The sequence below is a fragment of the Pelodiscus sinensis genome, chromosome 5 (assembly GCF_052426305.1).
Source record: "Pelodiscus sinensis isolate ZL-2025 chromosome 5, ASM5242630v1, whole genome shotgun sequence".
Lineage (NCBI taxonomy): Eukaryota > Metazoa > Chordata > Testudines > Trionychidae > Pelodiscus > Pelodiscus sinensis.
In genome coordinates this window covers 29703137-29847315 of record NC_143056.1, presented here as the reverse complement: position 1 = coordinate 29847315, position 144179 = coordinate 29703137, and the positions used below count along the sequence as shown (strand labels likewise).

Sequence of the window (144179 nt, the reverse complement as noted above, 5' to 3'; positions counted from 1 at the left end):
TTTTAAAGAAGTCTTAAAAAATAAAGTTGTTTGAGATGCCAGTCAGTACAAGGCTTTTCCCATGCCTATTTCTGGCATACATATTGTAGCTGATTCTTGGGTCTCTCGTCACATCTTTGTTAATCATTGTGTCTGATCTAAAACTTGTAAAAGTGGAGTCTGCCCTTCTCTTAGCCTTAAGAATGTATATTAACTACCAACTCTAGAGTCTGACCTCACTACACATGCATGGTGTAAACTAATGCATGAAAAAAGAATTGTTTTAACTAACACCACATGTTTATCCTTTTAAAGTTTGCGTCAGCTATGGTTCTACTGAAGACCTAGAATGCAAGCTCAGCTCGTGCAAGTGACTGAGTTATTGTCTAAACTAGCAACTTGAGCATCTTATAATTGCTACTGTTTTTTAAGAATGCATTTCTGGAACTTATTTTTTGTGTCTTAAATGCATTGTGAATGAATAACTTTTTTAAACAATAAAACCTTTAAAATTTTTCTGGTTTGGATTTTTGTTAGCTGGGGGAAGAAATCGATTGTAATTCTCACTGAAGTTTGAAATTCAACAGATCAACTTAGTGCATGAATTCTTTCCCCCATATGATCTTGAACTCACCTTTAAGAAGTGAGATAGCACTTAGGTTAGTATTAAATGCATCTATTGTACTCTATCTGTATTCTCCATTCCATTGCATAATGTTACCCACTTTGCTGATGCCACTTCTTAATGTTGGTCTCAAGACTGTGCTTATCCACTAGTCTTCAAATGTAGGCTACTCAGCACTTCCCTGAGTGAATTCATTATATTACAGTAGAATATTTTTCATTATGGACCAACACTTCCTCTCTCCATTATTTACTCTGGATAAGAAGCAATGGCTGTTAGGGCAGTAGGTTCTGGCAGCAGCAATGGAGAGGGAATAAACACAAGATCATATTGGACAGATGCTAGGGCAAAGTTAGGAGAGAGTGATAAGACAGCTGTTCAGCCAGGCAGTTACATAGGAGCTCAGCAATGACTCAACTGGGTAAAGGGGAACTGAGGAAGCCTGCAAAAGTGACAAAAGACTACATCAGAGTTACCCAGTGGTTCCAGAAAAGAGGCCCAGAGCATGGATAAAACAGGCAAGGTAGTTGGCAGAAAGGGTATTAGCAACACAGACACAAACAACAAGCCCAGAAAAACATTTGGAGTGGTGAGTTTGGGGGAAAAAGGACAGTTATGTTTGTGCTTAAGTGGTAGTCTTTGGTCCCTTAGCTGAGCTGAACTTAAGGTGGCACCTAGAGATACAAGGACTTAGTTTCAGAGTAAATTTTTTTTAAAATATTCTGACCAACATGCCCAGAAACAAGGTTCTCTTTTTGGATGCTCCTTACAGCAGCACATAGAGTACACATAGTACATCCACCCCTAGCACAGGTAAAAGTAGCAGTTTTGACAATATAGCTCTTCTTAGAGAAGAAAAGACATGCAACTCTGTACCCTACTCAGCTCTCTACAGTCAAGTAGTGCCTTCCCCACATAGCCAGCTATTTTTAGCAGGGTAGCATCCCACAGCTGGGACCTTTCCCTGCTACATATTCTCTACTTTGGCCAATTCCACAGACCTGAGCTCCTACATTATTCAGGAAGCCTCATTCATAACATTGTCTTTATACACCAGAGGGATGGGAAACTTGTAGCCAACAGTATCCGTTCATTTTTGTCTTTGGTTGCTCTGTTTTCAAGGCAGTACAGTTAACCAGCCTCTCTCACTATCTCCAAACTCTGGATTCTTAGTGTAGTGGCCAATTCCCTCCTATCAGATACCCGGAGATATTAAAGGGAACATATCCAGTCACTCAACATTGGTAGGAAAAGGTGGGGTGCAATGCAGGCACATAGTAGCTAGGTATGGAAGAAACCCTCACCTCAGATAGCTGACTACAGTAAACAATTCCACAGCCTTTTGGAAAAATGCAAATTCTTTGTTCGCAACACTGGATTTTATTGCAAACTTGGTGGTATTAACAGGTCAGTTTGGTTCAGGCACCTTACAACTCAAGTAAGCATCCATTTGTACTCTGTTCATATTGCAACGATAACCTTGAAAATCACGAGGGTCAGAAATTTTTTTAAAATGAAAGCTGTAGAATCACATACCAGTATCTCAGCTACACAATATACAGGGTCCTTGTCATACACTACATTGCAGAGTCTGAGCAAAGCATAGTCAACTAACTTGATGGAGATGACATTCCACTCTGATCAAACCAGCATCATCCACTTTCCATGAGAACACAAGGAGCATGTAAGTTATTAAAATCTACATAGCCTCCACTGATAGAATAGTCATGGTCTTAAACGCCATACTATCATAAAGGTATTTAGAATCAGTTAAAATGTATAGTTTGACGTTTTGCCTGGTGCTAATCATCTGCAGCATCAGATGAGTTCACTGTTGCTCTTCTCTTGTCCCAGGTTTTCACTGAATAAAGTTACTACCTTGCAACCATGTCATAAAAGATTAGGGTTGGAAGAGACCTCACAAGGTCCTTTAAGCCAACCTCCTGCTCAAAGTGACCAACTTCAACTATATCATTCCAGCCAGGGCCTTGTCAAACCTGTCCTTAAAAAACACTAAAGATTAAGATATTGCCACCTCTCTAGGCAACCCATTCCAGTGCTTCAGCACCCTGCTAGTGAAATATCTAACCTAGACCTCTTTCACTGCATCTTGAGACCATTGCTACTTCTCATGTTTAGGGATTAAGCAAATAGTCAACAACCTGATAAGACTAGTCTTATCAGTTAATCTAGTTGACTACTTCCATCCCCACCTCGCTGCCTCTGTGTCAGAAGCAGCAAGGGGTGGTGGTGGTGGGGGAGGAGGGCGGGGAAGAGAAGCAGGAACTAGTGCTGTGGGGAGCTGGTGCTGTGGGAAGCCTGTTTAAAAACCACATACCCCCCTCTCCGCACTGCTGCCTCTGTTAGAGGCAGCAGCAGGAGGGGGGAGAGCAGGGGAGGCTGCTGTGACAGCCTCCCCTGCTCCTTCTCAACAGCTTCTGTTTTTTAGACTGGCTCCTGCCTGGCATCCAAGGAGCAAGGCCAGAGCACCCTGGCTGCTGCCCCCGACCCTCCCCCAACTACAGAGTCCACTATTTTATTACCCAATAGCTACCCATCCCTACTCATGTCATCTGCCACCACTGAGAATAGCCTGGCTCTCACTTCAGGTAGCTGAAGGTTGCTATCAAACCGCCTCTCACTCTTCTGCAGACTAAAGCAAGTTACCTCAGTGTCTGCAAATAAGTCATGTGCGCCAGTTCCCTCATCATTTTCATTGCACTCTGCTGGATTCTCTCCAATTTGTCCAAATCCCCGTTCTGTGGTGGGGGAGGAGGGCCCAAAACTGGACACAGTACTCCAGATGTGGTCTCACTAGTACCAAACAGAGGAAATAATCACTTCTCTTTATCTGCTGGCAATGCTCCAACTCATGCAGCCCTATGCCATTAGCCTCCTTGGCAATAAGGGCATACTATTGACTCATAGCCAGCTCATCTATTGTAACCCCCAGGTCCTTTTCCTGCAAAACTTATATGTGATGTGAAACAATTACATTTCACACACATCCAACAGAAAGGGAGGGAGTGTGATAGCAGGGATAGTTATGTTCATGAATGACCACAGGGGTGGGGTGGAGGGAAGGCAGCAAGAGCCCCAGGGAGCACAGCCTTAGCCTATTGGTCCCCTGCCTGGAGCAGGGCATGTGATTTTTCCATCCTAAATACAGGATGCCACACTTGTTCTTATTGAACCTCATTAGATTTCTTTGGGACCAATCCTCGAATTTGTCTAGGTCACTGAACTATACTCCTATCCTTGAATAAATATATCCAATATAACTGTTATATAGAACTTGAACATCTTTATGTACTGTCATTAACACCATTTATCATCCCCTTCTAAAATAAAAACGTCTGTATCACTTTTCCTTTGTCGTGAAAAAATAGCATTCTGCACACGTTCCATTGCCCCAGCACACCCAAACCCTGACCTTGCTTTAACTTATGATAAGACAAAGCTGCTTACCAAATTTGGTGGTTTAGCTCTTATTTTGGAGGCGTTCTTGAACAAACGGACTCACAGATGGACGGATGCACAAACTCTCTAAAATATATAGCAGACTGTATCACCAACCGGGTTAGGACCCCTTTGTGCTGGGCCTAGCACAAACATGTACAAGACAGTCCGTTCCAAAAGGATTTATAATCTAAAGGCAAGCTTCTTTGTGCATGCAGACCACTGGATCTGCAAAGCATCCATTTTAATGGAATAAAGAACATCATGAGCAGCGCTCCACTTGCACAGCTGCCTGCACAACATTTTGTTAGTGAAAAAAAAAAACAAGCTGGTGGAATAAAATGGGAGATCGAGATGGGGTAATAATGACAGCTTGTTTTAGCACAGACTGACTGCATGCATTCTTCATATATTTAATAGAGGTTAGACCTATCTGGTCCAGCAGCTTCAGGATCTGACCAGTCCAGGACAACAGAATGTGTCAGATCAGAGGTGGTTCCTTGCTACCAGCTCCTTAGACCACTTTCCCTCTATGCTGCCGGCCCCAGCTGCGCCCCCTGCGTGGCTGCTATGGCTCCAGGAGCCTGGACTACCCCAGTTCCTACCCTGCTCCCAGGGCTGCTGCGACTGCCACGTCCCCAGCCCTGCGTGGTCCCTGCTGCACTACCAGAGCTCTGCACCAGTCCCAGCCCCGCCAGCCTTCTTGCTGCTGGAGTTCCTAGTCAGCACTCCCTGGTCCAAGAATACTGGAGGTCAAACCAGTATAAGCCAAAGAAGAGCAGTGATCACAGTATTCACTAGCCATTGCAGCATGGCAGTATAAAAACAAAACAAAAAAAAAAACACAGATTAAAGCTTTTCTGTCAAACAGAATACACCAGCCACCATGAAAAAAAAGCAAATAAAGAAAACTCTACTTATGCAGTGTCTCTATAACCCCAAAAAGGAAGACACATAGACCTTGATACTCCCAATTTGTTTTTAAAACACTAATGATAGGTGGCAAAGCAAACCCCTTAGCCAGATAGGATGTGTCACTAATTACTGCGCTTTGTTCTAGTTAGAGTGAAGTAATGAATGGTTTATACGGGGAATCCTATAAATGCAGTTTATTCACATCTCACAAAATGGCTAACACAAAACTAGTTGTTAGTTGATAACATGCATCTGATCTGAGTAAACCGCAAATCTGACGATGCTTACCATACTTAATGCCTATATACAAATAAAGGTAAATTTTTATACAATACTACTAAGAACTACAAAGATTTTTAACTCTATTCATCCTTACAATGTAGTTATGAAGTTATGTTTAAGATAGAGAAATCCGTGTTGGTGTTACATAACTGACAATGCTCCTGACAATTTCTTGCATGTTTTGGTTTAATTTCATGTTTTAGAAGCCATATAAAATTATGGCATATTATATATTTATTTATTTGAATGATAGTGATACCCAAAGCCCCACTGTTCTGTTTTCAAATAACTTTACAAGACATATGCATAGGTATGTGTTAAACACAAATACTTCTGAGACCCAACACCATAAACAGATCTTTTATCCTCTAGACTTCTTGTAAAGCTAAACAGCTACAGGTATAACCTCCCTTGTTCGACACACTTGGGACCTGAGTGGTCCCAAAACACAGAGTTTTCTGGAGTTAAAGCTCCCTACCCAGCTATAGGCTCTGCTCCCAGCCAGGGCTGCATTCCCTGCCGCTTCCTCTAGCCCTTCACCATGCCAACTGTGACCGGGGCTGCATTCCCCACCATGCCAGCCCCAGACAGGGGCCGGCCCCACCATCTCCAACCCTGGCTGAGGCTGAACCCCCCACAGCGCCATCCAGGACTGTGAGCCCAGATTCTGACCCCGCTGATTCCAGCCTTGGCCCATGCTCTTCACCGCCAGCTGTGGCCGGGGTTGCGTTCCTTGCTGCCAGCCAGCCCTGTTGCCTCCAGCCCCAGGTGGGGCTGTGACCCCCCCACTGTGCCAGCCCCAGGTGGGTCTGCACTCCTTGCCATCAGCCCTGGCCAGGACTGTGCTTCCTACAGCTCCAGCCCAGCTGGGAATGCACTCCCCAATGACAGCACAGCCCAGGCTGCACTTCTGACCTTGGTCAGCCAGGGCTCTCTAGTCTGGCAATATTCACGATCCTGCTGGACCACAGATGTTGCCAGACCACAAGTCCCAGACTTTTGAAGGTTCAACCTGTAGTTCCTTGCCAATATATTTAAGCAAGTGTGGAATACTCCAGTTAATTTATACAGTCTCCTATCAATAACATCCTTATAAGAAATTATTAGTTCCTATTTTGTAGTTTAATATTTCAGCAATAGTAACTTGTGTGTTTTTTAAAAATTGAGTAAATTACCATTTAAGAGTGTCAAAAAAAACACACAGAGAACCTAGAAGTAGTGTAAAATAACAGATCTAAACTACTCATGACTTTAGTAAAGAGATAAATACAAACAATGTGGCCACTAAGGTTTGTGGGTTTGAATCTTTTTAAAGATCCCTCTCGACAGTGGCAATCCACATTTTCTTCCCCTCAAACATTTAAGAATTTCTCTCCATATAAAAGAGTCTACTACGTAACACCTCATTCTCTTTTTTGTCCAAGTATTTTATTCGTATTGTTAAGTATCAGAAAAGTAAAAAGGCATTTCCCTTCTAAAACATAACCAAAAGAAACAAATGTAGTTGTCTAGTTTCCAAAAATAGTTGTTTTTTCTAGAGATATAACTATGCAATATGTACATTGACAAGTGAAGTCTTCTTTACAAATTTAAATAGTTTTTAAGGCAACAGTTAAGAACACTGAATTTTTGTCCGTTTTAAAGGCGGTCCATCCACACGTGTTTTGACATCAGTGCTATTTTCTTCATCTTCCTCCTCCTCCTCTTCCTCCCCAACATCACCTTTTAAAAATTACAGTACAGATTAATAAAAAAATTCTTAAAAATCCATTTACCAAGGAAGAAAAAACCAGAATGGGTTACAAGACAGAGAGAGGCACCTGGAAAGTGTTTATCTAGATTAGCCGTGGTTGAAGTATAAACGATTTACAGTCCCACAGGGAAAAAAAGTTATTTATGAAACTTCCATATTCTCTGTTTATCTGCTTCTCAATGCCATTTTGTTGTGTGGACGTCAGTGCAGAATGTGTGTAGGGTACAGACAAAAGTTCAAACACACCGCTTTAACTATTGGCAAAGGGGACCGCAAGTCTCAATGTTATGTTGCTATTTCCTCGAGCACAGGGCTGGTGATAGCTCCGACCCTCTAGAAATGACTCTTGTGGAAAAGGTTCAATAGTTTCGCTGGTTTTTCTATTGTTGGAACAGAATAATCTAGTTGATTCTCCAGCCTTCTGCGCCCTCGCATGTAGCAAGGAGGCGGGGGGGGGGGGAAGGCCGGTGCAAGCCCCTGACCCGTGGGCAGAAAACCCGAGGTCTGAGTCAAAAGAGGGCGCCGCGCAGTTACACACCCTGCCTCGGACACACGCGTCTCCCCGGGCAGCCCCCGGAGAGTGGAGCCGGCTCCCTCACGAACACTAGGCTCCCCTCGCACCCGGCGCTCGGAGCCACCCAGCCCCGCCACTGACTCCAGGCGCCGCTCGCGCGTCACTCACCCTGCGGCCCCGCTCCGGTGTCCGCCCCCGCGAGCCGTCCGCTCTCCTGCTCCACTAGGGGCGCGAGCAGCGCCGTGACCTGCTCCTGCAGCTGGGAAAGGCCGCGCAGCAGCCCCCGGAGCTCCCCGCCGGCGCCGGCCTCAGGCTGGCAGCGCACGCAAAGCGGCCGCTTCTGCCCGTCGCGCCCGGTCAGCTCCGCCCGCAGCTCCATGCCCGCAACCTGGCCTAAGGGGCGGAGAGCGGCAGCGGAGCCGACCAATCGGCATCCATCCTATCGGCCCTAACCCGGAAGCCCTCAGGACGCACCCGCCCACGAGGAAACGATCCCTTCAAACTCACCCCCCCACACCCGCCAAGAACCTCATCGAATCGCGCGCCATCAAATTCTCGCGGGGTTGTCACGTGTGACGTGTCTGCCCCCGACACGTGGTACTAACCGGCTCCGCCCCCACCCTTTGTGACTTTGTTGCTGTCTCTATCTGTCCGTATCACGCACCAACCCCTCGTCCTGCGGGCTCCGGGATCACGTGGTGTGCGGGCAGTTCCGCTTCCGTTGTGGCGACCCCTAGCGTTGGGTCTCGTTTCCCGCCTTGTGCCGTCTCTGTCTCGGCCCGTCCCGCGATGGAGGCTGCGGCCGGGGGCGCTGAGCCGGCTGGCGGCTGCGCGGGGGCCCCGGAGGAGCCCGTGGTCTCCCTGGCCGATGTGCTGGCGGAGAACGAGGAGCTCGAGAAGGAGGCGCGGGCGGTGCTGGGTGGGAGCGACCACGAGCGCTGCAGCTACTCCCAGGTGAGGGGGCGGGGCCGGGCTGGAGAGAGGCTCGGGGCTGAGCGGCAGCGGAGGGACGGGAGCCGGGTTCAGCCGGGGCTAAGGCACCTTCGCGGGGAGCGGCAGGTCTGGGGGCGGGTGGTGAGGAAGCCAGTGGAAGGGGTTCAGTGCGGCCTAAGGCAACAGGGCAGAGGTCGGTGGTCTGGGAGGAACAGGTGGGGGTCGGTGGGTGGGGGCGGAGTGGGCTGTAGCTAGTGGAGTGTGCGGTGAGGTCGCGAGGCAAGGAGGGCGGTTAGGGCTAGTCCTTGGCTTTCTTTAGGAGCCGTTAGAATGGGGGGGGGCGTTGACCCAGAGCCCAGCAAGTGCCAAGCTTAGGGAGCCCTTTGCCTCTCACTCAGTGTTCCCCTTTGTGGCAAGCTCAGTAGCAAAGCAGGACTAAAGAGAGAATCTCTTTGGGGCAGAGGGACTGTAGTTATTGCCCAGTTACCTTTATGTGATGGTCATTGGTGGGAAACAAACCATCAATATCTGACCTTTAGGCCAGTGGTCCCCAATGCGGTGCCTGCGGGGGCATTTATGTGCACCCACCTAGTAACCAGGGCTGGACTGAGCCATTCTTGCACTCCGGGCACCCAGCGCATGTGTGGCCTCCTGGGCGTGCAGTGCATGTGCGGCCCCTGCCCTGGGCGTATGCATGGCTGGCGCCTCCAGGTGCGCGGCGCATATGTGGTGCCGCCCCCGGGCACCCCCCAGCCCCAAAAGGTTGGGGACCACTGCTTTAGGCCATACTCTGTTGGTAAATAGAGGACTTGCAGTCCAGAGCACACTGCCTGGCTCTGAACTATAGGAAACCCATAGTTTCACATTCCTGATTTTTTTCCAAATATAGGGCTTGTTTCATGTCAGTCAATATATGTCACATAGTGCAAGAGCCTCGTCTTGAAAAGATAGAAAATATATCTTTGCTGCATTTATCCCGATCTATCTCAGTTTAAAGGTCTATTCAGAGGTCAGCCCAGGAACAGGGAGGTCTGGCGGCGGAGCAGGAGCATGGTAGTGACTCAGACTGGGTTCCTGTGTTGGGGGGCAGGTAGTGCGGCACAGCGGGGAATTCTGACCCCAGTGGCTGGGCGGCTCCAGCCTAGCTGTGGCCATGGAGCTCTGGCCCCAACTGCAGAGCTCCAGCCGTGGCCCCGGAGTCAAGTGGTTACAGAACTCATTTGTTGACGCCAGAGTTCCACAGCTGCTTGGCTCCGTGACCAGGGCCAGTGCTCTTTGGCTGTGGCTGGAGCTCCCCAGCCTCTGGGGCCAGAACAGTGCTGGAACTCTGTGGCTGGGGAGCCACAGCCCTAGTGGCAGATAGGGAGCTCCAGCTCCTACCCCGGCTGCAGAGCCAAGTGGCCATGGAGCCCCGGCCATGGAGCCCCGGTCCTGGCCATGGAGCCATGCAGCAGCTGAACTGGGGGCAGCTAGAGAGCCCCGGGGGGTTTGGGCAGCAGCAGGGCCAGGTTAGAGCCCTAGCTCTGGGAGCTGCAGGGCAGTATGAGGCATTAGGGGAGGGGCTTTCCCTGGTCTGGCAAATCCGCTTGTTCAGGACTGGTCAGGTCCTGAGAGGACCAATCTGTAAATGTCTGTGTTTTGCACCCTGTGTTAGTTTGGCCAGCAAACACTGACCTGCTTATAAATCCAATTCTTTGGACACAAACTGCATTTACTACTTTGTCTATAGTAAATTATTTCTGCACTTCTCTGTATTTCCTATAGTCATATATCTTGTTTTTGTAGGGTGCTGTAAAAAGACAAGCCTTGTATGCCTGCAGTACTTGCACTCCACCAGGAGAAGAACCAGCAGGGATCTGTTTAGCTTGCAGTTATGAATGTCATGGCACACACAAGTTATTTGAACTATATACAAAAAGGTAAAGCTTTTTCAGCGAGGGGAGACTTCACTGTCTTTTTTTTAAAAAACACTTTTCTCTTTATTTGACATTGTGAAGAAATAAAGCATCACACCAAAAAGCACTCTGTGCATTAATGCTAAATACCTATCTTCTTAAAGGGGTGTTAATTAGGGATGTAACAGTGTAGTCAATTAAACAGTTACCTGATAAGCAGGTCCTTATCTGTTAATGCTATTGGCTACATGCAATTCCCTCTTCTCACTCCCCTGGCTCTTCAAGTACATTTTTTAGCGGGCTGGTCAACAGGCTGGCTCAGGCTCGACTGGCGCTGGGTTCTGGCAACTCCTGCTGCTGTAGTTGCTGGGACCCTGCCCGAACTGGAACTGAGCCAGCCTGCCCACGTGCTATCTTTTAAAGTGATTCTAATGCAGAGCCACAGCAGGGGTAGTTGCCAGAACCTGGCACAAGTTGGCACTGAGTGCTTGCAATGCTAACTTTTATCAATTAATTGTGTCATTGCAAATTTTTTGTCGATTACATGATTAATGAATTACATGCTCCTTAACATCCCTAATGTTAATCTGTGCAGTGGAAAACATTTGCTGATTGTAGAGGCAGAGAACACTCTGAGGTGGCGCGCAGCACAGTTGGGTCCTTTCGTTATATTACTGTGTGGTTTGGGGAGAATGGGTTTCAGAAAAAACAACAGCTTTGATCCCAAAAAAACTTATTTTCAAAGTATAGATTGTGCTTCTCTGTTACATTATAAAGTGTTCTTGCTTACATGCTTTATGCTTTCTAAATCATAAGGCCTCCCCAGTTCCATCTCAGTCAAATAAAATGCGTAGGTTTCACATCACTAATCACAGGCATACTGCCACATCCAGGGTAGAACATAATGGTTGTTCAACAAAGCACAATGCTACTATCCAACAGTACAAATTAAATGAAGAAAAATATTAGTTGAGGTTTATCATCAGAACATATTTAAACTGAATCTTTGATAGGTAGACTAATTGCCTAAAGGAGAATTTTTGCAAAGCACCCCAGCTAATACCCCTCTTAATACTTTCATTTTTGTGATTTTGAATTATCCTAAGTGTGAAGGAGTTCAGTTGCATATCTCATACAAAAGATGGTATCTCCAATAGAACAGACTCTTGTGACATCCAGCTGTCTTAGATCCCAGTCTTGCAAACAATAACACGTGCTTGCTTTTATGTATGTGAGTAATTACAGCAGCAAAAAAATACATCTTTCACTGAGGTTTCCCAAACTAGATACTGATGTAACTCAACATTGCTTGGCTGAGATCTAACAGGACCTCAGTAGGAGATAAGGGTTCAAGACTGCCTAACAAATTCTCACATATGTTTTTGTTTAAATAGCTTGTTAGAGCGTTTCACAGTTGTAAATAACAAAACATTTAATTTTAAGATAGCAGTTCAAACTATTCATGCTATATATTTCTTTCCAGAAACTTCCGCTGTGACTGTGGCAACAGCAAATTCAAAAATTTGCAGTGCAAGTTATTTCCGGTAAGTTTAAACATTGCTATCTTGACTTAAAGATTAATGCTAGATGGTACTTTTGCTTCTCAGAGTAAGAGGGAAGTTACTTGTGCTTTCTTCTGTACAAAGACTTACCTATATTAAGCTAGGAACTGATTTTGAAGGAACTAAATTTAAAATGGGTAAATTATAACCTATACTTGGTGTGGGTACTTGCAGAACCTATACTTGGTGTGGGTACTTGCAGGCTCTTAATACATTTAAAAGGCAGAGCCACAGTAGGATTAGCTCCCAAGGCAGGGAGCTAAAACTGCTGTGGCTCCCCCACTTATTGACTAATTGACTAGTCAATGGCACTTAAGGTTAATATTTTCTTTGTAGCAGGACATCATGTGGGTTATCTCTTAGGAGATTAGAATAGGACAAAAATTATCTTCAGTTACACAGTCTCTGAATGGTCATGTTTTTTCACCATACTGTACATTAAAACATATTCTGTTTTAGGAAAAGGGAAAAGTGAATTCAGGCAATAAATATAATCACAACTTCTATGGATTATACTGTGTTTGTGAAAGACCTTATCCTGATCCTGAAGATGAGGTAAGAAATGCACAGTCAGTAAAAATGCTATGGATACAGTGCACAAACTTTTTTTCTGTGTAGAACTACGGTCCTCAAATTCTCCCATAGAATGGATTTCTATCTTCATAGAGAGATCTTACCTGGTGTGTTACTTTTGTTAATCGTATTTAGTCTGCATTTGCATAATGTTGTACGAGTACAGAATATTTTGCCTTGAAGATAGATTAGAAAGATAGGAAATAAAATAATGCTGTTTCCCCATTCATAACTTAAATGAAGAGCTAGTTCCCTATCCACAAATAAAGCATAATTTTCCCCTCACATCCTAAAATTATTAAACTCTTGAGATAGTTTAATTAGAAACACACTCTCTAAGAAATGAATGACAAAAAATAGGGCTATTAAGTGATTAAAAATTAATTGTGCAGTTCACAGTGCTGTTAAGAATAAAACACCATTTAAATACTTTTGGATTTTTTTCTACATTTTCAAATATATTCATTTCTATTACAACACAATATAAAACATACAGTGGTCACTTTTTATTTTTTTAAATTATCTTTTTACCCACCCTAATTTTCAGCTTCTCTACATCTTTCAGTAACACACATGTAGCAAAACTTCATAACTATAGATATGACAGCACATACTATCCAATGAAATATTAATGTTTAGCAGATCAAGATTTTTAGAATGATACCGTTTAAGGCATACTTTTATATAACGTACAATATTCCTGTGGTAAATCCCGGTCCTTTGGGTTGTAGAATGTTACATAGCATATCTGGCAATAATGAAAAAATCTTGTTAGATAATGGGACACACTAGTTATCAGACTACAACAAATTACAAGTTCTTCGAAACTTTGGCTGAGGCGGTAAGTATTTGTAATGGCCATCCAATTTAAGTGTCTCACTGTGGAAAGTGTTTTACTTGTATGTTCATCAGAATACACTGCTTTTAAAAGCCCATGAGAAACTTTAAAGATTGATATTATTTATAACCATACTTCTAGATCCCAGATGAAATGATCCAGTGCATAGTTTGTGAAGACTGGTTCCATGGAAGGGTAAGGATATGTATATAACAATATTGTCATCTTGCATGGAAATAGGCTAAAATTGGTGTTTTCCTTATGGTAAAACTTACTTGAAAAGGTAGAGAGGAATCGTTGAAGTAGTGCAAGAACATTCAAATTAGCTCTTTTTAGGCTGTAAGAAAAAGACTAAATATTTGTTTTTGCATATTGGCAATCCTTATAATGAGCTAGTACCTAAAATGAAGAAGAATCTCTGCTTTATTCAGGGTTGCCCAAACTAATCCTTATACATGTCTAAACTTTAATGTTTTATGGAAGACTGTTATGAATGTTAATGTTTCATTGGAACTGGAGAAGAAGATTGTTAAGCACACCATTATCAACCATGATTATGATATGTGGTGAATGGAAGCTCCTTTGATGGGACATTAACTTAGTCATATATATTTTAGTGAGGAAAGGAATAAGCTGCACAGTCAGTATCTGATTAGATACATTAGGATAGATTTTTGTAAGGCAAATGGACATCAAGGCACCCAATTACCATTGAAAGCAAGTCGAGTTCAGTGCCTAGGTGCCATTGTTGCCTTTGAAAATCCCCTTTTTTATGCAGGATTAGGGAGTTCTTAGATGGGGAAATTGTAAACTAGATAGAAGCAAGTACCATGATTGCAAGTCCTGGAACAAAGATGTGAAATAGTTATTGTTGATTACTGTAACTTGATTTGACTTTGAGTAAAATTATAGGATTATTTTTTCTATATAATGTTTATTAGATATTAAGTATTTTGATGAATGTTCTAGCTTTAACTAGATAGTGTTACAATTTGTCAAAAGAAAATGGAGGTAATTTATTTTAATCCTCTGTTTCGATTTTGTATCTAATCATTTTCACTTTCCTCTCATTCTGAAGCTGAAGGATACAATGTTTTATAAAACTTGTTAAACAAGGAAAAAGTCTCGGATTACTAAATAAGGCTACTTAAAACTATTGTCTGGTAGCTGTCCTGTTAGGGATAGACAAGATATGGAAATACAGGTACTCTGTGTTACAAACATCCAGACTTCTGACCATCCTTATGTATTAACAAAAGCTCACCTGCAGCCTCATGTTGGGATGTCCTTAGGATTTATGGGGACCAATGCAGCCTATTAAACTGGTACACCTTTCCCAATGGCAGCCTGAGGTGGTGGGGGGGGTGTCACTTTTTTATATGTGTGATTTTTATAATCTTCAGCAACACGCCAATGAACTACTTTGAAAGCAAAGGGCCCACTCACCCTTTATGGTTAACCATTTAACCGGTTAACATTTTTACTAGGTAGTTACATCCTTAGTCCAGACTTTGTGGGGGGGTTGACATGTGAAAAGAGGCTAATAATCTGGATAAATTCTTAAAATTTATTGATCCTCATCTTCTAGCATTATGGATGCTGGGTATGGGAGATAAGAGACTTATAATGAGAATACTGACAACATGAGGGTAGAGGTGCGCATGATGTTTTTTTATTCTGCCACTAAAACTAGAGGAAAAAATACTCTGTAGAATTCATTAAGTTGCAACTAATATATCTCTGTCATGTGTTCTTATTTCTTTTGGACAGCACCTTGGTACAGTTCCCCCTGAGAGTGGGGACTTCCATGAGATGGTGTGCCAGACCTGCATGAATTCCTGTGCTTTTCTTTGGGCCTATACTTCACAGTTAGCAGGTAAAATTAGGAGATTTGTACTACTATTTCTATTATATAAACCTCCCACATGTAGCTGATTTAACTCGCATAATCATATACAAGTAGAATACAGATATTTTTGAGAAGGCTGAAGAAACTGTTAGCTATTTAAATAAAAACCTCAGGCAATAAAGTAGCTTATGTGGCAACTTTAGGTTTTGTGTTTTATTGAAGAAAAAAAAGGCCTAATTCTTAAATTTATTAAAATCTTGTTTTTTGTTTAATTTTGAGAGTAGTTTATATGTTTGTTTTCTCACCATAGGTATTTATGGCAAACATTGCATAAAGACTTGATATTTGCTCTCCAGGAATTTACATTCTGGGTTAAATCAAAACTACCAAAAAGATATGACAACATTGGGTGGGGAGAAATAGAGTTGGGGGAGAGATGACGTTGGAGTAGGATTGAATGGACTCTGGAGGTGGCTCCTGTACATTTCAAAAGGAAGCCCTGCAGGGAGCGCAGGACCAGCAGGGAACTTCTCTGTTGGCCCCATGTTCCCTGTGGGAGCTTCTGCTTTAGAAATATACACCTGCTGGAGTTCTTGTACATTTCAAAAGCAGAGCTGCAGCAGAAGCGGCGTAAGCAGAGACTGCTTCAGTCCCCTCTTGACCCGTTTCTTTTGTGCCTCTACCTCCCCTGCCTCCAGTGGAGATGGTGCTGGGGAGGAACCTGCTTTTAAGCTGGCTTCCACCACCACCAGCTCCTGCTCCCCTCCCCCGATAGAGGCAGCAAGTGGGGGAAGCGATTAGTTGCATCACTAGTTGACTTCTAGTGATAAGCTTCTGCTTATCAGATCGTCAACTAGTCTTACATCCCTAGCATGGAGCATGCACAAGTAGTAAATCCGTTACATAACACACTTTTGGTGCTAAGATTGCTTCATTAAATCATGAAGGAAGCTAGGGTAGGTCTATATACTTTTATATCTCCCAAGATTGCTTAGAAGAGATGACCAAGCCTTTCCCCTGTTAAAATACCAATGAAATAAAGAGCCTCTGTACAGATGCTTACAATGAAATGTTTGATCACTTTGGTTAATCACCCACTCTACAAAGTTATGTTGACAGTTTCAGCTGTCCTGGTGACAGACAAACTGACTGAGGGAGTGGGTCTTACCCACAAAAGCTTATGATACTTTGTATTTTTGTTAGTTTCTATACTACAGATAAGATCAAAGCAGCCATAGTTGATCTTGCAGGATTTCGAATTAGCAGATTGTATGAAGACAGGCTAATTTGAACTAAGAGGGCACTCCTATTGTTGCCAGTAGTCCTGCTTCCGTGAGGAGTAAGAGAAGCCCAAGGGAGAATGTGCTCCCTTCGCCTTCCCGCAGTGTGGGCAACACTGAAATACAAATTAAGATACTTCCACTTCAGCTATGATAATTGCTTATCTTAAGTTGCATATCTTAATTTGAATTTATCCCATAGTGTAGACCAGGCCCAAGGTGCCACAGGATTACTCATTTTTTAAAGTTACAGACTAACATAGCTACTCCTCTGAGACTTAGGAAGAAGCAGTGTTCTAAGCTGCAGCAGTCATGTGTTTCATGCTCCAGAATTTTCCAGGACTTGAGAGCAATGTGCTTATGTAAGATTGCTTAATTTTATTTGTAATGGATTAATAATGGCACTTTATTATATGTGGACAAATTATTTTTTAAAAGTCTGTTTTTTGAGAAATCTCTGTAAACTAGGAGAATATTTTATCATTCACACAGCATGGGCTGCGTCTAGACTGGCATGATTTTGTGGAAATGCTTTTAACGGAAAAACAAGTATTTCCGCAAAAGAGCGTCTTAAATGGGCATGGATGCTTTTGCGCAAAAAGTGCTTTTGCGCAAAAGCATCCATGCCCAGTATAGATGAGCTTTTGCACAAGAAAGCTCTGATGGCCATTTTAGCCATCAGGCTTTCTTGCGCACAAAATTAAGGTGCCTGTCTACACTGGCCCTCTTACGCAAGTATTCTTGCTCAAGAGGGCTTATCCTTGAGCGGGAGCGTCAAAGTATTTGTGCAAGAAGCACTGAATTCTTACATTAGAATGTCAGTGCTCTTGCGCAAATTGAAGCGTCCAGTGCAGACAGCCCCCCATATTGTTTTTTGTTGTCTTAAAGACGTCTGTAAATATTCTAAAAAGGTATTTTATAATGCATTAAATATATTTTGTTGGTTTCTGCCATATGTTAGTCTTAAAAAAATAAAGTTTAAAGAGTGAATCAGGCATAAAATATGCTAAAATAAAATTGGAGAAAGTATCTGGCTACCATCCAGCCTTTTGCAAATATCAATTAATTTCAGAAACCCAAAGGAAGACTAGCATAATAGGAATGTTTAGCACTATGAGATCATGGCATTTCTTCCTCTACCCCAGCCCCTCCCCCCCATTTTCTCCATTACTTTCCAATAAATTCTAGAGTCTAAGGCTACGTCTAGACTGGCATGATTTCCCGGAAATGCTTTTCACGGAAAAGAGCGTCTAGATTGGCATGGATGCTTTTCCACAAAAGCACTTTTTGCGGAAAAGCGTCGTGCCAATCTAGGCGCGCTTTTCCACAAAAAAAGCCCCGATTGCCATTTTCGTGATTGGGGCTTTTTTGTGGAAAACAAATCTGAGCTGTCTACACTGGCCCTTTTGCGCAAAAGGACTTTTGCCTGAACGGGAGCAGCATAGTATTTCTGCAAGAAGCACTGATTTCTTACAGTAGGAGTGAGTGCTTTTGTGGAAATTCAAGCGGCCAGTGTAGACAGCTGGCAAGTTTTTCCGGAAAAGCGGCTGATTTTCTGGAAAAACTGGCCAGTCTAGACACAGCCCAGGCTTTCAGATTGAAAGGACAATGAGGGTTTTCTTTTCTGCTTTGGAAGTGGGACGGCACAAAGGACTTAAGAAGTTTATATCAGTCATTCAGTTAATAAAAATAAACTGAGACTTGTCATGGTAACATTATTTTGGGACATTAGGTGTAGACAGGTCTGAGGGAACTATGATAAAACATTAAGCAGTTTTTTTATTGTTTGAGTTCATAATATACCCAGATAGCTCTAGAATATAATCTTGCTTTTATTGAAATGTACCGTGAAGTTTGAGCATGTCTATGACACTACAGTTTTAAGTAAAAAAATTCTGAAACTGTCTGGCAAGCTTATGTTATGGACGTGCATTTTCTAGTTCCTACTGTGACTAAAGTGAAATCACTTGAAGATGAAAAGATTGTACTGAATGTCAAGGAATCTGAAGAACAGAAAAGAGAAATCAAAAAGGAAAGTGGAGATCATCCAGGGAAGATCAAGGAAGAGGAGCAAGTAGAACAATTTAATGAGCCATCTACTAGTTCTGGGTCTAAATGCCCAGAGGTAAACCACACATTTTTCTTACTATCTTATGTTCCCCCTCTACTTAGTGTAGACACATTCCACACTCTTTTAATAGTAAATTTAATTAAATACACAAGTGTTGAATAGGGACTGTTCCAGTACAGCCTTTGCTGTAGTTGACATGCCAATAAATACTGATATAAAAGGTTTAATTTCAGGCATACAGTATCCTCAGCAAATATCTTCCATTCCTCTGATGTCTTCCATTTTGTTGCTTAAGTAACCTGAGATCACTTCTAAATTTATCTTTCTAATGTGGAGGGTACCACCCATTGCAACTGTGTCATCAGGCTAGCACAGATCTGATTTCTGAACCCTTTACACTGCTTTTGCATTAAATCTGATGCTGATTTATAAGAAGAAGAATCAATGAATTTAGAGTATGAATGCCATTAGCAATTTTAGTTGATTCTGCTGGGTATACAGCAGTGTTCTAATACAAACTTTACTCTAAGCATCATATGAAGGACCTTTAAAAAATAAAAGCAGTACAGTATTGTAGCTAAGTAAGGAAAGAAGCTAGAAAAACTTGAATTAAATCCCTTTGAAATAAAATTGTGAAACACTGACTTGTTTCATTTTAATTCAGACTGTTTTGAAAAGTGATGAACCAGTCTGTAAACTGCGAGAACTCCAGACCATGCAATCTCTGAAGAAGGATACTGCCACCTTTTGGCCATCAAACTGGCGGAGTAAATTGTGCACATGCAAAGACTGTTTAGTATGTATACATTTTGTTTTTTAGGCTAATATTTACATTAGATTCTTCAAGACTATTGAGAGAAGTCAATACATAATACAATCTGTATAACTTCCTTGTTCTAAATATAAAATATCTACTGGAAGACATTCCACTAAGCTAAGGAAACAAGTGTGGATCTTATCTGATGACTCTCTCACCTTCAGAATTAATAGTATAAAATAGCCTGTGAAAAATTGTGTTTATTTACCTACTATCTATAGTAATCACAGTTCTGGAAGCATTCATGAGTGGCTGAATTACTTGCTAAAATGTTACTTCTTTGGGAGAGGGCTTGAAAGGATGGCAGATGGTCTGTAAAGTTTATAAGATGGAAAATAACTTTTACTTTTATCTTCAGAAAATGTATTCAGAACTGGATGTCCAATTCCTGATTGATGAATGTGACACTGTCTTGGCCTATGAGAATAAAGGTACAAGTGACCAGGAAACAGACCGAAGAGATCCTTTAATGGACACTCTTAATAGCATGAACAGAGTCCAGCAAGTAGAACTCATCTGTGGTAAATATAACTTCATTCTGAGAATTGAACACAGCATTTTAAATATGTATCTTACCTAAAGGAGATATTTAACAGACTTCTTACTTAAATAGCAACAGTTTTATAAGCTGACTGTTTAATCTCCAGAAATATTTCTGTAGAAAACCTTGAGTTCTTTTGTCTCCAGCCTGTTCGTAATTGTTGCTATTTATATTAAGGAAGCAGATGGTGTAGAAGCTTCTGCTTGATTTATAATTCAGCAGGTTGGCTGTGTTCTGGTAACGGGAATTCCTTTTCAAAAGTTGACATGTTAATATTAACTTTTTCTGTGTTCATATAGAACGTAGATAGACTGAACAGTGGAAATATAATTGCCCTGCCCAGCACGGGAAACTTATTTCAACGTAAGTAGATAATAGGTAGGGAAGGGTAAGAGTGACAAGCAGTAGGAATAAATGAGGAAGTCAAGCAGTCGTTTAGTTACTTCTTATATACATTATTTTGTCAGGTGGCTGTCAGCTTTGGAGCAGATGGAATTTCCTAATGATGTTGTATTCTCTGTGGACTAGACACAAACTCTAATCCAGTGTCTATAGATATGAAGATGAAAGTATTTGAAAAATGGTGCATCAGTCCCTCAACAAGAAGCTGAACTGTATCTGATATATTTGAGCATATACATTAGGGGTGGGCAGAAGGGCCTCTGCAGGCCAGATTCGGCCTGCCAAGGCCCTGTCACTCCCATGGCCTAATTGGTTAGGGGAGCATGTGAAGCTTCCTCCCACCCTGCCAGGAGCATGCAGTGCTTTGAAGCGCCATGCACTTCCCCTGCACCCAAGCCCTGATTGGCTTGGGGGCAGGCAGAGAGTACAAAGATTACGCCGCCTTCCCCTGCCCTGCTTTGTGAGGAGCGGCACTTCAAAGTGCTGTATGCTCGTGCAGAACAGGGTGAAGGAAGTTTCGTGCAACTCCTCTGCTCCCAGCCCCTGATTAGCCTTGGTATGGGGGAACGTGCAAAGCCTCTTCCGGTCCTGCCAGGGGCATGGGTGCCTAGTGGGAAGGGAGGGAGCAAAGGTGTTCTCCCACCCCCAGACCAATCATGGTCTGCTGCTGGAGAAGCCAAGAAGCATCCTGGTTCTACCCTTTCTGGGGCACCCTGGGGCAGCCTGGGGCCACTTCAAAAATTTTTGATGTGGGTCCTGGCCAAAAATTATTGCCCACCCCTGACATAGGGCCAACAAGCCTGAGTCATAAATTGGGACTCCTACACCTACATGGACAACTTTGTCAATTGTATCTCTCACTCTTGCCTCTTTTCTGAAGAACACAATGTACCACCAGTGTGACTGTATTGTACTTCAGAGCAGAATTTCAGCTAATAAATCCTTGAGGGATTGAACAATGAAGCTCACTTCGTATAAAGAACAGCTAATACTGATGTATGTATAAGACTTGATTATCGGGTTTGCTTAAAGGTCCTTAACATGCTCCTTTAAGATAGTTCATTTAGGCAGAGAAGAATTCCCTTATGTAGGGAACATCAGTAGGTAATGCCAGGCATAGGAGTGTTCCCAGAGAATGTTGTCTTGTTTGGATCCACCTAAAAATTAGTGTTTGTTTTAAAATTAACAGGAACAGATTAAATTGCTTGATTCTTGTTCAGTTAACTCTCATTCAGAAAGGTGCGGATTGCTGTATGTAGTTTGCTGTGGGCAGGTGCACTGTAAATCTGGTAAGGAAACAGTGGACTCAGATGAAGAATTGCCAAGTCCCAGAAATGGAATCTGCCTCCCATGTTCTGATTTCTCATTAGTGTTGATAGCACTTTGCTTTCCAGCCAGCTAGTCAGCCCAGCCTAACCAAGAATTCCCAAAAGTTACAAGATGCATTTTGCATATTATTTATTATCAAATTGATTATATACTTAACTGTTCGAAAATCTGTATTTTAAATAAGTTAACATGATTCCACAGGAAGTGCTTGTGATTAGATTTAAATCTTTCACAACTCACTGTACAATACGAAAACTCATCACCAAATGTAGTGCTGCATGAGGCTCAAATCTCACTAAAGATGATAGTGCCTCAAGAAGCTGCCTGATAACCATGCCATTTTACCACACTGAGTCAGTTTATAAAGGTGTTGCTCTAGTAACCATTGTTTGAGGCCATGACAGAGTGTAGCAGTTAAGGCCAGTTCTGACCTTGGTCACATGTTTGGAATCTAAGATTTTAAAATGTTCAGTAATGGCTTTTGTAGAAAATGACACTTTATATCACCTGAGGAAAAAGGATTTTCATTACGTTCTCAAGAAGAGAGGTGCTCAGTCATTAAAAAAGGCAGAACACCACCAGCACTGGAAGTCTTGAAGAAAGACCGGAAAAGAATACGGCAGTTTGACATTTTGGTACAAAGTCCATAAATGGCTAACAGGCAGCTCTGTGAGTAATGGATTATATTGTTGGCCCTTGTTGCTTCTTCCAGCTAAAAAAAGGGGGCTAATGAAGGGTACTGTGACTAGAAAAATCTGTCACAAAGGACGTCTATATACAGCTCATCCAAGAGCACATAAAAATGAAGTTTCCTTGAAAGGCTTGGAGCAGGCAAGCATTCCTATAGCTGTATTGCTTTGTGAGTAAAGCTGCCTTGCTATCTTAGAGCACAAGAAGAAAGACAGGAAGAACAGAGATTTTGAAGCAACTAATTATCTCGTCAGGATCTTTAATTCCATTGCTATTGTAAAATGGAGTATAACCTCCGGGAACTTTGATTATTTTTTCCTCAATTACAAGTGAATATTTATCGACAGAAAACAGCATCGATTTTTTCTGACTTATCACAGACAATTCAAAAGAAATTGATCAAATGTGTGGCTGAGGAAATGATATTTTACAATAATCATGAGATTACAAGTAAAAGGCTGCACTCTTCAAAAGTAGATGAAACTACTGATATTTCTCTCGAGCCAACTTTCACGCGTTTCAGAAGGGGCAAACACAGGAGCAGCTCATAGGCGTTAAAAATGGCAGTGCAGATGAAAAGGCAGTTGATTTGAAACAGCTTGTGGATTCAGTGTTAAAATACAACTGCAAAAGAAAACTTATGTCTTATTCATATGATAGCACTATAATGATTGCTGGGGAGCTGCAGGGTCTGCAAGCCCTAACAAGCTCTATTTGTGCGGTGTGTTGCCCTCAAATTAGATCTAGCTCTCTAGCAAGGGGCGCAATGTGTTAAAGAAATCCATGGCATTTTTGCAACCTTGGAAGGCTTCTCCATGTTTGTTTGTTTTTTACACACAAGCAAACACTGAACTGTTGGATCGTGTTGTTGGATAAATACCATTCCTATGTGCACTTCGAAGGACAGCCAACAGTAGAGTCCTACATACCATGGTCTCAGAAAGAGAGAAGCTATGCAAAGTATTTCAGGAAATTGTCAATGCTGCTGGTTGGGATGGTGAATCTCAGCGGCAAGCCACAGAATACCATACCAAACTAAAGGACTTCCAGTTTCTTTTCTTGGCATACTCTTTACCATAACATCTTCAGCATCACTGACCTTCTCAATGGTGTTCTTCAGAAAAAAAAGCCATTGATATAGATTGCAATTTGTAAGTGCAGTTAACAGTCACAAGGATTGGAGATCTGCATAAAAAAGAGATATTGAAAGAGGTGTTTAAGTAGCCCTTACCCTCACTGACTTACCTCCACCTCCAAAAAACTATAGGCTGGATTTGGAAGATGGATTCTCTGAAGATGATCAGCAAACGTATTTACAGCTATACAATGAAATCCTTGTTCTGCAGCTGTGTCTCAGGTTTATAGACAAAGACCCTCTGCTTTATTGAGCTGTCAGACTCATCCAGATTTCAGGCTTTCAGCAAATAGTTCTGTACAGATGCTTTTACTTCCTCTCCAGTTCTTATGGCAGTTATTTTGATTTAGATGGTGTCATCTTCAAAGATGAGCAGTTTCAGAATCATTCTGTAAGTAACATGCTGCAGGAAGTCAATTAAATTGGGCTCTGTGAGGTACTTAAGGAAGTGTACCTTTTTTTGGTTGCTTAGTTGCCACTATCCCAACAACAGTGAGTGTGAAAAGAAGCTTTTCTTGCCTTAAACCAGTGAAGACATACTTGAAGAACAGAGTGGAACAGGGTTGTCTTAGTGCACTGGCCACACTATGCATTGAAAAAGAATTGCTGTCTTTCCTGGAGAAGTAACCAATCTGGTGATCTTAAAATAAATATATATTGATCTTTACTAGATGAAGACGGCAAGCTTATGTCCTTTAATGGCCATAGAACTTTCTTGCTATGAAACTTTTTGAATGATTTTTTGATATTGTATTTGTTTTTAAAGCAAATATACTACTAAACAATGTAATTGTTAGGTTCTGATTTGCCGGTTGACTTAAACTGCTTTAAAAAAGGTTTTATAAATGGTATTTAAAGCGCTAATGTTACTTTTATAGTTTTTCAGGTGATGGGTCTATACTTTTTAGTGACTGCAGGTTATTTGAATCTTGACAATAGTTATAGCAGAGGCATATGAAATTAGCGGAACAATGTTTGTTTGGGAGTTTAACAAACCAGCTTTAATTAATATGAAAATGTCTCACCTGTGTTTTATTTGGAATTCTTATTCTTTCTCTGCACTTTTCTGTGTATTTAATCATAACTATTATTTGTTGTATGATGGTGAATATAACTACTATGATTTGTGCCTCTTAGTCACAAGCCACCATTGCTTACCGCTTTAACAATTAGCAGCTTCTGGTCAAAGTGAAGTTAGAGTTGATGGACACACAGATTTAAGAACCATCTTAAATCTTTTCCCTCAGTGCATTAATTTATAATCCAACCTCAAAAATTTTTTACTGAGGCAAGTTGTGTCAGTACTAGTTGTCAAGAGGGGAGAATAGCAAACAATCATTGAAGCAGAGACTAATATTTTCCCCACTTTTTCTTCCAGAATACAACGACTTAAAGACAGAACTGACTGAATATCTCAGGAGATTTGCAGATGATGGAACAGTAAGCTATAACCAACTATGCAATATTTTATAGAAAAAAATACAATTAAAAAAACATTTTTTTACATCAGTGTGGCGTGTATTGCAAATACTGTTCTAAGAAACTTCTCTCATGTAGTACTTAAGTCATTTGGTCCTTTTTCCAGATATGTTGTTTTACTAGTTTATTACAATTTGAGTTTCATTTTATTCTCAGGTTGTTAAAAGAGAAGACATTCAGCAATTCTTTGAAGAATTTCAGTCACGCAAGAGAAGACGGACAAATAGGATGCAGTACTACTGCAGTTAGAAAAAAGCTTTAACTTTCATTAAGGACAAATGGAAAAAGCTATCCTTCAGTTAACAGAAACAGCACCTTTGCTAATATTTGACCTCCCCCCCCAATCCTGCTTTTCAAGAAGCCTCCTCCAACTGTACTCATTCATTCTGTTCCATAAAATGCTTCTTACTTTTGCAACTTAATACAGGTCTCCAAGATGCAGAGGTGTCTTGCATAGCAACTTATCATGCACATTTTGTACAGTGTCAGTATATTTAACAGTTATCATAAATTGGTTTGGTTTCAGAGGGAGTGAATTGGTTGGTCCTTGTTAAAACAGCTTGTGCCACTGTTTCCTTTTTAGCCTTTGACCTTTTCACTTGAGCCATATAACATATTAAAGATGAGAGCAGACAGCCTTCTAAAACAGGAATAAATGTACACTGTACTGTGGTATAGTGTTGTTTTGTCTGGTTTGAATACTTCCATAGTAACTGTTGTGGGTGCAGTAGTACTAAAGTTTCTGATGCAAAGGGTTCCTGTTGACCTGGGATATTTAACCAGAGTGCACAATGGACATAATTCTCTATACATTAAGGTACATTTAATCACTTAGGGTGCATCTGCACAGCACCTTTACCTCAAAAATAAGCTAGGCAAATTGTGTAGCTTATTCCAAGGTTATTTCGAAATAACTCATTTCAAAATTTGGCGCTGTTTACACAGTGCCAAATTTCAAAATAAAGCAGTAGTTCGACAAATCCTTTAATCCTCGTGGAATGAGGGTTACAGGGATGTCAGAATAGTGTGCCCATTATTTTGAAATATTTCAAAATAATCAGGGGCATTTGAAGATGTGCGGTATTCCGAAATAGCTCTGCTGTGTAGATGTAGCCATAGGAGAACTACAGCTTAAAAGTAGGGTCATAATGTGAACTTAAATTGCATTGTACTTGCACAGACTAAGTCCCTTGTTACTGGGGAGTATGTTTTCTGGGTAGGAGGAGATTAAGGAATCATGGACTTTCCTTCAATCAACAGCGCATGGCATTAATATATTTTTATTTTGTAGGAAAAAAATTTGGTTCATTTCATTGTATGGTAACGTCTTACATTAATGGAGTGTCAGTTTTATCCTCTTGCTAGAATATAAATGGAATTCTAAATGTGGGATACTAATAGGTTACAAACTAAGCTTTGGGGTTTTTAAAAATTGACCTACCATAAGCTACTCTAGTTTTAAATGTTATAGAAAGGAATATATCAACGTAACATTTTAAAACCTATTTACTGAAGTATAAACTAACTTGTGACCTTTTTGGAACCACTGTTGTAATTACTGAACATAAGATTCAATCTACAGCTGCAGTCCTTAAAACCAAACTTTAAAATATCAGAACTTACAGGTTAGTTGGTTTAAAACCCACAAGTGAGATTGTGAATTTTTTCCATGGATTAACATAAAAATCTGAAGCTGATACGCATAGTACTTGAGGGGGCTAGCATTTTCACAGGAGGCTGGTTTCACATCAAACGTACTACTTTTTTGTTTTTAAGCTTGTCCTTTACTATTCTCTCCATTAATTTTGTTTGACTGCCTAACTTTGCAAAGCCTACTTTGGGCAGAAATAGATACTCATTTAATTGGTTTTAGGCAGATATGAGAAGTTGCTTTTAAAACAACATTTCTGGATCCTGTAGGTGCTTGCTTTTTTTTAGAAATTGTTACTGGAGTTGACCTGCCTAACTAACTCCAAAAATGATTCTGTAAAATTTAATAAAATTACTGTTCAGATAACCTGAATGTCATGGTTGCTTTTAAACTTACTTTTGTACATCCACTTCAAACAGCGTCTTTCAACCCAGGAATAAGGGGGTGGGTGGGTTGGTGTGTTTAGCCAAGGTCCTGCGTGTGGTCCTGAGACTTCTGTACAGAGAAACCAGAGGTAAGGACAACAGGAAGGAAGATAACTGATTGGACAGTAACTAGGAACCTTGTGCAATCATACTCAAAACAATCACTATGACCAGAAGGTGACAGAATCAAGTAAGTGTACTTGGTTTTTAAATAGCACCTTCATATTTTGCCCCAAAAGTAACATCAAGCAAGTCCATCTTAATGAAGCAAGAACTAAGGAAGATTCAGATCTCCCAGGACACTGCCTTTGACTAAGAGCTTTCTTTAGAGGAAGTCTTTTTAAATATTTAAGGAGCAAAACAAATGTTCAATACTCACATATCTTAGATCTTTTCCTTACAGATGAGATAATGGCTTCCGCGATCCCTGACTCAGTTTAAATAAAACTTTCCTGGGAAAGGACTTGATCTTGTACTACTATTGGCTGATCAGCTAAGGATTACACCCTGGCCTAGTGAAAGCTCAGGGACAAAATTAAAGCTTTCTTCCTGGTTTAGAAAGAGACTAAATTATGGAGGTGGCAAGGGCATTAATTTTAAGCCATTTTAGCAGAGGTAATGGGAAAAAGCCAGGTTAATCCTTGGTGGAGTGGTGAATCATGGAGACAGGGCACCAATTAAGATTCTTCTTAATCAAATGAAGCTATTAAGCCAGTCTGTGTGTAAAATTCTTACAAGTCAACACTATTTACTGCAATCTCCAAACACCAGCACATCAATGGTGAGTCTGAAATCTGTTTTAGAAACAGTTATCACTAGCTAAACCTTTGGTCTGTTCTTGGTTTCCAAATGTCTGGCAACACAGTTCAGCTAACTTAAGATATGGGAGGATGCATGAGTGTAGTACTGTGGTGGAAGGCTGCCTTCTATTCAAAAGTACCTTGAAAGTAAAGGTTTGTGTTTTGGAAGAAACTAGAGGTGTGAGTAGCAGAAAGAATGATGCTGTTTAAAAGCAACAAAAGTGTGTTTTTGCAGGAAGAAAACTTGGTTCCAGAAGGCTGTGGAAAATTACATCCGTTGAGTTAAATCCTAAAGGATCCAACTCATTGCTGTCATTCTGCCAGCTATGACAATGATAGCCGGAGACAGGGTGTACAAGACAAAGTAAATTCAGGAAGGGGAGAGGTAACTTACAGTGAGAATACCAAGGGAAAAATACAGAGTCTAGGTCACTAATCTGACAAATTTCATGATCTATAACATGTCTGCCCTCACCGAAGTAGCAGTTTTTAGTGCTACAGGAAAATGTAGAGGTAATGGTTTCTGCTTTCAAAAGTGCGATCAGAAGAAGAATTTGCATATCCTTTGTTGACTGTTCTGCATAGTCTAGATAAGCCCATGCTGTAAATTTGATACATTAAGTTTGTATGTCTTAAATGATTTAGGTAATTGCAAATTCTCTATAAAATGAATGTGTGTTTGGGGAATGCCTCTCCAATTGTTCTGTTCTCTTTAGGATTAAAATGTTTTTTAGGTCAAAGGCCAAATCCTGTTACCTTACTAACATGCCTTCATTAGGACTAGTCATCTAAATAAAGTAAGAGCAATTTGGCCCTATATAGGAGAGTTCACTCACCAAATGAACTTCTAAAATACTACTTAATGAGCAAAATCACTACCCTTAGTGTGAATCATAACCTTAAAGTTCAAGGCAATGTCTAAGAAAAATATTCTGTTTTAAGAGAAAGCAGCTATCATCTACTTTCTTCCTCTAAGACCCTTTGTTACAGGGTAATGATTTTCAATATTTTATAGGACTAATTCAGACAGCTATGGTTATAGTAATTAAGATATGCTCTATTCCTCCAATATGTCAACAGGGATATGTATCAAGAACATGCAGATGGATATCGAACACCAGTGTCTTAGGAGGCTAAACTGAAAAGACTACACAAGCACTTTATATACAAGCCATTTATTTGAAATGCCAACTATATGTAGGATCAAGTCATGTTACATGCTTCTCAGCAACAGTAGAAAAATAGAACCAGTGAAAACCTTTTTACAACTGTAATGGTACTCAAGAGAAATGTATTGTTTTACAATGCATCACACGACTAGAATTCAAGTTTGGAGGTACCTAAATAAAATACTATTTTTTAAAAAAAACACTATGTACAATTTGAAGCGTAAACAAATTTTACAAAGTACTGGTTATGCAGGTTGTAGAAAAAACACTTGCATAGGACATGAAGTCAGTTTAAGAAAATTTTCTGAGCCTTTAGCATTGAAGGCACTTGACTACCAGTAACAGCACAAAGACAACAAACAAAATGTAACATTGCAGAAGGCAAGGCCACCTTCCTGAAGTAGAGATACAAACCCCAAATATGATTAATTTTTTTTCAGGTGCTCCTACCATTCAGCAGAGCTTAGCACCACCTCTAGCACAGACAGAAGGGTCATTAAGAGTAGCAGAAATAATGGTGCTTCTATATCATGACAATTTTTTCCTCAAATAACATAAAACCAAGAACAAAATATCAATAGAAAGGGCCATGGTCTTAAATGTTCAGTCCTTTAAAGAAATTAAAACCTTAGAGGGGAAAAAATTGAAGAAATTGCCAATGATAAAGCAGTAATAAAAAACTGCAATTTTAAGAGACTGCAAAACAAGTCAAAGGAAGCATCTTTTTCAGAAATTGTTAATTCATCCATACATTAGCAAGTAAGGTGGGGAGCAAGGGAAGATCTGTTTTGTTTTTTGAGTAAGATTTTGTACTGATATTTTCAAGTAAATTAACATTAAATAAACCAAGACCAGGAAGTAGTCTTATGGTCTGAAGTAAACATCTGATGCATCTTTTAATGTTCAATAGGTAAGCAGTTTTCTGACTCAAAAGCAGAAAGCAGGGAGATTTTCGAATTTCCACTCTAACTGAAAATCTTTCATGTAAATAAGAGGCTTCTGCTGCAGTCAAACAGAGGAGATTGAATATAGCATAGGGTGTGGTAACAGATATCTTGTGTATTAAATAGCTACCTCTGTACACCTGCTTTTTTTGGGGTGACAGGAATGAAGATTAGATTCAGCATAATATTTCTAGAAGTATGATGCATGAGTTCTATCATGTGTCACATGTCTAGTTATACAAGCCGGGGGCCAAATTTTACCTTGGGATGAATAGCAGCAGCAACTCCATTCACTAGAAAGGGTTGTATTAACTCAAATCAGGGCATAATGTGGTCTATTTAGCCTAAACTTAAAGACTAGAATAAAAACATTGTCAGCATCACAAGTTAAGTAAGAGCTTTCTTCTTAAGGACGATTCAGTGATGACACAGGAAATACAAGAAACTAGACAACACTCCTATACATCTGCAAGTGAAGCTCCATTGTTTCTTGGAGGTTCCGCCAACTCGCCTCTTCTAACTCTTCCACCCCCCTCCCCCCCATTCTCCTCACCAGCAAAATCTCACTAACTGATGAGATTTCTAAACTGGTTAGGGCTGGGGAGATGACATATGTTCAATATACACAAAAATATTAAGCACACTTGGGCTTAGAGGATAATTGCTATGCTGCTGTTTCATGCGACTTTAGGCTTCAATTATTACACTTTACCAACAATTCAGAATGTAGATTAAATACATTAAAAGAAAAGAAAAACACCAACAAAATATGACAATTACCCACCCCCCTGAAGTACAGATTGTCTAGGTGGCCTGATTGTCATGGCCTAGTCTGTCAAGGACTTCTCACTTTTTGGTGATGGTTTTTCCTTAAGTACTGCTCAGTGGTGTGAGATGCTAGCAGCAAACTACTCATACTATTTCTAAGACATTTTAGCAACAATTTAACCGAGTGCCACACTGAATGACATCAATAGCTAAAACAAGATTTACCTTAAGATTTATCCAGTTGTATGCGAAGTAAATTATCTAGAATAGTAAGTCTTATGTTGGAAGCTAGGATTTATAAAGGGATCAAGCTACTAACATTTGAACACAGGCTTTGATGCAAGTAGTCATTTAGTTTTCTAATTTGTTTTTGAGAGAGGGATACATCCATGTTAGTGCTCATGAGCACAAAGTGGGGGAGGTGCAGTACATACAGGTAAGTAATTAGTGTTCAAAAATGTGACAGACATCAGAGTAAGGGCAACGTACCTCAGTCTCTAGCCTGACACACCAGTGTTAACCCACCCTAAAGTTTTCTGAGGGGAGGACAACTTCCACACTGACACGATTCCATTAAAACAATGTACACATTGGAAAATGGGAATCACCGTATGCATTTTATACTTGTGGCCCAAGCTAGAGTCCAAACCAAGCACCCAAAGATGAAAAAGACCAACTGTGATTCAGTCAATCTTCACCACCCAATATGATTAGACTAACATGGCTGTACATTAAAGGAATTTTACACGATGTGGAAGGCTACAGGAGATTATAATTTACTAGATCACAAACTCATGCTAGAGTTTATTCAAACAATGCTTTAATTTTGAAAATTCAGTATATAATTGCACAATATGGCTCCCTAAGCCTCGTATACATTAATGAGAGGGTTAGGAGATTGTTTTTAATGGGGGGAGGGGGGGGGGAGAAGGTGCAAGACAAGCAAGAAGAGATGCCTTTTACATGAAAAATGCCTTATAAAGAAAATGGAAAGATTTACATTTAAATAGCACTAAGCATTTTTAAGGTTAAAATAGTCTTTAGCTGACACTGACTAAAATCTTCATCTGCTGGAAGATCTTTCATTATAGTGACCATTGCCAAAAAAGGCATTTACCAACACTTACACTGTTGTATCATATACGAGAGTTTTCACAACACTCAGAATGGGAAGTAAGTGTTGACTTTTGCATTACTATCACTAAACCCTTTGTGTGTAATCTCAGCACAATGGCAAGGGTCAAACTATCTGTGTCTTCTCTCTACTTTGTATTCATACTATTGAAAGACACCTCTCCCTCCTCCCATTTTTTTTTCTGTTCAAGGGGCTGGTGGTGTAATTTAAAAAAGTGCTAAGCCATATGTAACCAATGAAGCTAATGCAGGCGGTACTCATGATTTTGTTAACAAGAGGTAATGGCTAAAATGATAAAAATCAGAGACCTTTAAAATGTTAAGGAACACTGAATGACACCATGTAGACTAAAGCCCTTTGTTTTTCACATAGCAGGACAAAACAAGGCAATAAGCAGTCACCTTAGCACCTCCACGAGAGAGGCAATCCTCTCACTTGACAGTGTTATAATTTAGACAACAACAGATACTCAGCCTGATCTCCCTAGAGCTTTAGGGTTTTGGCATGAATCCTCTGAACTCTGAGCAGCCCAATTCCAGGGTATCCTGACCAGCACAGCAGTATTATCATCAATTTGCAGTATTACATTTTCTTCACATATGGGCAAATCCATCATTTGAGTCTGAAAATAAGTGCTTCTCGCTGCCCATGAAATTCTCCAACATCACAAATAAGCCAGAAAATGTAGGCTAAGATTTTTTTAAATGAGCCTAATGCAACAACAACCTATCTTCAAATGAAGTTCATTGGGACCTGCAAATCTAAATCCTTTAGGTTCTTTTGAAAATCCCAGCCATATGTTTTAAAGTAGTCTTCCTGAATCAAAATTAAGGGAGACCAGCTGCAATGACCTGTTAAACAGAATGGTATTAAACTGGATTTGCAGTAGTGATAAACTAGGAAGATTTCTCACCTAAACGACATTACTAAAAAGTATTTTGATGTGCTGTTCTTTGGAATTCCTATAATAATTCAAAAATAAACATTGTTACTATCTCATAAGAAAATACATTTGATAGTGTGCAACCCAATGCACATGGAGAATTGGTAGGTGAAAGGTAAGATGCAGAAGTATGAAAATACAGTCCTTTAAATGTAACAATAAAATTCAACATATTAGTACAAAACTAATACAGGTAAAATAAATGTACAGGTGCAAAAGGCTACCAATTTGTTAAAAAAAGTGCCAGCTATTTTCTTAAAGGCTTAATATCTTCAAACCACAAAAATAAAACCAGAAGCAGCATTCAAAATAAACTGATAGCATGCTGTCTCTAATAAATCAATGTATATACAAAAAATGTGAGCAAAATAGAGTGTTCTGCTGGCATTAATGATTTTGTCTGACAACTGTCAGGCCAAAAAGTTGTGAAAAATGGGGGTGTTTCACGACTCTCAGGCACAGAGAAATAGGGGAGGTGGCTTTCAGAGGGCAGACTTTTTGTACAGAAAGTCTGGTTTGCTTGGAGACCTCCTTCCTCTACTTACTGCATCTTCCCTTTCCAAATCTGTATTTCTCTGTGCTTCATGTTCCAGAGGTTCTTCATCTGCCAGTCTCCTGCTGGATCGTTCTTCTTGTATCTCACAACTGTACGTAGAAAGTGAAGGTCTGTTGCAGGTTAGCCCATAGGTCAAGTCAGTTTCCATTTTTGTTCTTCCCCTGATGTGAACTGGGCCATTACCAGCATTTTCCTGGGCAACCAATGCCAAGTCCAACCGCTGGGGAGGTTGTTCTAAGACATCGAGGTGTATGGGCTCATTCTTTTGTCTGTGCTGATGCCCATCTTGGGAAAGAACGTATTCTCTCCTAGAATCTTCTTGCTTTTTAGGAGATACCTGGTTAGGTAGATAGGCTGACTTTAAGCCATTTGGTGATGCCTTATTGTGACTATACAAATCTGGACCAAAGTACATGCCTTGGGAAGGTGAAGGAGTATGTCTGGTAGGTGCTGGAGTGGAAGGTCTGCAAGCAGCGTTAGAGAAGTCATAAAAATCTGGATACTCCTGTTGATTTTCTCGTGTATCCATTTTTTGCTCTATTGCATGTTTCTTTCGAGAACTGTGTATGTGCCTAGTCTGAATACATGAAATATGCTGGGGTGGTCCAGCTCCAACCTCTGTCACTGGCTGGCTTAATTCTGTGTCAACTGTGAGCTCTGGCAATCTTCTATCCTTTAGTGACATCGTTGACACACCCATAGCAATATCTGGCATCAACTCATTTAACATGGGCTGAGTACCCTGGAAAAGAAAGAAAACGTTAAGTCTACTTGGATTTTGCTTTACTTCTATATCTGAATTAAATTTATCTGTAACATCACTTTCTGTAGTAGTTGGTGATGCTATCCACTAGCCACTTCAGACATCTAACAATCCTAGCCAGAAATGTCAAAACTGTTTCAAACTTACTGATTAGCACATGCTACTCCAAATTAGTTAATATTTTTAACTATCAAAATAGAGTAAACAGGGCTGAAGAGGCTCATACCACTCAGTAATTTATTTTTCAGTCACCTACAGGAGAGGCTTATCTTCTATATTCACGTGATCCAAACTAATTGGCAATAAAATAGGGATGCAAAAAGTTACCTAGTTCCCTTAAGGTGGGTTTTTTTATATAAAGGATTTATATGGATATGACAACATCTGAAGTGAGACAAATACTGGATTATATGGAATACTACTCTTACCCAGTAGGGCAATTCCTATGCTAAATTCTTAATCAATACATGGCATTCAAGGGGTGCATGCATCTTTAAAGTTAAAAGAATACTAAGAAGCATACATATAGCTACTTTAAATCAGCTTGTTAAAAGCAGTTTCACTCATTCAAACCTGTGGAGTTCCTACTACGTAGCTGCTTGTTAACACAGATTGAACCTCTGGTCTGGCAACATCAAGTACTAGAGAGCTCCGGCTCAGGCCAGCGGAGCCAGAGCGGCCCGGGTGCAAGGGAGTCTGGCAATCTGCTGACAGACCCCGTGATAGCCTGGAGTCCCTCAGCAGAGGGGCCAACTTCCCCTGGTCCAACAAACTTCCTCCTTTGCTCCTGAGGGTGCTGGATCAATCTGTAATCTGGTGGCTAAGAAGCATGGATGCTTTGAGCATAACTTTCCAACACTAAATTATATCAAAGGCATTTCTTAGTACAAGGAATATGAACATAACGTGTGAAGTAACTTAAAAATGGAATATTTTGCAACGAGAGCAGAAGAAAACACTTGAATATTTTTCTTAATATGAAAACAACTTTTACCAAGCTCAGATAATTTAGAAAGAGCTGAACTAAATTTTACCAACTGAGAAATAGAAGTCATCTTTGGGTGCAAAAGCATACAAAATTTTAGACTGAAGTAAATATAAATTGTTTGGGAAGATCTGAGTGACTACAAGCAGGTCTTCTGAAACTGAAGCATAGTGTGTTGGAAACAATGCACATGCAGCCTTGAAATAGGCTTAGGAGTCCTAGAACTGATATCAAGTAATGTCAACATTAAAAAAAAACTTTTATTTTTAAAATGTGCTTGTAGCAATTACATTTCTATCCAGACATACAACCAATCATATGAGGTCAGCTTCACTCAAGAAAACCAGTTTTCCTTGTAACTTAGATATACAGGCAGTCCCCGGGTTACATGGATCCGACTTACATTGGATCCCTACTTACAAACGGGGTGAGGCAATCCTGCACTAGATGCTTCCCCCCAGCAGACCAGGGAGACACGAAGCTAGCGCCCCCCCAAGCAGACCAGGGAGACGCGGAGCGGCTTTTCTCAGCAGACACCTCAGCTTGAGAATAAAGGACTGAGGGAAGTGAGGTGTGGGAGAATAAAACTGAGCTCTGGAGAAATGTTTGGCTAGAGTTTCCCCTACAATATGTACCAGTTCCAACTTACATACAAATTCAACTTAAGAACAAACCTACAGTCCCTATCTTGTACGTAACCCGGGGACTGCCTGTATACAGTTTTTTCTTTACCTTTTGATGTTAAGCCCATGAACATTTTCTGTATATGCATGTATCTCATTCTCAACCGCCTTCTGCTGGCTTGTCAACATTACTTCTAAATTACTTCTAAATGTCAACATTACTTCAAATTGCCCTATCAACATTACTTCTAAAATGAATATTTATTGCAAGAGTAACAACTATCCCCACCTATTCCCTTGTGTACTCCACTAGTTCTACTCCTTCTGTTTTGACTCTTTCCACCATGATGGTTCAAGTATTTTACAGACGGTATAGAGGGGAGAAGGATCATTTATGCTCCCCACTGAACTATAAATGATGCTTTTGCACCTTCATTTGAACCCAGTAATTTCATTACATTCCATCTTAAACTTTCCTTTTCAACAAATTACTTTGATGGGAGGGAAAAGATGCACTTACTGCTTTCTTTTCAGCTGCCATCACTGCTGCTGCAGCAGCTACAGTTTGTCTCCCCAGTCCTGTAGTGTTAGTGCAATCAGGTGGCGCTGCTGCTTTGACACCAGGTAAGTAGACAGGTGGAGCAACTTTAGGAGCTGTCCTGGAGTGGAACAGTGTATGGTTACATGGATAAGAAAAGGACCGTGAGGGATGTTGACTCGGCACCCTTTGTTTCCAGCCCATTTTGAACTGGCTATGAATAGGAGTAGCTGGCGGATGGTATGGAGGTGGAGGAGGGGGCAGTGGTGGATGGAAGGCCACAAAAGAGTCAAGTTCTGTAAACATGGATTCTGCAGTGGGAGTGCTGTTAACTCGACATCGTCCAGACTGTCTCATAGTTAAGAGTGGGCTTTCATCCCCAAACCGCTCATCAGGAAAGAACTTGTGAGGATTCTGCAAGGGAAAGCAACGAAATGGAAAAGATTAGAGAGTTGCAGGGGTTTCGAGGCAGATTTCCTATAAAACTGATCAAAGATTGGGACTTGTAATCTAGGTGTTGTACAATGATAAATTAGTCCCACCGTTTTAAATAATACACTGTAAAATTCAAAAGGCAACAAAGAGTTGATCATGAAAGATTAGTGCATTGCCATAAGGGAGACACCTTGAGGAAAAAGTCAGAGGTGAGAGCCATGCATCACCTTAACTATGGAGTAGAGCTGGTGAAATTACTCTCTCTGATTAAGATGTCCATAATTATTTGCAATCCAGCAGCATCTGAAGGCCTTCATCAAAACTGTCCCCTTTCCTTCCTACCAATCATTATAAGTGCTATTCGGGCACACTGTACATTCTTCGGGGGGCAAGAACAGACTTACTATCTAAATATTAAGTCTTTTTTTCATCTTCATGACTCACTTTTGAACAAATTTGTTAATTCTTACGTATTCAGAGTCATATAGATGAACAATTTTGCAGCCAACAAGTTGTTCTCAAATTGCTCATTTTTCACTATTTGCATGAGTGGTCTAGAAGGAAGCTTTTCAAAAAGGAAAATAACAGATTACAATTAGCAAACAATAGTGCACACAGACAGAATCCTCTTACTCAGGTTTGAATGCTCTTGTTCCCAAAAGAATATAGGTATTGCACAAATATACCTATTCTTCATACATGACAAACAACAGTGCAAGAATCATTGAACCAATACACAAACCAGAATTCAAACGAGTCACAAGCAGTGAAACATCTTTTCCAAAAAGAAGCATTAACGTCCTCTCTGTCTCTCCTCCACTCTTTCAACTAATGCCACTGTTGGTTGACTCTGGAAATAAGCTCTCTTTCATATTGTGGAAATACAAAAGCAGATTTTTCTGAAGTGTACACCTGAACAATGCTTGATTTGTTGATTTTTTGCTTGATTTGTTACACTTTTGGTCAAATGTTCAGTTTTCAAAAGACCTGCATTAGGTAAGTTAGCAGCTAGCTGGATAACTGTTTAACTGATAAGCAATTGCTCATCAGTTAAACAGTTCTAGTTAACCTCAACAACTCCTTCCACTGCGTGCTCTGTATTTAAAACTCAGATTGATAGGAAATGCAGCAGCGTGGGGCGGCAGCAGCAGACAGAGGCTGCTCTGTGGGATGCTGGAGCAGTCTCTGTGCAATAGGAACTTGGGGTCCCCCACAGACTGCGGCTGTTGCTCCTCGTGTTGCTGCCTCTGATATAGTAGTAGCAGGGGGCTTCCTGGGAATGGGGCCAAGAGTGCACTGGCTGCCAGCCCCACCCCCGGGGACACAGAATAATTGTGCAACCACTAAGAATTGTTGTGGTTACACATTTACTAAGCCCCCCCACCCTCCTATTTATTTCTAACATCCCTAATTTTCACCAAATCACCCTGGAGGAGGAATTATACATATCCAGTTTTCCATACCTGCAAAAGCTCAGCAGCACCATCAGGAAGTCCAAACTCTCGCAATACTCGAATCTGAATCTCATAACTGACTGTGGCTCCTTCTCCACAATTAAGAGCATATGCTCTTTGCACCTGCTCAGTATGACGGAGCTCCTGGAGTCGTTTGACCATCTCTTTAACAACAAGGAGATGGGGAACTGAGGGGGGAGGAAACAGTGAAAAGTTACAAGACAATTTTTTTCTTAAACTGTTAATGGGACCATGCAATTCAATGCTATGATTAATGTTAGCTTTTCATGCAGAATTCATGTTAGGCTGACTATCTTATATAAGACCACTGGCACCCCTCCAAGAATAATATGACTTACATGTTTTTGCTTTAATGCCTTAGAACAGTGGTTCTCAAACTTTTTGGGCTACAGAGCCCTTTACACGTGTAAAAATTTATGCGGAGCCCCAGCAGTCCACTGATGTACGTGTTGTACCTACCGATGTTTCCATGTTGTCAACCTCACGGAGCCCTGGGACTCCACAGAGCACAGTTTGAGAAACACTGCCTTAGAACATCTTCATGAAGTAAAGTATAGAGCACACTAGTGCCAAGGATGTGTGCCATTTTTCTTGCTTCTACTGAAGTGAACCACAAATATATTCTTCTTTGTAAACTCCTTACAGAATGTAGGAATTTTATGTTTTGGGGGCCTGAATATCTTAAATCTCAATTGTTCAGTCCCTCTGCAATACTATAGGCCAACAATATGCGGATGTTCTTGGCGCAATTTAGGTTTTTGGTGGAATTCTGGGACCACAAGACCATAGCTCCAACAACAACTTCAGAAAATACATTTTAAAGAAATTATGTGAGTTTTAAGCCAACATAAACCTATGAAAATTACAGTTTTATGTAGTTGCCTTGAAATCATTAAAAACCTTTATAAAAGGAAATCATATGTAATTTTGGGTATCTGGTTATCCAATTGCACAACTATCATGGTAACATTTTGCTGCTGTCTGGTGAGTGATATTTCTTTGTGGATTTTCTGTCCCTTGTAACGTGCATATCTTTAGAAAAGTTATATCCAAGCCTCCATAAATGTGGCACTGGGATCGTGAACTTCACCAGCTCTCCAATAGCAAGATATTACTGTCTGTGATTAAAGATCCACAAAGATTAAATGGGTTAGACAGCAAGAGCAGTGGGGTTTCTGCATTTCTGAGAGGGAACAAACACCACTTCATATAACTACAATCAAACATCAGTTGCTTCTAGTTTCATAAAGATCACCAGTGTGTGTGCTGTATCAGACTGCTAATGTTTTCAAAATGTTTTCTTTTGTATTGCTGGCATATGAACTTACTTAGTAAAAGTGAGCAGATCTACATCTCCAAGAGTCTTAAACAAGCCTTTCTACCCTGATTCATCCTGGCAAACACTCACATCGCAGGGGACAAGGTAACACTATATGAAAGGAAGATTTCAGGGCAGCATGACTTAACCTTCCCTTCAAAAGGTTTGTTAACAATAGTCTGGCTAGTGTTTGGAGCAAGTTTTCATAAATCAATACCAGCGTTCCCTGTAAGCTGTGCACGTCTGCTGCTGCTTGGGAGAGATTCAAATGCTGCCCATCTAATTAGCAGTGCGCCCACAGCTAGGCTTTTTTGTTTCTATTGGTGATGTACAATCACACAAGCTTCTGTGCACATAAATTTATTCTGCACATTGATGAAAAAGATTAGAGGGAAAATTGGTCAACACGTTTAATCTTTTAAGGTCAAACATTTTAGTGTTGTCTGAAAGGCAATTATTATAGAAGCAGATGACAGGACCAATATAGTTTCACTCAGAAGTTCCTGGGCCAAGTTCAGTTATTGCATGACTTCTGATTCAGGCAAAGAAAAATAGGTCCAAACCACCCAGACAAGAGTTTGCTGACCCTAATTTGAATACTGCTGGCATAGCTCAGCAGAGGTTCACAAAGCCTCAGGAACATGTCATGCTGCTATCCCAAAACATTCACTCTGTCCTTGTGGGGAAATGATCAGCTGAGAATCACAGGAGGATCCTACCCCCTGCAGTACAGACAGGAGAATGCTGCTCTTTCTGCCATCTGTGCTCCAGGAATGGCTCCTGCTGTGAGTGTACACCTTTTTGTAATATATGTCTATAATATAAACCTATTTGCCTCAGTCGACAGCTCTAATGATTTCCCTGCTCATTAACCTAACAAAACATCCCCTTTTTCTTCTTGTTAGTGGAAAATTAAATAAAACCCACAGCCACTGTCAACACAAAACCCTGCGCTCAGAATGCTGTACTGGCTTGCTGTTTGCTTTCAGGTGTGAGTTAAAGTGCCAGTGACCATCTGTAAGCTGTGGTGGGGAACTTCCTCCCGCAGCGGGGTGAGCCAGCACCTGCACTCTAGCCATGCAGTAATCTGAGTCTTACCATTCTCTCTTCCTTTTCTACCACTGCTCCTTTTCCTCACAATTAGAATTCTACTACTCTCAAAAATTCCCACACATTCTAAACTCAAGAGTCCTTGTAGAAAAATCATTTAAAATAAGCAGGGGCTGGAGTGCAAAAGCTGGCTCATCCCACTTCTGGGGGAAGCCTCAAATCTCAGCACCCTCCAACAGGGCTGGAGTGTGAGTACAGTTCCGGTGCCTCTGAGTGAAGTGAGTGTCTCTTTTTCCTCACTTGGGGGCCAGATCAGTAAAGTTGTTGTGGTTTAGATTTTTTGCACTTCCTATTAGTGTGGCCCCCAACTGATTTTTCTGTGGGTCACTGGCTCCTGACTGAAAAGAGGTTCCTCACTGCTGCTTTAAACCTTGAATTACCCAGAACTCAGCTATGATGGCATTTAAGAGTAGCTGATATGTTCTCATCACATGTCCTTGGAGCTGAATTTTTTAGGTGTGGAAACAGAACATTTTTGGTCAAGGATGACTTAATTAGTGGAAATTTTTCACATTGGCAGTTCATTAATGTTTGACCGACACAATACAATGTGTTATATAATGTGACATTTGGTTGCTTTTGCTGAGTCTTGTCTGTAGGATAGCAATGTTTCTGCCTTCTGCTCTTGGGGACATGTCTGAATGCTATCAGTTATGAACAGCTCATGAGAGTAGATACTTCTAGTTATCATATTGGTGAGATACTATGGTTACAAGTGCTTCTGCACTAACTGTGTACAAGCACCTTTTCCACCACTGCTCCTTTTCCTCACAATTAGAATTCTACTACTCTCAAAAATTCCCACACATTCTAAACTCAAGAGTCCTTGTAGAAAATCATTTAAAATAAGCAGTCCATCTACTACCCCCAGATGAGAAAACTCTTGGAAACAACAAGAATTTAATAACCCCCATCAACAAAATCCCTTAGGACAGAAAATAATTTGCTGCAGATCAGCTAGCATTCATACCTGGGATTTCATTGGCGACAACTGAAGGAGGACTGGACTGGTTACTGCTGATTTGCTGGTGACTAATCATGTGACAGCACTGTGGCACTGCGTTGTTTACCATGTAGAGGGTATCTGGCACATTGGACATTCTAACCATCCGCAAACGAACTAGGTCTGTTTGCTCCACCATCATCTCATCTAGCACCGACTAAAACAACAGTAGTCAAATAATAAGAGCTACGACTTTTCCAAAGTTGTATTTTCCACAAAGAGTAACCGTAATACAACCAACTACTGTCCCCTAAAATATGCAGATCTATCCTTATGAAAGGTACTGTGAGTGTGTAGGAAGCACAGTGACTGAATGCTTAGCAGTATGCAAACCCATTTCTTCTGCTCCCAATGAATAACATTACTTGGCTTATCTAAAGTATTTTCCACTCAAAATCATCTCACAGTACTTTGCAATCATTAATTAAGATCCAGCACCCAACAGATGAGGTTAGAAATATATTCTCTTAATTTTATATATTAAAGAACGTAAGTCAATTCTCCCCCCCCCCCCCCCCCCCCCCCCCCCCCCCACCTCACCCAAGGTCACAATCAGTCTGAGAAAGATGCAGGAATATTATCCATATTTCCTGACTCCTAACTCTTAAGACAAACCACTATGCACCTTTCCTAGAAAAGAAACCTGTTTCCCTAAAACTTCTCAACTGATGATAAAAGGGGATATTCATAGACAATTTGATTAAAGTTCTCATTTAATTCTAAATTGATTCTTTTACATGAGCAGGAAGGTAATTTAAGTATTGAAATATTAAGAAAGGTATAAGAATCAGCTGAAACTGGAAATATGTGACTTTTATACATCACAATACCAACTGGGTATATGAATTAACATACAATCACTAGATGCAAATTGAGTATGTATGCATCAAGGGTCAAAAATAAAATGTTCAAGTGAATCAATTTTTCACATATAAAATTAAATACTTAAGATTGATTTTAACCAAGCAAACACACTCATAACCTAGATTCTAGACAAATACATTTAGAGAATGCATCATCTTGTTTTCCCTTAAGACTCTGGTAATGCACTCTGGTGATGCGCCTTCATGCAGAGTGCTAAGATTACAGATTTTTTTAAGTTATTACACTAAATAGAAGTTACAATCCAGGATTTATCATGGTTAACTTTTTAGCCAATACCTTTTCTTGATGCTGTATGCATCAATGTTTTAAAAAATACCATTTAAAAATTGTAAGTCTAACACACAAACTAGAGGATGGATCTTTTAGTACAAATGTCTAAGAGTTCTTTTGAGTAACTTTTGCCAGCTCCATTTTTACTTTAGGCGAGAGCTAAAACGTGGAGGAATAAATTCCCATTAATATTAGCAAAATAGCACCTTAATGGTAGCAAAAGGGATTTAAATGTTAAGAGTTTCTTTAGTTTGATCCAATGAAAAACAAATTAGGAATCTTTCTTCAACCCCCCCCCCCCCACACACACACACACTGTGAAAATCTCACATTTATGGATTCTTCTTCTGAGTACAGAAACTTGATCTTCAGATGCACAAGAGCATGGGCAGCAGAGGGAGGTTGGGGGAAGAGATTAGAAAAGCTGACTTCACACTGCCCTTCTGCGTCCAAACTTGGGCAATGTTGAAGTCAAACCAGTTCTTGGCATAAATCTTGGCTACTTTATGTGCAACAACGGTCCACAAAAGGCACCACTTTGTGAGTTAGTATTGCCAAATTGCATCACACTCCTACCCCATCACAGAAGATTTGAAGTTTTAAAATGTGGCTTTATTTCACTCACATTTGGAATGAAAACCAAAAACTTCAAAATTCTTCACAAAATGCAATTGCTATTTTCTGCATGGTAAAACCCAGAACTTCTAGGCTCTCAGCTCTCTTGTCAACTAGTCAGGCAGGTCTTCACTCAGAATTTCATGAAAATAAAAGAGACTCCTCAAAATATTCTGATTTCAGGAAATCCTGGCATGAAAAGATGCCAACATTCTTCTGACAAACTGTAGATTTGGATCTGATGATCATACCTTTAAGACTTGATAAACTGACAGTGTTAGTATTTTAGACTAGAACATGCAAACAATACAAGATATACTGAAACTTTCTGTCTAGACAATTTCTTGTTAATACCAGTTTAGTTATGACCACTTATCAGTGATTACCTTTGCCTCCTCTACATATGGTGAGAACAGTCGTGGCCTAACATATATCCCAGCATTTTTTTGCCGTAACCACGCATTTGACTTTCCACCTTCTGCTGTTGGTAGCATGTCTGAAGGAGGGGTGCTAATGAGGCCTCTTTTCATCTGTAAGAGACAGAATTTTTAAACTGAATACATTAAAATTTGGTTACTAAAATATTAGTAATGTAAACAGCAAGAAGGTACTCTGAATAGGTAGAGCTAAGCTCCCTGAGGAATTCAAAAGCTTTTTTTTATTAAAACAAGTAATAGCCATCGGAGTTCAAAATTCACCAGCCATTCCAAATTTAATTTTGCATAAAACTTGCATCAAAACACTATTTTCATTATAATTATCAATAACAAAAGTTTATAAATATTCTGATGGGTAACATTTAATGTTTGTCTCAAAAATGTAAAATAACCCAGGATTTATTTCTGCACTACTTCACGTATAAAGTCCCACAGGCAAGATCTGTGTTTCTGAAAGGTAGATAGTAAGGTGTGGGAAAAGACTTACAGCATCATTCAATATTTCACTGTTCATAGGTAAAATGTGCTCAATGCGGACAACAGGTAAAAGAGAAGACAGGATCTCTCTCAGTTCTTCAATGTCAAGATCTCGCCTCTTTACACCTCGTTTGTTCACACTGTGGGCAGTACCACTCAGTAAATTGGGCTCTGTGGAAAGAAATAATAAATATACAGTGTCTACCTACATAAACATTTTTAACCAAAAAAGTTCTACCTTTATAAGGAGATTTTCTTTTCTTTCCTGCAACAGAGACACAGTGAAGGAACCATTGTTTTTCACAAAATGAACCAACACAACTCAGTCTGGTTCCTATGGATGCAAGTTACCTGCCCAAACTCCATTTCCCCCAAATATTTTCTATTTGGCTTGTTACTGTTTAAGATGTCAGAATGATGTATAGATATTTCTCAGGCCCTTGCAAAACCATGCTCCTGCAGCAACAAAAAATTCTTTTCATCCCCAACTGTTGGTATCATAGAACCATAGAGCTGGAAGAGACCTCAGAAGGTCATCAAGTCCAGCCAACTGCTCTAGGCAGGACCAATCCCAACTAAATCAACCCAGCCAGGGCTTTGTCAAGCCTAAACTTAAGCCCCTCTAGGGATGGAGACTCCACTGCTTCCCTAGGTAACCCATTCCAGTGCTTCACTACCCTCCTAGTGAAATAGTTTCTATTCACTAGTAGGTCAAGATTCTTCTGTGGATTCTTTTCCTTCCCACAGTGGTTTCCAAAAGAGACCAAACTATTTTCACGGACTTTTAATCTAGTCTGCTATTCAGAACTGGTCACATAACCCATCAAGTAATTTCTGCATCAAGCCTATTATGTCTGCTTCAGCTATAAAACATTTTACTACAGGTTGGACCTCCCAAATCTGGGACACTCTGGTTTGGCAACATCTGTGGCCTGGCAAGACCAAAGGCCAGTAGCAGGAGCCAGCCAGAAGAACGCAGAGGTGGGGAGCCATGGCTGGGCCAGCAGCGGCTGGGTAAGGTAGCAGCAGAGGAGCCCTAGCCAGGCTAGTGAACCCCCAGTGTCAGCAGGACTTGGGGTTAGGTGGGGTGCCTTGGTCCTGGCCACGGAAAAGGAGGTTACTTCCTGTAACTGACGATCTTTGAGATGAGCATCCCTGGGGGTGCGCCACATGAGCTGCTGAGTGTCCCAGCGCCTCTCTATGGATTTTTCTTAGCAGTGCATTGGGGGCCTCACGGTGCGCGCGAGCCTTCTCCTGTGCCATTGTGTGTGCGCAGCACCCTCTCCCCCCTTCCGTTCATTCTTTGCTGGGTTCCAGATAGAGAAGGTGTTATAGAGGTTACCATTAAGGTATTCCAAAGTAGAGGGGAGAAAGGGAGAGTAGTGGAGCACCCTCAAGGACGCTCATCTCTAAGAACATCAGTTACAGGAAGGTGAGTAACCTCCTTTTCTTCTTCGAGAGGCGTCCCTGGGGATGCTCCACATTAGGTAACTACAAAGCAATATGTTTATGGAGATAGGGACTTCAGATCAGGTAAGAATGCTGTTTGTAATACAGCTTTTGCTAGTTTAGTATGCTGAAGAGGTCCCGAAACAAGTGCGTAATGTTTTGCAAAAGTGATCTCTGAAGACCACGTAGCTGCTGCACATATGTCGTGCAGTGGAATTTTTCTCAGGTAAGTGATGGATGTGGCAACCGCTTTTGTGGAGCATGCCCAGATTGGAAATGGTGGAGGTAAGTCATTTAGCGAATAACAAGTAGTGATGCATTCTGAAATCCAATGTGATCATATCTGTGATGAAATTTGTTTTCCTTTACTATGATCTGCGATAGACACAAAATGTTGTGAAGAGGATCTGAAAGATTTGGTTCTGTTGATGTAGAAGAAGAGAGCCCTTCTGACATCTAAGGTGAGCATCTGAGCTTCAAATGCGTTAGTATGAGGTTCTGGAAAAAATACTAGTAAGTAGAGCAACTGATTCATGTGGAAAGAGGAGCGCACCTTAGGTAGGAATTTAGGATGTGGCTGCATCGTGATCTTATCTTTAAAAAAAGATCACGAAAGGTGGTTCCGCCATGAGGGCCACCATGCTCACCCTATGGGCTGAGGTTATTGCTACCAGGAATACCGTCTTTAAAGATAAGTGGTGTAGGGAGCATGTCGCCATTGGTTCAAATGGCGGCTTTGTGAGTGTTGTTAATGCTTAGTTTAAGTCCCATGGTTCTCGAGGGGGTACCACCTCTGGGTATAGAGCCTGCAGACCTTTCAGAAATCACTTGGTTATTGCGTGTGCGAAGACTGTGTTGTCTGGTACGTGGAAGGTTGTAATGGCTGCTTGGTGAACCCTGATAGGAGGGGAAACCACATTTGTCGAGGCCAGAAGGGCACAATGAGGATGATTTTTGCTTTGACCGTCAGAGTTTTTATAAGGACTCTGTTGAGGAGAGGAAACGAGGGAAAGGCGTAAAGCAGGGGTGCATTCCAAGTTATAATAAGAGCATCCCCAAGGGACTGTTTCCCCATGCCTACCCTGGAGCAACAGCGTGGGCATCTTTTGTTGGTTGTGGTGGCAAATAAGTCTATATCTGGGAAGCTCCATTGGTTGAATATGTCGTGGAGCACACAATTGAGTTCCCATTTGTGTTCTTGTAGCAGGGCTCTACTGAGGGCATCTGCTATCAAACTGAGAACCCCAGGGAGGTGACAAGAGGATATGCGGATGTCTCGGGCTAGACACCAATTCCAAAGCGCTATGGATTCCAAGCAGAGTCCGTGATTGAGGCCTGCCTTGCCTGTTTATATTAAAAAAGGCATGCCGTGTTGTCTGTATATATTCTCACATGAATCCCTGTGACATGGGGAAGTAGTTCTTGGCACGCCAGCTGAATTGCCCTGAGTTTGAGGGCACTGATGTGAAGAATGCGGTCTGCCAGGGACCATAGACCATGTGCTGTTCGACCTTCCATGTGAGTACCCCATCCCGTAAGGGATGCATCTGTAGTGATAACTACAGTGGGATCCAGGCCTCAAAAAGGGATGCCTATGCAGAGGTTGGACAGATTTTGTCCCCCAATGTAGGGATGCTTTCACTGTATGTGGTACTGTGAGCATTTAGGTCATATGATGGACATGTGGTTTGTATTTGAGTTGGACCCAACCTTGGAGACATCTCATAAAAAGGAGAGAGTTTGAATTACCCACTTATCAGAGGTAATAGCTTCCCAATTTGGTAGGAATGGCAATAAACGAAAACGGAATTGTTTGGAACCAATTTCAAGCTCTGGGGAAAAGGTGTGGTTTTCAATCTCTCAACTGTTTCAAATTTGCTTGTTGGGTTGGGACGAACGATTCAGGTTATTCTGAGGACAACATCTGTGTTGCCTGTTCCGCCTCCTCTGGTGGTATGGAGCATGGTCTTGCCTCTGTTATTGATAAATGAATTGTGGGTATACCTTGATCTCTGATATGGTTGGTACTTGTATTGTCTTGGTCTCATCATAGATGTTTGGATACAGAGTGACCGCAATATGGCTCTGGAATCCTTCATCAACTGGAGCAACTCATTGGTCTTTGCCAAAAGAGCTTTTCCTCTTCAAACAGAAGATCTTCCACCAATGGTTGGACTTGGCAGGGAAAGGCAGAAGAATTAAACTAGGAGGCTCATCTCATGGTCACAGCTGTTGCCATAGTCCTCATAGTTGTATCTGCTGCAACAAGTGCAGCTTGCAGGGCTAGTCACGATATTTTCTGACCTTTGGAGACAAGATCTTAAACTGTGCTTTTTGTCATCAGGGATATCTTCAATAAAATTATTTATTTTTGTGTAGTTATTAAAATCATATTTACTGAGTAAAGCAGCATAGTTTGCTACCTTCATCTGGAGTGTGGCCAAGGCATAAACCTTCTTGCCAAAGGAATTCAAACATCTATTGTCATTTTCAGATGGGGTAGATTGATTTTGTTGTTTGTTTCTCTGCTGTGCAGCATCTACTATAAGTGAGTTGGGCGGAGGGTGTTTAAAGAGATATTGGGAACCCTGTGGGGGAACACAGTATTTTCAATTTGCCTTTCTGCATGTTGATGGGATGGATGCAGGTGTTTGCCACAGGATTTTAGTGGGCTCCAGAATGGCTGGATTGATAGGGAGTGCAATTTTTGTTGTTGAGTTGCACTGGAGGATGTTGGTGAGTTCATGTGGAGAAACCTGAACTTCCTCCATAGATATATTAAGTCATTAGCAACTCTTCTGAATAGATCTTGGAACGTGGAAATGTCATCTGTGCTATGAGAGATAGGTGGTAGGACTGCCTCCTCTGTGCCTGAGATTGCATTTAAATTCAGTAGAGATGCAGAAGTCAAGATTGGAGAAAAGAACGGTTACTTACCTGTAACTGTTGTTCTTCAAGATGTGTTGCTCATGTCCATTCGAAGTAGGTGTGCGCACCGCGTGCACCACGTCTTCTGGAGCGTTTTCCCTAGCGGTACCCGTAGCACCGGCGGGGCGCCCCCTGGAGTGGCGCCGCCATGGCGGGGCATAAGTACCCCTGCCAGCGCTGCCCCACCTCAGTTCCTTCTTGACAGATACTCCGACGAAGGGGAGGTAGGGTGGGAGTCGAATGGACATGAGCAACACATCTCGAAGAACAACAGTTACAGGTAAGTAACTGTTCTTTTCTCCTTTGAGTGGTTGCTCATGTCCATTTGAAGTAGGTGACTACCAAGCTAACCCCATGGAGGAGGGGTAAGAACAGTCATAGCACCAGAGTCATAAAGGAAGGTGAACAATAAACAGATTTGAACAATTAAACAGTGACAAGTCACCAACCCAGAACAAAGACAACCAGATCTATATATTTACATATTTACATCACAGATTCGAGGACTGCAGAGCCCACCCTTGCATCCTCCCTGGCCTGCTGAGGTAGCGCATAGTGTGTTGCAAACGTGTGAAGGGAAGACCAGGTGGCTGCCCTGCAAATTTCTGTGATTGGTACTTGGGCACCAAAGGCTACCGAGGACGCCTGCGCCCTGGTAGAGTGTGCCTTCACCCTGGGTGGGGTTTTACCAGCCAGTTGATAACACTCTGCTATACATTGCACCACCTATCTTGATAACCTTTGCGCAGAAATAGGTGAACCTTTCCCCCTATCCCCAAACGCAACGAACAATTGTTGGGATTTACGGAAGGGCTTGGTTCGGTCAATATAGAATGCCAGTGCGCGCTTGGCATCCAGGGAGTGTAGAACGCGCTCCTTAGGGGAGGCGTGTGGTTTAGGGAAGAACACCGGTAGATAAATCTCCTGAGACAGGTGAAAAGGAGAAACCACCTTCGGGAGGAAGGCCAGATGAGGCCGTAGCCTTACGTTATCATGCGAAAAAACAAGGTAGGGCGGTTCTATAGTCAGCGCCCTTAGCTCTGATACCCTTCTAGCAGATGTAATGGCTACTATGAAAACAACCTTCAATGAAAGGTGCTTCAATGAACACGAAGCCAATGGCTCGAAAGGAGGGGCCATAAGCCTGTGAAGGACCAGGTTGAGGTTCCAGGCAGGGTATGGAGCCCTCACCGAGGGGTACAATTTCTCCAAACCAGTAAGAAACCTTTTAACCACCTGGTTAGAAAAAAGAGAGGCTCCTGCCGTACCAAAATGGACGGCGGAGAGAGATGCCACATGGACTTTAACAGAAGAAAAGGACAGGCCACTAGAACGGAGTTGAAAGAGATAGTCGAGAATAGTTGGAATAGGGGCCGAAGACGGGTGTACTCCTCTCCGGGATGCCCAAGACGAGAAGTGCCGCCATTTGGCAGCGTACGACTGTCTAGTAGAGGGCTTCCTGCTGCTAAGGAGCACCATCTGTACTTGTCGGGAACATTCCCTTTCTGGTTGGTTCAACCACGGATAAACCAGGCCGTTAGGTGAAGAGACCAGAGATCTGGGTGAACCATTATCCCCCCGTCCCAAGGTTGGGTTAACAGATCCCGAACTGGAAGGAGTGCTGTAGGGTCTTGGGTCAGCACGTCCACCAGGATGGGGAACCAGAACTGTCTGGGCCACCTGGGGGCTATGAGGATGATCGAGGACCTGACAGTTCTCGCTCTGGTCAATACCCTGGAAATTAGTGGAAATGGGGGAAAAGCATAGAGAACGCCCTTTGGCCACGTGGTCGTTAGGGCGTCTCCCTTGGAGAATTTCCCCAGCCCCAGCAGGGAACAGTAGTTCCTGCACTTGGCATTGCGTGCCGAGACAAACAGGTCTAGGTGGGGATAGCCCCACCTGCGGAAAACCTGACTGAGGACAGAGTCCTTGAGCGACCATTCGTGGGCTCCAAAGGATCTGCTCAGTGTGTCTGTAAGTAGGTTTTTGCACCCAGGGAGGTACTCCGCCTGAGGCGTGATATTGTGCGTGACACACAGGTGCCAGAGACGCATGGCCTCCTTGCATAGGGTGGCGAGCGCGCCCCACCCTGCTTGTTGAGGAAGCAGGAAGTGCTCCTAAGACAGGTGGGAGGGCAGTGGGTGCTGTGTCAGGCAGCGCGGTGTGAGAGGCAGGCACTGGGTGGCCTGTTGCCTCTGTAATGGAAGCTTTTTTTGCATTTTTTGAGCCCTTTCGGTGCTCACCCGAAGTACCTGGGCGGTCAAACGTGCTCATGCGGTTAATGACTGAGCGGTCTGGCTTCTTGCTATCAGCTTTAAGGTGTGCTGAGCCATACAGCTTGCCCTTGCGGGCTTAGGCGACTATCCCTTTTAGATATATCACTCTGACCTGAGCCCGGGTCAGAGGTATTTTGTTTGCCCTTGTCTGTGGGGATCATTTTAAGGCGCTGCTCCCTATCCTTGCGCGTTCGCATTTTCAGCTTAGTGCAGTGCTGGCAGTCTTCCTGACAGTGTGACTGCCCCAGGCACTTTACACATTTATTGTGCCCATCGGATGCTGGCATTGCATCCTTGCAGAGCGCACAGCGTTTGAAACCGTGTGAGCCCATGCCACGGTATTATTCAGAGAGAGCAGTTCGAGACTGCTGACGTCTTTTTTTTTTTAAATATAACTAACTCTAAGAAGTAATAGAACTAACAGGTAACAGGGACTGTGAAGGTAGAACTAATTCTAAACAACTATTGAAGGAAATAAACTGAGAGAAGTCTGTTGTGAGAGCACTGAAGAGTTCTGTCTGAAGCCAGGGATGGCAGAAAGGAACTGGGGTGGTGGGGGTGTATGTGTGATGGCACCGGGGGAGGCTCATGTGCACTGCGCATGCATGGCCCCAATGCACTGCTAAGAAAAATCTGTCGAGAGGCGCTGGGATGCTCAGCACCTAATGTGGAGCACCCCCAGGGACGCCTCTTGAAGAAGAACCCGGGGTGTCGGCTGGGCCAGGAGTCAGCCGAGGAACCTCTTCCCCGGCCGGGGAATCCCAGTGGAAGTAGGGCCAGGTGGTGGCCATGCAGGTCCCAGGCCAGAGATTCCCATGAAACCCCTCCTGGGAACATAACTGGCCCTGGCAGTGGGGCTGACAGTGGCCAGGTGGCCCCGGACCTCTTACAAGACCTTCCTGAAAACAAGAGATCTCCTCTCCAATCCATGATTAAAGAGGACCAATCCATAGCAAAAACAGCTCTCCAAGCTGCAGTGGATGTGGCCTACACAGCAGCTAGGACCACAGCTACAGCAATAGTAATGCACAGGGCATCATGGTTACAATCCTCAGAGTCTCAAAAGAATTACGGACAAAGGTGGAGTATAGGCATGTATGCAGGATGGATCTCCCCGTTTGAATAGCTGTTAACACTCTGGGTATATCTACACTACACAGTTTTTAGTGACATGAGTGTGTGGACACAGTCATGTTGCTAAAAGTCAGGCAGTGTAAAGCACTATTTACACTAATACTTGCCACAGCAAAACTTTTGTCCTATTTCGTGGGTGAGAGGTTTAAGCATCTGTGAATGACAAAAGCTTTATCACCCAATTGACTCTAGAGACAGTCTCTGAGTACCTTTCCCAAGACTTGAGGAAGAGCTCTGTGTAAGTGCAAAGCTTGTCTTTCCCCAGCAAAAACTAATACAAATTATCAGGGCTCGACCATCCCAGCAAAAGCCACTCGCCAGCCCCGCACTGCGCATGCGTGAACCGCCGGTGAATGGGGCAACCAGCTGAAATCTACCTGCCATGGGCGACTAGATAAGCGGATTTGTCGAGCCCTGTAAATTATACAATAAACAATATTACCTCACCTATCTTGTGTCTCTAATATCCAGAATGATTATGCTTTTGGCTATTTCTAGAATCATATTTGCTACTGCTGATATTTTACTGAAAACAAATTCCCAGTATAGTGCATCTTTCTGTTCAGCACTCCTTTGCTCATAGTGTATAGTCAGACTACATGTTTTCATGAACTAAAAACTATCAGTTTGAGATAGGTTCTCCATTCCTCTACCAAGTTTATTCTTTAAAAACAAGGATCTTACCTCGGTCTGCTATTCTTTTCATCAACTGATGCTCTCCCCATTTAACAAGATACTTAAGAATATCTTGTTCACTTGCCTATAATATAGAAATAAAACATAATGCATACTTAGTTTATTAACAATGTGTTGTATGGTAACCACTGAAAATAAAAATTTCTCAAACGAAAAACTTGAGTCAAGTCACCTCTCAACAAAAGCATATTCACATTAGCCTTCATTCTACTGCACCACTGTTGCTTTGAGTACTCATAGTAAAACTGGTATCTAAATTAAGGAACAGATAGATAGAATAGGAAAGTCTAGCTTTATGTTCAGCTACACAATATAAGTTTCCCAATACAAAACAATTTTCAAAGAATCTGGTGTAAATATCTAATCTAGAAAGTGATCATTAATTAAAAAAAAAAACCCTCCAAAAAGTCCTCAAACTATTGATTGTTTCTAGATTTAAAAAACATCTCCATTTTAAATAAATTCTTTCTATTTATAAAAAGTTGTAAAACTAACCTATGTCATTTGTTCCACCATTTTCTTTTCAGCATTAAGAGTTACCACCTGGCTGGTATTTTTGCAAGTTGGCAGAAAAATAATCTGCCTCTTTTTTTAAAAATAGTAGGATCTAAAGATCTACATTATCACCGCAATACATTGGGGGAGACATCTAATGACATATGAACAGCCATACTGGGTCAGACCAATGATCCATCTAGCCCAGTATCCTGTCTTCTGACAGTGGCCACTGCAAGGTGCCTGAGAGGGAACAAATAGAATGGGCAATCAAGTGATCCCTCCCTTGTCACCCATTCCCAGCCTCTGACAAAATAGAGGTTAGGGACACCCAGTGCTTTTTTTTTTTTTTAAATAAAAAAGGTACTGGTACTCCAGGCACAAACTTGTTGAGCAAAAAAAGCACAGGGACACCATTCCTACCCATCCTGGCTAATAAGCATCGATGGACCTATCCTCCATAAATTTATCTAGCTTTTTTTTGAACCTTGTTAAAGTCCTAATCTTTACAACATCCTCTTGCAAGGAGTTTGACAGGTTGACTGTGTATTGTGTGAAGAAACAGAGGTTGAACTTCTATGGCCCAACAACATCTGTGATTTGTCAAGACCAAAGATGTTGCTGTACCAGAGAGTCTGGCAGAAAGAGCATCTTTTAAAAGCACTGGAATATCCTTTGCTTCAGCTGCCTTTGTCTATATGTCTGTTTCTTATAATATCAATATATAAACTTCATGTGATACATATAGACTTAATTTGTGAATTTCCTCTCAGATGCCAGTAGAATACTTATAATTTTAAAAAAAGTGACCATAGTTCCTCTCAGCTTCTGAACTGATAGGGTAGGCAGCACTGGATACATAGACAGGCTAGATGGTGACAGCACTTGGTTTGTCTTGCTGAGCTAGCTGACCTTAGCTTTCCTTTTTGATGTAGAACCCTGAGGAACAGAGCGAGCAAGGCTAGGACATGAGCAAAGCTGTTTCTCCAAGAAGTGATGAAGATTTTCTGTCTTTCAAAACATGCCCCAAGTGTATGAAGAATTATCTGCCGGAAATGAAGGATTGAGCACGATGGTCAACAGCATGAAAGAGGTTATATTCCGTGTCTTCTCCTGGGGCTTCCAAGCCCCCTGAAGTCATGAGAGTTCAGATATGTTTCTACATGCAATCTGGGACCTGTAATCATGACCAGATTCTCTGGACCTAACATCAGGTAACTATTAAATAATATTAAGAGATGAGATTATGTACTCATTCAGTAGGAGATTATAGAACTGAATCTGGACCAACATCTTTATATACTGATTTGCTGCAATTCATGGTTGAAAACAAAGCAAAAATTGTGTGGGGGTGTTTACACAAGACCCACCATCTCAGAAGCTGAGTCAGATTATTTCAGAAGGCGTATGTTAACTTTTGGCAAATCAGATACTGTGTTCTCTCTTTTGAAATAAAGATGGTCTGGGGAGGAGGGACCAAATTTTGCAAGGGCTGCAACTGGCCCTTCTACTTGTTCATTCAAAGTCATGTTTCTAGAGACACTGTGATGGCTATCGGACCCTGCATAACATGATGAGAAGCCAGTCAGAGGTAAACAAATACCTTTAAGTCGAAGGGATGATATGGCATTTGTGAACAATCATGCAAAGTTACCATATGAAAATGCTTGTTGTAGCAGTAGTCAAAATATATCTGAGTGACTCTCCCAATCTCATACTCACAAGATTCCAAGAGGTGTATTTTCATATTGTGAAATTCTGGAAAGCCCCATTTTAGCATTTCCATTTGAAACATATCTCCCTGTAGACCCAAGACCAGAAATCTTAAATGGGCTGCATGCCATTGTTACCTTACCAAAATATTTGTGACTCCATGGAACTGGTGCTACCGTTACAATGCACAGGAGAATGGAATATTGCAATATGCATAATTTGATGCAAACAAAGATCTTATTCATGTTGGTTTATTTTAATTTAGTTTGTCTCTAGAGCAATGAGGGAGTTCTAATACATATAGTTCTTGGATTATCTCAAGCCCCCTTCTCTGATGTAGTACACTCCCAAACTCTGAGATTTGGCACAATGCCTAGTGGAGGCTGGTTTCACTGTGGCCTCTTCGAATCTGGTGGTGTGGCTCTTGCCTATACTCCAAGTAGGAGCTGGATTCCTTTGGCCTGTAGTCTCCATCTGTTATTTCTGAGGCTGGGGAGTGGGAGAAGAGCCGCTTTCCTTCAAACCGTCCTCAAAGCCAAAACACTTTATTTTGCTTTTTGTTCTGTTTTGTAGTTTTGAGGAATACCCTGAAGCTACTGAAGAAACTGAAACATTAGTTAAATGCCATGTGAAAATTCTGGTAAAAAGGGAGACTTGGAAACTACTGTGTCTGTGGCCTGGAGAGAGAATTGTGGAGAGTTCTTCCTGAGGTGCAGTACTAAGCCCAGACTCAGAGAAAATATATGGTTTGCTCCCAGTTGCGACAAACTATTAACTAGGGCTGGCAGTAATCAAGAATTCTATTTAATGAGAGGAAAAAAAAAAGATTCCAAAATGTTTGTTCCACATCAGAATACATTTCAACATTTAAACACACAAACATGAAATACTCTAGAATAGCTACTAGCCTGGTGATTTGGACACTCAACTCTCACGTGGAAGACTTAAGTTCAAGTCCATGCTTTGCCTAATTCATAGAGCTATCTGAACTAGGGATGTTAAATAAAGGTTAATTGATTAACCTCATGAATTCTTATTGGTTAGTCGACTAGACTATAGTCCCTGGACAGCCCCTGTCTGGGGGGGGAGGGGTCTGAGCTCCTGGACCTGGCATGAGCCAGAATGCCTGCCCACCTGGCTCCTAATACACTTTAAATGCAGAACTGCAGCAGGGGTAGGTCCAGGACCCAGTGCAAGTTGGGACTGAGCTGGGCTGCTGGCCACCCTGCTAAAAAATGTACTGGCAAGGGGTAAAGGGGTAGGGAGGGAATGTGTGTTGTCTATAGCATTAACCTATAAGCTTTTGCTTACTGGTTAATCGGCTGTACTGTAACATCCCTAATCTGAACTAAGATGTTAAATAATGGTTAATTGAATAGTTGAGTAACCTCATTAATTCTTATCGGTTACTCGACTACTCTGTAGTTCCCGAAGGCAGAGCCAGCAGCCAGCACGCTCTGGTCCCACTTCTGAGGAATCCCCTTCCACTCCTTGCTGCTTCCTCTGTATCAAAGGCAGCAGTGTGGTGTGCTAGACAGGAGCTGGTCTGCGAGAGAAGCCAGTTTAAAAACCAGCTCCCCTCGCAGACCGGCTGCCTGTTGCCCCATGCTGCTGCCTCTGATACAGAGGCAGCAGTCCGGGGTGGCAGCAGCCACTGTCTGGGGCAGGTATCTGGCATGAGCCAGAACTGAGCCAGGCTGCCTGCCAGCATAGCCCCTAATACACTTTAAATGCAGAGCTGCAGCAGGGATAGGTCCCGGACCCATTGCAAGCCAGGACTGAGCCAGGCTGCTGACCAGCCTGCTAAAAAATTTATTGGGGGGGGGGGGCGAGAAACGTGTGTAGTCTATAGGATTAACCTATAAGCGTTTGCTTATCAGTTAATCAACTACACTATTACATCCCTAATCTGAATTTAGTGTCACTCTCACTCGCTCTCAAATTCCATCCTAAACATGAGAAATCTTCTTACTGAAACCAATATGTTCCTACAAAAAGTCTTAGTTTTGACAAATTGGCATTTTTTTGATAAAAAAAACAAGTCAAAGATACCAAACCAGCTGCTGCTCATGGATCACCCAAGTGGTGTATATAGCCATTACTCTTCGCCTATTGTCTATTTCTAGGATGCCAGAAGTCCAAACAACAACAAGCAAGAACAAGCAGTCTGGGAAGATGAGAAAATGCCAATAAATTAAGATGAAAAATTAACTTTTATCGAGCCATAGAAGTTACCGAAGTTATTCTATGCATCTACAAGCATAGAAATTTCAATTTCACTATGAAATTGTGAAGAGCTTTGTCTTCAATCAGCAGAATCTGTAAGTAGGACAGGAAGGAAGAATACAGAGGCTGAATGCAATGCAGTGAATGAAACTGAGTTTCACTGCCATACAATGGCGCTTACATCTTTTAGATTCTAGATATAGTTATACATTCAGACACACTGCAAATTGAACTACTTTGAGAGGAAACAGAAAACTCAGATACGTGAACAATACAAAAATAAAGGTTAGCCCGAGTCTCTAATCTTAGCTGTTTACATGTGAGATCTGGAGAGGAAAGAGATGATGACCTATGCCACCCAGAACAATTTTTTCCATTTGTTGAAAGAAGTCAATAGTTCATTACAAGTTCACAGCATTCCATGTGACACAGAACCTGATAAGTGAAAAACAAGCGAAACAGCTAGGTCACAAGAACTGAAGAGTGGAAGGAGATTTTTAGTAAGGCTCTTCAAATCAATTTTCATTAGTTTCTGTTTAATTTAGATCACTAAAATACTTCAGAGAAAGGCCATCAGTAAATTTTCAGTACTTCTGCCCTTTCAAGATAGATTTATGAGCAAACAGCATATATCCTTGTGGAAGGTTGCTACAATTATTAACATTTAGAAGGTAAAAACTAAGCAATTTGTTTAAACACAAACCAAAACATTTTTACATACTTTATACATTAAAGCAGCAAAAATGAGATCACACAATTGCCATAAAAACCTAACAAACAAGGAAAATTTAAACCTAGGACAGTTTCATTCAGAATAATTTGAAACTGTTTCTAGACCAGTGTTTCTTAAAGTATGTTCCACGGAACACTGGTGTGCCGTGAACAACTCACAGGTGTGCCGCGACCTCCTCTTTGATTGTAATCAAACAAAAAAAGACAAAAACTAAGAAGTAACACTTTCATAGGTGTACCGCATTAAAAAAATATTGTTTGGTGTTCCGTGGCCTCAAAAAATTTAAGAAACACTGTTCTAGACTATTCATCAGGTTTGAAGCAATACTTTATTCGGCCAGTTTAGGTTGGGTTGTAAGACAAGAAAACAGAGTACCTTCCTTAATCACTTCCTCTGTTTTTATGTACATGTGAAAGAGAAAAAGCTTTATATTGCAAACAAAATGAATTACAATATTAATACCTATTCTTTGCAGTTAAGAAGATTTAAGATTTTGTTCACTTTTAATGTCTCTATTAAATGTTTAATACAGCTCCAAAACATAATTAGTTACATTTTGAATGATAGGAGATTAAACATTTACCTGTAAATAGTCAGACTGGATAGCAGTCAGCAGGTGCTCCTTGCTCAGTTCATAAAAGACATCTGAAGTCATGACGTGGGTAAATTCCTCACAGAGGAAATTTAATGCTTGGCGGTGTACCCACTTGGAGCCATATGGCTGAGAACTCCACTTGAGAATGGCAATTAAAGTGTCTAGTGAGATGCTCTCAGCAATAATATCTTCACAACCTACAAAAACAAAACAACATCACCGCTACTAGATGCAGTTTCACACTTAGGTACAGATTTAGGTACATGTTTCCTAGCGACTTATATGGCTCCAATTAAGGCTTATTCATCAAGCCTCAGCCTCAACAGTTAACCACTAGAAGCTGGAGCTGCTCCCCACCTGCCCTGAGCAGGGGATTGCTTTAGCCCTGCAGGGTCCACCAGCGTCCCCTCCTTCCACAGGTTACACGCTGGCTCCCCACTCCAGCAGGTCTGCCGGCCCCACTCCCGGGGAAGCCTCACTGGGGGCTCTGCAGTATAAAGCTTATTTAAGTTTTCTACTGCAAAGCTCACAGCACATATAACCATGTAACCGTTATGATTTTTAGTGTTACACAGTTACCTTTTTAACAGCATTTTAACATCCTTAGCATCCATCACTGAAAAAAATCTACAAACTAGAGAAACCTTAGACCCGTGGTCCCCAACACGGTGCCCACGGGCGCCATGGCGCCCGCAGGGGCATTTGAATGCGCCCGCCAGGTGCTCAGGGCTGGCCTGGCCCCGGGCACATGGCGCGCGGCGCTTGGCAGGGGGAGCGCCGCCCCCGGGCGCGCGGCGGGCGAACGGCCACGCCCCCAGCACCCGACAACCTGAAAAGGTTGGGGACCACTGTCTTAGACAAACATTAGGAAGGGACACACTACTGAGTTCTGAGAACATTTAAAAAAAATGTATAACTCTTTCAACATTTTCATACACACAATCAGATTTGATAATCTGCTTGTCTATTCTAATAGAAAGAGTATTACTTGCAACTGGAGATTCTTTGAGATATTCGATCCCTGTTTGTTTCACTGAGGCTTATGCACATGTCATATGCTCAGAAGACGAAGTTACCTTGTGCAGTAACAATGGTTCTTCAAGATGTGTCCCCCCATGGGTACTCCACTGTAGGTGTCGGGCTTGTCCCAGCACCTCAGCTTGGAGTCTTCAACAGCAGTATTCAGCTGGACCACGCATGTGCGGTCAGTGTCTTGCAGCCTTTGCGCTCTCTCTCGCACGCCCGAGTATCTGAAACAGACAATTATCAACAGAGACTCCGAAGAGGGGAGGAGGGCAGGTAGTGGAGCACCCATAGACACACATCTCGAAGAACCATTGTTACTGCACAAGATGAGTAACTTTGTCGTCTTCTTTGAATGATGTCCCTGTGGGTGCTCCACAGTAGGTGACTTTGTAGCAGTGGTCAAGAACCCTTTGACAGCGGGTCTTGGAGTCATGGTCTAATGACTGTGGAAAGCACCGTCGAGGCCACTGCTGAATCTGTGGCTCAATGATGTAGTATAGCATGATGGTTCATAAAGGTGGCATTATAAGACCACGTGGCCGATCAGCAGATGTCTGAAAGAGGAACTCCCTTGAGAAATGCTATGGACGCAGATATGGCCCTGCTGGAATGAGGCCTCAGTGTTGTCAGAAGTGGTTTGTTGTGGATAGTGTCACATCTCTCAGTGAAGGCCATTACGAGATTTGAGATGCACTGAGAGGATAGTAAATGTCCTTTAGAGCGATCCATGAGAAATACCAGAAGGCATTGGGACTGACTGAAGTCCTGAGTCCTCTAAATGTAAATAGTTAGTGCTCTGGGCATGTTGAGGGTACGCAGAAATGTCTCTTGAAGGAAGGTATGAGGCTTAGGGAAAAAATACCAGAAGAATGATGGGTTAGTTAATATAAAACTGAGAACAGATCTTAGGAATGAAAGCTGGGTGTGGCTGTAATATTACACGGTGCTTGTTAAAAACAGCGTATGGTGGTACTGCCATCAGGGCCGCCAGTTCACTGACCCTGCGGGCTGAAGTAATTACCAAAAGAAAAATAACCTTCATTGTAATCATTGGCAGAGATACTGTTGCCAATGGCTCCAAAGGTGGGTTAGTGAGGGTGTCCAGAACTAGGTCCAAGTCCCACGAAGGTGGCGGAGGCCTTTGGGGAGGGCTGAGGTTCGTTAACTCTTTAAGGAAGCACTTGGTGGTAGGGGGCGAGAAAACAGACGTGCCATCCACAGGCTGGTGGAAGGCAGTAATAGCCACCAGATGCACTTTTAGGGATACTATGGTGAACCCATGGTGGTGTAAGAATAGGATGTATTCGAGGATTTCATTGAGAAGTACCCTATACGGAGCTACCCATTTGTTAGGAAACCAGGCAACGAATCTGTGTCATTTATGCATGTAGGTTGTTTTTGTTGTGTCCCTCCTGCTGTGTATTAGGATTTGTTTGACCGGAGAGGAGCAGAGGTTCTCTGTATTGGAGAACCAGCGAGGAGCCATGCTGTCAAGTGGAGAATGTGAGGCTGTGGGTGGAATGTTCCGTGGTTCTGGGTCAGTAGTTTGGGGAGGTGGGACGCAAACAGATCTATTTGTGGGAAACCCCAGAGACTGAAAGATGTGCCAGAGAACATCTTCCCGGAGCGATCATTTGTGATCTGGTGCAAATTGTCTGCTTAATGCATCTGCTGTGGTATTGCTAGTTACACTCATAGCTTCATGTCGGGAACATTGTTGCAGATACACCAGTTCCAGATGCGAATGGCCTCTGCAACAGGAACAGGATTGGGTCCCCTGGTGGTTGATGTGGTACATTGTGGCGATATTGTCGGTGAGGATTCTGGTCATGGTACCGGAGATGTGTGTTTTGTTTTCAGGCATTGAGGACAGCCCTGAGTTCCAGGATGTTGATATGAAGGGATGCCTCCCGTGGTGTCCCTTGTCCTTGAATGGACAGATCGCTCATATGCGCGCCCCAGCCCATCAGACAGGCATCCATGGTGATCCGAACAGACAGTTGAGGCTGGTGAAATGGGACTCCTGTGAGGAGACTGTGTGGACTGGTCCACCACTGTAGGGAAGATATCACAGAAGATGTTGGAGTGATTCATTTGCAAATGTGGTGCCTTGTGGGAACATACACCGACGCCAGCCATTGTTGCAGGCACTGAAAATGCAGCCTTGCATGATGGACCAACTATGTTGTGGCTGCCATATGGCACATGAGCTGTAGGCACATGAGGACAGAGACCATAGGGCTTAAGGTAAGTATTGCAATCACATCTTGTATGGCCTGGTACCTCTGTATAGGTAAGTAGGCTCTCACCATTGTGGAGTCCAAATGTGCTCCTATAAATTCTAGGTTTTGAGTTGGCTCTAGGGTTGATTTCTGATAGTTTATGATCAAACCTACAGATTTGAATGTCTCTCTCACCATCACAACCACGTGGGAGGCTTTGGCTTTGGTTGGACCCTTCAAAAGGCAGTTGAGATAGGCCATAAGAAGAAAAATTACTGTTGGCGGAGCTGCGTAGCTACCACCGCAAACATTTTGGAGAAAACTCTGGGTGCTGAGGAGAGTAAAGGGTAGAACTCGAAATTGGAAGTGGTCTTCCCTGACCACGAAGTGAAGAAACCTTCTGTGGGCAGGGTGGATCGTCATATGAAAATATGCATCCTGAAGGTAAAGGGCTAGCACTGGAATTATAGTTGACACATCATTTTGAAACACTGCTTTTACAGGTAATGGTTGAGTTTCTGAAGATCAACTATGGGTCTCCAACTTGCGGTTTTTTCTCGGTGAGGAAGTAATTGGAATAGAAGCCTCTGCCTTTGAACTCACACAGCACCCTCTCCACTGCTCCGATGGTAAGGAGGCAGTGGACTTCTTGTTGAAAATGGTGTTCGTGAGAAGGTGAAGAGGTTGGGGTTATTGACGTGAAAAGGATGGTATAAACTGTCAAAACGATCTCTAGAACCCAACATTCGGTAGTGATGCTGGACCAATGTTGATAAAAAGGTTTGAGCAAGTGATGGAAAATGGCAACTACAGGATTGGGTTGGCGTGTGGTGCAGGGGTTTGCGAGCCCTTGATCAGGGTGTCAAACGTTCTACTTAGAAGGCTGAGTAGAGGGGGAGAGGGTTGTTTTGGGCACACCCCTTTTGGGGTCTTTGTCTAATTCACTGGTGGTATCTTGGCTGCGAGAAGTCATAACGTCTTGGGAAGGGCATGTATTTCTTGCGGGGGAATGGGTCCATGTACATCCTCAGGGTTTGGAGAGTGGTCCTTGAGTCCTTGCTTGAGTGGAGGACCTCATCTGTTTTTTCAGCAAACAACTTTTGTTTGTCGAATGGGAGATCCTCCACGTTAGTCTGACGCTCCCGTGGAACTCCAGCATTCTGAAGCCAGGACCACCTCCTCATAACTATAGTGGTGGCTGTGGAATGAGCTGCTGCGTCCACCACATGCAATGAAATTTGCAGCCCAATTCTGGCAGAGGCGTATCCCTCCTGGACGATGGATTTTAAAATGGGCCTTTTTGCACTGGGCAAATGTTCCATCAGTACCGTGATTTTAGTATAGTTGTCGAAGTCACAATTCAACAGCAGTGCTGCATAGTTGCAAATGCATAACAAAAGTGTCGAAGAAGAATACACCTTCCTGCCAAAAAGGTCCACACACTTACTATCTTTCTCCACTGCAACATTCTTATACTGTGGAGTTTTTGCCCTCCGCTGGGCTGCATCTATGACCAGAGAATTCAGTTGCAGGTCTGAGAATAAAAACGCTGAACCCTTAGAACAAAATATTTTTTGTCAGCCTTCTTGTTTGTAAGGGGTGCAGAGGCTGGAGTCTGCCATATTTCCTCAGCAGACTCCATAATTGCTTCATCAATTAACATTTTTTGTTTATGATAAACTATAACCAAGTATTATGATAAGAACTATGAACTATGTACACGAACAGTAAACTGACAGAATTCTTAATTTTGTGATCAACAGCTAGAAGAGCTTGCTTCTTCTGTGACCGAGGGCAGCAATGAAGGAACTGGCGGGAGTTAGACCACGCGTACGAGAGAAAGGGCACGAACACTTCAAGACACTGACCGCGCATGCGCAGTCCGGCTGACTACTGCTATTGAAGATTCCGATCTGCAGCGCCGGGAGGAGCGTGACACCTACCATGGAGCACCCATGTGGACATCACTCGAAGAAGAGCCAGAGCTTTTTAAAAGTAGTAATTTAATTTGTCCAGGGATGGACAAATTATGGAAAACCCTACTCGCCAGACAAAAAAGGGACTCGCCACCTCCCCGACAAAAAGTGTTTTTTTAATGGCATAAATTCCTAAAAAGAATAAGAACAGTAATTACTAATAAGTTATTAATAAATATCACCCAGGTAATTAATAAATATCTTATAAACCTTTACCTTTTCTCTCTGCTGCCATGTCTCCTCCCCTTGCTCCATCAGCTCCCCTGGTGCCTGCTGCCCCCCAACCCCTCACCCTCTGCTGTCCTGACTCCTGGTCTTCTCACTGCCCTCAGCCTTCCTGAGACCTGCCCCCCTCCACCAGCCCTTCTCTTTGCCCTGTGCCCACTCCTCCAGTAGCCCCACTCTGATCGTGTGAGCTACCCCTCCTCATCCCCTCTCCTAAAACCTCCCTCTACACACCTGCTCTGCCTCTCTCCTCTGGTGCTGGTCCCTTCCCTGCAGGTGTCTGCCCTTCTGCTTCACCCCCAGAATCACTTGGCACCTGCACCCTCCTGGTACATACCCCTTCCCTCACTGCCCCTGCCTCCTTTACTCTCTTTTTCCCTGATACCCACCCCCTTACCACCCTCTGTCCCCATTCCCCTCATGCCCCTGTGCCCTCACAGATGCCAATGGCTCCTGTGTTGGGGCAAGGGAGGATAGCGCCATAGGGTTGGGGGAACTCTTAAAGTAGTCATGCTGACAGCAAGGGAATGGCAGACCACATGTACCAAGTTGTCTTATGCAGAGGACAAGTTGGAGCCTCGTTCAAAAAGCAATGCCACTGGAGTCAGTGGAGTATGCAAACCTGAAGGCAGCAAAAATCCAAACTTGGAGAGGTGTCCCTCTTAGACAACAAGTGCACCAGAAGACACAGTTAGGGATTGTCAGTGGTTATCCACTTAGCATTACCCTTATCGGGAGATGTTACCAATTAACTGGTGGCTTGGGGCAGCCTCCCCCCATATGACACAGGTAAGGGGCTGCTTCAGCCCTGCCGGGCCAGCTCCCACCCACAGTGGGTCTGACCTGGCCAGAGCAACCTGCCCTGTTTAAGCAGTTAACCAGTTAAACATATCGTTTAACCAGTCAACTGATTAAATGGGATTTTACATCCCTAACAGAAATCTCATCTCACGTAGGGCAGTGAGTTCATGGAGGCTGGGAGAAGACTCAAGCTTCCCTGATGTCAATGGCACATGTTCCATGGACAGAACCAGAGCTAGAATGGGAGTGGAGGATTGACTTGGAACAGCCAACTCACAGGACTTTAATGGATCTGATGCTGCTCAGGAATGGGGACTGTTGGATCCAGTGTGCAATGTGACTGAGTTTGCGGTGTTGGATTGTGCTGCTTCTGTGTCACTGGAACTTATGGACAACACAGCATCTTTCTTAGCCTTGAGGAAGATTTACTACCATTTTTAAGTGAATGCTTCCTTGCCTCACTCAGGACCAACCACAGGCTCTGTAGCACTGGTATCAATGGAACCAGATTGGAACTCTGTGGTACAAGGTCCATTGTTCAGTTGCTCAGATTGATGTACCCGGGGGGGGAGAGAGGATAAGTATGTGTCTCTATCCTGGATATAACTGCATCCTCATTACAACCTTCAGGAGACATTTGAGGCAGAGACCTCAGCCCTTCCTACCCGTACCCAGAAGGAGAGGCAGATACTGCACCTAGACACGATGTGATTTTCCCCCAAGCACTATATGTGCTCATTACTGATCAAATATGAGAAAGGGCAAGAAGCACAAATCTTGAACTTCACCTTCAGCATAATCATGTACCCAGGGACAATCATTTGAAGAAGAAACTGTAGCTACTGAATTCAGATACTACACTATAGCTCCCCTTGGTTTTTTAAAAAAAAAAAACCTAAAAAACCCCATAACTAACATTTTATCCGAAACATTAAAATTACTTACAAAAATGTTTCAGTCCTGGATCACAACTATTTACATTGATTATGCCAGTCTTTTAGGCTATAACCTATTTTTATTAAGTACTTTCCGTTTAGTTCTGCATATAAAATTAAGCAATTTTTTTCTATTAACAACAAACTCCAGGTACAAACACTTACAACTACACACACAACTCAATACCACAAGGAGCCCCAGGACTATTAATAGTAAATTTGATATAAAACTAATAGAGCAGAGTAACCCTCTGCACTCTTATGCAGTTGTATGCTTTGCTATTTATAGTACTATTAATCCCAACAATCTTTTGTAATAATATCCCCTATAAGAATATATATTAAAACAAAAAAAAATCATCAAGTTGTTTAAAAATCATCTATTACTGAATCTCACTAGTAGACTGTATTCTATTCTATTCTATATTAAAGATATAATACAGCAGCATCTAGAGTACCTATTCAGGGCCCCTTTAAGCTAGGAACTCTGTCAACATATGAGCTGTTTGTGCTTGTAAAGATAAGGATGACAAAGATGATCAGTATACTCATGAGATTAAAAAAAGACAAAATTATGAACAAAGGTGAAAATCAAATCATTATATGGTACTTAAATATGTTCTCCATTTCTATTGCACCCAACATGGCAGTAGATGATAGGTATCAAATACACAAGAATACTAAGATTTATATAACTCCTGAAGTGAACAGACTGCTTCACAGACAAATTAAAGCAAGTCCCTACCATGCAGATATTACTTGGCTGTATACATATTAGTTTCATTATTTATAATTTATTAAGACAATGCGTCAGATACTGTTACTACATTTGATTACAATCCTTGAAAATTCTGGGGAAAGTTCTCCGATTATGTAGCTGATGTTATGCAACAAGAAATATGCAGGCACATTTGCCTTGCATCGTAACTCAAAGATAGCAAAGCAAACTTACCTCCCAATTTCTGGCCAGGAGGGAGTCAGCAACAGTCAAGGATCTCCAGAACCCAAGCACTTCATGCTTAGCATTGTCAACTACAGAATAACTGTTTTTGAAGCAGACAGTAGGCAGGAGTTGATACTTAAAAAACAGATCCCAGAGAGCTGACTATAAGTGTGTGTTACTGCTGAAAATTTCAGCAGTTACAGTTACTCAATTACCCACTTTTTAACGTCCCCACACTCAAGGGGCTAAAAGAGAATTCAAGGAAGACAAAGCCACTGGAGAGAGGCTAAAAGAATTTTTTATATCAGCATTCTTCAAAGGAAAATTTCCACATTGGAGCCATTCTTTTTAGATGAGAAATCTGAGACACTACCCCAGAAGAAGGTAGCAATAGGAGTAGCTTTGGAACAAATTTAACTATCAGCAATATGTCACCAAGATCAGAAGGAATTCACTGAAGAGTTCTGAAGGACTGGTTATGAAACTGAAAGACTACTAACTGTGGTACTAACACACAGCTTAGATCAGATAATTGGAGGATAACTAATACAACACTAATTAAAAAAAATAAAGGACTCCAGAAGTGATCTTGCCTAATCTAGACCAGAAAGCCTAACTTAATTACCAGGCAAACTGGTTGAAACAATAGTGAAAAACAGAAATAAATGGTTAATTTTTGCAATGAAAAGAGGTAACTAGCAGGGTCCCCAAAGAATCTGTATGAGGACAAGTGCTGTTCAACATATTTTTAAATGATCAGAGAGAAAGAGGTGAATAATAAGATAGCAAAATTTGCAGATGATACAAAATTACTCAAGATTGCTGGCTGCAAAGAGCTACAGGTAGGTGACCAGGTGACAAAATGGCAGATGAAATTCAAAGTTGTTAATTGCAAAGTAATGCACACTGGAAAAAATAAACCCAACTATACATACAAATTAGCTGTTTCCACTCAAGAAAGATTTTGGAGCCATCATGGATAGTTCCCAGAAAATAGCTATTCACTGTACAGCAGTAGTAAAGCGGGTGGGGGGAGAGAAGCTAACAATGCAAGTAGCCATTAGAAAAGGGATGGATAGAGAAATATCATGTCATTATATAAACCCATTGTATAATCACACCGAGTACTTCATGTAGTTCTGGTTGCCTCACCTCAAAGATGCTTTAGGATTGTAGAAGTGCAGAGTAGAGATGTATGCAACTAGTCCACTACCCAATAAGCATATCAGAGAGAGGCAGAAGGGCAGGGCGGGGAGAGGAGAGAACCAGGAACAGGTGCTGGGGGGGAATTGGGTTAAAAGTCAGTTCCCCTCAGCACCATCTCCAGGGGGGCAGGGGAGGCAGAGGCATAGTGGGAGACTGGGCACAAGCTGGGAATCAGCCGATTCCTGGCTCACACTTGGTCCCAGACACTGTGCCTCTGCTTTTTAAATGTATTAAGAGCTACCTAGCTCTTAATACATTTTAAAAGCAGGGGCAGAATGAGAGGGACTAGGAGCGATCCAGGAATCAGCTGTCCCGGAAATTCCGTCGGCTACTAAATTAGCTGGTTGCCTGCAATTAACATCCCTAGTGCAGAGAAGGGTAACAAAAATTATTAGGGATGTGGAACAGTTTCCGTATGAGGAGAGAGGAAAAAAATCTGTTCAGTTTAGAAAAGAGAAGGGTAGGGAATGGCAGAGGCCTATGATTTTTAAAATCATGAATGGTATAGAAAAAGTAAACATGAAGGTTGTGTTCTCTCGAGACATTTAAATAGACTTATGTGTAGTAGCTGGGAAGGAGCCAATGGTCGTGACACATATAGGTGCTGTGACAGACCTAAGCCATACTCTGGTGGAAGGCAGGGCACTGGATAAATGGTTCTGTCTTCAGAGTAAACTCCTAGAGCTTGCTGCAATAAAATGAAGAAAGGAAAACACCTGGGGCTAATTAACTAGATTGCTCTCTCAGACAAGTCACTCAGAACCTGCAACCAATTACAGCCAGTGAAGTTGCTTTAAAAGGCCTCCCCTAGGCAAGGAGAAGGGAAAGAAAAAGTGACAGACCAGAAGGAGAAAAGAGAGGAACAAGATAAAGCTGTGTGAGAGCTGAGAGCTAGTTAACAGGTACCAGAGACAGACATTTTGGAGGGGTTGTTTGAGGAAGTCTTCTTAAACCCTTGTACTCCAAATGTAGATGACCTATGCTCCAAGCCTCCTCTAGTTCACTCTGTCTTGAGACAAAACTAGCTGACTCCAGGAGTACCCCAGTTGTTAACCTTCAATCTCAGTAGATCTTCTCCATGTTATCCAAGGTCTTCCTCTTTTGAGTTTTCCTTGCAGGTTCCATGAGAGAGCTTGACGGACTATGCTGGATGATGGTTTTCTGAGAGTGTGACCTAGCTATCCCCACTTTCTCCTGATTTGAATGTCAAGTGGTTCTTGTCCTGCTCTGTTCCAAAGCTCCTCATTTATGACAGTCTTGCCATTTGATGTGAAAGATGTACCTCAGGCATCTGTTTATGAATGTGTGTAGCTTGTGATTTGAAGACTTTTTAGTATGCCAGGTCTTGCATCCATACAAGAGCACACACTTCACAGATTCGCAGTTTCATCTTTGCAGATATTATTTGTGAACTCCATATGAGACAAAGAGTCTTGAATGCAGCTTTCCCTATCCTTTGGGGGAAGTGGCACAGGGAAAAAGCTGCCAAGTGGGAAGGAAAAAAACAACTTTGACTGATGCTGCTACTTTAGCGCCCTGGGCTAGAACCCAGAGTAGTGGGTGGGCCCGGGTTCCCCCAAACCCTTTCCCCATGCCAACACAGAGCCTGTCCCAAGGAGGGAGACCAGGACTATCGGGGTTTTCATCTCACCTGTCATGAGTATGGCTCACTAAGCTGAGGACCCTACCTTCTGGAAAGAGAAAGGGGTTGTGTATAAGACCACAGTGAGTCTCTGAGGCTAATATTATCCACTAGTAGCACGAGACTCACCAGGCACGGCCAAAATTTTGCCACAGTACTAATGACATAGGGAAGAATAGGAGAGAGGTCCTGGAGGCTAAATTTAGGCTGCTAGGAAACAGGAGTGTAAAATGCCATTTAAACAGTTAATTGGTGAAACATTATGTTTAACCAGTTAACCATTTAAACATGGTGGGGGGGGGGGGGGGGGAGATGTTGCTCCAGCCTAGCTTGTGGTATGCTGGGCCGGGCCTGCTGCAGACAAGGGCTGCTCTGGCTGAGCTGCAGTGCCCCGCCCGTGTAACATCTATCTGGGCCCACAGTGAATGTGGGCTACTCCAGCCAGACTAGAACACCCCCATCCACAGTGTGCTGGAGCACCTCCTTGTACCTGCCAATAGGGATGTTAAATACCTGTTAATTGACTAGTCAAGTAACTTCATGAAATTTTATCAGTTAGTTGACTATTCCATAGTTCCCAGGGGCAGGGCCAACAGCCACTGTACCAAAGGCAGCAGCGTGGAGTGCCAGGTGGGAGCTGGTGTGCGAGGGGAGCCTGTTACACTGTGTTGCTGCTTCTGAGAAAGAGGCAGCATCAGCGAGTGGCAGCAACCCCTGTCTAGGGGGGTCTGAGCTCCTGAACCTAGACGAAGCCAGAATGGAGCTTGGCTGTCTGTTTGCCCACCTGCTAATACACTTTAAATGCAGAACTGCAGCAGGGTTAGGTCCTGGACCCATCGCAAGCCAGGACTGAGCCAGGCTGCTTGCCAGCCTGCTAAAAAAATTTACTGGCAGGGAGACGGAAATGTGTGCAGTCTATAGCATTAACCTATAAGCTTTTTCTTATAGGTTAATCGACTATACTATTAAATCCCTATCCACCATGCTGGAGAACCCCCCTGCCTGTGGTGGGCCCCTGTCAGTTAACCGGTAAGGATGATGTTACCAGTTAACCATTCACATCCCTCCTAGGCAAGAGACTGAAATCCAGAACCTCAATGATGGCAATCTCTGAAATGCTTCCATTTCCATGTGCAGGGACAAGTAGACAGAGTGTCAATGCATAGATGAGAGAACGGTGTAGGGAAGGACGATTTAGATTTATTAGGAACTGTGTAAACTTTTGGGGAAGGGAAAGACTATACAGGAAGGATGGGCTTCATGTAAACCAAAATGGAACCAAATTGTTAGCACTTAAAATAAAAAAGTTCATAGAGCAGTCTTTAAACTAAGGGCTGGGGGAAAGCCAACAGGTGCAGAGGAGCACATGGATCAGTGCTTAGGGGAAAGTCAATTAATAGAGATTCTCTGTGTCTAGTAAAAAGGAGAGGATGGAAGATGATAAAATATGGGTAAGATCTGATGAGAAACAGTCAAATGAAAGAAAGTCTCATTCAATCATATTTAATAGCAGACAGCTAAATAGTGACACATGCTTATACACAAATGAACACTAGATGTCTAAATAATAACATGGGTGAACTAAAATGCCTCATATTGAAATGTGATGGAATGAGGATAATCAATGGAACACAGTAGTACCAGGGTCCAAAGGACAGAACAGATCGTACTGGTGAGAGATAGGGATGTTTAATTTAATCAACTAACTGACTAGTTGATGAATTTTCCATTGACTAGTCAATTAGTCAATATGAGGGGAGCCGCAGCAGGGTTCACTCCTGGCCTGGTTAGAGTGCAGCAGTGAGCAGGACCTAGCATGAGCCAGGAATCAGCTGTCTCGGCTCATGCTGGGTCCTCCCTGACTGTGCTTCTGATTTTTAAATGTACCAAGAGCTGGCAGCCTCTTCATACATTTTAAAAGCAGAGGTACAGCATCTGGGACTGGGTGAGAGCTGGGAATCAGCTGATTCCTGGCTTGCACCCAGTCCCCGTGGAGATGGTGCTGGGGGTGCAAACAGCTTTTAAGCCAACTCCCCCCAGCACCAGCTCCTACTCCCCCATTTGCTGCCTCTGATAGCTTTTCCTAATTGAATAGTCAACTAGTTGCTTAATTCCCTAGTGGGAGAGTGACACTATATATAAAAAGCATAGAATAAAATGAAGTAAAAATCTTAAATGAACCAAAGTATTCCATGGAACCTTTATGGATTGTAATTCCATGCTTTATTAATGTAGCAGTAAGGATATATCACTGACCACCTGACCAGGATGGTGATAGTGACTGTGAAATGCTATCAGACATTAGAGAGCCTAGAAAAATAAAAAACTCAGTAATAATGGGGCATTCCAACTATCCCCATATTGATTGGGTACATGTCACCTCAAGATGGGATGAAGAAAAAGTTTCTTGGTACCTTAAATGACTTTCTTGGAGCAGCTGGTTCTGAAACCCACAAGAGAAGAGACAATTCTTGATTTAATCCTTAGTGGACTACAGGATCTGGTCCGAGAGGTGAATATAGCTGGGCCATTTGGAAATAGTGACCATAATATAATTACATTTAACATCCCTGTGGTGGGAAAAACACCATAGCAGCCCAATACTATGGCATTTAATTTCAGAAGGGGGAAACTACACAAACATTAGGTTAAACCAATTAAAAATAGAGAGTGCCAAAAGTAAAATCCCTGAGAGATGCATGGAAACTTTTCAGAGACACTATAATAGAGGCCCAATGTAAATGTATACTCCAAATTAAAAAAAAAAACCAACAACCACAAGATAGGGGAACCTAACAAGTGCCATTGTGGCTTACTAACCAAATAAAAAGTAGTGAGACACAAAAAGATATCATTTAAAAAGTGGAAGTTAAATCCCAGTGAGGAAAATAGAAGAGCATAAACTCTATTTAATGAAGTATAAAATGTAATTAGGAAGGCCAAAAAAGAATTTCAACAGCTAACTAACTAACTCAAAAAATAGCAACATTTTTTTTAAATACATCAAAAGCAGAAAGCCTGCAAAACAACCAGGTACTACTACTGGATGACTGAGATGCTAAAGGATCACTCAAGGCCAATAAGGTCATTGCGGAGAAACTAAATGCATTGGTCTTCATGGCTCAGGTTGAGACAGATCCCCAAACCTGAACCATTCCTTTTACATGACAAATCTGAGGAATGGTCTCCGATTTAGGTTTCATAAGAGGTGGTTTTGGAACAAATTGATAAACTATACAGTAACAAGTCACCAGGATCAGATGGCATTCACCCAAGAGTTCTGAAAACTCAAATGTGAAATTAAGGAACTAACTGTGGTCTGTAACGTATCCTTTATTTATTGTCAGACACATAGATAAACATAATTTGTTGGGAAAAAAGTCAACATGGTTTCTGTAAAGGGAAACCATGCCTCACCAATCTATAAGAATTCTTGGAGGAGGTCAACAAGTAAGTGGCGAAGGGGGATCGAGTGGATAGAATGTACTTAGATTTCTAGAAAGCTTGACAAGTTCTCTCATGGAAGACTCTTAAGTAAGTAGTCATGGGATAAGAGGGAAGGGCCTCTCATGGAATAAATGGTTGGTTTTCAGACGGGAGAGAGGTAATTAGTGGTGTCCCACAGAGGTCCACACTAGAACCAATCCTATTTAACATTCAGGGATGTTAAATTTCATTTGACTAATCAAATAGTTGATGCAATTTGCATCGACTATTCACTATTCGATTACTCGATAAGGGCCTTTGAAGTGTAGAAACAGCCCCAGGGTTGTTGCTACACTTCAAAGGTGAAAGTGCTGTGGTGGACATGAGGTCAGCAGGGCAGTCCGCACTGCTCCCCATGGTGTTTCAAAGCAGCAGTGTTGCATAGAGCCTGGGATCAGCTGGGGACTCCACCACTGATCCCGGGCTCCATGCAGCACTGCCGCTTTGAAACACTGCGGAGAGCCCAGTGTCAGGCTCCTAGCAGCATTTCAAAGTGGCAGCACCCTGTGGAGCCTGGGATCAGCTGCGGACTCCCCCGATGAGTCTAGGCTCCATGCAGCAGTGCCTCACGGAGCCCAGGTCAGCGGGAGAGTCCCCAATGGATCCTGGATTCCACGTGGTGCTGCTGCTGCTTTGATACACTGAGTGCAGCCTGGGGACTCCTCAGCTGGCCCCAGGCTGCACACAGTGTTTCAAAGAGGCAGCGCTGCATGGAGCCTAGGGTCCGGCCCTGGGCTCCACACGGTGCTGCTGCTTTGAAGCACCCTCTCCACTCTTGATAGACAGCAAGTGGGATGGAAACAACTAGTCAACTACTGTGTTGACTATCCGATAAGCATTTGCTTATCGGATAGTCTACTTAAACTAGTCATTCACATCCCTAATTCATAAATGACCTGAAGATGACAAACAGTGAGGTGGCAAAATCTGCAGATAACTATCTTGAGCAGTTTAGTATTAAGTCCAAAGCAGGCTGTGAAGACCTTCAAAAGGATCTCATGAAACTAGGTGACTGAGCAATAAAATGGCAGATGAATTTTCATGTTGATAAATGCCAATATATATTGAAAAACATAATCCCAACTATACATATAAAATGATGGTGACTAAATTAGCTATTACCACTCGAGAAAAATCTTGGAGTCATTGTAGCTAGTTCTGTCAAAACATCCACTCAATGTGCAGCAGCAGTCCACCCCCACCCCCACACACCCACGGAATAATTTAGAAAGGGATAGAGAATAAGAATGTTTTAATGTCTCTAAATCCATGGTACACCCACATCTTGATACTCCGTACAGATGTGGTCACCTCATCTCAAAAAAGATATCCTGGGATTGGAAAAACTTCAGAAACGGCTGCAAAAATTAATAGGGGTATGGAACAGCTGCCATATGAGGAGACTGGGATTTTTCAGATTAGAAAAGAGGAGACTAAGGTGGGATATGATCAAGGTCCATAAAATCATGACTGGTGTGCAGAAAAAGTTATTTACTTGCTCCCATAACACAAGAACTAAAATGAAATGAATAGGTAGCAAGTTTTAAAATCTGCTGTAAAAAGGAAATATAGGTTAGATCCCCTGGGTCCAGCACCCTTGGGACCTGACCTGTCTTGAATACAGGACATTGCCAGACCAGAGCAGTTAGCCACTCGGGCCATTGAACTCCTGGCTCCGGGGCTGCCCCAGGGTCGCTGAGACTCTACTGACCCCAGCCACTGGGGTTCCATAGCCAGTTGCTTTCTAACAGAGCTCTCTGGTCAGCAACATCTGTGGTCTTGACAAACCACAGATGTTGCCGGACCAGAGAGGTTCAACCTCTATTTCTTCACATAATACAAAGTCAACCTATCAAACGCCTTGCCAGAGGATATTGTGAAGGCCAGGACTTTAATAGGGTTAAAAAAAAAAGCTAGATAAATTCATGGAGGATGGATCCATTAATTGCTATTATCCAAGATGAGCAAGAATAGTGTTTCTAGCCTCTGTTTGTCAGAAGTGAGGGAAGGGCAACAGGAGACAGATCACTCGATGGCTACTAGTTCTGTTCATACCCTCTGGGGCACCTGGCATTGGCCATTATTGGAATACAGAATACTGGGCTAGATGGACCACCAATCTCACCCAAGATGGCTGTACTTATGTGTTTCAGTCTCCAAAATTCAATTAAGGGGCAGCCTTTTCAAAAGACCTGTTTGCCAGACTTGAGAATATTCTAACTTGAAGTTTTGTCACTCATTACCATTATTGTGAGGAGATTCCAATGGAGCCAAATTTTGCTCTTCACATCTCCTATTGTCTCACACCCCTAACAGGAATGCTAAATTTAGATTAAATGGCTAACAGAATAGAGGCAGTGTGTGTACGTGTGGGGGTGGGGGGAGACAGACCAGACCAGACCAGGGGCATGGGGGAGAGAGCGGCAGCACACGGGGGGCAGCGAGCCCGAGCACGCCCTGGGGGGGGGGGGCGCGCAGAGGTTCTGTCAAATTCCATGCTGGGATTGGGGTGCAGGTGGCAGTTTAAAAATGCCGACGTCTGTGAGCGGCTACTCAGCACCTTTGACCCAGCCACCTCCCAGCAGCAGAGGTCACATGGAAGAGGGGGCTGCACGGCCACACTGGAGGCACCGTGGGACAGGGGCAGTCCTGCAGGGTGAGGAGGGGGCCGCACCGTGCGCGGGGCAGCCACAGTAAGTGGTGAGTGGCCAGAGCCGAGCACCGCCAGAATCCCACCCCCGCTGGCACAGGTCCAATGCGAGCAGCCTATGGGCTCTACAGGGGGTGGAGGAGTAGAGTTTTCTCGCTGAACCCTTAATTTCACTTTGCGGAACCCTCGGGGTTGCACGGAACACGGGAAACACTGGCCTAGTTTATAGTTATACCATGCTACAAATTCATCTTCTGAATCAAGTTTAATGTATTAAATTCTGTTGGTAGTCCATCACTGATAATGACAACAATACCGCCATAGTTTGCATCTATCGCTACACACATGACTCCAGTCAGAACTGTTATGCATACTCGGCTGCACTGAAGACATGAGAAGTCTATATTTATGATGTTTGAGGATACAGCTCTGTGGAGCCTTTCATGTGTAGCCTAGAGATTAATTTGTCCATCCTGCTCAAACCTGCTACATGCTGATTTTGTCAGAGATCATCTGAAAGTCCAATTCTGAGCTATTTGCTCAAGTTCTTTTTTGTAAGAAAACCAGTGCAGGAAATTTGAATGAGAAAATTCTTGGGGCAGTCCCACTCTTTTAGCTGCATAAGCCAGATTCTAGCAGCACAAAAGATTGTTACAGCTGGGGTCTAGTGTGTATCAAAAACATCTTCAATGTCTTCTCATGTGCTACCACCCACAGCTTGCTGCTGAACCACTTTCGTGGCTGCTGAATAACAAACTGATTTCCTCCACCAAGTCTGTCAGAACAGTCTTTGGACGCTACAGAAAGGCAGTTTCCCCATCTTGCTAAGGGTAAAAGTCTCATCAGCTACCCTCACTGTGTCTACATTGATATTAGATGAATTTTTACTAGTTAGCTCAAGCAATGAACTGGGCTTGTTAACAGATAAGCAATCACTTATCAGTTAACAGCGAGTTTCTAGCCCAGCTCTGGAAGCCTACACAACAATAAAATAGCCCCATAGTCTAAGTCCACTGACATAGGGCAACCAAAATGTTTTTCTTTGCTCTGTAGTCATACCCAGTAAGGATAGGAGGGACTTGGAAAGGCATTCAAATTTAGACCAGGTAAATAGCCATCAGTCATACTATTAAAACTTGGTTGCATGCACAAAACAGTTTTCAGTTGCAACATATCCCAATTAATGAGCTTTTAATATTGTCTTTGTAACTTATTTTCCCAAGCACCCCTCTTTGCCTTCATTAGCCCTATTGGTCCACTGCTTCCCCCCTCTGCCTATCCTCACTATACAGGTTATCAATAGCCCCCAATCTCCTGAGAACCTGGGGAGGCACAAAAGTCTTCCAGTGCCTCTTGAATATATTTTAGGACAATGCCTGTTCACTCTGATGCACAGCACCTCATTTCCAATCTGACGTTAGATGTTCTGCAGAGGTAAGCAAAATATCACAGATGTAGCAACAGCAAAATAATCGAGTTACACAGCACAAACAGAAAACTGCAGCCTTTTTAGGAAAAAAGGTATATTCTACATCAATTTGCATGGCCTAATAACTGCATAGAACATAGGGGGCTTTCCTCAGAAGGAATCTTTTATATCGATCTGAATAGCTGAGTAGCAGGTACTAAGGATGTTAAGTATCGGGTAATTGACTAATCGAATAGTCAGTGCATTTTTGCATCAACAACTGGATTAGTCAATAGGGTGCCTCTGCCTTTGAGGCAAAAGCACTGAAGCCCAGGATCAGTTGGGGACTACCCAGCTGATCCCAGACTCCACATGGCATTGCTGCTCTGAAATGCCGTGAGGAGCCTGACATAGGGCTCCCCGCGGCATTCAAAGCAGCAGCGCCGCACGCAGCAGCTGACCCCAAGCTCTGTGTGGCGCTGTCGCTTTGAAGTACCCCTCTCTGCTCCCCCCCCCCAACCTTGCTGCATCTATCTGAAAGGAGGGAGGAAGCAATTAGTCAACTATCTGATAAGCATTTGCTTATCAGATAGTTTACTAGTCCTTCACTCCTAGCAGGTTCGGGGCAGGCAAACCAGTATAGCAGAGTCTCCTTCCAGGTGATTTAATGCTTTTCTGTAAGATGAGAGAATTCTGGTAGCAAATTATAATGTTTAGAAAAAAGGGTTTGGTGTCCTCAATTGGTCTTAGAGCTCATTTTTACTGTCAAAAATGTATTTACCACCTTAAGTAAACTAACATGTTTATGTGGGCTATCCTGACGTAAAAACACAGTGAAGACAAAACATTGTTTTTTCTCAGAGATCAGTACCCCATATTCAACCCTATCGTCCTGTCAGAGATTGACCATGAGTTCATTTTGGAGAAACACTGAGGTGCCTTGTTTCCTTTGTGCTTTTACCTTACGATAACTCACATACTAATTACATCCTGAGGAAGTTAAACACCCCCAGTTTTTTAGCAAAAAGAATAAACCCTTAGAAATATCAATTTTCTCTTATATAGGAGAGAAACAACATGAGTACTCATCTGCTCTCACACAGAGATAATTCTAAAAGTGACATTTTCTGAGTGTGTCACACCAGGTGGATCTCAATTTGCTCATGGCAGCAGTCCTTATCAAGCACTCTGAACAAGCAAGTTGCTTGTACCTACAAACAAAACCCAATTAGTGTAATAATTTGTCTTCACTGATTTGAGACTTCCTGGCAGAATAGAGTAGCAAAAGACTTAGAAGTCCAGTAGGTTTTCCCAGTACCTTTGTTAGAAAAATACCACTGTCACAGAGTATAGACATTGTCATTCTGGGGCTTTTAATAGGTAGGAGACGAAATGTGGAATACCTCTAATCTCACATCAGATTGAAAGCCCTCAGTGTATACACATTTGTGTTTGAGGGAAGACATCCACCATGGAGCAGACTGAGGCAAGCAAAGATATTTCATTTATGAAAACCCATATTATGAACTCCGGATTACAGAGGGGAATGGCTGATAGATTTAAGGCAAGAATACCACTTGATATTTCCTCTTGGACCAGGGGAGAATATGAAGTTTGTCTGTACCTCAAACCATTACTTTTCGGCACTTCAGAGAATGTTTACAATTCAACTTGATCAGGTTTCCATTCTTTAACTCTTTTTCTAAACATATTTTAGAACCATTAACAAATTCAGACATTCATAGTTACCATTCTTGGAAATCTTAATATTAAATGTTTTCTTAATTGCTACAAAGTATGATTCTTTATCCATTTTCAATAGATAGCTGGCTTTATTTTATGCACTTTCAATCATATTTGGTTTTTCTCTTTTGTAAGAGTCAGAAATTTAGTTCACACACCATTGTGTTTTATATTAATTGTAATATTTTCTTAGAGAGCTGCAAACAGCTATTAGGAGCAAATTAAAATAAAAAATACAGAGAATCCAGACAAAGTTAAAAGTTCTCAAGTCAAACATTTAAATTGTGACAAGATAACTACTATATAGGGTATCTACCAAAAGCATATCTGATAATCACATATTTAGCATACTAAATGTTTCTAGGCAAAACACAATAGATGCCCTTTTACCACAGTAAATCTGAATTTTTCCTCATTTCAAAATAAACAACTGTAGCACGTCTGAGTAAAATTTGTGACAAGAATGTTAAAGACAGCATGTAATTTCTTCATTCAAATAACTGTTTTTCTTAATTATTCACTCACATGCACAGCTTCATAGTTCACACCGCAAAAGAGATACACAGAGTTGTATGGATTTAGCAAGCTTGAAGTTTGCATTTACCTCTTCAGTTCTGTTTGCAATTATCAGTTGATAATGGCTTGCAACTTGGCATCAACATTCCTTAAGAAGCACATTCAAACTGCATGAGCTAGACTGCTGAACAGGAAATAATCATAGGACAGAAATGAAAGAGCTGCCAAGTCAACCAAACTGAAACAGAAGGAAGAACTTTAACATGGGAACAATGTAGAGGGAACTGCAGGAGGGAGAGGAGGAAGAGGGAATGCGGTCAGCCAACATTGTTTAGTATGTGTGTAAAGCCATGCATCCCTGGAAAACAAAGATGCTTCTAAAAGAAAAAAATAGGTCAGTGCTTTCAATCAGTTTTCCTGCTGGAGTTCAGTTTCTTTTAAATGAATAAAAGAACTGCTTATTCAGAGCAGACCAAATCCTCCATTCTCAGAACTTTCCAGAGTTTTGTACATCATGTTTACTAATCTAACTCAAAAGTGTATCCCTCCTAATTTTCTCAACATAAAACCCCTAAACTGATATCAGGGCTGGACCGAGCCATTCTGTTTAATTGCACCTTGGGTTGGGGAAAGGTGCATGTGCGGCCCCGCCCCCACCCAGCGTGTGGGGGAGGGCGCATGGAGCTGTCGGTGGCAGGACATATGTGCCCGACCCAGCCCAGCCCGGCTACCGCCGCTGGCGTGCAGCTCACAGCGGGCCAAGCCTGGCCGTGCAGGGCCCCGCAGCCACGGGGGGAAGGGAGCTGCTGGCCGGCGCTGCGGGGGTTAACGCAGCCCCCGATCCAGGAGCCGGGTGCGCGGCGCCTGATGGCAGCTATGAAGGGCGCTGCTTGCCCCTTACAGTTGCCATCAGGCTCCCCCCATAGGTTGGCACCCCAGGCAGCTGTCCAGCTAGCCCATGCCTTAATCCGGCCCTGACTGATATAGTGGTTACATACAAATAGGTCAAAACTAAATAGAAAACAGATTACTTCAGATTGTGTTATCTGCTTTGCTTCCTAGAAATGTGTAGCCAAGTTATTTTGAGTACTTGATTATTCATGCTGCATTAATCTATAATTGACATTTTTGCTCTACCTTTCCCACAATATATTTACGTACATTTAATGTTGCTAGTATGGTGTTCCTGGTGCTTGGATATATCAGCCCTGCTGAGATCAAGAATACCTTTGATGTCTGATGATGTGTGCCAAATCAGAGACAGAATAAGGCTTTGGGGAAAAAAAACACAAGTGTCTGTCTGTCTCTTTTTAAACTGCTGTTGGGAAACAATCAGCATCTCAAAAATAATACAACATATAGCAAGAGGCTTGGAATCAAAGGTAATTTTCAGACAATTGAGGGCCATTCCACACCAACTTCAATGCCCAGATGAGGAAAAACTGCAGACAGGCAAAATCCTAATACAACTGATATTTACATCACTGATGTAATAGTGCAGTCTATTAACCAATAAGGAAAAGCTTATCAGTTAATGCTATAAACTACACACATTTCCCTCCTCCCCCTGCCAGTAATTTTTTTAGCTGGCTGACCCAGCAGCCCAGCTTAGTCCTGGCTCACACCAGGTCTGTGACCCACCCCCGCAGCGGCTCTTCACGTCCAGGAGCTCAGAGGTCCCCCTGCAGGACAGGGGCTGCTGCCATCCCGTGCTGCTGCCTCTGTATCAGAGGCAGTAGTGCAGGCGACAGGCAGCCAGTCCAGAAGGAGAGCTTTTTTTTTTTTTTTTAAACTGGCTCCCCTTGCGGACCAGATCCCACCTGGCACCCCACACTGATGCCTCTAATATGGAGGCAACAGCATGGAGTGGCAGGGGGCTCCTTGGGAGTGGGGCTGGAGGACACTGGCTGCTGGCCCAACCCCTGAGGACTACAGAATGGTTGATTAGTCAATAAGAATTCATGAGATTATCCAACTATTCAATTAACCAATATTTAACACCCCTAATTTACACAGGGGTGTAAATCATATCTTAGGATCCATAACTCTATTAATATTATCTACACATGGCTTTTTTTCCCCAAAGCTGAGCAGTTCCAAACCAGAACATCAGATGCAGTGTTATTGACACAAGTCTATTGGGCAGATATGTTTCCCAACCAGTTCAGTTCATCCTCCATAAGACTCAAATCTGATTTCCATTAAAGTTAATGTTTCTAAAGTAAGTTGCAGAGTTCAATTAACTTTAATGGAAGTTAAATCAGGCTCCAAGTAAAGCAAACATTTTCATTTGAATAGCAGAAAGAATCCTTCAAGGACAAATTTAATTTTTAGTCACAAAATAAAAATGGTTTCATTGTTAATTGAATACTCCATCTGGAAAGTACTATATAATTCATAGCAGATGTTTGGCACCTATCTAAAGTTTAGCAATTTGGCTTGATGATTTAATAAAAGCCATTCATAAAGGCTAATAATGGAATTTCAAATGCTAACATCTTCACTAATAAAAGAAGATTAATAAAACTGACATGGGGCCTTATATTGATCTTTATGCAGATATCACCAAGTGGCACCATTACACAGTCTTCCAAAGGGTTTTCTTTGCTTTTTCTATTAGTATGTAAGCAAATGGTCAGTATTGGGAAGATCTATTGTATTGTTACTTTTGATTATGCAAGATAATGTTTAATAATGTTTAGACACAGTAGTTCTTGGAGAATACTGTAAAAGCAGAAGAAAAAAGTTCTCACTCTGCCTTGGTCAATTCTTAAGGCAAAATAGCTCTCGAACTGGGCTCAGATTACTAAAGAAGGGACTGCCTGGAAGCTGTTTGACCACCTTTACTACAGGACCAGAGTGTACATATAAAACAAGTTATATTTAGAATGTACCCAGATTCTGTGTTACTACTTGTCCATTGGGAAGCCAGGCTGCACGGCCATAGACGTTGGTTATGTGGAGCACTGGTATCAGAAGAAATAAGGGGGGGAAGATCAGTTCTCTCAAAAGCTATAAAAAGTGTTTGCAACAATTCTGAAACACTTTCAAAACACTCAGTCCAGGCTGGCGAAAAACAGACTGGATCAGCACCCTAACTAGCCATGGATTAAGAGATTTTCCAGAAACAAGGAGGAGACAAAGCTTTGGTCAATATGGAATTTACTAAGAGGGAAGAGGTTGCAGCAAAGATGAAAGATGCTGAAAAAAAAAATCACCTTCAGAGGAAATAAAGGGTTAAACTTCTTGAATGGGGCCAGAGAACCAATGTGAGACAGATTACAGGCAGTCCCCGACTTACGCGGATCCGACTTATGTGGGATCCGTAGGTACGAACGGGGCTTTTCTCCGGGGCGAGAAAAGCTGCTGCGCGTCTCCGTGGTATGCTGGGGGAGCCTCCCCAGCAGACCAGGGAGATGCGGAGCAAAGCTTCGGAGGACGTGGGCAGCGGGACCGCAGTGCGTCTGGGCGGTCCTGCCGCCCCCGTCTCCCTGGTCTGCTGGGGGGGGGGGGGGGGGCGCAGCTAGTGCGCCCCCCCCCCCCCCCGGAGGCCAGGCTTTTCTCACGACACCTGGGGTAGAGCAGCTGGGGCGCAGCCCGGGTGGTCCCACAGCACCACTCCTCGGCACTACTGGACCAACCCGGCAGCACCCCAGATGCTCTGCCCCAGGCATCCTGATTCAGCCACTGCTAGTCAGTTTCAGCAGCAGCTGAATCAGGACGCCTGGGGCAGAGCAGCTGGGGTGCTGCTGGGTTGGGTCCAGTATCGCCGAGGAGGGGCGCTACTGGACCAACCCGGCAGCACCGCAGCTGCTCTGCCCCTAGCGTCCCCAAGTCAGCCGCTGCTGAAACTGACCAGCGGCTGACTACAGGAAGCCCGAGGCAGAGTTGCTCTGCCCCGGGCTTCCTGGAATCTACCGCTGATCAGTTTCAACAGCGGCTGACTTGGGGATACCTGGGGTAGAGCAGCTGGGGTGCTGCCGGGTTGGTCCCCCACAGTGCTGAGGTGCGGCGCCCTACCTGGCAGCGCCCCAGCTGCTCTGTCCCAGGCGTCCAGATTCAGCTGCTGTTGAAACTGATCAGCAGCTGATTGCAGGAAGCCTGGGGCAGAGCAACTCTGTCTCGGGCTTCCTGTAGTCAGCCGCTGGTCAGTTTTAGCAGCGGCTGAATCTGGATGCCAGTTCCGACTTACATACAAATTCAACTTAAGAACAAACCTACAGTCCCTATCTTGTACATAACCTGGGGACTGCCTGTATTTACAACACTTTTTACTTCATGTGTTCAGAAGTGCAGGTAGGTGTTACCCAACTATCCCAATTTGAGAGGAAAATTTCCTGGGAGGCAGAGGACTAGATGAGACTGTTTTTTCAAGTTCATCTAGATAACTATAATACTTCAAGGATACACTGGCAACAGTACAATTTCTCAATGCTCAGATGGACATTGACTTGCAAATAAAAGTCAGCAAAAGGAGACCAAAGGCAGTGTACTTAGATTCTAGAAAGCCTTTGACAAGATCCCTCACATAAATTAAGTTGTCATGGGCTAAGAGGGAAAATCCTTTCATGGACTGAGAACTGGTTAAAAGGACAAGAAACGAAGAGTAGGAAAAAATGGTAAATTTTCAGACTGGGGAAGAGTAACTAGTAGTGTTTCCCAAGGGTCAGTCCTAGGACCAATCCTATTCATAAATGATCTGGGGAAAGGGGTAAACAGTGAGGTGGCAAAGTTCGCAGATGATACTAAACTGCTCAAGGTAGTTAAGACCAAAGCAGACCGTGAAGACCTTCAAAAAGATCTTACCTAACTAAGTGACTGGGCAACAAAATGGCAAATGAAATTTAATGTGGATAAATGTAAAGCAATGCACACTGGAAAAAAAAAATCTCTCTCTCTCTCTCTCTCTAAATATAAATATAAATATAAATATAAATATAAATATAAATATAAATATAAATATAAATATAAATATAAATATAAATGATGGGGGCTAATTTAGCTACAACTAATCAGAAAAGAGATCTTGGAGTCATCATGGATAGTTCTTTGAAGACATCCACACAGTGTGCAGCGGCAGTCAAAAAAGCAAACAGGATGTTAGGAATCATTAAAAAAGGGATAGATAATAAGACGGAGACTATCTTATTGCCCTTATATAAATCCACAGTACGCCCACACCTTGAATACTGCGTACAGATGTGGTCTCCTCATTCCACAAAAGATATACCAGCATTCAAAAAGGCTCAAAGAAAGGCACTAAAATGATTAGGGGTTTGGAACGGATCCCATATGAGGACAGATTAAAGAGTCTGGGACTTCTCAGCTTCGAGAAGAGGAGACACTGAGTGTGTCTACACTACATGGCTTCGTTGACGGAGCCATGTAGTCTAGACACACCCTAAGGGGGGATAAGATAGAGGTATATAAAATCATGAGTGGTGTGGTGAAAGTGAATAAGGAAAAGTTATTTTACTTGTTCTCATAATGTAAGAACTAGGGGCCACCAAATTAAACTAATGGGCAGCAGGTTTAAAACAAATACAAGGAAGTTCTTCTTCACACAGCACATAGTCAATCTCTGGAATTCCTTGTGCCTGAGGAGGTTGTGAAGGCTAGGACTATAACAGGGTTTAAAAGAGAACTAGATAACTTCATGGAGGTTAAGTCCATTAATGGCAATGTTGCCAGACACGAACCCCATCTTGGTTCCCCCCCCCCCGCCCCAGAGAGCAAGAGAAAGGCAGTTAGCCTTTGATGCCCTGGGAATGCAGGTGTGCTGCCTGTCCCTGACTCTACCATAAACAGAAACCAGACAGTAAATGGGCTAGCTGACGACCCGGGGCCTCCCGTCGCCCTGATGGCTAGTACCAGTAATTGACACGCCTGCACTGTCCCAGGAGAGGAATCTTCGCCCATCACATACCAGAGGTGCCCATTGTCTGCATTTTCCCAGGTGTAAATTATGCTTTGCACCCTTCGTGGGAAATTTGGGTGTTCAAAGCCATTTTTCCTAATTGGCCACTTGAGACCAGGAAGAAGCCTACATGACCAAAGGGGTATAAAAAGAGGTTCAGTAGCCCACCCCATTTGAGCTCCAATCATCTATACCTGCTGGCAGGTATTGATTGTCTCCTGAGGTCTGTGGGACGCCCAACCTTGCCCTACTTCTTCGCGAGGGATTGAGAGAAAGACACTGGCCACTGGCCACAGGAAACTTGGAAATGGCGGAGATGCTCAATGACTTCTTTGTTTCGGTCTTCACCGAGAAGTCTGGAGGTGTGCCTAACGTAGTGAATACAAGCAGTGAGAGGGTAAGTTTAGAAGATAGGATACACAAAGAACAACTTAAAAATCACTTAGGAAAGTTAGATGTCAGCAAGTCACCAGGTCCTGATGAGATGCATCCCAGGATACTCAAGGAGCTGATAGCTAAAGGCTCAGATACCTCCTCTATGATCTTTGAAAAATCATGGCAGACAGGGGAGATTCCAGAAGACTGGAAAAGGGCAAATATTGTGCCCATCTATAAAAAAGGGAATAAGAACAACGATAAGGTGGGTGCATAATTGGCTGGATAACCGTAGTCAGAGAGTTGTTGTTAATGGTTCTAAATCCTGCTGGAAAGGGATAACAAGTGGAGTTCCTCAAGGGTATGTTTTGGGACCCCGTACTGTTCAATATCTTCATCAATGATGTAGATATTGGGATAGAGAGTACGCTTATTAAGTTTGCAGATGATACCAAACTGGGCGGGGTTGCGACTTCTTTGGAGGATAGGGACATAATTCAAAATGACCTTAGCAAGTTAGAGAAATGGTCAGAGGTAAACAGGCTGAGGTTTAATAAAGAGAAATGCAAAGTGCTCCACCTAGGAAGGAACAATCAGTTCCATACATACAAGATGGGAAGCGACTGTCTAGGAAGGAGCATGGCGGAAAGGGATCTAGGGGTCATAGTGGACCACAAGTTGAATATGAGTCAACAGTGTGATGCTGTTGCAAAAAAAGCAAATATGTTTCTAGGTTGTATCAACAGGTGTGTTGTAAGCAAAACTCGTGAAGTCATTCTGCCGCTCTACTCTGCACTAGTTAGGCCTCAGCTGGAGTATTGTGTCCAGTTCTGGGCACCACATTTCAAGAAAGATGTGGAGAAATTGGAAAGGGTACAGAGAAGAGCGACAAGAATGATTAAAGGTCTAGAGAACATGACCTATGAAGCCAGGCTTCATGAACTGGGCTTGTTTAGTTTGGAAAAAAGAAGATTAAGGGGGGACATAATAGCGGTTTTCAAATATCTAAAAGGGTGTCACAAGGAGGAAGGAGAAAATGTGTTCCTCTTGGTTTCTGAGGACAGGACAAGGAGTAATGGGCTTAAAGTGCAGCAGGGGAGGTTTAGATTGGACATTAGGAAAAAATTCCTAGCTGTCAGGGTGGTCAAATATTGGAATAAATTGCCAAGGGAGGTGGTGGAATCTCCCTCTCTGGAGATATTTAAGAACAGGTTAGACAGACATCTGTCAGGGATGGTATAGACAGAGCTTGGTCCTGCCTTGAGGGCGGGGGGCTGGACTCGATGACCTCTTGAGGTCCCTTCCAATCCTATTATTCTATGATTCTAAGTCTGGAACGCAGGGGTGAGAATAGATACCTGCTAGATGTCTATTTTGCATGCATTTAATAAGCGCTCAGAGAACCAAAAGGGTTTCATGGTACCTGTAAGTGACTTAGTCTAATTTCTGTCCTGTCCTTTGGAGTGGCTGTGTTATCTGTAACACAGCAGTAGCATTTAACAACTAAGTTTACCCTGTAACAATAAAATAGTAACTGTTTAAGCTTTAACCTGACTCCTTCAGTTGCTGTAACAGAACCAAGCACAATTTAAAACAACTTCAGCCGGTCATAAGGGACTCACTGCCCTGACCGTCGGCTGACAGGCTATTAGCCAGGATGGGTAAGGAATGGTGTCCCTAGCTTCTATTTGTCAGAGGGTGGAAATGGATGGCAGGAGAGAGATCTCTTGATCATTACCTGTTAGATTCACTGCCTCTGGAACACCTGGCATTGGCCACGGTCAGTAGACAGGGTACTGGGCCGGATGGACTTTTGGTCTGACCCAGTATGGCCATTCTTATGTTCTTAGTGGAATTTACTACATAGCTAGAATCCTTTCATACAGCAGGCCAGTAGAGAAAGCAGTTATTAGTGAAAAAAGGTGGAAGCTGACTGCCATAAGCCCTATAGGCAAAAATATATACCTAACATGCACGATAAAAAGGTTTCTAGCTCAATTAATTACATTCTGACTGGTTAGGTAAGTTGTTGCTTTGATACATGGACTCTGGAGGTCTTAAATGCAGAACAGATTCCTGTTCACTTGCTGAATGTCTTGGACCAAAAACCCACAACCACAACGTAAGTAACAAATGAGAACCTTAGTGGCAAAGCATGAGCCAGTAAATCTAGTAGATGCTGACAGAAAGCAAGCTCAAGGAAAGGAGGGTGGGTAGGCTCCCAATTTTAAGCATGGCAATGTTCATTTAAATGAAGAGCAACAGAATGGCTAAAAGCCTTTTGGGAGTTGTGCTGTATCGGATTATATAATTAAAGATTGGACTAAAATACATATCCCCTGAAGAGGAAAAATTAGGGTTGTGTGCATGCAACTTCACTGTTGTCATTTCTTGACTGTTTCACTAGTATAGGTTATTCATATTTTTTAAACATACAAATACAAGGGTAGTGTTGGGGGAGAGTTTGTTCAAAAAAATGGAAAAAGTTTTATTCTCTAGGACTTCAAAGTTCTACCAACTTTCAAATTATTCAAAATATATTTAATTCCATAATCCAATTGCTTAGTGAGACACTGAACATCTTTAGAACCCTATTCCATGCACTTTAAGTGCCCCTCTTATTTAAACCTTGGAAACCTGTCATCTTGATCACAGCTTCAAACATTCTAGATACAGAAGCTGAAAAGTTCACTACTGTAGATTTATCTAAATGAATTGTGTGAGGCTAAAATACTACTCATTTCCTTTCCTCAATTTAGATAGCTGGAAGAACCACTTACTAGTGTGATCCCCTTAAAAAAAATACTGCACACTGCTAAAGCATTTGATTATCTTTCTAACACACCCATCTTTTTTCTTAATAAAAACAAATTACTTTTACATTTAACTGAGATGATAACTTTATCCATAAATCTTACTATCAAAACATTGCTAAATGGAAAGTATGAACTGCTGAGAACCACAGAACTGTAGAAAAAGAAAGGACCACAAGAGATCATCCAGTTTAGTCCCCTGATGTAAGAAAGTATACCCATACTGCATTGAGGCAAGTTAATATCTAGGATTACTGTAACTGAAAAAGAGAAAACATATTTCCACTTTCTATTTTAAATTAGCATTTTGCATACAGTAGGTTCTACTTTTTCCCTGTTCATAGTCCATTTCCCCTGTATGCTGTTTTCTATATAGAGAAAAAAAATTGCAAACGGAAAAATATTGTTCTAAGTCTTCAAAAATTGGCATAGGTATTCAAGAATAGGCTATAGTACATAATCTACTTTTATAGCATAATCTACTCTTAAATTATTATAAAATGGAAAAGTTTTCAAAATGACTTGCCCCATTAAAGAATGCTTAAATTAAAATCAATTATGTAAAAATTATTTATAGCAACAATATTTCTTTAAAATAAAATTTCAACCTTAATTATACTTTTGATCTAACACCTTTTGTACAAAGATTAAAACATGCTGATCCAAAAAAATGTACGTTCATTTCTCTATGCTTACTATTTATAAATCTCAATATCTTTCTGCCCTGTGTGTCATATCTTAATATGCTTATCAATTTTTTAATGGTTATGGTTTTTATAGAACATCTTTAAATTTCTCACTCATTTGTTGTGAATCAGACTTCTCATTTATTCATAAAGAAAAAAGCACAATCATTCAGGAGATCTTGAGTGATCTAAAAATATAAAGAATCAGACAAAAAGTGGACAAAGGATGAATATAAACAAACAAGTATGTAGGGGCAAAATTAGAAAGGTTGGGGCACAAAATAAGCTCAATCTAGGTAGAGACATAAAGGGTAAAGAGAAAATATTTTACAAATGCATTAGAAACAAGAGAAAGACTAAGGACAGGATAGGCCCTTTACTTGATGGAGAGAAAAACCGATTATATGAAAATGGCAAAGGTGCTTAATGATTTTTGTTTTGGTTTTCACAAAGGATGTTGGAGGAGATTGGACACCTAGTGTAATGAATGCCTGTGAAAATGGTAGGTTCAGAAGCCAAAACATGGAAATGACAAGTTAAAAATTACTTAGATATCTCCAAGTCACAAAGACTAGATGAAATATATCCTAGAATATTCAAGAAGCTGATTGAGGAGATATCTGAGCTGTTAGCTAGTATCTCTCAAAAGTCATAGAAGATGGGAGAGATCCCAGACTGGAAAAGGGTACATAGGAAAAGGATTCATATGATGCCCATCTATAAAATGGAAAATAAGGGCAACTCAAGGAATTAAGACTGGTCAGCTTTATTTCCTGGCACAAAAATTATGGAGAAAATAATTAAGGGATCAATTTGTAAACATCTGGAAGATAAGGTATAAAGTAATAATCAGCATATCTTTGTCAAGAACAAAACTGGTCAAACCAATTAGATAGCTTTTTCTGATAGAGTAACACGTCTTGTAGATTTGGAGGGGGAGAGATGTGGTATTTTAGTAAAGCTTTTGATACAGTCCTGCATGATCGTCTCATTAACAAGCATGGGAAATACAATCTAGATGGAGATACTATTAGGTGGGTACATAACTGGTTGGATAATTGATCGCAGAGAGTAGTTATCAATGCTTCACACTCATGTTGGAAGGGCATAACAAGTAAGGATTAATTCTGAGACTGGTTCTGTTCAGTAGCTTAATCAAGGATTTAGATAAGTGTTTCTCAAAGTGGGCTGCGGGCCAAAAAAAAGAGAAGCTGCTAGTGGGCCCATATCACTTTGTTTACCTAAAGCAGAGGTGGGGAACCTAAGGCCCGGGGCCCAGATGCAGACCCTGGCTTCCCTGGATCCAGCACCTGAGGCTCTCCCCAGCACTAGGGAGCCTCGCTCGTGAGGGGTGGTTTTGCTCCTCACTTGGGTGCAGCTCCCTGACTGATTTTTCTGTGGGTAAGTGGCCTCCAAAAAAGGTTTTCCACCCCTGACCTAAAGGATCCACAGCCACAGAGCCTCACTGCTCCCACGAGCTGCAGTTCACTATTTCCAGCCAAGGAGAACTGTGGCTCACTTTGAGAAGTACTGATTTAGATCATAATCATACGCTCTATGCCATTAAGTCTGTGACTGATACCAATCTGGGAGGGGTTCCAAGAGCTTTGGAGGAACCAACTGTTTTGCCAGTTATGTAATGTTTATGTATATTAAAAACTGCTGGAGTGGCTCTACTCAGTTTATAATTTTTAATGTCGCCTCCAGTCTTTAATACTTGCTTTGAACTCATACCAAATACTTCAGTATTTAGTTAGTATCATTTCTTACTACTTACAAATTGAAATAAACTAATACCTAGTGTTTGATTAGTCAATTGTATATTTTGTCACTTTATGAACTAAAATCTGCTGTTTCATTTCCTTAAAATGTGTTTTTATTGATGGTATTTCTCAAGTTAACCAATTCAAAAGCAATATAAAACAGCAATACATCCTTGCTATATATTCCAAAAAACTTGGACTTCTAGCGAAACAACTTAGCGCGGGTAATTTTTTTCCCCGCAGTTGACTTCCATTTGTGCAAAATAGTGGGTTTTTTTGGTGCAACTTAAGAGCGGGAAATAGGAGGACTTACAACACCATCAGTTCCTACAAGCATCAATGACTTTAGTGCAGAACGAATGCATACTAGGGCGACTTATAGCGGGGACACCATGTACACAATCACTGACCAGCAAATTTTACCATCAAAGTTTTGAAATCCAACAAGACCTCCAGTGACAGTGAAACAAAATACAGGACTATGTAGCACTTTAAAGACTAACAAGATGGTTTATTAGATGATGAGCTTTCGTGGGCCAGACCCACTTTCTCAGATCAAATAGTGGAAGAAAATAGTCACAACCATATATACCAAAGGATACAATTTAAAAAAATGAACGCATATGAAAAGGACAAATCAAATATTTTATGGTTGTGGTTTGGTATATATGGTTGGTATATATGGTTGTGACTATTTTGGTATATATGGTTGTGACTATTTTCTTCCACTATTTGAACTGAGGAAGTGGGTCTGGCCCACGAAAGCTCATCAGCTAATAAACCATCTTGTTAGTCCTGTATTTTGTTTCAGCTACAGGAGACTAACACAGCTACATTTCTATCACTATTCTCCAGTGACAGTGGCACTAAAATTCCTCATGACTTGGAACCTTCCTTTGTAGTCCTCTCCCCCTTTGCAGCCACTCTGCCAGCAGGGTAGGGAGGGGCAGGGAGAGAGCAGCAGTACTTGGAGAGTACCTGTTAAGCCTGAGCACACCCTGCTCCGCAGTACCCCAGCTGGGTTCTGCGTGATCCCTGCCAGTCCTGAGGCAGCAGCTCCAAGGCATAGAGGTCTGGAAGCAGCTTCACTGAGTTTTGCCTTGGACCTGCCCGTCTCTCCCACCACTGCAGCGGCTGCTGTACCAACAAGCAGCCTGGAGAAGGAGGTGGCAGCGTGCCCAGACTAGAGGCCTCATGTGTCAGAGGCAATCCCACTGGGGGAAAAAAGGAGGCAGCACAGCATGCAGTGGTGGGGCAGTGGGTGGCCTGGAACTGCATGCCATCAGAAACTGGTCCTGCTGCCCACGGGCAAAGCTCCAATAGAGCTGCTTATGTGCCCTGCAGGCAGTGGGAGGGGATAGATGGCTGTTGTTGCTGTGCCACACTACAGGGAAAATGGCAGCGCACGGAGCCATCTCTCAGTTGCATCTTCCCCACAAGGTGGTGTCTGCATCAAGAAGTGAAGTGCCTGGTGGGGCTTTCCGGGACATTTCACTACTTAATGGGGACACTGGGACAGTCCCAGAAAATCCAGGACATATGGTCACTGTACATATATTGCTTTGGTACCTTCCTTCTTATCACAGACATTGTCATTTGGGTCTTGACCAAATTGTTGTACAAGAGCAATGGACTATATTTATCTGTAATTGCTAAAATGGCAAGCGATGAAATAATACAGAAGGTTTTCTGTATACTTAAAGTAGAAGCACTGTAATTTCTTAGTGCCAAACACACATTTCATATTCCTCCACTGAAGAAGTTCCAGAAAAATGGTTCATTACAGTCCTGTTCATTTTACATTTCACAGTTCAGAAACTTTTCCAAGAAAACTACAGGAAAGAAAACACTGCAGCAGAATTCTTCAAGAATTATGCACCCTGCATCTTTCAGTAGTTCTCATGTCAGCATCAAGGACTGCTTCACAGCCTTCAAGACCATTATTTGCAAAAAGTTTTCCTGATATAGCCTCCTTCCCTTAAGGACTATAACTACTTCAAGTCAACATCCCACATTTCTGTCTTCCATAGTTTTAACGTAACTCTTCTAGTAGGCCATATAAAACATGATCTTCCTCCAATATCATCTGTTCTTCAGTATCCAGACTGCAGAGTAGAAGGATTCTTTCCGTGTATGTTAAATAACCTATTCTGTAAGTTTTAGACAAGATTCTTGTTACAGTTAGGAATATTTCAAAGTAGACATGCACTTTAAAAGTGGCTGTTTAAAAATGGCATAATGGTATGTAAATAGTTCCTCAATACATTCCATGACAAATCTACCAATTTGCAATTGAAATCACTTTTCTTCCTACAGCTGTGAATACTGAAGACAAACATATCTGACTGTCATGCTGTTTTCTACTTTATGAATCATTGTCAGTAATAAAGATGCCACAATACAAATTATGCCCTCGGTTATACCAAACACAACGCCTCTCTGGGGTCAGGCTGGATAGAAAACAGCCTCCAGGAAAAAGGAGAGAAAAGTTCCAAGCAACCATCACCTGAAAGGACAGAGATATGTTCTCTCTCAGACAGAGATTGTTACATGCTGTGATTCTTCCGTAGAGCCAAGCTACCTAAATGCCTGACCTGCCATATACTGTATCATGTATTCAAATTCATTGCATCATTATAAAGATCTCAGGTAAAGCATACAAATTACAATACTAGATCAGACAAATGGTCCAGTAGTCAAGAATCCTGCCTCTGACAGCAACCAGTATCAGATAAGTCCCAGAATGCATGACATGACAGAACATTAACTTCAAACAAACGACAGACAAGGACCAACTCCTAACCTCCCTAGAGTCTTCAGGCACACTGAAGCTGTCTGTAGACTTAGCAAGACAGCTCTGCCCTGACTCAGGTTTGAATAATTATCTTCCCTAGAGAAAAATATAAAAATAGCCTAATTGTGCATAAATTGATTACTCCCCATCTAAAACTCCATTTGCTAGGAACTGTCCTATTCATCAATGTATTTTTCTAAACTAGAAATATTTATGCTGCTAAAACCAGGATTCCCTGTACGCTCTGTGTTTGTGTAGCACTCAGAAGAGATTTAAATGACATCCAGCTGATTGGCAGAGCACTCAGAGCTAGATTTTTTGTTTCTTCTGGTGGTGCATATTCACACATGCCTCAGTGCACATAAAATTTATTCTGTACATGTATGGAAAAGATTAGAGTGAACATACAAATGAAAAGTGGTTTTAGTCAGTCATCCATAATATCCAAAATTTATGTTTCCATACATTTTGGTGTATTTAATTATTATTTTGTATTCAATGATATATCAATCTAACTTTGAGAGGCACTAGCCATCAACTTTCCTCCTTCAATTTTTTATTTTTTAATTGAAAATTTTTCACATATTTTCAATTGTTTAAATATCCTTTGCCAATTTAAAAGGCTTCTATTGCTCAGAACATCCCCAGTAATCCACAGAGTCATGTCATCTATTTTTCATAATTTACATAGCCAACTGTTTATGTTTATACACCTTAAAGACTTATATTCCATTATAGAATGCCAGAGTATTTCTTTTGTCTCAAGATGAATCTTAAAAAAAAGGGGGGGGCGGGCTTATCAGTTTCCCCCTCTCGCATGCAACCAAAAAATTGACACCTTCCTTCATTCTTTTTCAAACATGCTAAAGTGTATTTCATTAAAACAAATAAGTCCATGCAAATAGTAACTTAAAAAATAATATTAAGGCTCCTTTTAGCATACTTTTCAACCCACTGAGTTTAAAATATTTTATAAAAGGAATAAATGAAATTATCCTAAATTTACAGATGAACAGACACAAAGAGGATGCCATTTGCCCAAGATCACCCAGCAGATCAGTACCAAGGCACCTCAAGTTTTCAATCCACAGGACCATGTTCTTCTCTCTTGAATTCAAAAAGATTGCAGGTGCATGGCTTTTTGGGTGTCCTACTTGAAAAACAGTGCCCTCTACTGTATCTCGAGTGTCATTTTGAATATAGCATTTCTCAAATATCTACTCATATTAATGCACTTTGATTCAGAAGTAGATTAGAACTTATATTCATAGATAAAACAGGTGGCTATGTTATGTAAGACAGTGTGTTAGAGCACTGGCCAGGACTTGGGAAACAGGGGTTTTGGTCTCAGCTCTGCCACAGCTGGGTGACATTTGGGCAAGCCACTCAAGTTTTTGTGCTTTGGTTTCTACATATGTAAAATAAGAAAACTGATACTTATTTGTAAACAGCTTTGAAATTTACTGATGAAACGAGCTAAACGAGAGTTAGTATCTAATGGTATAATAAAATCCAAGTGTGACAGAGAAAATATTTTCAAAAACTTAAAGGAAGAAGCAGTTTAACCTTATATTCAATTTGAGGAGCTAAAATAAACACAATATTACATACCTTGTGCAAGCATGTTAAACTCCAAGAACAGTGCTATATGATAGAGCTCCATAGCTTCTTCAGCCCTAGTCATGTTTAGTTTTCCTGCTACAAGAGCCTGAACTTCACTCAGACTCCCTACTGAGGGGCTGCAGTGCAAAACGGAGAGGTCTACCACATCTGTATACATACAATTTAAAATGACCTTAGCATATTTTTTTGGTATGATAGATTCATCCAGTATAATTCTAGTTGGAGTCCGTAGCGTTCGGTCTGTAATTTCTTCACCAGTTCGTATCCTCCTTTGCAGTAGGTGTCGAAAAAACGGTGACCGAGATGAAATAATAGCTTTGTGAGCTCGGAGTTCTTCATCTAAACAGTTTGGACTTCCACCAAATGATTCTACCAGTTCAGAGTTGGATGAAAAACTAAGAACCACATCATAATAGCACATATAATCAAACAGCCCACGCATATCAACATCTAATGAATTTGGTGTTCCAAATTCTTCACTAAGCTGAACAAGGATATCAACATTTTGGAATCTTGAATCTTCCATTCCAAACTCTCCTGTATAAAGATAGTGCAACAAAGCAGAAAACATAGGCATGTCTATGCCAGCTGTGTTAATATCCATTATTATCTCTGCTCCATATTCTGGTGAGGAAGAAAGCAGTGTCTTAAAAAATGGACATCTTGCTGCTAATATTGCACGATGCACAGGGAAGCAAGTTTCTTGAAATATTAAGTCCACATCAGTACAGTATTTGTACTCATACAGGTCAGCCATGTCTTTCTGTAGTGTTCTGGCTTCTGGTCTTGCCAAACTCGCTTGCAGAGAAAGTTCCTTTAAGGCTGAAGTTCCCTCATACTCTTCTACTAATGCATTGACATCTCTAACATCCCAGCCTGAGAGGAGTTCTCGCATCTGCTTGGCATGATCAGCAGACCGGCTAGATTTCCGACGCTTAATAAATTTCTTTTTGAGGGTGGCAAGACCAGAACTTTTCTTTTTCTTGTCTTGAGGTTTCTCATGGCCATGGTCAAGGCTATAGAGTTTTGATTCACAGCCATAACCTTGATGAGAGTAAGATGATGTTCCTGAAGATGAAAGGAAAATATAATGGGTTTAAAAACATATGAAGAAAAAAAAACCAACTGTCATTGGTTAGATAAAGATGTCATCACAAGTTACACATCTTACACATCTTCCCTTCTCTTTATATCAAGTTCTTTAAATAGACATTAGTCAGATTTGCAAGTGAATCATTGCAGGTTCATTTATTCATCTCAGCAATAGCTTTTGTGACAGGGTCAGGTCAGAGGGATACAAAAAAAACTAACGGAAGGAAGGCATATTAGCCGCAGACTGAGAAAAATCTCTGTTCCCACGGTAACTGGCAGGGGCTAGTTCAGAATCAGAGTCAATCAAGCAGCTGAGCACCTGGAACTATTTGAATGGGCTTGCAGTCAGGTGAGCTTAGGCTAATTAGAACACCTGGGGCCAATTAAAGAACCAGTTAAGACTGGTTATAAAAAGAGATTCCCTGCAGTTAGAGCATGCAACTAGTTGAGGGGAAGGAGGGAGTGCTGCTGGGAGTTAAGAAGAAATAAGCAACAGTAGATTCCAGCAGAAAGAGCCAGAAAGAAGAAAGATGCTAGGGAAATAGAGGAGGGGTTTTTGTAACTATCTTGTAGCTGATACTAGAGACTTGTACAGGCAGCTGCCATTACAGGACCCTGGGCTAGAATCCAGAGTACAGGATGGGCCTGATTCCTCCAAACACCCACTTCCCCATCTCCACCAGGGAAAATATTGGCTGAGGAAAAGAAAGTTTCAGAGGTATACCTGAGTTAGTATGTAATAGGATAAACTTAAAAAACAACAAATAGTCTGGTAGCACATTAAAGACTTTAAAAAAAAAAAAAAGGGAAGATGGTATCATGGGGTATCATCCCATTCTTCAGATGACCAAATGGGATTACGCAGCCATGTATTCTCGGGGGAGTTGGGGAGAGGCAGAGAGACTGTGGACTCTATACCTTATGCTGGCCAATGATAAGGAGCTCGACCAACAGCAATCTGATGACCTAGATGGGATGCCTAAATTGAGGGCTGCTGTGAGCCTCTGAGGCAAGCAATCTGCCTGAAAGCATAGGACTCATGAAGTTTTGAGTAGGAGCTTTGTCACATCTTTAATTCAGTTTTGTTAACTGGAGGCAAAGGAGTAATAAAATGATCTACTTTTCCAAAGTAGATAATATATTTGAATTATCCGATTCTAAAATTCACAAATACAATATGGTTTTCTTAGCCCACCCTAATCCACTATATTCTAAGAATCAATTTTAATTTAAAATGGATGTTTTGACTGCATTTCAAGTGTAGCTACTGAAAAAGAGAAGGCCAAACTATGCTTCCTAGATTTGTATTTCATTTAACAATTTTTAAAAACTTTGATACTAGCACATGAGTTGCAACATTTTTCTTAAACCCCAATCTCTGAATACATTATTGCAAAGATGGCAAAAACGTACCAACAAATCTTATTTTTTCCAGTTTCCACATGATAGGAGACAAATCTTACATTGGGAAAGACATTCATGTACTTTGCTAAGTTATATTGGCTGCTTTTCTAATTATAAAAAAGGTCCAAAATTGGTATGGCATGCTTACTTAGAATGGTATTTGCAAAGATATTTTATGAATAAAGTATTTTATATGTGAACTATTGATATTACATAAATGTGACAAAGTATGGTTCTAGCTTTTCCACTCTGCAGATTCACTAGACTACCTCTATTCTCAACTAACTCTAAGCCTCCGTGGCCTTTATGATATATGCTTTATTATATATTATTTTAAGTAGGATTGAGTGATAAATTTAAGTTAATTTTATAGTAATGCAGTAACATGTCAAATACAGTGTTATTTATACAGCTGCTAATATTTCAGAGAGGTAGCCATGTTAATCTGTTTCAGCAAAAACAAGGAGTCTGGTAGCATTTTAAAGACTAAGAAATTGATTAGGGTATCAGAGCATAAGCTTTTTGAGCGGCAACACTTCCTCTCAGATACTGAAGAATAGACAAAGAAAAGAAAAAAAGGATACAGAGATGGGATGTGACCATCTCTGTATCCTTGGTTCCCTTTTCTTTCAAGTTGCATTCAGATAACTGCCCAAAGAAACTATAGTAGACTTCCGATAATCTAGCACCTTTTGGACCTAGGTAGTGCCGGATTATCAGATTCGCCAGAGAATCGGGAGGTCCCATACAGCTGCACGGCTTAACAGCTGGCCAGGACAATAATCTCCCTCCCTCTCCCCGCACCCCTTTCCTCTTGGAGTCTCTCTCCTCTGTGCTGTAACCTGATCCTCTTCCCCCTCCCCTCCCCTTCCCCCTTTCCTGCAGCAAAACACTCTTCTCCATATTGTAACATGATCCCACTCCCCCCCAACCTTATGCTCCATCTGGTTACAGCCAGCACCTGTGCTAAGCAGCAGGCTTTTTAATCAGCTGGTCAGGAGCACTCCACATTTTGATGCCAGTGTATCAGGAGTGCCGAACAGTTGGATGCCGGACTATCGGAGTTTTACTATTCTTGAACAACTGACAAGGAATAATAATGGGATTTGTCCAGGCCTCTATGTACCTACACTTCAGAATTAAATTTCAGAACTGCATTTTAAAATAAAACCTTACACAGACATCTCAGCACAGTAAGTGGTATGAAAGCTTAATCTGAGTTTTGTAGGCAAAGCTGCAACAAAGAGGATAATACAATGTTTAAATCTTTAATAGAACAAAAGTATTCTCACAACAGCAGAACAAAAAAAAACCAAAAAACCCAACCCTAGTCTACCTTTTAATTTATGTACTCTCTCTTTATGAGCAGTAAGCAACTTTAAAGTTCTTGGAAGAAAGTGACTAGCAGTCTAGGTCAAGCACCATGAAAATATTCCAATTGCTTTGCCAATCAGTTCCCTGTTTGAAGCACCCAAACTATAACTATACTCTGACAGCTTTATCTAGTTTTAATGGGGAACACGTGGAGACTAAGATAATATGATTTGAGCCTAGATCGTTAGAAGTAAAAAGCTAGGCTATAAAAAACATTTTATGACCCTGGTTATCGTATATCCAGTTTTATTCTTCAGAAAGTAAATATATTTCATGAATAGGAAACATGTTCTATACAGTCATACAACTAGGAAAGTGCTGATTTCTTAAAAAAAACACTAATTATTTCGTCAGCTGCTGAAATACTCAGTAACAGTCTTATTCTGTTTGAGCACATATCTATTTTCCTCTGACATGCAACCAAAAGAATAAAGAAATTAGAATCAAGATAATAAAAAGGAGAGAAGAGGAAGAAGAGAGGGTAGGGAAAGACATTAAGGGGAAGGCCCTGAAAATCCTTATTTATCATTCCTATATATAGCATGCATTATCACAGTTCTGTAAGGTTTTAGGCTGGGATTTTCAAAGTGGTCATAAAATGACTGAGTGCTTCACTTCCATTGATTTTCACTGGGATTTGATGCCTTATTTCCCTAGGCTTCTTTGAAAAATCTTAAATTTTATTTTCACTGGATAAGTTGTGGGTTACTGAAATTTAGAGGTGACAACAATTGGTATTTATCTTAGGGTTTTATATTGCAAACCATAACTGTATCCTCCGCCTACATGCCTGGTAAATGTGCTCAGGCTGCATGAGTGTGTCTACCAGCCAGATAGTTCGCAACTACTCAAGGGCTGTGGGGGAGGGGCGGAGGGAGGGGACAGTAGAATCCCTGTGCCAGACTAACTCGTGCTTTGCGGGTGGGGGGGAAGGGGAGAACGGGGTTGGGTCAGCCCCACTCCCTGCAGGCAGATACATTCCTCCCCCCTGCTCCGCTTCAGGCCAGCCCCACTTCCCCCAACCCCATCCTGGGCAGCGAGTTCTCCCCAGCATCTCCCTTGGCCAGCCCCCGCTGCCTGCGCCCAACCCTCCTTCCAGCGGCCGCTTCTCCCACCCTGCCCACATCTTCCCTGGCCAGCTCCCTGCCCCCAACCTCACACCCCCCGGCAGCCCTGTTTCCACCAGCCCCCCAATCTCCCCAGCTTGCCCTGATTCCCCCGTCCAGTTCTGCTTCAGGTGGCCAGCTCTCCCCTCCTCCTCACCCCAGAATCCCCTGGCACCTGCACCTTTCCTTAGCCCTGCACCCTCCTGGTGCCTCCCTTTGCCCTCTTTTTCCCCTAATACCCACCTCCTCACCAGTCTCTGCCCCATTCCCCTCCTGCCCCTCTGTGCCATCACACACGATTTGCTCCATCCTGACCTTCCTCATGCCCACCCCTTCTTTCAAGCCTTCTCCCAGCACCTCCCCCTCCAGCCCCCAGTGCCCTTCCCCTCTTCTCTCCTCTCCCAGCATCACCCTGTACCCCCTCCCACTGACACCTCCCCTCCTGCCCTTTCCCTCATTGTCTGCACTTGGCCCCCTGGCATTTGTCTCTCCTGCACCCTGTCCCTTGGTGCCTTTCCCTCCCAAGCCCCTTCTCCTCAGCCCCCCCCGCCCCCCCCCCCGCCTCTCCTCTCCTCGGCATGAGCCGGTTCCCTGCCTTCTCCTTCCAAGTTGCGGGGCCGGAGTCCGCACTCAGGCCCCGGAGGCCGAACCCAGAGCCAGCCAGGCCCCGCAACATGCCTCCCGCAGGTTTCAAAACCCCAGGCCGTGATGTCACATCACACCCGGGCATCCTCTCCGCCCACGTGCAACGCCGCACATGGGTGGCAGGCGGCGAAGAGGAGCTGCACACGGCAGGGACGTCCCGGGCCGAGTGGGACGCTCTGAGGGTGGGGTGGGAGGACGCGCCGGGGAGAGGAGGGGGGAGGAAATCCGGGGCCTGCTCCAGGCAGAGCCGAGGAGAGACCCAGCTCCACATAGTGGTGGAGCAGGCCCCCAGCTCTTAACTCGCCAGCACTTCCGAGTGCAGGGGCGTGGGGCACGATTCGACCAAATGGGTCGAATTGGCATAAGGGCCGGCAGCCACCAGGCACGCTGAGACCCGGCATTTCTTTTCTACGGCCCGGTACCGGGCCGCGGACCATAGTTTGGGAAATGCTGGGCTACTGGATTTCTGAATAAGATGCTATCAGTGAAACCATGCTATTGCTTTTGTGACACACATGCTCACACCTCCAAAGAGCTTTAGTTTCAAAGTTTCTAAACTTGCAACATTTCTGTTTAAGTGATTTTAGTGCTGCAGGAAAATAAAGGCCTCCGTTTATTAAAAGAAAAATGGAATAGAGACACGAGGATGAGTTTCCCAAGTTAGCCTGTCATTGTGCCTGAAGGGATCATCTCTGTGGGGTAGAAGGTGATTCAATCTCTATGTAGACAGTGTCAAAAACCCAGTAAAGAGGACACAGAGGTAGAAGGAGGGAAATAAAAACAGAAATATTTTAATTATATTAAAATATGGATAGAATTTTCTGGAGAAGTGGAAAAATGATACATGTCCTTTTAAACAGTTACAATCTGTCCTTGAAAGCAAGGACAGTTGTCATGGATGGTTGAGACTGTCCAGACAGACAGCTGTGACTGGTTTTTATTACATGCACATCTGTCCAATAGAAACTGGGAACATCAACTCATTTTGCAAATAGGCCAACCAGTTATTAAAAAGTACCAAATTTTATGCACTACTAAACTGGAGTAGATTTAAATAGGAGAAGTAGAAGATAAAAAGCTCTGCATCCCATTACCAATATCGCAAGCAACCCAAGCCCACTTCACATACAATACAGTAAACATTATAAAAATAGCAAGATGATTGAAACTTACCTATGAATGTCTGTTGTGCCTGCGAATTTCCCCCTACCCTTGGGGAACACGAATGAGGGTAGTTAGATGCATTAGCACCCATTTTCTTCAGTCACTCAGGCATGCCACCTGCTGGCTCATCAATGTATAATCCCATAGTCCATTATAAACCTTCAATCCCGGATCCAGCAGACTATGCTCCTCCATTTCTGAACAAAAATAAAAATACCAATAAATGGCTTTGTTTTGTTGTTTGTTTTAGTAGGTATTCTAAAATACATTAAATGTAAAAGCTCATCTTTGTTCCTAATCAGACACAGTCTAGTACAATTTTCAAAACAAAAATAATTTTAAGGGATCATCCTATGGATTATGACATTAACTCAATTTTTCTTCCAAATCATTCATTAAATAATGCAGTTTGTGTGTTAAATTGCCAAGTAATTAGAAAGCTGTATCAATCATGAACTTTTACCTAACAAATTTACAATTATGGGCTTACCGATACTATAAAGCTTTGCTAGTTTAATTATCTGTAAAGTTAAATTAAGATACAGTTAAGATACTTTAATGTAGATACAGTTAGAGTAGTATAAAAACTGCTTCTACCAAGTTCATCTTATTCTGGTTGGGAAAGCAGAATAAACATTCATGGCAGAATGCACCTTTATAACATTACTGGTTTTAAGTTTTGGTATGGATGGAGTTTAATTTAAACTCTTAATTTATAATTATACTTTACTAGCTTGGACCAGATGCAAGACTAAGGTAAATCCAATCTTCACAAAAGGTCCTTACAGAAAATATAAGGTGTACTTTAATGTAAAAAAAAGGGTTAATCATGTACAAGTAAATACTGCCAGGTGCTTGATAAGCCAGGGAACTCCGCACCAAAGACAATCAGCACAAGGATTCATGTATGTACAGAGACAAGCTTATTTAAATTCTCCCCTTCTCAAGACCTGTTTAGATTTGCTTCCAATTTGCAGTGTTAACATTGTATCACCAAAGGGAACAGCCTACTTGTTAAGTATCAACAGCCTACATCTTCCACCCACAAGGGAAAAAACAGATGGTTACGAGCCCTCATGAAAGCTTCACTTGGGTTTTAGCTTATAGCCCTAAGTGAGCCAGGTAGCTTGGGTTTAAGCACCCCCAAACTTAGAGATGAGAGCTCTGCATGTGGATGGGGAGGAGCGTTAGAAGTAACTTGCAGGTCAGAGCCCTGGTTAATGCTACAGTGAACACAGACCCCAAGTTAGCCTCATTGGTGGACAAGCGGTTAGATCTAAAAGGGTATTGCGAGGATGGGGAAGAAAAATTGTTCTCCTGGGCCTCAGATAATTGGACAAGAAGCAATGGGCTTCAACTGCAGCAAGGGAAGTTTACATTAGACTTTCGGAAAAACTTCTTGCCTGTCAGGGTGGTTAAACACTGGAATAAATTCCCTAGGGAGGTAGTGGAATCTCCATCACTGGAGATATTTAAGAGCAGGTTGGATAAACATATATCAGGGATGGTCTAGACATTGGTTAGTCCTACCATAAGGGCAGGAGACTGAACTCGATCTCTCAAGGTCCCCTTCTAGGGATGTTAAATATTATGAGGTTACTCAACTATTCAATTACAGGCAGTCCCCGGGTTACGTACAAGATAGGGACTGTAGGTTTGTTCTTAAATTGAATCTGTATGCAAGTCGGAACTGTCGTCCAGATTCAGCCGCTGCTGAAACTGACCAGCGGCTGACTACAGGAAGCCCGAGGCAGAGTTGCTATGCCCCGGGCTTCCTGGAATCAGCCTCTGATCAGTTTCAACGGGCTGAATCGGGACACCAGTTCCGACTTACATACAGATTCAACTTAAGAACCCCAGGCGTCCCCAAGTCAGCTGCTGCTGAAACTGATCAGCGGCTGATTCCAGGAAGCCCGGGGCAGAGCAACTCTGCCTCGGGCTTCCTGTAGTCAGCGCTGGTCAGTTTCAGCAGCGGCTGACTTGGGGACGCCTGGGGCAGAGCAGCTGGGGTGCTGCTGGGTTGCTCCAGTAGCGCCGCTCCTCGGCGCTACTGGACCAATCCACCAGCACCCCAGCTGCTCTGCCCCAGGCGTCCTGATTCAGCCGCTGCTGAAACTGACCAGCAACAGCTGAATCAGGACGCCTGGGGCAGAGCAGCTGGGGTGCTGCCGGGTTGGTCCAGTAGCGCCCAGAGCGGTGCTGCGGGACCAACTGGCAGTGCCTCAGCTGCTCTACCACAGGTGTCCGGAGAAAAGCCTGGTCTGCTGGGGGGGAGGGGCGGGGGCGGGCGTACTAGCTGTGCCCCCCCCCCGCCAGCAGACCAGGGAGACGCGGGTGGCGGACCGAGACGCACCGCTGTCCCGCTGCCCGGGTCCTCCGAGGCTTTGCTCCCTGTCTCCCTGGTCTGCTGGAGACCAGCAGACCAGGGAGATGGGGAGCAAAGCCGGGGAGCACGTGGGCAGCGGACAGCCCAGACGCGCCGCGGCTGTCCCGCTGCCGGCGTCCTCAGAGGCTTTGCTCCCAGGCTCAGCAGACCAGGGAGACGGGCAGCAAACCCCGTTCGTAACATAAGTCGGATCCGCGTAACTCGGGGACTGCCTGTAACTGATGTTTTATTGGTTACTTGACTATACTATAGTCCTAGAGGCAGGGCTGACAGCCACTAAATCAAAGGCAAGCACAAGGTGCCAGGTGGGAGCTCGTATGTGAGGAGAGACAGTTTAAAAACCAGCTCCCCTCATGGACCAGCTGCCTGTCACACTGTGCTGTTGCTTCTGAGAAAAAGGCAGCAGTGCAGAGTGGCAGCAGCCCTTGTTGAGGGGGGTCTGAGCTCCTGGACCCAGGGCAAGCCAGAACTGAGCTGGGCTGTCAGCCCGCCTGGCTCTTAATACACTTGAAATGCAGAGCTGAAATGGGGGTAGGTCCTGGACTCGTCTCAAGCCAGGATTGAGCCAGACTGCTGGCCAGCCTCCTAAAAAAAATATACAGTACTGGCAGGGAGAGAGGGAGAGGGAAATGCGTGTAGTCTATAGCATTAACCTATAAGCTTTTGCTTATCATTTAATCAACTATACTGTTACAACCCTAGTCCCTTCCAGTTCTAGTGTTCTATGATTCTATAAAATGGAAGGGATTAAGTACCTCCAATGTCTAAACTGACATGAGCCTATAAAATGCCTTACACTTATAATAGTCCAGGAACCCCAAGTAAGGGCCCATTGTACAGGGACCATATAGATTAGAAAGTAAAACAGTCCTTGGTCATAAACAGCTTACAGTTTAATGGTTTAATCCACATATAAAGCTTGTACCATTTTAACTATACTTGTATAAAGGTTAAAGTAGTACAAACCCTACCCCCACATTTTTCTTCTGTTGTTAAAACAGCCTTAATAAATTGCATTTAAATGTAAGCAAAACTCGTGAAGTCATTCTGCCGCTCTACTCTGCACTAGTTAGGCCTCAGCTGGAGTACTGTGTCCAGTTCTGGGCACCACATTTCAAGAAAGATGTGGAGAAATTGGAAAGGGTACAGAGAAGAGCGACAAGAATGATTAAAGGTTTAGAGAACATGACCTATGAAGCCAGGCTTCATGAATTGGGCTTGTTTAGTTTGGAAAAAAGAAGATTAAGGGGGGACATGATAGCGGTTTTCAAATATCTAAAAGGGTGTCACAAGGAGGAAGGCGAAAATTTGTTCCTCTTGGTTTCTGAGGACAGGACAAGGAGTAATGGGCTTAAAGTGCAGCAGGGGAGGTTTAGATTGGACATTAGGAAAAAATTCCTAACTGTCAGGGTGGTCAAATATTGGAATAAATTGCCAAGGGAGGTGGTGGAATCTCCCTCTCTGGAGATATTTAAGAACAGGTTAGATAGACATCTATCAGGGATGGTGTAGACTGAGCTTGATCCTGCCTTGAGGGCGGGGGGCTGGACTCGATGACCTCTCGAGGTCCCTTCCAGTCCTATTATTCTATGATTCTATGATTCTACAAAGTTGGAGAACTGTATTTAATTCTAACACTGACAAGTGGTATACATTTCATTTGTTAAATCATAGAAGACATAATTTTGAAGTAGTCACTTTTGTGGAGGGTAGGGGAGTTAGAGGGTAGTACTGCCATACCTGCATTCTAGAAGGCTTAGCCACATGTTGGGAGGGGGAAAATGCCTCAAACAGGACACGGGCTCAAAAAACCTTCAAACAGAAGACCATGACAGAGTGTGAACTCTTCTGTCAACTCCAAAATTTGGATTTAATTTAGTTTCTATAAACAAGATACTCTTGTTTTCTCATGCTCTCTATCCAGCAACTGTAGTGCCTTCCAGGACACATAACTAAAGAGCAAAGTTTACAAGGTTCTTGTTTCTATTCTTAAAAATATCATGACGTACATACAAAGCTGTCTCAGTTACTGATAATTACGAACAGTCATTTATTTCTATTCCCTCAGCCCTATTTTTCTTTTGTGCTATTTGTATCTGGGGCTTAATCCTGAAAAGTGCCAAGTACCCTCAAGAGTCAATGGAAGATGAGGATGTTGAGCACCTCACAGTAACAGGACCTTAAATTGTATTGGTGTAAGTGTCTTGAGCACTCAAGGTCCCCTGAACTCAATGAAAGATTTGGATGCGCCAGACATGCAAGTGGCCTGTATATCTACACGACTGAATTCATAAATATTTAAAGCTGCTCAAGTGTTGCATATACTCACTAAAAAAAATAGGTGCTAAAACTTCCAAAATCAGATAAACTATATTCAGACAAAGACAGATTACAAAAGTATTTGATGCTACCTATTTTAAATTACTATTAAGAAACCAAACCGAATCATTGAAAAAAAAAAATCTAGAATATCTAATGTGAAAGTCATCATAGAAGAGAGTTAGCTTGTGTCAAAACAGTCACTCCTCAATAAAGAAAATTCCATTTATATATGTGGGGTTTCAATGTGGGAGTAATTCTGTGAAATACTCAGTAAAATATGCTTTGCATAATCTCACCAAAATTGCATGATGAAAGTCTGTCATTTCATTTTTTAGAAGTTTCTTTATTCTCCTTGAAGTTGCATTCTGGTGTTGCATGGCCCCTTCTCAGGAAATCATACGAGTTTCACCAGGCACCACACAAACAGCAGAGAAATATATGGAAAGGGCTGCACATTTGTAACGTTTATTTTGAAAGACTCCGTTAGTCCAAAATATATTTGTATAAAGGAAATTATAATAAAAATATATTTTAGCTGCATAAATAGATTTAATTATACCCGATGGGTCAAAGTTAAAGTTAATGACAATACTAACCTGAAAATTCAATAACTGCATATATGAACTGTAAGTGTAATGGCATACCTATGTAAATTTTAACTGATTGTTTTCAGCCTTTTAAAATTACTTGTTAAATCAGTAATATAGCAGTATAGTTGGCATAAGGGCCATATCTTTATGTCTAAACTTGGCTGAACCAACCCAGTTAGTACTGTAGTCAGCCATTCAGATATGAAGTGAAACCATCTGGCTGAAAAATTCAGAAAAATGCAGAGATGTATCAGAAATGCCTCTGATACACTGTGAAGTCCAGCTGCACGGAGAGCTCAATGGACATAGGAGAAATCTATGACAAATCAAACACACATTCAATATTCAATTATAAGATCAAAAGATTTCATCTTTTCTTACAGCTCTTATCACCAACACCCAAATGGAACACGAAGCTTCCCTCCATTGACTGTTAAGTGTTTCACACTTCAGGGAAGCAAAAAGGTCCAACTCTGGAATTTTTGCCAACAAAACTAATGTCCTCAAAACTAATGTCCCTTTTTCTTTCCTTTTTTTTGGTTTGCAGGAGAAAAGACAGACTTATTTCTGAAATTTACATAGATTTATTCAATTATTTGTTATCAGAAGAGAACTAGAATGACTTGGCTGGCCTTTGAGGATGGAGACATCCAGATAAAGTACAGAAGACACCATATAGAACGCATGACCATACACAAAAGTTAAGTAATCATGCCCAACTTCTTGATATCAACAAGTCTGCAATGCACTAAATGCACAAAATGACAGAATATTCAAGGGTGTTAACATCTGAGAGAATTGGATCTGAAACTTTGGTCTCAGAAAAGCTGTGCGTAGAGTGAACTTTGGGTAACAGCTAGAAATGTTAGTGTGTAATCATTTACATGATTAACAGATAAGGCTGGGCTCATCAGTTAACTACACAAAACACCCCCTCCCGTGCTGCCACTGTATCAGAGGCAGCAAAGGGGGAAGGCGGGATTTTTAAGATGCCTGCCTCTCCCCCACTCCCTCCTCCAACAGAGCACCAGCTCCTACCTGCTCCCCTATGTGTAAATGCATAACCACTGAAAAATCCAGCAGTTACACATTCACAAAAAATAAACATTTGCTAACATCCCCACTAACAGCCATGCTTTTGTATACAAGTCACCTCTTAACACATTTTCATTCAATTTTTTGTTATCCTCTGGGATTTAATTAAGAGGTACAAGTGTAAAAAACCCATGAAGTACAGACAAAAGCAGAAGATTTGATACCTTCCTCCCCCACATATTTTGAAAGTTTGTTTTTTTATTTCTTCTGGAATTGAAGTTATCACCCCAGAATTATGAAATTTCCTATTCTTAAAAATGAACGGGCTAACAAGTTACTTATGCCAACAAGATGTGCTTTTTATTTCTACTATTTAAATGAAGACATTTACACAGAGAGCAAAACAAAGTTTATAGATAAGGCCAGAAGGGACAATTGTGATCATATACAGTAAACTTCCGATAATCCAGCACCTTTAGGACCCTGGGGCTGCCGGATTATCAGATATGCCGAACTATCAGAAGGGGGGGCTATGAGGGGTCCAATGCATCCCCCCCACCCCACCCCAGACCACTCATAGTCCCCCCCTTCCGATACTCCAGCTCTGCCCCAGGCGTCCCTGATTCAACCACTGCTGGTCAGTTTCAGCAGCGGCTGAATCAGGGATGCCTGCAGCAGAGCAGCTGGAGTGCTGCCAGCGCTACTGGACCAACCCGGCAGGTGTCCTCAAGTCAGCCGCTGCTGATACTGATCAGCGGCTGACTCCAGGAAGCCGGAGGCAGAGCTGCTCTGCCGCACCTCGACGCTGCAGGGACCAACCCAACAGGACCTACCCCAGCTGCTCTGTCCCACGTATATCCAAGTCAGCTGCTGCTGAAACTGATCAGGGGCTGATTCCAGGAAGCCGGGGCACAGCAGCTCTGCCTTGGCTTCCTGGAGTCAGCCGCTGGTCAGTTTCAGCAACGGCTGAATCGAGGACAGCTGGGGTGCTGCCAGGTTGGTCCTGCAGCCTTGAGGGGCGGCGCTACGGGACCTACCCGACAGTACCCCAGCTGCTCTGCCCCCGGCTTCCCCGATTCAGCCGCTGGTCAGTTTTAGCAGCAGCTGAATCGGGGAAGCTGGGGGCAGAGCAGCTCCAATGGTCCGGCTGCCCGGAGCACTTCTGGGTTCCTGATGGTGCCGAACCATCAGGAGTGCCAGACCATCAGATGCCAGACCATCGGAGTTTTACTGTAGTTTGAGATTCTCTTAAAATAAATAGATAGACTCAAGGAGGTCAATCACAATAAAAGCATATTTTCCAAAAGTTTAATCATTTTCATGGCTCTTCATTGAATCCTATCCAATTTATCAATATCCTTATTGAAATGTGGACACTAGAACGTGACACTCTAGTCTACTATTGACTGCACCAGTGCCAAATACAGAGGCCCTATTCCTACTCGATAGTGCTATTTATAACTCCAAGGGTGACATTAGCTTTTTGGCCACGTCACCACACTAGATCTCATGTTAAGAGTTAGGAAAATCAATTGCATAAATTACACACTTGGTTTCTTTTTGTTTTTATTTCAGGCAGTAGATACTATAGTGTTAGTTTCACCCAACAATGCCTCAGACTTAACATTAAGTAACAAATTAAGGCTCCTTTTTAAATGTATTAACTTTACAACAACCAAATACATCATATGTGATACAATTAATATGTTGCAGAGACATTAGCAAAGATAGCCTGAAATACAGTAATTCCTCATTTAACTCTATAGAGGCGTTTCTGAAAATGTTTGTGCTAAGCGAAAACATGCTATGCGAAGTCAATTTTCCCATTAAAAATAATGGAAAAAGGTGGGGGTCGCGTTTCAGGCGGTGGTAACAAAGTTAATTTTTTGTTGGTGCTGGGTCATCAATGTCAACATTAGATATCTAGCAATACAAGATAATTAGCAATACGAGTCGCCGCAGTTTGTTAAAATACAAAGATACACACGTCAGTAAGCGAAGGAGAGCTATGACCACGTGTATTCATCCGCTCATGCATATTACCACTGTTTTCACCAACTTATACTGCCACGCGAAGTAGTGCACCACTCAATTATTTTCGTGTTATTTCGGGGATGGTCATGTTATTCGACAAACGTTCCCCCCAAAAATTGTGCTACTGCAAAAACATGTTAAGCGGGCACGTGTTAAACAAGTAATTACTGTATTACATGACAATTACATGGTATATTAAAAACAAAGCTGGAAATATTTTATGTAAGACATGCATTTATTTACACTATAATATTTGATCAGGTCTAAAAAACTGACTTGCCACAAAATATTTCATCTCAAGATTTTTAAAAAATAATCTTCTGATATTGCATGAGCCATGAATTGTTGGTACTCTAAAGAAAAGGAGAAGTGTTAGTACCTGTCTCTACTCTTGATGCTGCTTGATAGATCTGCTTATGTGGGACAAAAATTGGAGGACAAACGTTAAAGGCCTCCCTTAACCAGTAACAAGTTCAGACTATCACCACAAAACAGGCTCCTTCAACTACAGTTTAAACTTTAAACCATGCCAGCATTTCAATGATCAACAAATTTACTGCCAGCATGTAAACCAGTCAGACTCCAAATATAACTAATTGTCAGAAATATTGGCTATTACCACAGAGCTCTTCTAGTATAAAAATTCCTATTTTCTATTTTTAGTGACATTTTAAGCATTCAAATCTTAATGTACTAAGTCTTTAAAAAAAAAAAACCACCACAATAGTCTTGTAGAACCTTAGACACCAACAAAAATATAGATGGTATCATGAGCTTTCATGGGCACAACCCACTTATTCAGATGAATGGAGTTAAAGGGGTCCAGTTTTCAAATAAATGACACAGCAAGGGGATGAGGGGGAGGAGTGAAGGAAAAAGGAGGAAAAAAAGGGGAAGAAATGGTCAGTTAGAGTGTCCATGATAAATGAAGCTGATAAGAGTATGTAGTACATACTCTAAGTATCCTTTGTTTGTTTTTTTTGTGTCAGTTTCTCAACCTTTTTTAATAAAGTACCCCCCCTTTTGATGCACCTTGTGATGGGTGCAGGACCTACCTGGGCTGCGGCTTTAAATTTAAAGTGTATTAGGAGTCAGGCAGGCAGCAAGCCTGGTTCAATCCTGACTCGCACCTGGTACGAAAGCTCAGACCTCCCCTGGACAAGGGTTGCTGCCACTCTGTTTCTTAAACTTGCTCCCCTCGTGGACCAGCTCATATTTGGCATCCCACACTGCTGCCTCTGATACATAGACAGCAGCGCAGAGTGGCAGGTAGCTCCTTGGGAGTGGGGCCAGAGCACACTTACTGCTTGTACTGGCCCCAGTTACTATAGAATAGTCAAGTAACTGATAAGAACTCATGAGGTTAATCAACTATTAAATTAACTGACATTTAACATCCCTAGTCTGAGTACAGTAATCCTGTTGTGCGAAGAGTAGTGTGACACTGTAGACAGAGGCTATCCATAGTAGGAAGCATCAGAAACGTAAGCGTGCATAACAGACCACGTATGTAGTTGCAGCCATGGGGCCCATCAACTGAAGGCAGGTAAGTATTATGGTAGAAGAGCTAATGGATACAACTGTGATGGCTGCGAATTGTTGAGGTAGATAAGTGTGTGCTGAGACCGAGTTGAGTCAGGTACTGATGAACTCTGTGTCTTGGGTTGGCTCTAGCTTCAACTTGTGTGTGTTTATTAGAAGACCAAGACGAGCGAGGAGGGCTTTGGTCTTGTTCACCATGTAGACCAGGGGTGGCCAACCCATGGCCTGCAAGCTGTATGTGGCTCCCCCCCCCCCAAAAAAAAGTGCAGCTCACAAAGCCGCCCCTGCACCCTCCACAAACAGCCCCTGGCTCCCCTGTGCTCACTGGCGCTACCCCCAAGATGAACACCGCACTGATGCTACCTCCAGGGACAACAGAGTTAGCGCAAGCTTCCTGGCCGGGAGGGAGGAGGAGGAGTTCTGCAGTTGCCGCCAGGTCCCAGAAGTATGCGGGGGTTGCTTCTCCCCTCCCAAACAGCTAGCGCGGTACCTAAAACACCGGTCCATCACGCGCTGCGGACTTTGTTCCCTTGCTGCACATGGGGGAGGGGGAAGAGGTGGTGGTCCAGGACTGTGCCAGCTCCGGCTGCTCCAATGGCGCGAGCTGCCGTGGGGAGTGGAGGAGCAAGGAGTGTAGGATGGTGTGGTCCAGGACTACTCCCTCTCCCCACTTCCCCCACGTGGGAAGGCAGCGGGGGAATAAAGTCCCCAGATCGCCAGCTCCAGCTGCTCTGTCAGTGCGTACTGCCTTGGGGAGTGAAGGAGCAAGGCACGCGCTGCCCAAGCATTTGTTGCTGGCACGGTCTGGGACTTCCCCGCCCCCATTCCCATCCCGCACAGGAAAGTATCAGGTGCTTGATGGATTAGCGTTTCAGGTACCGTGCCGCTGTTTGGGGGATGGAGGAGCATCCCGTGCACTTCCTGGGCCTTGGTGTGCAGCTGCAGGATCCCCAGGTACCAGTCCCTGTGCCCTCCCCCCCACAAGTACCCTGCCCCAGCACCCATTGGCACCCTGTCCTTTGCCCCAGCACCCACAAGCACCCTGTCCCCTGCAGCCACCAGGACAGTTGGGGCCACATTAGTGAGGCTTGGGGGGTTTTGGAGGGTTGGTTTTTTTGCGGGTTTTTTTGCATCTCTCTTCTGTGGTCCCAACTGACTTTTCTGTGGGTCAGTGATCCCTGACTCAAAACAGGTTCCCCACCCCTCTCATAAATAAAGACAACGCTGAAATATTTTGTTTGAGACGTAATATTTAAAAATGAAGCCTGGCCAATCGGGGCCAAGCCCCCCAATCTGGCCGCAGCATCATAACACTCCTGCACACACACCCCGACCCCAAACCTGAGCCGATCATACACTGGAACCCCATCCTGAGCCTTTTACATCCCCAAACTCCTGCACCCGCACATCCCCAGTCTTCTGCCACAACACTCCTGCACCATCCACACACTGCAAATCTGTGTCTTGAGCCCCTCATACTCCCAGCCTCCCTGCTGAGCCCCTCATGCACCCCAGACCAAACTTCTGCACCCTCACAGCCACAAGCCTACGGCTTGCTCAGCACCCCAACCCTCTCCCTGACCCCAACCCTCTCCAGCCTGGAGTCCCCTCTTTGAGCCAGTATACTCTTCTCTACTCCCTCCTGCATCCAAATTACCTCCCAGAGCTTGCACCTCTCGCCCCTTCCCAGGGCTTTTTTTGTGATGGTATGCCTTGGGATGGTGTACCGGCACCTATTTCCCCCCGGCACGGCTTCCCAACGCCCAACAACTCCCCCTTCTCCCCCCAACCCCGGTATGTGGCTCTTCGCACTCTATCCACTGCTATTTTGGCCCTTCGTCTCTAATGGGTTGGCCACCCCTGATGAAGACAGTCTAGTTTCTTGACCACCCTTTTATCAAGCAGTCATCTAGGCATGGGAATATGACTACATATAGCCGTCCTTAGGTATGTAGTAACTACAGCTAGGACCTTTGAAAACACTCTGGGAGCCAAGGAGAAGTCGAAAGGCAGAACCTTGCATTGGTAGTGGTCTGCTCCTTGTGTGAAACAAAGGATGATGAGCTGGGTGAATGGTAATGTGCAAGTATGCATCCTGTAGGTCAAGGGCTGCGAACAAGTCCACCTGATCCAATGCTGGAATAATTGTGGTTAGCATGACCATCTTGAAGCACTGCTTCCTGAGAAATTTGTTCAGTTTGCAGAGATCAAGGATCTCCCCATGTTCTTTTTCTCTGTCAGGAAATACTTGGAGTAGAACCCCCTTCCATGGAATGCTATGGATCAGCATGAGATAATCAACCTCCTGTTTTAGCAGGCTCTCGTAAGTGGTGTCCCTGAAGATCGATGGGGTGGGGTTGGAAGTAAAGGGATGGTATATCCTGTACAAATTATCTCCAGAACCCAACATGCTAATGTTATGGACTCCCAGTGTGCTAGGAAGGGGTGCAAATGGGAGGCAAAAAGATGGTACTGCTGTGTTGGCATGGGATTGTGGGGGAGATCGTGCAGACATTCAACCACACCTTCAAACCTGCTGTTTTGAGGCCCAACTGGTAGAGGGGCAACCCTGGTTGGACTGCTTCCTCTGAGGATGCTCTCTAGAGCGAGTATCCTCATAAGGTCTTTGAGGGGGCCGATTATATTGGCCATGTCTGTTATCGTTATATGGAGTATAGCGCTTGCGCTGGTAAGGTGGAGTATACATGCCCAATGTGCAAAGCATGGTTCTTGAGTCTTTGCATCCAAGATAGATGAGGTCCTTCATAGTAGCAAATAACTTGTGTGTGTCAAATAGGAGGTCCTCTACCTTAGACTGGAGCTTGCGAGGAACCCCCGAAGCTTGTAACAAGAATGCACTTCACATCATGACTGCTGCAGCCGTTGCCCTGGCTGCAGTATTGGCCATGTCTAGAGCTTTTTGTAGGGTAGTGTAGTCAGCTTGGCTTCCCGGAGGGGTTCCTCCTCCTCCTGCGTGGCAGTGGGCGGCCACTCCGCCCCACTACATTGTCCCTTTAAGCCAAACCCCACGTCCGTGCCTGGCCTTCCTTCAGGTAGGCGGAACACGACAAAGTTTGCTTTTTATATATCTCACAGGTCCGGCCCTGATTCAGGGTGGACAGCAAGTCAACAAAGTCCCCTTTTGGGAATAGGCCAAACCCTGGTTCAGGGTGGGGCAATAGACAAACCCAGAGTTGGTTTAAGGATGTGCCAGGCCCTGGTTCAGGGTGTGGCAACAAACACACACAACAAACACTTTGCCTATATGTATCCCAAAGTGCCCACTGTGGTAAGGTGGAGGGGGGTAAGACTAGTATGGGTACCAGGCAGGCTGATGAGATTTCTCTAACAGTGTGAGTGTGAGCCCATCAGTAATAAGTGCTGTGAGGAGAAGGCACTGATTTGGTCATCATCAGGCAAGGGACTATGCTGAGAGAGAATTGGAAACCTAGTCCCTCATGGGCAGATGAGTGTTGGAGATACTGCAGGTGATAGATCGGAAGAAGCAGAGCGCATCTGAGGGTGCTTGCCCTGACTGTCAGGAAATAAGTTAGACCTACCAGATATTACCCATATTAACTACAGGTCTGTATCAAGTGCCGGTGCAGCTGGTGCCAAGGGCAGCGGCATTGAAGGCGGTGCCAGCTTGTTAGAGCATGCCGCTTTTGCCTGCAGCACCGGGGCTTTTTGTGGTGCCGAGCTCTTAAGCAGCACTGGGAGATTAGAGTGCCCTGATGCTTCTCCTGGCACCAAGGAGTCACACACTGGAGAAGGTGCTGCAGTATGGGCTCAGTCTGTTGATATTATGGCTGTGGCCCCTAATGTTCCTGATCAATCTCCCCTGCTAATTCCTGGGAAGGAGGAAGACAGCAAGCTGGAGAAGCTTTCTTTTTTGTGTCTTTCCTGGGGGGTGGAGAGGCAGCCCTTTTCTTTGGAGAGTCATCTTTGTTAGAGGAGGTGTCTTGCGCCTCAGCAAGCTGAACAGCCTTATCAAACAGTATCACTCAGGTGGAATTCTCCATCTTTTCTCGCTCTCACCATCAGGTTTGAACAGTACTCACATTTTTGCAGGTTGTGGGCATCCACCAAACAGCGTATACACAAAGGGAATGGCCATCAGATACTGGCATGGGCTCTCGTCAGTCAGTACATGACTGCTGCAGCTCCAGCAGGCATAGCCAGGGGAGGGATGCAGGTTCAGGTTCATCTGCCCCTGTGCTCCCCAGCCCAATTGAGGAATGCAGCAAACTGTGAACTTTCCCCTCACTCACTGACAAAAGGGGTACAGCCAGCAATGTTCCCCTATGGTACTTACAACCATAGGGTTGTAAGTGACTTGTTGACTATCCAATAAGCATAAGCTTACACTGGTCAACTAGTGACTCATCTAGTCACCCCACCTGTTCACGGCAGCCAGGGGCTGCTCCAGCAGCAGCCCCTGTCCACGACCAGCTCTGGCTGCCTCAAACGGGCAGAACAGGGGCTGCTGAACTAAGCACGAACTGGGACCGAACAGTTCTAGCACAGCCATCAGCGTGAGCTTCTGCATTTTAAATGTTTTAAGGGCCCGGCGGCTCTTAATACATTTAAAATGCAGAGCTGCAGCATGGTGGCACCCCAAGCCAGCATGAGCCAAGACTGCTCAGTCACAGTTTGAGCCAGTTCCTGGAGCTACCCCCACTGCAACTCTGCAGAGGGGTCCTATCACAAATTGTATTGCCTACACGATTAGTTATCAACTATACGATTAGTCCGATAACCACATTTTAACATCCTTAGCTTCAGTGCACCCTGCTCTCTCCCTAAAAGTTACCTGGGGATGAGAAGCTCAGGGCTAGGGTAGTCCCGGACAGGGAAGTGCACCCCCAGCCAGCCCCTTTAATTTGTCTGGTGAGTCTGTCTCTTTTCAGTATAGTTTTATGAGAAGCAATCCCACTTCAGGCACGTCCCATTTTCCTGGAACAACCAAACCCTTATCTTGCTTTAAGTTATGCTAAGGCAAAGCTGTTTACTGAATTGGATAGTCCTAGCTTTTATCATTTAGGAGGAGCTCTTGAACAGACCGACTCTCAAATATATAGTAGATCAGTGGTCTCCAACCTTTTTACACCCAAGATCACTTTTTAAATCTCAGACTAAGCGAAAAGCTACCGCCCCACCCCTTCCTTGAAGCCCCGCCCTCTCTATTCTCCTTCTGTCCATCACTTGCTATCCCCAGCCCTTACTTACACACTGTGATATATAAAATTAAGGTCCCTCACCAAGGCTCTTGTGTAAATTACATGGCTATGGGATAAGAGGGAAGATCCTTTCTTGGATTGAGAACTGGTTAAAAGACAGGAAACAAAGGGTAGGAATAAACGGTAAATTTTCAGAATGGAGAGGGATAACTAGTGGTGTCCCCCAAGGGTCAGTCCTGGGACCAATCCTTTTCAACTTATTCATAAATAATCTGGAGAAAGAGGTAAGCAGTGAGGTGGTAAAGTTTGCAGATGCTACCAAACTGTTTAGGATAGTCAAGGCAGTAGCAGACTGAGGGACTCCAAGAAGATCTCACCAAACTGAGTGATTAGGCAACAAAATAGCAAATGAAATTTAATGTGGATAAGTGTAAAGTAATGCACATCGGGAAAAATAACCCCAACTATACGTACGGTATGATGGGGGCTAATTTGACTACGACAAATCAGGAAAGAGATCTTGGAGTTATCGTGGACAGTTCTCTGAAAACTTCCACACAGTGTGCAGAATATCTTACTGTCCCTGTATAAAACTATGGTACGCCCACATCTTGAATACTGGATTGTGACCTCCTCCGCCTCCTGTCACGTGCAGTAAGTTACAGTGAAGCTCCAATGCAGACAATACTACAATACTGGGAGCCATGCTCTCTCCCAGAGCTCCAGCTGTGATCACACTTCCCCAGCAATGCTTTAAACATGCAGACCAGTGTTTCCCAATACTATTTGGCCACGGAACCCTTTAAGAAGGGGCGGGGGAGTGCTGGGTTCTCAGGGAACCCTTACTTTCGCTTTGTGGAACCCCATGGTTCCGCAAAGCACCAACTGGGAGAAACAGATGTAGACAAAGCCTAATTTTCAGTGCAAGTACAAACTGTAAGTTATGACCTTGTTCATAGGGGTTTTTAATCCCCACTTGAAAAAAAATTACATTAATGAGGAAGAAATAGGCTCTTTCTTCCTTTATCGGAAAATAAAAGGGCTCAGGTTCAGAATGAAAGATTTAGTCAGAGAATCATTTTAGCAGTTAGATTGTAAACAAAGATCCAGATTCTCTATTTCCTCCAGCCAGAAGAGGAAGTTATGTCTTCCAGATTTCCTACTGCAAACACTTTCTGGATTTCTAAAGTGATCGCTCCCTGTACTGTAGCATGAAGACACTCATAACAGAAATTTTACATAAAAATACAGGGTGTGTCAGATACTCACATCCATTCATTAGAAACCTAAAATAGATGATCACTGTCTTGAAAACTACAATATACACACACACACACAACTCATTTATTGAATTTTGTAACACCCACAAACTTGTGAATGTATGAATCAGTCTTGACATGTAATTACTAGCACCTCTGCCAAAATGAGTAAGTAGACTCTTTTTGCAGTGGTAAAGAAGCATCTTGAACAGACTGATAATCCTTCTCTAAGTCAGATATCCTACGACTGTCACATAACACAAATTAAGTATTTTTTTTTGTCTAATATTGTCTGTTGAGGAGGGCAGGGAAAATTTCTATTTTTATTACTTGTCACCAGGTGTGATGTTATGTGACTGAAATATTACACATCTGATTAAAATGTGGCAAATGGCCAAAAGAGTTAACCAGCTCATAGGCAGACTGACCCCAGTTGGATCTTTAAAGGGTTGTTAGGAAGATATGTAAATTATAGTTGAGCTATTACATTCATCTCAGAGGGGTAGCTATATTAGTCTGTAATATTAAAAACAGCCAATGGTCCCATGACACCTTAGAGAGTGTTCTCCAACCTTTTTAAGCATGAGATCACGATTTGAATTGAAATGCAATCCAGGATCTACCTCAAACCCAAACACCCTTGCCCTGCCTCCTTCCCACCCCTGCTCACTCCATCCTTCCTCCCCCATCCTCATTCATTTTTATCAGGTTGGGGGCGGGGGCTTGGGGTTCAGGACTGGGGCCAGGGTTCGGAATGCGGGCTACCCCACTCAGAAGCCACATACTAAGATGGCTTCTGGGTGGTGGTGCAGGGGGCTAAGGCAGGCTCACCCTTACCCTGGCCATGCACCACTCCCGAAAGCAGCCAGTAAACTCTCTTTATCTCTGCCCCCCTCTGCTCTGTGGAGATGGGGTACAGAGTGGACTGAGGGGCACCCTGACATCAGCACTCTCCCCCCCTTCCTCTTCTTCCTATGCCCTGGACAGCAAACAGGAGGCTCCCAGGGGTATGGCGCACCTCCAAGGCAGAGGGCAGGAATAGCACAGCAGTGCTGAGAGGGGCAGATGAAGTGCCAGCACTTGATAGCCTCCTGGCCAAACTTGTCAGGATCACCCATCAAAGATTCCAAGATATACCAGTAGACCCCTATCTATTGGTTGGTGACCATTGTATTTATTTATTTTTATATACTATACTATACATGACTATGATACTACACATGACTCAGGCTCATCTGAAGTGGGTTTAGCCCACACAAGCTCATGATGATACTATGAGCTTGTGTGGGCAAAACCCACTTCAGACGAGCCTGAGTCAAGTGGGAAATTGAAATGAAAATTTGCATCATTAGGGAAGCAGAATGGTAAGTGTTTTATCAGGTTTTGTGATGTTAACAAACAATCTTTGTCTGTTACTATAGCTTTGATTCAAGATCAGAAAGGAATATTAACATTTATGATTAAATTTGACTGAGATAGTATTATTGTTTATATGTCTCTTTGAAGGTTGTGGTAAACTGCATCTGAATTTAAGGGATCAGTTATCTTATGCTAATTGCCCCAATGGGAGACAGAAAGTTACATCAAAAGCCTATTGTGTTCTCTCGGGTAAAGACGCTGCTGCAAGCAAGGTGGATAAAATCTATTTATTTTTTTAAAAAATCCAATTTAAAATTTAAATAGGATTTTTTATTTAATTTTTTAAAGTTACAATTAAACCACAACACATCACAAACATGCTACACATACACTTAGCTTCATAAAAATGAATTAATGGCTCTACTCTGTCCAGGATAACTACGAACTTTTGCTTCTGGAAAATTCTGGGCTTTCAAGTTTTGTTTCTCAGCAGACTTAAAAGAAACATGCGAAGACAGACACCAGCTGGACAGGACTGTTTTTGTTCTGTGCTTTGTGATGGACCTTGGCCAAGCATGGTAGAAGAATTAGTTAAGACATTGTGTTAAATATAGGAAAGGACAAAGGCAGCATAGAAAGGAACAGTGGAATGGACTGGAAAGAAAAAGGGAAAATATTATTCAGCACACATACACCTTTCTGTACTCCCCATACTTTTGCCACAGAAAAAGCGCCATGGTTTCTGGGCAAGAGACCCACTATCTAGGAATATTTTGAAGAAATTAATTTCCTGGTAAAAAGGAAAATGTGTCAAGTGTAAGCAGTTCAAGATGATGATGATCAAGGACCTAGTTGCAAGAATAAATCATCATAAGGAAAACTGCTTATTGGGAGAAAATTATGTGGATGAATCTATGGATATGGCTGAGTGGATCATCTAGTTAGTAACTTAGATCATTTGTAAAAAGAATAAAGAATCATATGGCACCTTAAAGACAAAAATTTATTTAAGCATAAGCTTTCATGTGGGATCTCCATTTCTGGAGATATTTAAGAGCAGGTTAGATAGACATACGGTCCCAAGAGCATCAGACTAAGGAAGTTCAACCTGTACAGTACTCACATAATATATTAATAAATTAATGGAATAATTAAGGAGACTCAATACTGGATATATAGTTTCCAAAGTATTTAAAGTTACATATTTTAAATATCACATTTAGTAACCGCCTGTTCATATCAGAGTAATTATTCATGCAACTTCTTTGGAGGATAGGGACATAATTCAAAATGACCTTAGCAAGTTAGAGAAATGGTCAGAGGTAAACAGGATGAGGTTTAATAAAGAGAAATGCAAAGTGCTCCACTTAGGAAGGAACAATCAGTTCCATACATACAAGATGGGAAGCAACTGTCTTGGAAGGAGCATGGCGGAAAGGGATCTAGGGGTCATAGTGGACCACAAGTTGAATACGAGTCAACAGTGTGATGCTGTTGCAAAAAAAAAGCAAGTATGATTCTAGGTTGTATCAACAGGTGTGTTGTAAGCAAAACTCGTGAAGTCATTCTGCCGCTCTACTCTGCACTAGTTAGGCCTCAGCTGGAGTACTGTGTCCAGTTCTGGGCGCCACATTTCAAGAAAGATGTGGAGAAATTGGAAAGGGTACAGAGAAGAGCGACAAGAATGATTAAAGGTCTAGAGAACATGACCTATGAAGCCAGGCTTCATGAACTGGGCTTGTTTAGTTTGGAAAAAAGAAGATTAAGAGGGAACATGATAGTGGTTTTCAAATATCTAAAAGGGTGTCACAAGGAGGAAGGAGAAAATGTGTTCCTCTTGGTTTCTGAGGACAGGACAAGGAGTAATGGGCTTAAAGTGCAGCAGGGGAGGTTTAGATTGGACATTAGGAAAAAAATCCTAACTGTCAGGCTACGTCTACATTGGCCCCTTTTCCGGAAGGGGCATGTTAATTTCACGAGTCGTAATAGGGAAATCTGCGGGGGATTTAAATATCCCCCGCGGCATTTAAATAAAAATGTCCGCCGCTTTTTTCCGGCTTTTAGAAAAGCCGGAAAAGAGCGTATACACTGGCCCCGATCCTCCGGAAAAAGCGCCCTTTTCCGGAGGATCTTATTCCTACTTTTTCTAAAAGCCGGAAAAAAGCGGCGGACATTTTTATTTAAATGCCGCGGGGGATATTTAAATCCCCCGCGGATTTCCCTATTACGACTCGTGAAATTAACATGCCCCTTCCGGAAAAGGGGCCAATGTAGACGTAGCATCAGGGTGGTCAAATATTGGAATAAATTGCCAAGGGAGGTGGTGGAATCTGCCTCTCTGGAGATATTTAAGAACAGGTTAGATAGACATCTGTCAGGGATGGTGTAGACGGAGCTTGGTCCTGCCTTGAGGGCGGGGGGCTGGACTCGATGACCTCTTGAGGTCCCTTCCAGTCCTATTATTCTATGATTCTATGAATTATATTTTGAACTAAGGATGTAAGCAAGCGAGTAGTCAACCAACCAATAAGCCCAGGCTTATCAGTTAGTTGAGTCAGCTACTTGCATTTCCGCCCTTCGCGCCTTGCTGCCTGGAGCAGCAGCTAGTGCTGGGGGGAGCTGGCTTAAAAGCCAGTTCCCTCCAGCACCATCTCCATGGTGCCGCTTCCCTGCACTGCCCTCCAGTCTCTATCAGAGGCAGCAGTGTGGGGGGTAGGGGCGGCTGCTATGAAGCAGCCTCTGTCCCCAGCAACCTAGCTGCAGACAGTGGCTGCTCCAGCTGGGCAGGTAGCCCAGCTCAGGCTCACGCCAGGTCTGGGACCTACCACCTCGCGGCTGTGCAGTTTAAATATAGTAGGAGCCGGGCTTCCTGGCCACCTGGCTTTTACTACACTTAAACTGCAGAGGCGTGGTGAGGACAGCTCCTCGACTTGGCATGAGCTGGGACTAAGTGCTTTTTCCCTTATCGACTAATCATGTAGTTGATAATTTTTTATCAACTACATGATTAGCGAATTATCTGCCGCTTAACATCCTTATTTTGAGCATAAATTTTCAATGGGATACTTAAATAAGTAGCTGGGAAAGTTAGCTATCAGGAAGAGGCAGTGGGAGGGGTGAGAGGAGAGGGTGCTTCAAAGCGGCAGCGCAACGTGGATCCCGGGGCCAGACCCTAGGCTCCATGCAGCCACTTTAATATGCTGCAGCCCGGAGACAGCTGGGGAGTTCCCTGCTGGCCCCATGCTCTCCTCAGCGCTTTTGCCTTTGAAATGAAGCAACAGCTCTGAGGCTGTTGCTATGCTTCCAAGGCAGAGGCACCCATATCAACTAATTGAATAGTTGATGCAAACTGTATCAACTATTTGATTAGTCAATTAATCTAAATTTAACATGCCTAGTATGTGCATGTACACAGATATGTGGATACATATTTATTTGCTCCTGTGTTTGTGCAAAGTAGACATTTCATCACATGTTGACTGTAAATCTACATACAGATAAAGTAAGCTACAGGGTAGCCGCTGGAATCTCACCAATCATCTGGGATCTCTCCTAGACATACAAATCACCAGCCAAGCAGGAGTGGAGAAAAAAATTCAGGCACAGTAGAAATGCTGAACCAAGATACAGAAGCTTGAGAACACCACAGCCTCCTTCCCCTTCCCACAGGCCTGGACAGCATCAGGAGATGATCTACCACGATTACCAAGGGACTTTTTCCACTTAGTACAACTAGTGAGACTTAAAATATAGGCTGTCTGGAGTTAATACTAGTATTGGTCTAACTGTGTAATAATACAGGAGAGAAAAAGTTATGAGGCAAGTAGTCTGTGAAAATATGCATTTATGCTTGCTAAACCTATAATCCCACCTTGGATTCTCCCCCCCCCCCCACCACTAATTAGTTGAGCATAGTGAGCCTGAATCATTAACTACTTAATTAATATCCGTGTTAGTGAGCATGGAAAGGGAGATGGAGAAAGGGTGAACTAAAGCTAAGGCCACCCCTTAACATGTAATACAATCCATAATAATAATTTCATTGGTCATAACCAGGGCTTGACAAGCGATGGCGAGCCCTGCTTGCCAGCCGCGCAGTTTGGCACGCTGCGCATGTGCAGCCCCGGGCGAGTAGATTGACTAATTTGTCGAGCCCTGGTCATAACTAAGTTTCTGTCGCAGGTATTTTTTAGTAAGCTTAAGAGACAAGGTGTGGGCAAACAAAAATTCACAGAAGCCATGCACCACTTTCCACTCTTACTAAAAATACCCATGGATGAGAGAAGGATGACAAGCATAGCACTGCTAGGGCTTATGGCCGCTCTATCCCTGCTACTGCCATTATGCAGTCCATTCCCCAGGCCCATCCCCAAATAATCCTCAGAATATGAATCCAGGATGTTCCCCACCCATCCAACCACATGGCTTGTTTCAGCTTCTCGCCTTCTGCTGCAAGGATCTCCTCTTCTAGTGCTAACCCTGATCTAAAAATAAACACAAGAAAAAAAAAAAAAAAAACAGGACATTCTGGGTCAAAAGCCCAGCATGCATGATGGTGGGCTCAGTAATTTGGGCAGCCATGAGTACTTGACAAGTAGACATTGAGTTGCCTGATTTGCTATTGGTATCCTTTGTCTTGAGATAGGCACCCTTGACATTTTTAATTTTCTCCCAACACTGCATAGCTGTTCACTTGATCCTCTTCTAGAAGCCTCTTGAAAAGGCCACTTTCAGGTGCATCCTAAAAGAACTTATTTGCTATACCTACACCAAAAGGCAACCAGATGTGATCCTCAAGCCATCTAGCAGCACACTGGGCTAGCATCTTCTCATGTTATTCAAATGATCTGATAAATGCAGAAATGTGGAATGAAGACTAGCTACAGTAACACTCAATTTCTTTGGTTTTTAGACATGTGAATCTTTGATTCTTTAGAGGCATCTAGTAGAAGATAATACTTAAAGCATTCTTTTGAGGCCACTCTTAATGTAGTACCACTCAAATACTGGCTGAAATGACTAGAGACAGCAAAACTGTCAGGCATGATGCAAAACAGTAATTAAATATTTCTGTTCTGCATTTGAAAAACAGCAAGATGTATTCATATCATACAGTGATGATACTTTCTATTCCATCAGTAACCATGGAGAACATTAATCAGCAGCTATTAATGTTTTTGAAAATCAGCAGGATCAGGTTACTTTCACATGGGAGTATTAAAAGAATCCTGCTAGGAGCTCTCTGAATAATTGAGGTCTATTTTAAATCTTGCAACAGAGGGGACTACCAGAACAGGAGTTCTCAAACTTCATTGCACTGAAACCTCTTTCCGACAACAAAAATGACCCCAGGAAAGGGGAACTGATGCCTGAGCCTGTCAGAGAGACAATGCCCTGGGTCAGAGGGAGGGAGAGCAAAGCCCAAACCCAAGCCCCACTGCACCAGGCAAGGAGGCCAAAGTCAAGAGCTTCTACTTTGGCCCCAAGAGGTAGAGCTCAGGCTTTGGCATCAGCAAGTCTAAGACAGCCTGGGCAATCTCATTAAAACAGGCTCGTAACCCACAGTTTGAGAACTGCTGTTCTAGAGGTCTAGAAAAAGCTATCCTTTTAAAATACTGCCACATCCTTAAACTAGGGATGTAAAAATACATTTAAGTAACTGTAACTGCTGAAAATGTCAGTGGCCACATAGTTACATGAGGGGTAGGGCAGTTGGTTCCCAGCTCTTGTCCTCCTCCCCCACTGTTGCCTCTGAGACAGAAGCTGCAGCACAGGGAATGTGGGGGGAAAGGAAGTTGGCTTTTAAGCAGCTCCTTGCATGTACCAGGAGCTTGCATGCAACGATGAATGTTAACTGATGAGCCCATAGGTTAACCATGTACACTGTTACGCTTTCACAGCTGCACCTTAAACATGATGACAGCCAAGCCTTAACTGTTTTTTGATCATGAGAGTGCAAGTTTGGTTGATAAAGATAAGAATACTATGTCAATAGTTATCTACTGTAAGTCATATTACTTAGTCCCACAGGACATTCCAGTTAAAACGTTAGCCGCATATAAGAGACCATGTAGCCCATATAAAATGGATTAAAAACTTGCTGATGAAGTTTCAAGGAGTAATCCTTAATAGAAGAATCACAATTAGCAGGGGTGAGTCTTGTAGGGATCTGTTTTTAGTTCAATGCTATTCAAACTTTCTTAATAAAGAATTACTGGTAACATTAGCAAAGTGTGACATGATAAATGATGGGGTCATTTATAAAAACTGACTTGTTTCACTTGGTAATGTGGGGTCATTTGAACATCAGTTTTAATAAAGCCAAATGCTAAGTCATACACATCTAGGAAAAAAGTGGGACTATATCCTGCAATGCAATAACAATGAAAAGGATTTTAGTGGTCATTGTGGATAGCCAACTGCACATGAGCTCCCAATGCAGTGCTGCAGCTTTGAGGGTGAACATGATTCTTGTATATACAAGTATCAAGATAGGCGAAAGAAGGTGGAACTCTCTAAGCCTTGAGACCATTACTGGACTAGTGTGTAAGATTCTGGTGTCCACATTTTTTTTTTTAAACGTTGAAAAAAAATGAAGTGGTTCTGAGAATTACAAAAATATCTCAGGCATGTTGCCCTATAGTGAAACTTTTAAAAAACTCAATTTAATTTATATTAATAGGTTAAAAGATTATAATTGTAATTACAGTAAACTTCCGATAATCCGGCACCTTTAGGACCCAGGGGGTGCCGGATTATCAGATATGCCGGACAATCAGAAGGGGAGGCTATGAGGGGTCTGGAGTGGGGTAGGAGGGGATGCCACCCCAGACCCCTCATAGCCCCCCCCCTTACGATAGTCTGGCTCTGCCCCAGGCATCCCTGATTCAGCCGCTGCTGGTCAGTTTCAGCAGTGGCTGAATCGGGGATGCCTGCAATAGAGCAGCTTGGGTGCTGCCGGGTTGGTCCCGCAGTGCCGAGGGGCGGCGCTACGGCATGAACCCAGCAGCACTCCAGCTGCTCTTGGGGACGCCTGGGACAGAGCAGTTGGGGGTACTGCCCGGTTGGTCCCGTAGCGCTGCCCCTCGGGGCTGTGGGACCAACCCGGCAGCACCCCAGCTGCTCTTGGGGACGCCTGGGGCAGAGCAGCTGGAGTGCTGCCGGGTTGGTCCCGCAGCGCCAAAGGATGGTGCTGCGGGACCAACCCAGCAGGACCCCAGCTGCTCTGCCCCAGGGGTCCCCGATTCAGCCGCTGCTGAAACAGATCAGCGGCTGATTCCAGGAAGCCCCGGGCAGAGCTGCTCTGCCCGGGGCTTCCTGGAATCAGCCGCTGATCTGTTTCAGCAGCAGCTGACTTGGGGACGCCTGGGGTTCTTAAGTTGAATCTGTATGTAAGTCAGAACTGGCGACCAGATTCAGCCTGTTGAAACTGATCAGCGGCTGATTCCAGGAAGCCCGGGGCAGAGCTGCTCTGCCCGGGGCTTCCTGGAATCAGCCGCTGATCTGTTTCAGCAGCGGCTGACTTGGGGACCCCTGGGGCAGAGCAGCTGGGGTCCTGCCGGGTTGGTCCCGCAGCGCCGAGGGGCGGCGCTACGAGACCAACCCCGCAGCACCCCAGCTGCTCTGCCCCAGGCATCTGGATTCAGCCTGCTGGTGAAACTGACCCTGCTGGTCAGTTTCAGCAGCGGCTGAATCCCAACGCCGGGGCAAAGCAGCTGGGGTCTTGCCAGGTTGGTCCCGCAGCGCAGCCCCTCGGCGCTGTGGGACCAACCTGGCAGCACTCCAGCTGCTCTGCCCCAGGCATCCCCAATTCAGCTGCTGGTCAGTTTCAGCAGCAGCTGAATGGGGGAAGCCTGTTCAGCTGCCCCAACACTTCCGGGTTCCTGATGGTGCCGAACCATCAGGAGTCCCGGAGCATTGGATGCCGGACTAATGGAGTTTTACTGTAATTACAATGGGAAGAAATTTCTGATACTACACTGTTCTTTATTCTACCAAAAAAGGCTTCAAAGATGAAGACAAATTCAGACTAAAAATCAGGCATCTAGTTTTAACAGTAAGGATACTTAACTGCTAGAACAAATGATCTAGGGCAAGCGTGGGAAACCTTTTTTGGGGCCAGGTGCTGCTGACCCACAGAAAACTCAATCCTCACTGAGATAGTACCTCAAATGAGAATGGAAAAGACACCCCCCATGTTCGCCTTGCACACTAGAGCCTTGGGGGCCCCAGCCTACTAGATTTTGTGTACTCCAGCTCCGTGGTGGGGCAGCAGGGGGGCTGGAGTGCCATCACAGGCTCTCCAATGCATGGGGGGCTCTGAGGCTCGGAGGCCAGATCCAGGTGAGCTAGGGGGCCGCATTCAGCCCCCAGGCCTGAGGTTCCCCACCCATGATGGGGATAAATTCTCCATCTCTGTAAATCTAACTTAAACCAAGATTGGATATTCTTCTAAAAAAGATAAGTTATAGCTTAGAGAAAAATTACTAAGGCTTTACGGTCTGTTATGCAAGTGGTCAGAATAGATCATGAATGGGCAAGTGAGCCTCCACAGGCTGGATTTGGCCTGCCAAGCTGGTTGATTCAGTCCACTGCGGTCCTGCCACTCCCTCATCCCCAGACCAAATGAGATCTGAGAATGGAAGAGAACGTGAAGTCCCTTCCCCAGGCAGGGGTGCACGGGACCAGAGGAATCGCCAGATGTTTTTAACAGCTGGCGGTTCACTATAGGCACCTCACGCTCCTTGCAAGGTGGGGGCAGAAGATAAAGACTTCATGTGCTCCCTGCCCTCCAGACCCTGATTGGCATACCTACCTGTATAGCAATGTTCCCTCTAATTTTTTCCATCCATGTGTGGAATAAATTTTGTTATGTGCACCTTCAATAGAAATACATGCTGCTGGCTGTGGGCATTCTGCTAAATAAGCTGTGCAGCATTAAAATCTCTCTTGGGTGTCCACCAGAGCGTTCAGCTTCCAGGGAACAATGCTGCACAGAGGTACTACACAAGAAGCAAGGGGCAAAGCAGTAGCAGAGAGAGGTTGCAACCTAGATGCTGTAGCTGCACAGTACCTTTCCCTATGCTCTCCAGGCTATGCCCTGCTGTGAGACTTTTTTTATATATATATATATAGGAAAGGAAGTTCTGAACTCAGACTTCTGGGGAGCACATGGAGAAGTACAGGTATAGGCACCAAATCCACGGGTGCTCGGGGGCTGAAGCACCCATGGGGAAAAACTAATAAGTACTGAGCACCCATCAGCAGCCAAGCTCCTGCCTCTGCCACCTTTCCCCGTGACACACACCCACTGGTGGCCCTGCTGACCAACTCCTCCCCCACCTTCCCAGTGACTGTAGAGTGCTGCAAACAACTGATTTGCAGTGTTCGGGAAGCTCCAGGAAGGTGGGGAAGGAGCAGGAATGGAGCCCCCCATTAGTTCCTCCTTTCACCGGTTAAATGTTTAAACATTAGTTAACTGGTTAAACATACAGGATTTTACATCCCTAACCTCTATAGGGAAGAATTTTGTCCCCTATACTGCCTGGGTCAATGTAATTTACTCTGTCAACTAAGAGTGTTGGTTAAGAACAGAAATACCTATAAAAACACTATCCCAAGACTGAAGTCTACATGTTTGGTGGCTATAATATTAATTTCTAATTACACTGGCAACCCCTGCTACAACTGAAGCTCTTTCAGTATTTCTATTATAAATCCTTTTTCCTGGAAGTGTATAATTAACAAATAAAAACTAAAGTAATTTATACAGTTGTGGCAGAGATGGGAGCTACGTTTTGGCCCAAATCTTATAATTCAGTAACAAAAGTATAGAAGCATTTTTTTTTTAAGATTCAGACTTAATAGATGGTTAAATTAACAGCATATGCACATATCTGGAGAAATATAACAATCATAGCACCAACTATAACTTCAGTGAGAATACATATTTAGTACATCTTGAAGTCAGGTCATAACACAAAAAGTTCTCATGTTCTTCTATTCACTATAGTTGATGCTTGTTAGAAACTACTGAGCTTTCGCCCAGTATATTTACAGTTTGGAAACAAAAGTATTGAAAAGTGCACTGTTTTGCTTTATTGTCAAAAATGTCATTTCTCTTACTGAACCAAATGATCCATGTCTTCATGGATCCAAAATACGCATTTTATCAATATTTAGCCATAATGTTTCTATCTATGCTGCAATTTTTTAAGAATGTACAAACAGTATAATGCACCTCAAAACTTCCTAGAGGTACCACATTAGACATAATGGAGGTATCTGCATGGAAGGTGGCAGGTTTGATGAGGTTAATTTTTTTTCTTTACCAGTAGTGTTATATGTGTTTCTATTGGTGATGCACATCTGCATATGTCTTAGTGCACATAACTTATATTCCACCCATGGATGGAAAAAATGAGGGAACACTGGCTATGATATGCAGAGGAAAAGACCCACTTAGAAGAAAAAGTTAACACCATCTCAAATTTCTACCACCACCAGTCTTTTCTATTACGTAACATACAGACATCTAGCATTTGATTGCATGTACCATTATGAGTGAAGGAAGACAAAATGAGATTCAAGATGTATGTCAGGATGAAGTTGTATTGCGCCATGAAGAAAATGAGGAGAGTTTAAGATTTTATAGTAGAATCATAGAATATTAGAACTGAATGATCTCTCAAGGTCTCTAAGTCCAGTCCCCTGCCCTCACAGCAGGACCAAGCACTGTCTAGATCATCCCTGACAGATGTCTGTCTAACCTGCTCATAAATTTCTCCAGTGATGGAGATTCCACAACCTCCTTAGGCAATTTATTCCAGTGTTTAACCACCCTGACAGTTAGGAAGATTTTCCTAATGTCCAACCTAAACCTCCCTTGCTGCTGTTTAAGCCCATTGCTTCTTGTCCTATCATCAGAGGCCAAGGAGAACACTTTTCCCCCCTCCTTGTGACACCCTTTTAGATACTTGAAAACCACTATCACATCTCCTCTCAGTCTTCTCTTTTCTAAGCTAAACAAGCCCAACTCTTTCAGTCTTCCCTCATAGCTCATGTTTTCTAGAGCTTTAATTATTTTTGTTGCTCCTCTCTGGGCCTTCTCCAGTTTTTCCACATCTTTCTTGAAATGTGGTGCCCAGAATTGGACACAATACTCCAGTTGAGGCCTAATAAGCACAGAGTAGAGTGGAAGAACGACTTCTTGTCTTGCTCACAACACTCCTGTTAATGCATCCCAGAATCATGTTTGCTTTTTTTTGCAACAGTGCCATACTGACGACTCATATTTAGCTTGTGGTCCACTATGACCCCTAAATCCCTTTCAGCACTACTCCTTCCTAGACAGTCACTTCCTATTGTGTATGTGTGAAACTGATTAGTCCTTCCTAAATGGAGTACTTTGCATTTGTCCGTATTAAACTTCATTCTGTTTACCTCAGACCATTTCTCTCATTTGTCCAGATCATTTTGACCCTATCCTCCAAAACACTTGAAACACCTCCCAGCTTGGTATCATCTGCAAACTTAATAGGTGTACTCTTTTTGCCATCATCATCACCGATGAAGATATTGAACAGAACCAGTCCCAAAATAGACACCTGCTGAACCCAACTTATGCTCTTGTGAACTGTTACTCTCTGATAACAGTTATTCAGCAAGTTATGCATCCACCTTATAGTAGTTCCATTTAGATTGTATTTCCCTAGTTTATTGATAAGAAGATCATGTGAGACTGTGTCAAATGCCTTACTAAAGTCTAGGTCAGGGCTACTCAATTGTTTGTTTGTGGCCCGCAGTGCGGTGCAGTTTGGGTTTACGTGGGGCTCAACATGCGACCCACACATGGGAGCCAAAATAAAAAAGTAATCAATATAATGGTCTTCTGTTGATATGTGTTTTAGTAGTTAAATTCCTGGACTGGCATTGCTCATTAGAAGTGCTGTCATATGGGTGGAAATCAGGTAAATATTGCATTTTATTAATATCAGCAGAACTGACTTAAATGGGGCCTGTGTGCCGTGTATTCTTGCCTTAATCTTTCTATTCATGACAGTCAGTGTGAAAGAAGCTATTTGCATGTATATGCGACCACACTTAAGTTGTGGCCCTCTGCATGTGCTGTAAGTATCATTATCACCCCCAGAGCTTCCAAAGTTGAGTAGCCCAGGTCTAGGTATACCACGTCTACCACTTCTCCTTATCCACAAGGCTTGATATCTTATCAAATAAAGCTATCAGATTGGTTTGACATGATTTATTCTTTACAAATCTATGCTGGCTGTTTCCTATCACCTTATCTTCCAGATGTTTGTAGATGAATTCCTTAATTACTTGCTCCATTATCTTCGCTGGCACTGAAAGAAAAGCTAGAAAAATAAGGAAGTGCTTTCCCTCAGTTTATGGGAATGATTCACTCCGTGGCAATAGCTTTATTTTAACCTTTTACATTTTGCTCCTTAACCTACCTTTCATAATTGTGAACTCCCCTTGTCTCATACTGTATAAAGAAATTTTCCTCTTCAGGCACTCTAAGGTAACTGACAAATATTTATGTCAGTACATAAGTCAAGTACATAAGTCAAGACACTTCACAGGATTAATGTTATAGGCAGTTTGTACATAGTATTTAAGCAAAATCCTGGTTGAAATTCTACCACTGGACTATTAGTTAATACATGGGAGGCACAGTTTCATCTGATCACAGTATCAAAAGCAGATAATAAGATGACATTGATTGGCACTAAATTTTGAGATGTGCTAACTGTGTGACACTGCTCAAAATATGTAGCTATCTGATCAAGTGACAGATATTTCCAAGCAAGCCTTTATTTATTGAAAAGATAGCACCACTACTAACAATAGAAAAGTTTAACACAGATCTATCTATCACTCCGTTCTGAAAGTAGTAGAAATGTATTAGGTCTTAAAGCTGGAAAGATTTTTTTATTCTCATTAGTTAAGTTTAACTATGACAAATATATTTCCCTTTGGAGGATTGCTGCAAGTCTTTGGCATTAAGAAGTCAGCAGACAAATGTACTCCTTTTATCATACTTAAGAGTAACAGATGCAAATCAGCATACAGAAATAATGCCATCTCAAACTGATTATAGGAGAAATAGAAGGAGGTCAAAGGTAAGCAATGAGAAAGATCAGGGGCATGGAAAACTTCCCACAGGAGGAGAGACTGCTAAGATGTACTTTGTTTACCTTAAAGAGACGAACTAGGAATGAGACAATAGTTCATAAAATTACAAATGGTAAAGATATTAAGTTTCTATTCAACTCAGTACAAGAAAAAGGGAACATTTGATGATTAACTGATTAACCGTAAGCCTTGGCTAACCAGTTACCATTAACAGTTACACACAGGCTCCAGGCGCTGCTCCCTCTGCATCAGAGGCAGCAGCTGGCTTCTTCTAAGCAGAGCTGCAAGCACGCACTGTCTCCTGGGGAGCCAGCTGCCACCCTGCGCTGCTGCCTCTGTATCAGGGTGGCAGTTGGCTTGTTGGGAGCCGGCAGCCTCCCCATCCCCACACTGCAGGTTCTGCAGCATAAAGCTTATACTATAGAGCAGCAGTTCTCAAACTGTTTGGGCTCCGGAGCCCTTTACATGCGTAAAAATTCATGCGGACCCCCAGCGGTCCACTGATTGTATGTGTTGTACCTATAGATGTTTCCAGTTTATCAACCTCACAGAGCCCCTGGAGACGTCTCACGGAGCCCTGGGGCTCCACGGAGCACAGTTTGAGAAACACTGCTATAGAGTAAGGATGTTAAGGACTAGTCAATTAGTTGCTCCCCCCTTTGCTGCCTCTATCAGATAGAGGCAGTAAAGAGGGAGGGGAAACTTCAAATCAGCAGTGCTGCATGGAGCCGACCCCGGGCTCTGTGCGGCATTGCCCCTTTGAAATGCCGTGCAGAGCCTGGGATCAGCTGGGGAGTCCCCAGCTGACCCTGGGCTCCACGCGGCTTTTCCGCAGAATCCGGGATGAGCTGAGGACTCCCCAGATGATCCTGGGCTCTGTGCGGCATTTCAAAGCAGCAGTCTCACATGGAGTCAAAGTCCCCTGCTGACTGCAGGCTCCATGCGGGCGCTTCCACTTTCAAATGCACAAAAGCCCCCACTGTGGCTCTTGTACATTTTAAAGGAGGAATGCGGAAATGCTCATCGACCAGTTGACTAGCTGATGGAAGTTCCATCAACTACTCGACTAGTAAATTAATCGATATTTAACATCCTTACGACAGAGCCCATAGCGCAGCCAGCTCCCCAGGAGAGGGGCCAGCCAGGTCTGCTCCCAGGGAACCAGCTGCGCTGTGGACTCTGCAGTATTAGCTTTATACTGCAAAGCCTTCAGCGTGCAAATGCTGAAATTTTTTCAGTGGTTACGTGGTTATTTAGTTAACCACTTTTTACCATCCCTAAGCAAAACTCACAGATGTAAGAAAAGGATAGAGGCTAAAAAAATCCCAAGCAATCTGTAAATCACTCAGCTTCACTTAGTAATTGTATATTTTAAGTAGGGAGGTTAACTAGTTAACTGGGACTAGTTCCAATTAACCGGTAACTGATGAGTGCTGGAGCAGCTCCCCATATGCTATGCTCTCATCCGGAGCCGTCCCTGTCTGTGGGGAATCCGGATGCCTTGCAGGCAGGAGCTGCTCCAATGGAACCTCGCCCAGGGGTTGCTCTTGTCTAGGCTGGGAGCCCATGGAAGCTCCCACATGGATCCTGCTTAATCAGTTAACTGGTTAAATATTAAGTTAACCTAACATATAACTGATTAATTAACAGGAATTTTACATCCCTAATTTGGTGTGTAAGTAATTCATACACCTATAAAAAGATGTTTGTTGTAGACTTCTGTAATACAACACAGTGATCAACTTAAACTGTTTCTGAGTTAACTCCATGTCTTAACATTGCAAGAAAGTTTTGTGCACTAGTTCGGAGACCAACACACTGCTAACATAGAAGATGCTGAATCCTAAGTCCCAGATGAGTTGCTGCCATTATTTGACTTCCTGATATAAATCTAGCTGGGGTGAAAAGGGTAAAACACAGAACTTCATTAAAAATTAGAAGCTGCATTTCAGGTGAAATTTCAGATCCAAGTTACACAGTAAATTTTGCTTTCCTTTCTTTTTTCAAATAAAAGTACACAGGTTGTGTACTGGCTTATCCATGAAGTGTGTTATGGTGATATCATTCCAGTTCCTAGCAGTCATTAGCACTCAAAACCACCATTAAAATCAATATATTTTTGGGGAGACAGGTCTACGCTATCAATTTATATCAGTACTAGACGATTTACCTGATATTACCCCGGGCCTTCATAGTAGTGGGCTATTGGTGTGTGGGTTACAGGAGTAAGAGCAGGGCCCTGGGGATGTGTGGGGGGGGAGGGGTCAGGGCAAGAGGCTGAAGGTCTGGGGTACAAGAGTGAGGGTTGGAGGATAATAAGGGGCTCAGGACAGGGGGTCTCATTCAGTGGGGCTCTCCCTGCCCTGGCTGCCAAGGGACTTCTGCCTCCCTCCCAGCCCTCCCCCCAGTTCCCAACTGCCGGGGACCTGCTGTCTCCCCCTGTGGTGCTACACCCAAGGGGCCAACGGGAGGGTTTGGGGCAAGGGGCCTACTTACTCAGTCTGGTGGCAGGCAATGGATGACAGGAGAGGGATCTCTTGATGATTACCTGTTGTGTTCACTCCCTCTGGGGCATCTAGCATTGGCTACTATCAGAAGAAAGAATACTTGGGGAGAGGGACTTTAGTCTGACCCAGTATGGCTGTTCTTAAGATGGCAGAGCCCCAACCCCCCACGGCCATTCTCTGCCCTGTGAGCATGCTGCCCCCAGGGACCAGCCTCAGTATCACATCCCCCCCTCCCCCCTTTCCATGTTATGGAAAAGGATCCCATTCCCAGCACTTCCCATTTGCTTAGCACAACGAAACCCTGACCTTGCTTTAAGAGGAAGCAGCATACCAAGTTTGGTGGTCGTAGCCCTTACCATTTAGGACAGTGGTTCCCAAACTTTTTGGCATCAAGCCCCCCTTTTGATTTTTGAGAAACCTTCCCCCCCCCCCCAAAAAAAAATAGCAGCAAAACTTGTTGAGAAAAAAAAGAAAGGAACTGACAGGGGCCAAAAAAACAAAAAATATAAGCAAAACTTGGGAGGGATTGATGGCGGGTGGGGAGGAGACTGGATCGCCTTGCGCCCCCCCGGAATTTCTTCACCCCCCCCACCCCCAGTTTGGGAACCCATGATTTAGGAGTTCTTGAACAAAGACTCAGACATTTCTAAAATATATAGAAAGATAACCTTCTCGGAGGTATGGAAAATCCACACACGAGTTATGCCAACCTAACCCCAGTGTAAACAAGGGATATAAGCAACTAGTCAAGTACCCAATAAGCTTAAGCTTAGTGGGTAGTCAAGTGACTACACAACTACTCTGGTTCCCCCCGCCCCACCTGCTACCTCTATCACAGGCAGCGAAGGGAAGGGGGGCAGAAGCTGGTGCTGGTGGGAGCCGGCTTAAAAGCCAGCTTCCCCAGCACCATCTCTGCAGTGTGTAGGGAGGGAGGTAGGGGAAGTAGAGCCGCAGTGACCCTGGAGCCACCACAAGCCTCATATTACATTTAAAGCGCAAGCCGGGACAGAGTGCCTCCCTTATTGACTAATTGTGTAGTTGATACAAACTGTATCAACTACACCATTAGCCAATTAGCCACTTAACAGCCTTAGTGTAGACAGTGCTAGGTTGATGGGAGGGTTTCCCAGTCAACATAGTTAGTGCCTCTCCTGGAAAGTGGATTAACTATTCCAACAGCAACAGCTCTTGTCAGCAGAGCAGTATCTTCCCTAAAGCACTGCAGCTTTGGGCCCGCCAGTCTTCTACATGACAAAAACTGAATGGACATGAAAATTCAGTTACTCTCTCATCCCCAAAAACTATCCTCTCAGATCAAAGTATAGGTATATTAGTAGATTAATATGGGAAATACTGTGCAATTATGTAGCCATTTCCATCCAAGTATTTAGCAGCACATTGATAATTAAGCCTTACACATTCCTATGAGTACCTGGGCTGTGAAAATAAGAAGCAGAGTGATTGACTCACCCAGTTTCACAGGGTTGATGTTAGAGATGTAAGCAACTAGTCAACTATCCAATAAACATAAGCTTATTGGATAGTCAAGTAGTGACTCAACTAGCCCCCCCCCCCTTGCTGCCCTCTATCAGAAAGCAGCAGCGGGGGGGGGGGGGAACAGGAGCCAGTGCTGGGAGGAGCCGGCTTAAAAGCCAGTCCCCCTTCCCCCCCCCCCATCTCTGCATGGGGCAGGGGAGGCAGAGGCACAATAGGGAAAGGCACAAGCAGGGACTGACGCAGCCCCAGCTCACCCTGTGTTCCCACTGCGGCACTTCAGCCTTCAAAGGCTGAAGTGCTGCAGTTCCCCACTGCTCTTCTGCCTTTAAAATGTAGTTAGAGTCATGGGAGGCTCTTACTACATTTACAAGGCTCAGGTGCAGCTAGAACAGTAAGCGCCACCTCCCCCTTACTGACAGATCAAGAAGTCAATGCAAGTTTTAAGCAAATTTGCCCTGGTAAAAATCAGATCCTTAATTAATGCCAAAAACAAAGTATGTATTTTTAAAAGTTGCTTTGTTTTATCAACTGGTATGAACCTTGTTATTATATATGCAGCAGTTTCTTCTCTCTAATGAAGGCTAACTTTCATCTCAAGATTTCAGTGGCCCTGCTGAAATTAATTCACAGGAATGAACGAAGACTACTTATTCTATAATTGCACAGAATATGTAATGTCTTCATGCAAAATTTCAAGCCGTCTTCTAAGCAAGCTCAAAATCTAAGAAAACAGTCCAGCAACATGTCTGTACATAGCATTCTAAGACGATTTATAAAATAATTCAAGTCCTTCATACACACATCTCTGCAAAGCAACAATGCCAGGTGTACATGATTACAACACAACCGTATGACTCATCAGGGGAATCTGGACATACCAATATAAATGAATTTCCTTGTAAGTACAACCATAAAAAATTAAACCAGAGTGTAACTAAGTTTGGAAATCTTGAACTACTTCCTTAAAAACTGTGCTTCTCATCTGACCAAGTACATATGATTGAAAGGAAATGCAAGTCCATTCCAAATTCTGCTAAGCGTTCAGAAGCAGACTGAAAGTCTCATTAAGAGTTATGTTAAATTATAAAGAGACAATACAGGTGAGGTAATATTTGTATTGACTCAATTTCTGCTGGTGAGAGAAGCTATGGAACTACACAGAGCTCTTCTCTCTTCAGGTCTCTCTCCTCAATAGAAATTGGTCCAATAAAATATATTTATTACCTTGCTTATCTTGTTTCTCTAATATCCTTAGACCAAGATGGCTACAGCAACACTACAGATATCAAATTATAAAAAAAAGTAGTATCAGGAACAGAAACAAACGTTGATTGTACAACTTGAGCAGGACTTTCTAAATGTCCTCTTCATCCACATGAAGACTCCATACAAGTTAACATTTGAACTGAATTACCAATTACTGCCTATCACAGCAGTCTTTTAAGTCATAGATACTACAAACCTGATTCGCTATGCCTGTGATTAGAATGGTCAGGGAAGTCAGGTAGTGATACCTATCCAGAGTATGAATACAGCAGAAGAGCAGAATTACAAACACTTTGGGAATGGAGACCATACCTTTGAAATATTCATAATTCTGAACTAAGCATTACACTTGTTCTTTCAAAGTTTACAACTGAACATTCACTTGATACTGCTTTAACACTTTACTGTGCAGAAGAAAAATGCTGCTTTTTAGCCATCTTAATTTAAATAAAACAAGCCTAGCAACAGCTTCCTTTTGTCAATTTTTTTAAAACTTTCCCTTCAGTTTTCAGTAGTTTACATTTAAATGTGCTGCAATTGTTTTTGATATTTTTTATCTTTACTGCTGCCAAATTGCTTACTTTAGTTCTAAATGTAGTGTATGGTTGACTAATCAGTTTGTAACTATAACTCTGAGATTCTACTGTAGTAGGTTCTCAATTGATTAAATGCATTTCAATGTATCAATAACAATTCTGGTAATAGGAAAATTATCTGAAGGTGTACAGACACCCCAAGAGCTTTCCTTTGACTATATTACAATCCTTGTAGATGTTCTGCCGAGTAACCATTTCTAACTTTTAAGAAAAAAGTAAGTAGTCCTGTAGCACCTTGTATATAAATAAAGTCACACACACACACACACACACACACACAGATAGAGAGAGTATCATGAGCTTACTTACCTTTTGCACCCACTTAAACCACATACGGATTTGGTCCAGTGAAAGCAAAACAGCAATGCTTAGCTAAGTATGAAACACTTCTAGCTGACTTAATTAGTCGCATTAGCACTGGCAATACAACTGGCAGGTATTTCCCCCCCCCTCTTTTTTTTCCTGTTATATATTATGAGGTTCCCCTTTTTTCTTCATTCTCCTCATCTAAGAAAGTGGGTGTTGCCCACAAAAGCTAATATATGTATGTATGTATGTATGTATTTTGTCAGCCTGTACAGTGCTACAAACCTACAGTAAAACGCCAATGGTCCGGCACTCCTGATGGTCCAGCACCATCAGGAACCTGGAAGTGCTCCAGGCAGCCGGACCATTGGAGCTGCTCTGCCCCCCGCTTCCCGGATTCAGCCACTGCTAAAACTGACCAGTGGCTGAATCTGGGAAGCCGGGGGCAGAGCAGCTGGAGTACTGCCAGGTAGGTACCATAGTGCTGCCCCTCAGGGCTGCGGGACCAACCCAGCAGCACCCCAGCTGCCCCCGATTCAGCCGCAGCTGAAACTGACCAGCGGCTGACTCCAGGAAGCTGGAGGCAGAGCTGCTCTGCCCCGGCTTCCTGGAATCAGCCCCTGATCAGTTTCAGCAGCAGCTGACTTGGGTACACCTGGGACAGAGCAGCTGGGGTGCTGCCGGGTTGGTCCCCGCCGCGCCGAGGTGCAGTGCAGCAGGGACCAACCCAGCAGCGGCCCAGCTGCTCTGTCCCAGGCTTCCCGATTCAGCTGCTGTTGAAACTGACCAACAGCTGACTCCAGGAAGCCCGGGGTAAAGCAGCTCTGCCTCGGGCTTTCTGGAGTCAGCCCCTGATCAGTTTCAGCAGCGGCTGACTTGGGGACACCTGGGGCAGAGCAGCTGGGGTGCTGCAGGGTTGGTCCAGTAGTGCCAAGGAGTGGCGCTGCCTGACTAACCCAGCAGCACCACAGCTGCTCTGCCCCAGGCGTCCCGAAGAGCAGCTGGGGTGCTGCCGGATTGGTCTCGCCGCGCCAAGGGTCGGCGCTAGCGGACGAACGCGGCAGCACTCCAGCTGCTCTGCTGCAGGCGTCCTGGATTCAGCCGCTGCTGAAACTGACCAGCAGCAGCTGAATCAGGGACGCCTGGGGCAGAGCTGGACTATCGGAAGGGGGGGCTATGAGGGGTCTGGGGCCAGACCCCTCATAGGCCCCCCTTCTGATAGTCCGGCATATCTGATAATCCAGCACCCCCTGGGTCCTAAAGATGCCGGATTATTGGAAGTTTACTGTACTTGTTTTTTTAAAGTTACAGACTAACATGGCTAGGTCTCTGAAACTTTTCTACCTTTTAAGGTTCAGACTACGGGTTTTAATAGTCGGATAATTGGCTAATTGTGTAGATGATACAATTTGTATCAACTACACGATTAGTCAATAAGGAGGAAGTCACTCAGTTCTGGCTCACACTTGGTTCAGGAGCTACTCCCGCTGTGGCTCTGCAGTTTAAACGTAGTAGGAGACAAATTCAGCAGTCCCTATCAGAGGGGGATCCCAGCAGGGAGCCGGGACCCCCCGTGGACAGGGGCTGCTTCTGTGGGACTCAAAGCAGCCTCTGCTCATGGTAAGCCTGGGCCCAGGGTAGGCAGAAGCTGCTTTGCAGCAGTTACCCCCACCCTTCCCATCACCGGCTGCTGCCTCTTATGAGGGACAGACAGTAGGGATGTTAAACAGGCCTAAGCTGTTGCTACACTTCAAAGATGAAAGCTCCATGTGGAGCCCCGGATCAGCTGGGGATTCCCTCACTGGCCCCGGGACTCCATGTGGTGCTGCTGCTTTGAAACACTGTGGGAAGCCCAGCATCAGGCTCCTTGCAGCATTTCAAAGTAGCTGCGCCCCATGGAGTCCCCAGCTGATCCCAGGCTCCACAGCGCGCTGCCGCTTTGAAGTACCCCCATCCTTCCCCCTGCCCTGGCTGCCTCTTTCTGATAGAGGCAGCAAGAGGGAGCAAGCAACTAGCAGACTAGACCTTCACATCCCTAGCAGATGGCACTGTGGAGAGGGTGCTAAAGGGAGCCAGAGGGGCAAGCAATGGGGCAAATGCGAGTAGTCAAGTTGACTACTCCCTTACATCCCTAGCTGAGACAGTGCAATCCACTGAGTTTATTTATATTTAGAAAAACAAGAGAACATTACTTCATCCCTCACTAACAATAAGAGTACCATCTACACAGCCAGGAAGTTATGTTGACATTGAACTTCTAATTGGAAAAAAACATTTGCACTCTGGTTTCAGAAACAAGAGCTTCTAAACAAGGGGGGGGGAGAGAAATGTAAGTCAGTGAATTTGAGGATGCCTCTACACTTGTGAATGACAAAAGTTTTGTTGTTCATAGGTGCTTAATCACTCCCCCCCACTCCCATGAACAACAAAGTTTTGTCCTGGCATGTGCACGTGTGAATGCTGCTTTGTTGACAAGAACGGGCAATATGCTCCTTGGGTGGTGAAGTATTTTGTTGGCAAAAGCAAGGACAGAATTCACACATGCTGACTTTTAGTGACAAGGCTGTGTGGCTTAGAGCTGCCTAGTGTAGACATGTGCAAAGTAAAAGGAATTCCCCTCTCATTATGTAATACAAATATACTACTTGCCACAGAGTGCTAGGAGCTGTAACACTCTTCTATACCACTTTTCTGTCAAATCAAAGCTAAAGATGCATGTGTAAGGTAGATAAAGTTTTAACACTAACAACCTCAGGTTCAAAATGGAGGAGATGGGAAACAGAAGTATGAAATGTTATTATTTACATACCAGAAATGACTGAATTTCAGTGGTGCTGTATGTACAGTTGACCAAGCGCTTTACATTTATCATATTATGGCTGTATTAGTTTGTCTACTAGAAAAAAAGCTACAAAGCTAAAAGATGTTGTATTGCGTTCACTGGAGCAAATCCATATGCAGTTTAAACGGGTTCAAATCCTAGAAAGTTGACATCTTATTACCTTCCTGTTTATCTGATAGAACAGTAACACTTGGCATTTCTATGCACCTTTTACTTAAGAATCTCAAATTGTTTGAACAAACCATGAAGCCTCACACTATTTCTGCAAGTTAGGAGAGAATCATTATACTCCCTCCCCTGACAGAGGGAAACCGAGAGGTATAAGCAAAGAGTAGGAAAACACAATATCCCAGCAGCAGTGGGAACGTTCCAGAGACACAAACATGCACATTGCCTACAAAGCACTCCAACTTTGTGTAAGACAGGAAAGGAGCGATCCCTACGGCAAATGGGTCGCAGGACCCCGCTGGACGATGCAAACTCCTGTCGAGTGGAGAGGGGCCCAGCCAGTCGCCGCCTTAAAGCGAGACCCTGGAGGCAGCGATGGAGAGGGAAACTGAGCCAAGGCAGGGGGCTGAAACGAAACCCACAACTCAGGCCGGGCCGAAGGGGAAGCTGCCTGAGGTGGGTGGCAGGAGAGCCCAGAACCAGGGTGGGAGCGCAGGGGGTAGCTGGAGGGGGAGAGTAAGAGACAAACCTGGGGCAGGTGAGCAGGGCTGGTGCGGAGGGTACAGTCCAGCCTCCCAACACCACCACATGGAGAGGCTGGGCGCTTGAACCCAGAACTGCGGTGGGCTGGGGGGCTGTAGCTCAGTGCAGGGAGGCCCGTGGGGCAACAGCCCAGCTCCCGGTGGAGGGGGCCGTGGACCGTGAGCCCAGACACTCACCGCACTGCTCCCGGGGGCTCCTCACCCCAGACAGCGGCTGCTGCCTACGGCCTCCATTCGCGGCCCGGCCCGCTTAGCGACTCCTCCTGTCTCCCCTCCCCGGTCCTGCGGCCGCCAGAGCCGCCAGAGCCGCCGCCGCCGCCATTTTGATCCCGAGCCCCAGACTTGGCAGGAGGGAGGGAGAGCCGAGCGCTCAAGGAGCCTGCGCGGCCGAGACTCCGCGACGCCTGGGTCACGTGGCCCACCCCGGAGGGAGGAGGGGAGAGAGAGAGAGGAGGCTGCCACCGCCGCCGAAGCGGCTCCCCCTGCTGGCGGGCGGAGGCGCTGGTGGAGCCGTGCGCGAACCACGGCCAGTGGGGAGGGGGAGCCGCAGGGAGCAAGGAGACAGGTGGAGGGGAGGCAGCGCAGACTCCCCGCGGACGCGCAAGCTGGCAGGAGGCCGGGGCAGGGCTGTGCCCCACCCAACGGCCAGTCCCAGCGCGGGTGCTGGCCTGCCTGCTCCGGGCCCTGCGGGGAATGGCCTCGGCGGCAGGCGCTGGAGTGTGAGCGCGGGGGCTTGGGCAGCGCTGCTGAGTGTGCAGGGGACTGGCTCCATGCCAAGTGGCCCGGCCCAGAAAGACAAAAGGGGACCGAGCAGATGGTGAGCCCTCTAGAGCCTGAACAGTGCTCCTGGGGTCGCTTACCTTACAGTCTCCCGCACGTTGCTTTCCCCGCCGCGGCTGTGGGTAAAGTGGGCTCACTTTGCCTGCCACACGGGGGCGGCTACAGTACCACCGCTTCCAGCTATTTGCTGGCCCATTCAACGCGCACGTGTAACTTACACTATGGTAGCTGTAGTGCAGCTCAGCTATTGATAGTTCACAGACTCATATAATCCTAGGCAGGGGCGGCCCTAGACTGGCTGCCAGCAACTGGCGCCCTAGGCGAACCATGCAATCGGCACCCTCCCCCAACCCCAAGGGCAGATATCGACTGAGGGTTTTGGTTCTGTGCTGGGGAGAGGGGGGCTGGGGATGGAGTTGGAGTTCTGGGGCTGGGGGCCAGGGGGCTGGGGATGGAGTTTGGGGGCCAGGAAAATGGAACAGGGTGCCAGTTGGGGGAGAGATTCCCCTGCATCCGCCTCCTCCAAGATCCCACCCCCCAGAAAGAAGCCAGCATGTGCCTCTCCCGGGGCGACCCCCTCCTCCTGCGGAGCAGAGAAAACCCTCCTGCGTTCCTCCTCTCCCGGGGCCAACCCCCCCCCCCCCGCATTCCTCCTCCCCCGGGGCCAACCCCCCCCCTCGCGGGGCAACCCCCCACGTTCCTTCTCTCCCGGGGCTGACCCTCCCCATCCTGCGGGGCAGAGGAAACCCCTGCATTCCTCCTCTCCTGGGGCCAACCCCTGCCCCCT

At 43.3% G+C, this 144179-nt stretch overlaps 4 protein-coding genes across 6 annotated transcripts; 1 reads left to right on the top strand and 3 right to left on the bottom strand.

Annotated features, from left to right (window-relative positions):
- Positions 1-6666: 6666 nt before the first annotated feature.
- On the bottom strand, positions 6667-8048 carry GON7 (GON7 subunit of KEOPS complex). Its single transcript, XM_006133666.5, has 2 exons — positions 7696-8048; positions 6667-6982 (listed from the first exon to the last, which is right to left on the bottom strand). The coding sequence occupies exons 1-2, from the start codon at positions 7904-7906 to the stop codon at positions 6873-6875; spliced, it is 321 nt and encodes a 106-aa protein (XP_006133728.2). The 5' UTR covers positions 7907-8048; the 3' UTR covers positions 6667-6872.
- Positions 8049-8180: 132 nt separating this feature from the next.
- On the top strand, positions 8181-26944 carry UBR7 (ubiquitin protein ligase E3 component n-recognin 7). Its single transcript, XM_006133719.3, has 11 exons — positions 8181-8481; positions 10246-10379; positions 11839-11899; positions 12377-12472; positions 13470-13523; positions 15099-15204; positions 18398-18582; positions 19193-19324; positions 19704-19866; positions 24821-24882; positions 25078-26944. Exons 1-11 carry the CDS (start codon positions 8317-8319, stop codon positions 25168-25170), a joined length of 1251 nt encoding a protein of 416 aa, XP_006133781.2. The 5' UTR covers positions 8181-8316; the 3' UTR covers positions 25171-26944.
- Positions 26945-32015: 5071 nt separating this feature from the next.
- On the bottom strand, positions 32016-143584 carry BTBD7 (BTB domain containing 7). 3 transcript variants are annotated; one of them, XM_089778376.1, is made up of 11 exons: positions 143473-143584; positions 102036-102223; positions 95230-96309; positions 58480-58688; positions 52718-52793; positions 44257-44417; positions 43719-43862; positions 41530-41719; positions 38120-38298; positions 36204-36635; positions 32016-34054 (listed from the first exon to the last, which is right to left on the bottom strand). In XM_089778376.1, exons 2-11 carry the CDS (start codon positions 102115-102117, stop codon positions 33239-33241), a joined length of 3369 nt encoding a protein of 1122 aa, XP_089634502.1. In that variant the 5' UTR covers positions 102118-102223; positions 143473-143584; the 3' UTR covers positions 32016-33238. The 3 variants fall into 3 exon arrangements, with proteins under 3 accessions (XP_089634502.1, XP_075782795.2, XP_014434359.2); XM_075926680.2 differs by lacking the exon at positions 143473-143584 and adding an exon at positions 142790-142953; XM_014578873.4 differs by lacking the exon at positions 143473-143584 and adding an exon at positions 142600-142779.
- On the bottom strand, positions 44424-52711 carry LOC149524303 (uncharacterized). Its single transcript, XM_089778377.1, has one exon. The coding sequence runs from the start codon at positions 50895-50897 to the stop codon at positions 49350-49352; it is 1548 nt and encodes a 515-aa protein (XP_089634503.1). The 5' UTR covers positions 50898-52711; the 3' UTR covers positions 44424-49349.
- Positions 143585-144179: the final 595 nt, after the last annotated feature.

What these genes read in the sequence shown, in the direction of transcription:
- BTBD7 (XM_089778376.1), bottom strand. Translation starts at nt 102,117, where the DNA reads ATGGGTGCTAATGCATCTAACTACCCTCATTCGTGTTCCCCAAGGGTA. An exon ending in GGCACAACAGACATTCATAG is followed by an intron (nt 96,310 to 102,035) that starts GTAAGTTTCAAT and finishes TTTCATCTTCAG; the next exon opens with GAACATCATCTTACTCTCAT. An exon ending in CATATGTAGAGGAGGCAAAG is followed by an intron (nt 41,720 to 43,718) that starts GTAATCACTGAT and finishes CTGTTGTTTTAG; the next exon opens with TCGGTGCTAGATGAGATGAT.
- UBR7 (XM_006133719.3), top strand. Translation starts at nt 8,317, where the DNA reads ATGGAGGCTGCGGCCGGGGGCGCTGAGCCGGCTGGCGGCTGCGCGGGG. An exon ending in AGCGCTGCAGCTACTCCCAG is followed by an intron (nt 8,482 to 10,245) that starts GTGAGGGGGCGG and finishes TTGTTTTTGTAG; the next exon opens with GGTGCTGTAAAAAGACAAGC. An exon ending in TTTGAACTATATACAAAAAG is followed by an intron (nt 10,380 to 11,838) that starts GTAAAGCTTTTT and finishes ATTTCTTTCCAG; the next exon opens with AAACTTCCGCTGTGACTGTG.
- LOC149524303 (XM_089778377.1), bottom strand. Translation starts at nt 50,897, where the DNA reads ATGAGCACGTTTGACCGCCCAGGTACTTCGGGTGAGCACCGAAAGGGC.
- GON7 (XM_006133666.5), bottom strand. Translation starts at nt 7,906, where the DNA reads ATGGAGCTGCGGGCGGAGCTGACCGGGCGCGACGGGCAGAAGCGGCCG. An exon ending in CACCGGAGCGGGGCCGCAGG is followed by an intron (nt 6,983 to 7,695) that starts GTGAGTGACGCG and finishes AATTTTTAAAAG; the next exon opens with GTGATGTTGGGGAGGAAGAG.